Genomic DNA, 100988 nt, shown 5'->3' on the forward strand with positions numbered 1-100988 from the left:
CCCTCCTTGTCTTTCTCCGTCACTTCTACACTTTCACATTGCTTCAGTGGCATCAGAATTTGAAAAAAAAAAAAAAAAAAGTGTGTAAAGGTATGAACCACTGCTGTCCCCAGTGCAAAAAGCAAAAGCCTTTAAAACATAGGCTCTCAAAGTATTTAAAAAATTAAAAATAAAAATTAAAAATAAAAAATCAAAATAAAAATGAAGTAAACTGCATCTCAAGTGATTTTTGAAAGGGGGGAAAAAAGAGTGTCCTTAGCCAGATACTCTTATTTTAAAAAGTGCTCTTTTGCTGTCTCCCAAACTTAACTGTTTTAAGTCAGCATTGCAGGAACCATCCATGCTGAACTTGGGACATCTTCTCGGGCACCAGAAATGCTCTGCTTGTCGGTCATTTCTGCTTTTCTGCTCCCCTTTGCAGTAAAACTCAGTGGATAATCAGGACAAGACCTCCAAGAAAAGCTTCAGAAGCGTTTCATTGGTGAATTTCCCCTCAAGTATACGAGAGGCAATACAACAGTCAGAAGGAGGAACTTCACAATCCTTTTTTTTTTTTTTTATTTGTGCTCTTTCCATGTTTTCAAACCATCTCCTTGGACTCCGGAATTTAAGCATTTATACAAGGTATACTTATTTCTTCCTCCTCGGTAATGATTTATAACTATTTTTCATAATAGGCTCTGAATAGCAGGGAAGAAGAGAAACCTTTCTGTCAAACATAAGAATAATGGGATAATGGACCGGCTGAACGCATCCACGCTCTGCCTTCTATGGCTTGGACAAAGATGCTTACACTTAAGTGAGCCACGTGAAGTAAATTGCCTATTTGCGTAAATATGCCAAGTGACTACTTATACACTTCACGGCTGGTCACGGGCTGAAACATTTGTTATAACCCTAGATCACAAGCATTTTATTGTTGCTGGTGCAGACTGTGACAGTAGGAGGGAGTTTTCAGGGAACTGCGATGCTGAAGAGCGCTCTACAGAAGGGAGCACGTCGTCACTTGAATGGATGGCTGGATTTCTGCTGGAGCAAGCACCAGAGGGCTGTTAGGGACAGTAAGAATAGTTACAGCTAAGGGACCTTCACCACCAGTAATTCAGATCCCTAAACACCATTTACTAGGATGTTGTATATTAAAGAGAAAGGCACTTTTCCTACTAGCCGTCATTTGATAGTATTCTTGACTACATCCTTAGCACTTACAACTTCGTATGCAAAAACGTCACTACACCTAACAATACACAAGCACATGGTGATCAGTACATGAGCAACTCCGCCAAACAATCCATAACAACGTTTGAACATTTTAAACCAAGATCAGATTAACACTTTAACTTTTTTTTTTTTTTTTCTCCCTGCACCCGCATTTGTGGTATCTCTGACTTATCTGGCATACAGCAGGTCACCTTTGCTCTCAAGGAGCAGCATCACAGCCACACTCAAGCTACATCGCCAGTGGCACAGTGCTAACGCGCCGCAATCCAGCTCTCTAGCTGTCCATGACCACACTGTGGCATTTTGATCTCTCATAATGCCAAGAAAAAAGCAAGCTTTATTTTCCAATTTATTTTTACAACAATTTTGAAGTAAATTATGCTTGTGTTTGAATGATTTTACAATTAAGCCCATGCATTTCAGTGACCTCTGATGAATTCTTGCACTTTACCATTTGCTGTGGGACACTGATAGCTGTTTAATGTCCTAAACATAACCATGAGACAACAGAAGTCAATGGACTTCAGAATTATATTCCTCACTAGGAAGCAAGTTCTGCAGTTGACATATAGAAAGATCAAACTGTTCTTCCATTCAAAATAAACAAAAATATTTATTTCCTGTTTTTTCAACTGTTAACTACTGAACATTTCAATTGTTTCTCTGCAAAGCACTCCAGACTTTCAGAAGAGCACTTCAACATTTCCTCCTCACTTTCACAAGGATACACAAGAGGCGGAGAAGTACAGAACTACAAATGAAGTAGAGAGACAGAGAAAAAACTCAGTATCCTGAAGACTCCTACAACTTGTAATCACATCATGATTACTATCCAGCATTGTTGAAATGGGGTAAATTAATTCAGCCTGTCAGTGAATCAGATCAGAACGATATGCTTTATCAGCACCTCCCAGGAACAGCCTTCCCAAAAACCCCTGTTAGTTTAAACAGCTGTGATTTCAGGATATATAGACCCTTCAAGATGTGTAAAATCTTTCCTATAAAAAACAACCAACTGCTCGTCACACAGATCTACTGAAGTCCTTACAAAAGTTTCACGAATCAGTGGATAGCTGTGGCTCAGGCACCATAAAGAACAAGGCTCACCAGCTCCCGTCAGCTGGGAAGTGATGGACAGAAATACTCTTTCATATGCACAGGCAACACTAAATCAGAAAGATTGCCTCTGACCTTCCCTTCCAAGCCTGCATTCAAACAGTACTTCGTAAGCTATTGTAGAACAGTATGCAAAAAGTTTCTTAGCCCAAGAAGGGACCTGTAGAAGCCAAGCAGATTTATAAACTGAGCAGCCAGCTGTCAGAGGGAAAGTCAGTGTTCTCATTAGTCTGTCTCCGTTTCAGAGAGGAAAAGAAAGGAGGGAGGGGGAGAGAGAAGATACACACAAAAGGCTTTCAATAAAACCCAAGTATGATTAAGATTAAAGCTTACTTTCACACCATCTTAGCCTCTAAAATACATACTTTTATGTTTAGGGTGTCCTTTCATTCTGTTTCCCAAGCTATACTTTTTTTTTTTTTTTTTTTTTCAAATCAGCATTGCAAAATCCATCTATGTTGAACTTAAGAGGATTTCAGGGACATTAGAAATACTCTGCGCATCAGTATTAGACTACTAAACCCACTACAAGTGCTAGGGTTTTCTTCGCTACTTTTCTGCTCCATATCGAGGTAAAGCTGAGGGAAATGGGTGGGTGCATTTAGCACCTAACAGTCAATGCTCTGTTAAACCTGGGATTATCCTATTTCCAATAATAGAGATCTCAATATCTTTATAAACACTGAAATCCCCAGCAAAGGTAGCTGTTAAAAAAACAAAGTCTAAGCGGCAGATCTGTATAGAGTCTAAGCAAGTAGGTTTTTCAAAAAAAAAAAAAAAGCCTACACTGGAAACTTGCTTTCAAAGAGATTCAAATAGAAGAGAAAGGAGTAAGAAAGAAATGAGGAGTTGAAATTGTTCAAAGGAAACAAGTAACTCTACTAAAGTAAAGAGGAGAAAGGAATTATTTCCATGTCTTTCATAAGGCCACAGAAAACACTCAGAAGTAAACAGGAACCAGACACAAGCAAAGCACCTAAGGTACAAACTTTTTTCTAACTACCTCTGTTGCTTTACTAGATGGGCAGAGCACAGTTCATACAGATTTCTCCAAAAACACGGTTAAGGGAAAGGAAAGAAGGCGTCCATCTCAAGGAAGCCACCTTCCCATCTGTCAGTGGGGCAACACAAAGCTTTATCTCCATGCAAACACAGATAGACATTTGTAAAAAATATATATATTTATATGTATAAATAAAATGGCAAGGAGATGAGGTAGTTGTGGCAAGCTACCGAGGAGAGCACGAGCCTGAGCAAGGACCACCAGCCTGGCAAGAGGAACTGCACCAGGGCGAGGGGCCTGGACGTCTCTACATCCTTCTGTGTTACATAGCTTAAACATTTATTAAGCAGCATGCTAATGATAACTGTATTCTCCTGTTGATTACCTCTCCTGGGCAGCTAAATATTAACATGAGGTTATTCTTCCTAGCTAATTTAGTAAGCATAAGCTAATTTAAATGAGCGTACCCTTTAGGAGTAATCCATGTGAATAATGATCCTAACTGTTTTCATACAGTACTTGCAACTTATTTAGGCTTCCACAATACTTTAGGGTTTCTAAAAGAGGCACTATGCTAATTACCCTGCTTAGTAACAGCATGCTGGAGCAAGTTCCTCCTGTTTGTGTGTTCTTTATTGACTATTTTACACCGCTTCACGAATACACACTCCTACACATAGGAGGGAGTTCAGGCATACCAGATAACGTCTTATAACATCTTCCTACTCGGGCATCCTAAGAGATGTTTTCCCTTCATTTGTCCTTTTCAGATAAGCACGTTGTGCTTTTCGCTTTCCAGTATCAGGACACTCAATGACGCAGGGACCGACGTGATAACAGCACTGCGTCTATGGAACAGATTCACACTTTTTCCCCCCAGCCAGTATTTACTTACTTTTTTTTCCACATTTCGTAGGGCTCATCCTATTGGCGTTCAAAACCTATGAGCCATCCAATTTGCTCAGCAAACTTCACAATGAGGGAACAAAACCCAGGCAGGGGACCCGAAAGGCCCCGCCGGCTGGCAGCCTGGCCAGGCCTATCTGGGTGCCTCTCTGCAACTCCCCTCACAAAACACAACTTCACGGCCCACAGAGGCCTGCTGCCCTGGGCTGGGAGTCTGAGAAGGCAGCAGGAACCATTAATGAGCTCATGAACAGCTGAGGTTTATTTATTTATTTGTCTCTTTGTTTATTTTTTGCCTGGCCCTGCTGCTATGAGCTCCCTCACCCCCTGTACCACCGCCAGGTTTACATCCCCAAAGTGGCAGCTTTTTTTTTTTCTTTCTGTCAACATCATTTAAATAAATTATGAGCGAAGTTTAACGACACCTTTGTTACTGTCCTTGTGGCAAAGGCAAGAATCATCCCCTTCCCACTGGTACCTGCATGGCATCAAGCATAAAACCCATTTTAAAGATGAAGGCTCTGATTCATTTCACCTGACGTCTTTTTCAGTTGTGTGGGGCCTAGCTAAAGCTTTGACAGCTGAGGGCCTTACTATTCGCACTAGGATATTTCTTTCTCCTCCCGGTGACCACGGCACAAATCCTACCTAACAGGGAGCCGTGCTGCTCCAAGGCTGGCCTGAGACCGGGAGGCTGCAGGATTGGTGTCCAGGCTCCGTCCTGGGCCTCGCTCCTGGAAGCGGCTTCAATTGAAGAAGTAAAACCGCAGAATCCATTTTGCTTGTGTAACATTTCAGCCAGTCAGGAATATTCTGTAAAAAGCAGGGCTGGGAGGAGGGGAAGAAATATATAATATTGTAGTTTTTCTGCAAGCTATCTCAAGTATTATGACCAAATGATTTCTGGTTCTCATTAGATCCCAAGTAATATGGAAAAGGGGTCACTACCTGACATTTTCAAAGTACGGCAGCGCTGACCACTTTATCTTCTTAGGGACTTCCGAGGAGATTGCTGTGCATTTCAGTTACCTTAGTAACATCAGATCGCATGTAGATTCGCAAATAGTTGTTATGTCAACTTGCCAATCTGCTGCTACACCTACCAGGAATGCAGAACAAGCAGTCAATTACAGGGATATTACTCAAACGCATTATACTTATATGTAAAGAAAAAAAAATGTTACCTATTTGCTTATAAAATTAAAATAATTCCAGTGGGAAACAGCACATCCTTCAGGTAGAATTCTTTTTCAGTGAAAAAAATCCTTGAAAGAACTAGTTATTTATTACTTCTGTTCCTCCTGAAACCACTTTACATAAATGATATGACGCGACCCCAAAACAATGCTGTCCTGATTTTTAATATTACAGAAACTTAATTTTCAGTTGGCAATTATATACTGCAGCATCTTTTTTGAAATATTGGAAACTGGTGAACCTTATATATCCAAAGCAGGGAAATGCTGTTTTCATAGAACATCATGAACTGCAGATGTTGAAGAAAAACTAGTCTGCTATTTATTGTTCTGCAAGCAAACAAAACTCTCAATGAAGACTTTTAAAAAATACGTTTTCTAAGAAATAGGTCTCTCTCCATCATAAATGTAGCAAGAAAGAAATTAATGGGAAATGTGGTCTGAAATGTGATATATATATATATATATACACACACACACGCACACATAAAAGACATACTCAAGTTTTCTTTTTCACTTTCTAAATAGCAGAAAGAGAAAATGCCTACAATTGTCAGCTGATGCCTTAAATCATGTGTGCTAGGGTAGTACCGGAGACCTGAGGAGGATTGTGCTGTGATCATCAAGACATTTTTTTAATCCATTTGTCTTCCTCCACTATAGCAGACACCAGACGACTGAACACACTTGTAGGCCTATTACCCAGCCAACCATCCAGTGTGTTAGTTTAAAACATTGATAGTGCTGACCCCTTGCTAAAATAGCTCATTTGGGGAGGATGGTGATTTATGTTGGTCAATGTGCAATTAAGATGATTTGTGCCATCTCTCCAGCAGACAAGTGCACTGGCAACTGGGGTAATAACGTCTTAGATCACCACTCTTAAATGGATGGGATGGAGCACATTTGCTTTTGGGGTCATCTCTTTTTAAAAGGAAAGTGTATCTTGAAATGACTGGATTCGCTCCCACGTGATAAATCTCCTGCCTTGAAAGTAAAGTTAAAAAAAAACTTTATTTTTTAAAAGTTTTTGTTTGTTTGTTGTTTGTTTTTAGTGCTGCCACTAGGACATCAGCACGTAATATAGCCCTGCCACCACACATTCAGGTGTGGAGCTCAAAAAAATGACACTTTTTCCATAAGTTTTCAGCACCCAAACTTAAACTACAACATTCTCAGATTTCTCAGGCAACATTGTGGAAAGCTTTAAAAGATTCTGCAAGAACTGTAGAGTGGGACCCAGAGCCAAAAAAGTGTTTAGGTGACCTAGGTTAAACAGCTAGGTAGATAATATTGACCTGACTGGATGCTGAACCCTTCCTGGAAATCTGGCCACAGTTGTAAAAGTAGGAGCTAAGGCTGAAGGTTTGTGTTTCATTCCTTTAAAGGAATGGAAGCAGCTGGATATTCATCTGGTAGCCCCATTACAATCCCAGTGAGGACAATACAATTATCCACCTGAGTGGCAAATTGCAAAAGTCAGACTGCTGGGCACAAGTGTGTGTATTTATTATACACAATATATGGATATGTATACTAAATTTGTGCCAAACAGCTGTTTATTTTAGAGGAGACAGCTGTTATTGGGATTCAGTTTCTGTTTGTTTTTTTTTTTTCAAATGTCACAGGAAGAAACATTGCATGTTAGCTCACAGTTGCATAAACTTCTCACTAGAATTAATAAACTTTCTGAAAACCACGTATAGAATTACATTAACGAGGCCTACTCCTTACCATTTCAATGTTTTGTGTTTTCACCTGGCAAAAATGTATCTAAAATGCCACATTATATCACATCGTTTTTTTTTCTTAATCTTAATTTTCATACATAATTGTATGAAATGCATGATAAGTTTCAGTTAGCGATCAGATTAACACTCATTTAATTTGAAATTATTTTTAATTCCAAACATTAATTGTATAATATCAGGAATAAAAGTTTAGCAGGCATAAAAGCCCAATTTTACAAGATCCTGTACAAATGCAAAGTGAGAGACAAATATAAAATTCAGACTTTAAAATGCCATGCTAGCGTGAAGGCAAGTAACACTCTTGTTCCTGTACTGCAAATGGAAAAAAGTATACGTAACCAAATTTCAGAAATACGAGTATTTTCCAATTCTCATTGAAAAAGTAGTAAATGCATTTGAAAGCACAGTGATAAAGCTTTGCCAAACCAAAGTCTGAGCTTTTTATAAAATATGTTAAAATATGGGCTGTAACTCGTTTTAGGTTTTCCCAGGTCAGAGGACATCCTTGGAAGATCAAACAATTTAAATCCTTAGTCTTTTTTTTCCCCGTGTATAACAAATAAGCTTTTCTTTTCTGCCTGGTCCTCTTTTCATCTAGACAACAAAGGTTGTCTAAAGGTTGAGTTTTGAAATTTTAAGTATTAACTGCATGATATACCGGAGCCATAATTTTAAACATAATAAGGCTTAAAAATATTTAAATAGAACCATGAGGGAATATATAATTTTATTGCCATTATGCCAAGCTTACCTTAAAAAAATCTTTGTTTTAATAAAAAGTAATGACACGAGACTACACTTAAATAGCAGAGCAGCATATTCACAATTTGCCATAATTAGAGGGAACAAGGCTCATTATGAAGATTGAGTAAAATACAATAAGTATTTAATTTTTCATAATGAATAGTAGATCGGTTTGAAAGTAAATAGCACTATGAACTCTGAGAGCTCTCTGTTTGTTCAGTGTACGCTTTCTCCATTGTGTGCACTCAGGGTTTGGCTGCTCCCATGCAATGACACCGATCCACTACAGCGCAGCCTCACACAAACGTACCCAAATTAGACCCAGGGGAGCAACCTGGCTACTGCAGCCAGCGCAGCAGAGCCAACCTTAACACTCATTGTGCTAATTAACCCTCTCGAAGAAAACGAAGATGAATTGGCTTCCTCCAGAGTGTCTATGCCTTTCCCTGCCACACTTGGGTATCTATCTCCATTGTGCCATGTAGACACTGAAGTTTAATTTGATGCTAAAAAGCCAATAACATAACTTCCTTACTATTGCCTATGTTGGGCTCACATCCCTTGTTTGCCAAAATGACAGGGGTTTGCCTGTGTTCCTCCAGCTTCATGCAGATATCCACTTTTCACAAATCCTGAACAAAGGGAGAGGCATCAGCATGTATGGAAAACACAATCCGGATTATTAAAACCAATAAATACTCTAGGTTGGCTTGTGCAGCACGGAGCCCAGGCAGTGGGGTGGTCATTGATTTTTCACTTAGGGCTGTAGTAGGCACTGCTTGCCATCTTCCTCTGTCTCGTACAGCCTCCCTCCTCCCTGACTGCGCACATCAGTGCTGGCTGCAGGCACGGTGCCCCAGCCCCATGCTGCTTTCCTTCCCCACCTTCTGTGCATCTGTCCCCATCTCCATTGCTGTCAGGCCTTTTTCCCACCCCTCCACCTGCCCCGGTCCAGCTCCTGCCCCCAGCTCTGTGGCTGCTCTTCAATCTCTGCCTTTGGCCAGGGATCACCACCTGGAGCCACACTGATAACATCGTGAGATCTGGGGGGGAATTTGGCCTCCTGCCTGAATGGGGATCCGAAAATAGCCATGAGAAGAGGAAAGAGAGTCTACCTGGTCTGGGCAATCAACTGAACTTCATTTGATGAATAATGAAGCAAGTGAAAAGAATTACTTGAAAATAAATCACTAAAATAAGGGGTATAATTGCAGTTACACAGGACACGTAATGTGTCCTGTAGCTGAAGCCCCTGCACACTACATTGTCATATCTAAAGGTCAGATTCATTCCCCTTGGGCCAGCAGTGGAGGCATTTCTTTTACAAAAAACCTGTGCAGGAATAGACGAAGCAGAGACCAGATCTCCAAGGCACAGAGACAGGTCAAAGGTTGTATCGCATCTGCCAAGTACTGGCAGCAATAAAATCTGTGTTTGACACAGGTCTGACAGATGTATGGATCTTAACGGTTATTTCCTTGCTGCTTTCCACTGCCAACCTTCCCCAGGCCAGGGGCCCTCCACAGCTGCCAGAACTGCTGCTTACCGTACCCCACCTACACACTGCTACAGATGTCTGTGCCATGAGGCTGGACAAGCCTGATCCAAATAACTACATGTATTGTAGCTATAGACCATTCTAAGTACCAAGCAAGGTTAAAAACATAAATAAGTCCTTATTTTGCACATCTGACACATCCTATGGGAATGAATCCTGCAATTTTTGTAATTGTGGTTACACTTTAGAATCAGAAACCTTGCAGATGTGTGTTATGCTCCATTTTCTCTAAATGGATGCATCAAATTATGTGAAATATATAATAACAGTTCTTAAAATGGCTGTTAAATGTTTTATATATCCCATTATCTCATACATTAAAATAAGATAATAGATCGAGCCTGTTCCAATGAACTATGAACTTACAGCACTTATACTTTTGGTTACAGCTCCTTCCTTCAACATAAAAAATGACACATCTATGATCATAACTTAAATTTTGAAATAGCAAAAAATACAAGCTGTGTAAATATCAACAAGGAAAGTAGGTTTCCTGCTTCCATCTCATTTGCACTTCATGGGTTAATACTTAATTACTTTGAGCACTGAAGGAGAACTCATACCAGCACAAAAAGGATAAAAATATTAATACCTGAACTTGGGGGCATTGCAAACATTATTTACTTAAAGTGATATTGCTCTAAAGGGTCACTTAAATGTAAATATTTGCATATATAATAGCAAAGTTATAATTCAAACATGGGACTGTAAAGTAGAAATGTTGGCAGAAGCCATGGCAGCTGCTTTAGTATGTGATACAGATAGATATTCCTACAGGCCAAACCTTTCAGCCTTCAGAATGCAAAATGTAGATCTGATCCTGGATATGCACTTACTAATGGGCTAAGTTTGAACCTAATTGCCTCTTTGCACTTTCAATTACCAGACGGAGCATTTGAGCCCAGGATTTTATGCACACAGCAGTGTCTTGGTTAGGACCTCAGTGACCCGGGGGAACGATGTAGCTGCAAAAGAGCAGATGAAAAGACAGATTCACACAATGGTCTAGCCAATTGCTCCTTCTAGTTTTCAATAATCTGATAAATTCAACCAAAAGCACTTGGTATTTCTTCCCCTAAAGTTTTAATCTCTTCATCCTTGATTTTCACAGCTCCTCAGCAAAGTTATTTTACAGGATCATTTTGTGACTGAGGCACTGAACTGAGAGGCAAATGAGTTCATTCAGCTCTTGCTTTTGTTCCAGACTGCTTGTGTCATGTCAGGCAAGTCATTTAACCTCGTGGTATCTCAGGTCCTATCTGTACGGTGGAAAAAACACAACCTGCCTGAGAGAGATGCTGTGAGCATATATCCATACCTCAGGAGATCCTTAGATACACAAGTAATATGGCCTGAATAAATACACAGTGAAAATAGGTTTCCATCCCTCCTGTTTGTAATTCGTGGGTTGCTACTTTATTACGTTCAGCACTGAAAGATAATTTATACCAGCATGAAATGGAAATAAACATTAGTATTTTCATTCAGTACCATTTTATACGTGGTTTACTTTAAGATAACATCGGACTAAAGGCCCAAGCAAATGCAAAATGAAAGGGAAAAAGATCCTTTGCTTTTAACTAATTCAACATAAGTGCTTAATTCCTAGCACTCCAGAAAGATGGTTTCCTCTTAAATCCACTGTATTTATCTTTAAAACCTGGTAAAACATGAAAAGTGAGTATCTACTAGCATGTCTGTGCTGCATTCACTGCTGTGACTGTTCAGTGGCGCAGGCATTTCTGAGGTACTTTTAACTTCCAAACCGTACTGCACACTGGAAAACTCCCCCCGGCCTGAGCGGTTAATCTCTGGTAACCCAGTCCTGCCTTGGCCGTTTATCAGCTGATTGGTGTCCATAAGGCACATTCAAGAGTTGATTAATTAGAGGCAAAGGTGGCTCAGGTGGCAGGGAGGCTCACACCCTGGGCCTGTCCTCAGAGCCTGAGGGATGCCATCAGGTGGGCCAATTAGACCAGAATATTATAGAGGTAAATAGGTAGTTTGCCTATTGTTAAGGCTTCTCTTGGCCATAGAGAGGTCAAATTAAGCTGGATAGTGCCCAGGAACAAGCAGAAAAGAGACACGGACATTTGTGAACCTTGCAAGGAAACTCCAACTCCAGGTATCAGCCAGGCCTGCTTAAAAACTGGACAAACTCCTATGCATATGAAGAAGGCCATCTGTCCACAGGGCTCATCTTTGTGGTGGGAGCTTCACACTGAACCTAGTTCAATGAGAACAGAGGAAGGATATGTAGGGCACGATGTTAAGGGCTGTCACTGCAGTCTGCCCCTTGTATCCATCACAAATGCTCCTCAGAGAAGGGTTGTGTTCAAATTATTGTCTCCAAGAAAGAGAAGGCAAAAGAAATGATTTGAAGGTATCCAGCAAAAATAAAACACGGCTAGTTTATAACTACAGCAGACAAGAACGATAACCTAAACTGCCTGCTGTTCAGCACTATCCATGAGATCCTCAGGTACATACTTGTCCGAGAGGTGCCACGGACTCAGTACTGACATAGGTGGTTCCCACCACAAACATTATAAGGCCAAGAGAAAAACAGTTCAGATAGAAAAGCAGTGTACCTGGCACAAAGACATCAAAGCCCTGGGGCCTGCACGAGTTAAGGAGATCAGAGCTCCACTGAGTCCTTCTGGGCAGCACACTGACTGCACGAGAGGTTTTCCAGCAATAACCGATAAAGAAGCGAAGTTCTTCAGTCACATCCCGTCAGGACACACTGTAGGCATAATAACGTATCTTTACAGCCAGTGATAGATACTCGTTCTTCAGGATTTTTGTTTGTTTTCTCCCCCAAGGATGCATAAACTAAAAACGTCTTTTCCATTTGTGAGTTTTCAAAGATAACATAGAATAAGTGATACAAATTTGGCTTTAGCTACTTCCTTAAGTGCATTGTGTGTGCAGGCTTAACCTACAGTGCAGCACCCTTTTCTTCTTATGTATCCTTTCTGAGCTATGCGCAGAATTATATAACACGCAGTATTTCAGATTTATCCCTGCGATCACAAATTTCTGTGCCAGAGATTAAACCACGGTCTTAGTGCTTTCCAAGTTGCAAATTCCTCCTAGGAAGCATCAAGGCAGCTCAACAGGCTGCTCATTACAGTCAAACTTTCCTCTCGTGACCCCTCGCCAGTTCTCATCCTCGTGAACAAAATGCCAGCACTTTGACCAGTTACATGAAATGGAGCATATCGTGTCTAGCCTTTGAATAAAACATATCTGTCACGCTTTCCATCTTTCAGGAGGTATCATGCTGGATTGTCATCCAGATGCTAGGTGGTTTCTGGCTCTGTAGGGCCGAAGGGCATGCATAGCTCTGTAGGATAACGCTGTTATCAGCATGGTAATTAAAGTGACCTTCTCACAGACTAGCCCTTAACACTAAGGCTATGAGGGTGCTCTGCTCCGTGTGCCCGCCGGCTCCAGCCAAGCCTAAACAGGAACTGCTTCTCAAAGCCAAGAAATGTCAAGTGGGATGTGAGATTTATGGGGTGATGAACTTTCTTCTTGAGCGTGTATTAAAGAAATATTAATTAAGAACTTTTAATTAAACGTTTGCGGTCCATGTGTGAAAGCATTGTTCTCTGATGTTATGACATCAGCCTAAGATTAAATCTCCTACTAAAGATCAGACTATGAGGAGACTCACTTCCTTTTTTGCTGCTGCAGGTTACTGGTGTTTCTCTGCATTGGCAATAAGAATATCCTGCAATAACAGGATGGAGCACCTTTCCTGCAGAAAGGTACCCAAAAGGTAATTGTATACACCAAAGGAGAAATGCAATTACATATAGCAATGACAAGGAATGTTTTTTTTAATGGATGTCTAACACCCTGGATATTTTAGACAGTATTCATATTGCTAACTATAAATATATACAGTCAGCTGGGACAAAAATCCTCATTCCTCAGCTCCAAAAATCAACCCATGAGTTACATTTTTTTTTTCCTCTCTAGGCTTTGTGCTCTATCCTCTGGGCTCCAAAAAGGAGAAGAAAACATCACCTCCATATATATCACAAACACGACTGTAGTGTAGTACCTGAGAGCGCTGAATTATTCCCAGTCATAGTACCATCACTAACGATATGGGAAAGAGGAGCAAACGATGAAGCTAGGAGATCAGAAAAACAGCAAGGAGCAAAACAGACACATTAGAAATGTGAATGAGATTGAACTTCAAATGTTTCAGAATAACATATCTTCGGAAAAAAAAATAATTGAAAAAAGCATTAATGGGAAGGGAGAACACGTAAGTGTAGATGTGCTGGAGCAATGAGCAATGACTGATGGAATATTCCTTGGCTATGATAGCAAGCATGAGAACTCTATGACAGCTAAAGGAGATCAGCAGTCAGCTAAATGAGCTGAATACTAAAATGTTGGGCCACAGAAATAAAGTTTTCACAGCTGTAACATTTTTTCAGAAATCTATGCTATCTGACCTGTCCTGCATTTACAGAACGGTTTATGACAATAGTAAAAATAGAATAAATATAATTTTACTTGAAAACAATGATAGCAACTGTAAGTAATTCAATATTTCCTTTTATAAATAGAGTATTAAAAGATGGAATCAAATGCATTTTTATACAAAGCATTTTTTCAAGATAAACACTGATCATAGTACAAAATATTATTTGCACAGTGATAAAATTGATTCTATGATTCTGCGAAAATCAGATGACCATGGTGTCTCCTTTTTTTTTTGGGGGGGGGGGGGGGTGGAACTACACATAGTCAGTTCCTCAAGAAGGAGAAATGTTATTATTAAAAGTACTATAATTATTAACATCAATCTATTATCTGCAAGCATCGAGAGATCTTCATAATCAAAACCATTTTTCAACAGAACTTTGAATATACACTTAATAAATTGTTTTTAATTCCACAGAAAATTCAACCCAGGTTTCCCAAAGTGTGCAGGGGAGCAAGGATAGGAACCAAAATGAGACCTCAAAGAAAAGGGATATTCCATAACTGCTAGATGGGAAAAAAAGCTCAGATTTACCAATTATAATTATTGATAATATCCAAAAAGTCCAATAGAATATTTGTTTCTATTTTAAATTCATTCCTCCCAACAACAGCTCAAAATAAATTTTTCATGTATATTTTCCTGTCACAAGGTAATTGTTCAAAGGAATTTTAATTAAGATCATTTTGCCATTAACTATCTGAACATTAATGAAGTGTGAAAAACATTATTTCTGTAAAATATCTTTTAGCATACAGGTGGCCTAATTACAACACATTGCCTGGCTGCTGCATCTACTACTTTAGCTTATTCAAGTTCAGAATAAAAAATATCTTTAATTCTATCAAAGGACTCCTATCTGCTAGAAAAATACAAGGTAAAATGTGAGCTTATAATGAACATTAACATTCAGTGCCAAAAGGTGACTTTAAATTGCTGGTCCTACGTGTGTTCCCTTTAGGTCTAGGCAAACATTTCTGCTTTAATACCAGAAGCTGCTTGCTTTTGCTTTCTGTTTTGCTAGTATTTCTCCGGGCTGCTCAAAATTACCTGTTAGAAATATTTGATTGCCCATTTGCCGTTATTAAAATATTTTAGAAAGAAATGTACATGCAGTTAGGTATGTGCATGGTTTAGAAATAAACAAAATAAAACACAACCTGATTATGACCAAATCAGTTTGGGAATATAGGAGCCATTTTCTGGCAAGAAACAAAAAAAATAATTGAATCTGCAAATTCCCATTTTCCTTTCTCTGCCGTTGGGTCTGCAGCATTGTTGATCGATCTGGGCGTGCTGTCCACCTTGCAAAAATTGCTTCATCGCAGCAATGCCTTCCGAGGTCCCTGCGCTGCTGCTCCTGGCCGGCCCCCGCCACCCACGTTTCTAAATCAGAGTCAGAAAGTCAGTGGATGTGTAGGAACGGGCCTTTGTGGGAACATCTGTGTGACAGAAATTATGGGATCCTATTTACCCGGATTGTTATAGGATTGAGATATGCATAATCTGGGTGCATAAAAATTCTTCACAGAGATACTTCGGGAGCTAAACAGACAAGGAAACCTCGTAGCTGTCCCTGAAAGGGATGTGCATGGCAGACAGCAAATAGGCTGGCCCTGAGCTTAAAAAAAACCTGTCTCTGAAGTCCCAGCAAGGGGAAGAAGGGAAAAGCCTTGCGCAGCAAAGTGCCCCAGAAAGGGGTGGGAGCCGACAGCAAGGACCTCTAAAAGACTGGCCCGGCACCCAGAGCAGCCCAGCAGACAGAACAGGCAACAAGGGGTTGAGCTGAGCATATTTTTTTACTGCAAAAATAGTGCAGGAGCTTTCCTCATGCTCCAGTTAAAACTCTGTACATCACAGAGCTCTCAAGTGAAAGTAGTTACGAGTGCAGTATTGCTTTTTCATTTACCCTTTTAAAATAATCATCAATGGCCTAAATGTACTCTCCAGACACGTTTTTAATCCTGTTAGAGGTTTTATTTGTTTGTTTGGTTGGTTTTTTACATATAGAACAGCTGATCCTTTCAGCTTAGCCCTTGGTGGATGGGATACCATGTGCTCTTTGGGGTGGGACATTTGGGGACCTCATCAGCATCCTGAGCAGCCATGACCCACTTCGGCATGTAGTTTTTCTTTATTTCCTACAGAATGCTATTCAGTAGCTATTTTATTACTCTGGATATTAAATGCCTATGGTTCACAGAAAACAATAACCTCCCTAAATAGTTAACTCAAACCAAGTTTTTACATCTAAACGATTTTATTACTAGCATGCATTAGCTGTAACAGATTTCTCTTCAAAGAAAAATACAAAGCTCAGTTTCAATATGCATTTAGCCAAATTATCAAGCCCATATTGTCCTGCACGTAACATTAATAAGTAAATTATACAAGAGACAGTAAAAATTAATCATTTTTACTTCCATCGGAATGCTAGATAATATGTGATAGATAGCTCCCTGTGGCGTACGGCTGAGAATGACATTATTTAATGACCTTTGCATCTGTAGAGTTAAGATCATGCAGGGTAATTTAAATTTATAATATGTTATGCTTCTTTCATTGTTCTAAAGTTATAAAAATTGATCTGTCGGGGATCACGCAGCTCATGCCTGCAACTGTCATTCCCATTCCCAAAGATGTCCCTGTGCTTCGCAGGCAGACCCACTGCAAGAAGGCAGGAGCCATTCCTCTTGCTACACTTGGTACATCCAGGTCACCGTTATTTTTAGTATCAACCTTTCCAGCCCTTGGTATATTTCACTGTAAAATAAAATTTATTTAGTATGTTATTAGCCATGATATGTTGTCTTCCCATTATGCTCTCTTGGGATTTTTTCCACACCATTTCGATGTACCCTAAAGAAATTCTTCTTGATTCCACGTTATATACAATTATCCTGCTCATTATTTCCTGCCTCACTGTGCTGTTCCTAGTTGCAGAGGTACCAAACCACATCGGTCTGGAGAAGATGCCCACCAGTCCCAGGCCCATGGGCGCCCCTCCCTCAGCTACCAGCTGCCTTCTTACAGCTTCACCACACTGGGATTCTCTCACATCTCCCTCCCAGTTTCCCAGTTTGATGCAGGAAAGGGACTGAGTGGGAATTAAAAAAACAAACAAAAAAAAACACAGCTAAGAGTCTCTCAGGATTTTTTATGAAAACACACAAAGAAATAACATAGAAACAGGAGCGAACGGCTGGACCAGTTCAAACTGAACATGCACACAGTCCGGTGTCCTCCAACATTGCCCACAGCCAATATTTAGAGAACACAAGAAAAGGGCAAGAACACAACAGTAGTTCCAAGAATACCTTCCAGGATGACTTCCCAGCCTGCAGCTATTTGTGGTTCAAGGATTTCCTCAAACTGAGGAGGAATCTTTCTATGTGACAGATTTTTTTCCTCCGAGGATTTTCTTCAGTGGATTTTTTTTTCCAGTCACTTTTTGAAACCGTGCAGATTTTTAGCCTATCTTGCACCCTGTAAGATGGACACAACACCTTATGTTAACAAAACAGTGAAGGCACATCACGTCATTAAAGGTTGAATGTGTAATTTTGTTTCTCAGGCCTTATAGAATCAATTAATATATATATATATGCATATATTTATTACTAATAACTAAGTAACAACAGCTAGATTTCTCTATGCTATCTTTTAAGAGACCTCTGGTCTTCTTCACATATCCTTTGCTTGGATAGCAAAGGACAGCAAGAACTCTCTGACTGTTGGAGCTTCTCTCCTTGGTTTCCAAACCATCAGCAGGGATTTGGGTCAACGTGGTCAGATTGCACACGTAAACACATCAGGAACTAAAATTTGATCTGAAATTTGAAAAAGTTGAAAGATAACTCAGTAAGTCACCATCACTCAGTGTTAATTACCTTAAAACAGAGATACAGGAGAAATGTAGAGACAAATATACACTCAATTATAAACACTTTTCAAGATTCATAGCACAGAAAACCTTTGCATTTTATCTATCTCATTAATCTCCAAAAATATTTTAGCTAGGCTCAGCTTTTTATTTCAAGTGCTATACCTTCTATATCTTAACTGTTTATTAGATAGCTTATAAAATAATGTTAAAAATTCCAAAGTTAAAAAAATGTGAAAAACAGCACAGTTTCTACATGAGGACAGCAATCCTCCTCACGCAACTACATCTTAGGCCTCAGAATCATTGCTGCAAAAAATGATAATTTTGAATATATGTAGGAGAGCTGTATATCAGGATTCTTTTCATTCAGAAAAGAGCAAACTACATTTTAGTCCAAACATAGTTGGACTATTATTCCGTACGTATTTGGAGCACAGACAACAGCTCGGATGGTGCCAGTTCTGATATTGTTCAGATAGGTGAGGCAGAGCTTGCGCTATATAGCTATTGGGAATTTAAACTTGTTTTCCTCTGTCAAGTGGAGAGGTTTGAGATATTCTTGAAGACAATAATTTTTCTAAAATGACTCATTACATTCCTGAGTGCTGACTGTCAGTTAATTATTCAGGAAGACAGCTGAAGTACATAAACCTAAAACAGCTTAACGTAGCCCCATGAAATTCTTCTGCAAGAAAAATTGTGCAACAACATAGATTTATATTTTATATACTTGTGCTGAGCTTGTAAACAACTAAGACAGAGAACATGTTTTCCAGTGCTTCCATACACACATACTATAACCTGTCATGACATTTGTAAAGCTCTATAAAAATCCCTCCCCACGCACAGAAGATTGCCAGCTTCATCCCTGCATTCGCACTTCCTCTGCAACACACCTTGTTCCTGAAAATGCATCAGAAATCTGGGGAAAAGACATCACTGAGGATTTCCAATGTCAGTCTCCAAGCAAGTAACAAAGCATATGTTAAGGTCAAATCTCTCTCATTTTTAAAATTTGCAGTTTTTCATAAACATATCAGTAAGAAAATTGCATTCAGTATGGAGGTGCAAAACCTATGTATAAAATAGTTCAACAAGGCAATAGTTCAACAAGTTGTCATCTGATACTGACAACTGGTATCAGATGTTGAGGAAACGATTGAATAAAAAGCGTCAGTAGGTTATTTGCTCATGTTTTATGCTCTCTCTATATTTTATATATATATGCACACACACCTTTGACACTATTTAATCTATTATAAAACAAATACACATCTTTAAAAAGTTTATATAAAAAAACTGGAATAATTGTTACCTAGCCCTCATGATCTCAGCAGTGTACGTGACTGAAAAAAAAAAAAAAGAGCTAACATTTGAATACATTTTAATATTTTTTGGTCAGATGAAACAATATAAAATATAATTCTGCTTCAAGAAACTTTCTTAAATGGCCTGGTAGATGCAGAACAAGTTTGTTATAACTCTCCCCTCCCCCCCTCAAAAACAAAACAAAACAAAAAACTACACCAAAATGTCAAAGAAAATAAAAGGATTGGAAATCCCAATAAAAGGCATTGGAAAAAAAGGTGGGAAGAGGCATCTTCAAAGACTTTTGCAAAGGCAGATATAGTTTGACTAAACATTAGCAATCAAGGAATAAAAAAAGGGGGAAAAGTTACATCCAGACTCTGGAAAAAAAAAAATATATATATATATATATGTCTTTCAAGCAGTTATTTCTTTGTCCTCATCACAATAATTAAAATGAAGTCATTAAAAAAAATGACAGTGGTAACCTTTTAATATATTGCTATGAGGATTTAACCATTAATTTCAGAGTATTTCCAATTAGAAGTCGGATTAATTTTTAATCATAATTTAATGCAATTTCACATTACAAAAGCAGTTCTTTCCTTTTATAGCCTGAGCAGCCTCGTGGTGAAATCTGTGTACGCCGCCACCAAACGCTTCAACCCTGTGATGCGCTGTGGCTATTTCTCTTCCTGTTACTGTAAATGGGAGCATTTTCCTGGTATTCTCCATATGACTAAATGAATGAAATTGCTCATATGGCCTTCATGGAGTGAAGTATGGCTAATTAGTTATTTGTGCTCTCACATAAATGATCTTGAGGAGGCAATAATTGCACTGAATATGCATTAACTTCAAGAAAGACCCTGAAAATTGGCTAGAGAAGTAATGGATTAGATAGCAAATATTTCATTTTAAAACTTCCTCTGAGTTAATACATGCATTAGTCATTGCTGTGATCACACGGGACCAGTGTGGTGAGCTGTTGTCACTGTACCCTACTCAAACATCACATGCCATTAACAGAAAGTTCCTTGATGCTTAGATTTCTGTTTTCCTTAGTCAATCAAATACCGGCACACTTTTTTTTTCCCCTTTCTGAAGTTAATTATGTTTTTAAATCTTGAAATGCTTTCACCTTCTGAACAGAAATATTTATTTTAGAATCATTTTCTCCTCAATGTCCAATTAGCCTTTTCGCAAATAAATAATCCACAGGGTTAGATTGTAGCCGATGTTAACAGGAGGATTCAGAGGAAGAAGAAAGGACTCCCCCCCCCTTCCCCTTTCCCACATTTGGCCAACCAAACCCAGCTGGCAGCCAGTGGAACAGGGGATCGGGCAGAGGCCTCTTTCCCCAAATATTTTCTCGCCTGGGGTTTCTCAGTCTTCTGGTGGCTCACTTTCCAAAGTAAAGCGGCAAATGCCAAAGCAGAGTTCAGGTGGGCATCCCATTTAACTCATGTGATTAAGCCACCACTAATTTTTCCAGCCATGCCTGCCTAACATCCTCTAGCGATAAATAACTTACCCTTCAATATTAAGTATAGGACATTATATATGCATAGTTTCATACACATCCCACAGCAATCTGGTTTTGATAGATAGAATATATATTTAGCTCTTATCTTGTGGAGTGACTTTTAATGACATTTAGAAGTGCTAAGGTACTTTGAGGATTAGGCTGCTTATTAGTCCCAATGTTCCCTATAAGTGGTTGTTCAGATATTAAACATTCCCTCTGTCAGGGTACATAAACAGTGAGCTCATTTGATACGATGCAAGTTTTCCACATAATTCTGTTTTGCTGAGTTTATTCTCATTACCTTTATACATTTATCTGCATACGAACCTTCATGGTATAGTAATTATTTACTTCATCTTCTCTTTAGTAAGTGCTGAGTCTTAAGAAGCTGCCTCAATTTTTGCTCAGACCATCCCTGTTTCTTGTGAATAAAGGCAATGTCTGCTCTCTTTTTTATTGGGGATAACTTATGGCACTTTTAATGTGGCTCCTTGGGCAGTCTCTTGTCACCTTCGGACAGAAAAGGACAAAAGTCCTTCTGCAAGCAGCAGACATAACCTCTGAAATTCAGAAAAGAGATTTCACAGAGTGGTGGATGGGTGAGTGGAGTAGATAACCCCCATGGTCATTCCTGCTCCCACCCGTACGCACAACAAGTGGTATAGTTACCTGTGCTTTGAGTTCCTCCAGCAGAGCATGAGATTAAGGAGATGGATCTTGAAGTCCTCCATGCCCTCAGGTTGAGGATGAAGACAGCAGAGCTGCCATTACGCTGGGGTTTCCCATGATTTCACAACGAGGACTAGTTTTTAAAATAAAACTTTACATAACTTCCCAGAGTATTTGCCTAAAGAAAAAAAAATCCCTGTCCTTTCTTGACTTATCCCACCTCTCTTAAAAGCCAACAAATCCACCCATACAGCCCACCATGGATCATGTCCAAGGGGACCACCACCTCCCTAAGCATCACGTGGATGCTTCTGCTGCTTCATTCTTCAGGATCTGCTCTCTCAAACAAGTTGATGGATATCCCACTGTCACAGAGATCCCACTCATCATAATTGGCCGTAAAGTCAGCTTTTAATTTTGTGCAGAGAAGTTCAGTCAGACTGCAGAATACTGAAGTCTAAACATAGAAATTGATAATGGGAAGTTTGGGTGTGGGGAAGCCAATTGTTTTCCTCTTGTGAGTTGATTTAATGTTATATTTCAAAGTATAAACACAATAGTTCCAGCACTCTTTCTTCTAGAGGAAATGCATGCAGCTTCAGATAACAAGATAATGCAGAGAGGATTCATTTCCTACAAGCTGTCTTGGTATTGTTTATTGAGCTAAATAAATGTGAGGGATGTGCAATACATAATCATAAAACATCTTTCTGTGGCAAGAGGAGCTCGATTCTACATGATAACTGATAATGGCTTTTTGTTCTGGTTTTAGAACAAGAATTAGAGCAATCAGTGATATGAAAAACAGGACAAAAAACAACTCAGAACTGATTCTGCATTTAGTCATACATAAGCTTCCCCATAAGTTTCACAAGGCAGGCTGTGACAGGGTGTACAGACATATCTCAGAGGTGTTTCATTAGATGAAATCAGTATTTCTTGATTTGGATATGCTTACAGAGTCATAGCTGATGATTTACTTTTAATTGTTCCTCACGCAAGCCAGTCTTCCCTCTGCCTACCAATAGTTAAGGTGCCTATACAATTAATTATCCATTTACAAATATTACAGTCTCTGCTGTAACCACCCTGTGTCCTCAGTATATCCTAAAGCACTATCTGTTCGATTGCCAGACTAGGTTTCCAGCTTCAGAGTGTAGTTTCAGATCTTTAATTTTCTACCAATTTAACCATATTGAAGATGGCCAATTTCATCCAGATGATGCTAGCTGCCTTTTCTCAATGACTTAAAAGTAATAAGGAAGTCTGACCTTCGTATTTCAAGTGGGGAAAAAAAAAAATCCACACCAGTCCTTGCTCTAATGAGCAGCAATTCTATGATTGCACAAGACAACAGCGGTATCTCAAAGCTTTTGTGGCTGCCAAGCAGAGTGAGGCTGCTTTAACAAGGAGCTGAAACACCTGCTGAAGCACAAGGCTAGAGAAGTACTCGAGCTGCAGCTTGTTGTTCAAAACCAACCATTAAAACCATGGTTTCTTGGCAAAAGATAACTGAAGAAATATCTCTTGGAGTATGCCAGTCAAAGGAAACGCATCCCCTTTCCACAGAGACAGATTTAATTAGAAATTCATGCCTACAGGTGAGGCTTGCATAGCAGTGAATAGCGTTACATAGCTGTAGCTCTCCTGTTAATCATATAGCGTGGCTGCATTTGCATACAAGCAAACGTGGACACACCGGAGAGCTCAGGAAAGGACCTGCTGGAAAATTCCAGTATGGACTAGGTCCAGGTCCCAAGATATCCCTTGCTTTAGAGGCTTGTAAAGCAAGACTTTCTCTACTCTCCTCCACCTCCCTTCCTGCTACCTGCATGACCCTCGAGCTGGGGCAGACATGGAGGATAAAGCAGGATTTGGTACTGGCAACACATCTGGACTGGATTATGATTTGTCTGAAAGCACCAAGGCGCAATTCCCAACTCGGCTCAGAAACAAGGCAAGAATTTCACAGCTTGTGTGTGGAGCTGGGAGCTGTCAAGCTCCATCTCAGGCTGGGCCGTACCAGAAAGGGTCTGCTAATATACGAACAGACTATGTCGCTGCTCAGTGGGAGCGACTAGTAATTTGCAATGAAAATAGAATTCAGTTTAATAAAAACATTTCTGATTTCCCTTGAAATTCACCTTCTACCTCAGTTACACGGAGTGCTCTAATTTAAAAAGGCTCTATAGAGTAAAGGGCATTTTCATTTTTTCTTATGTGGACACAGAACTGTGCAGTCCAGGCAAGGAAACACCTCTACTGAAAATAAAATTCCTGTGGAGTCAAATAATCCAAATATTCATGCAATTTAAAAAAAAAAAAAGACTTAATGTTTTAAAACTCTGCAGTGCTGTAGATCTTCAGTCTTATGCAGTAAAAGTAGGAACAATTTGCAGGCCAGCAATCTTGCTGCAAACCTGTAATGACTAAATCGTGATTGATAATATCAATTTGTGAGCAGAACTGCCACCACAATGTCCCATAGCAACAAGAGGCATTCTGCACAGGATTTCCCTCTTGTGCAGTGATTACAGTAATAATGATGAAATTGTTTTGAAAGGATTTCTAAGAGTCTGGTATTCCAGCTGAGTCTGGAGCCTGAAGGAAATAAAAGCTACTTTCAAACTTCTAATTCTGTGCGTAAGTTGGGACACAGTCAAAAATTAGCCCAAAATGTTTTAATGCACTTAAGACATGCAAAACCTGAATGGTAAATTTTCACCTTTCATAGGTGGCTCATTACCACTTCAGTCACTTGGCAGCAAATTGCCGAGGTCAATAGTGTGCTTCAGTGCCTACTCAGAAGGCAGGGCACAAACTGAAATCAGCAGTAGTATTTTGCTGGGCTTACGCATATCTGTAGAACATGTCTAGCCAATACCATAATTTCATCCACAAAAGTGGTATAATATTAAGAGATTTTATTTAACACGGATGATAAAAGGTCATTTATGAGGACAGGATAAAATAGTAATGTGCTACGAATTTACAAGTGAGCCTCACTTTTTTCTTTATGCATATACACACACTTACACACTTCCTTATTAGCTTACCAGGGAAATAAGCACGCTAAAGTTTGTGTTGAAAAGGAAGGTCATGCTTCACTGTACAGCAAAAGCTACATAAACTGTCATCAAGAAAAAAAATCCAGAATGGGTGCAACTGAAAATGGGATTTTACAGTTGCTGTGTAACAACAATCTTCTACATTTTTGCTCCATTTCCTGGAGAAGGCATTACAAATCCTACAGCATACCTGAGACACAATTGTCTGTTTGTTCCATGAGTGTCAATAATTATTCTGATTGTTCTGGATTGGAGTAGGGCTTGCCCTATATCAGGGCACAGGAGAACATGGAAAAGGAGAGGTTTCTTCTTTCTTCCGTCTGATTACCAGCTGTGGGAGTGACTGTGAGGAAAGAACCTCCCTGGACAATACAAATATACTTGCTTTACACAGACTCATAGCTCAAGCAGAGCCCTGTTTGCTTGAACTGGCTCCCAAAGTCATAGCAGAGATCCTCATTGTACCATGTTGTGACAGAGGCGCTGGCAATGCCCCAGTAACAACCCGATTGAGATGCCATTAGGGACAGCAATAGCTAATCATTTTAGTCCCTCATCTATTTCCTGAAGTTTAACTTCTCTTTAATCTTTAATTATTTACCATAGCTTTGAAGAATAAAACAAGGAAAAACGGAACCATTGAAGCTGCCGTGCTATCTGCCAAGCTGAACCACTGCAGCAAACACGATCGATGCGATACAGCCCTAGTCAAATCACCACGAGGAGCGACTCGTCCCTCAGGAGAGCTCCTCTCCTCTGCTGCTGGAGTTTAAATACAGTAATCTTTTAGAAGTTACTTTACTACCCCTACAAAATGCCTTACCTTTCAGCCTGGCCCCTGATCATCTGCAATTAACATATGTTAAAGTTCCACACTTTGGGAGCAAACCAGGAAAGGTGGCCTACTCGTATGAAGGTTTGGCTGACAGTGGCTTAGAAATTTGCAAATATGACAAAGTACAATCAAGGAATGTGAATGAAGAAGCCATCTGCAGATACAGTCAGGCTCTTTGCAACAGGCATTGGATAAGCATAAATAAAACCCACTGGTCAAAATTTAGTATCTTCACATTTACATAGAATAAGTATATCAAGAAAAGTGCAATAATTACTGACAAAGAAAGTGCCCAACAACAAGAAAGTAATATTTGCCTAGAAGTGAACTACTAGCAGATGAGTTCAGTGGTCTCAGATCATGAAATTTGTTTGCTTTCTAATGTTTCTGTAGAACTTGAGCTAAAACAAATATATTTTGTCACAACAGACATTAATGGGTAAGCAAATAGTACTATCTGGAAGGTTTGGGACTGATTTCTTATTTAAAAACGATAAAATTGATCTGAAATTAATTTGGTGTAAAGCTGGATCTTTACACCTCGGTAGCAGGAAGGAATGAAAGGAAGAAAAATAGCAGTCAGTAGCATAATCCATTTTGGATGTGTTCTGTTCTGCCCTTGCAGAAAGATCACTTAAAAAAATACGTAACCACAGAATTTTCACTGTATTGGGTATTATTATCAGTAAATCAGACCATATTTGAGTATGCGGATTGAACTACTGAACCATTTCATACATGATATGGGACCTTGTGGTATGAAAGCAAACAATTCAACTTTGTATAAGACCATTTTATTACTCTTCATTCTTTAAAGTAATACATAAAAAGCATAAAAGGGTGGGGTTTTATCTTTTTGTTTTTGTATAGCTACATGTAAACAATTTTAGCATTGAAATGCACTTTTTAATATTTTTGGATTTTCTGAAGTTGCCAAGAATCATTGGAAAATGCCAACAAATTCAGAGATCTATTTCAAACATCTTTCCTAAAAAATAATAGCTGACCTACCCCTCCAGAAGCAGTTGGATTTTGGTATTCTGGTACAGGATGGTTTTGATTTGCTAAACTGTTTTACTGCATATACTGTCAAGTAGGGATACTTTTAAACTGTCATTTCTAAATGTTTTAGCTCTGTTTATTCAGAGGTGTTTAACAAAGTGTACTTTCTGAGATCCTTTAGAGCTTATACAGATGAGAATCTGCTCTCCTAAAGAAAAAATAAATAGATATCAGAACTTCTCTTAGAAACTGAAGTGTTCAAAATTAACCTTTTGTTCAAGAAGAAAAAGGTCATCAAAATGACTAGATTGAAGCTAGCTTCTTGCTAACAAAAGGGAACGAGGAGGACACTTGCTCTCTATTGAGCGAGCAGCTCTCCTTCCCAAAAGAACACAAAGTCAACCTTGGCAGAGCAGTGACTGTCCCCCTCTTGTAGCCAGAGACATTAAAAAAAAAAAAAGGCTACAGTGAGATTTAGTCCCATCTCACTTCAGTGACTCCTGCTGTAAATATAATCAACACTTAAACCTTGTCAGTAGAGTTGGGGGGGGTGGGGGCGTGGAAAAGTAGATGTTAGACATTCAGAAGTTATCCGCATCTTCAGCAAGACCAGATGCTGTGGTGTAAAATGTGATCATGTTTAAGCCCTACAAAGGGTTACATATACACAAACACTGAGTCCTCAGTCAGGGTTTTTAATATCTTCCAACATTTCTTCTGCTTCCTGATACTTCTCTACCTGCATTATTAGTGTTACTCTGCATATTACCTGCTCTAAGTCCAAGTCATTTTGTTCTCATATAATTTTATAAAGCTTAGGTAAGACTTTGAAAGACGCGTATACATGTCTTTCAGTATATTTTTCAGATGCTGAGCTCTCTAATCAGTTGGTCTAAAAAGGCCAGGAGTAGCAGCAGTAACACAATCTACATTGCTTAGTTGCAGACATAAAATACAAATACATTCATTTCAAAGTTTTGTACCATTAAATATTTGCTCTTTCAAGATAATCTTATTTTTATTGCAACTATAATTTTTCATGGAAACATGGCTTTGTGACACATAACATATTTAGTTAACTTCAGGTCATTTTTTTCAGTTCATTTCACTTAGTAGTAAAAATCTCATGGCCAAATCTACCTATCGATTGATGTACATGAGATTCCTCTTTAAGTCAATAACAGCCCTTAGCAAGAATCAGTGACTCTTTGCTGTTATTTATACATAAAGAGTTTTATTGAACTAAATTGGTGTTCACAGTTTAGCGTTTCACAATTTATCTTATTTATTTATTTTAAAGGATTGTCTTCTCAACTCCATTGGAATCTCAGAATCTACTGCGAACTAAATCAAACCAGAAGCTTACAGGTCAATGATAATCATAATCCAGTGTTTACTGCTTTGTTTATGGATCTCACCATTTTACAAGCAAAATTTCTTATATATGCTTAAATTAGTTTTCGGTGGCATAGCAACAACCAATATGCAAGTAATAACAGGACTGCGTTAAAGGGAGCACTGAATTTATGATCTCCCCAGTAGAAATCCATCAATTTTGATTGGGTTCCAGGCGCAGTTTCTAATATCATTTCACACTATGCTGCACAGTTTCTCACCAAGTTTGTAAATTGCCTCATAAGACAATGTAATACTGAAAGAAATAAACAGAGCTAAATCATTGAATAGATTATTTATTCATTACTAAAGAATGTGTTTTGATTGGCAAAAATATGACTAAAAGCAAGTGTCCCCTACTTTGTTTCTCAGACTAATTCTGAATCTTTTTTAGTATATTGTTATTACTATCACAAAGTCCTCGAATTACAACTGTAAAAAGAATAGCAGGATTGGAAGAGGCATGCCTGTATATTATTGTCCTATAAAATCCTTCAGTCTGGGGATAATTCCTCTGCTTCTCCCTGCCTAGATGACAGTGATCCACAAGACAGAGATTTGATTTTAGACTATGTCCAATTTCACCTATTCCTGATTAAAAACAGTCGTTGCAATGAATAATCATGATCTATGATAAAAAACCTGCAAATGGTACGAAATATTTTCTATAACAGATATAACCGTATAACAGATCTAAGTGTGATCTTGTGGATTTCACAGGAGGCTGAGAAACCTCAACCTCTATCTGAAACCTGCTGCAGATTGCATGTGTAGTACTGTAAAGTACTTGTAAAGACTCAGGGAGACTGAAAAGGAGAAAAACGCGGACATTTAGGGCTCCATCATGGATGGTGCCAGCCAAGATCCCAGTCCTGCTCTGGCCATCCTTTCGATTTTATCAAATTGGCTTCTCAGAGCTTCACTCTTGGCCACTACCTGCTGAGTAATTGAGCTGCTGAAGTTCAGAGGTACCTGCTGAGCTCCTGGTGCCTGTTAAGACTAGAGCACTTGTAAGAACATGCAGAAATAGGTATGGAAGTGTCTGGAGGAAATTTTAAAAGAAGACCTAAAACATTTCTGAGCTGCAGGCATTTCTCACATTTCTGGAGGCTCAGGTGAAAAGCAGGCATCCTGAAGATGTGGCTGGGAGTGACTGCAGTAAGTTTTGTTAAAAATCCCCCCCCAACCCATTTTCCATCTTGAAAAGTTTTAACCACAATTTTACGACATTGTTAAAAGACTTCAAACAAACCTTCACAACACTGTAAATGCCTCTAAATCTATGCCCAGAACAACTCTGCTCTCACCAGCTGCTAGGGATCTAAATTTTGTCATGAGTGTTTTGGTCTCACAAACTACCCGCTCTTAAATCCTATCTGGGCTAGCAGTAAGTGTAATAATTTTAAAAAGGGTGCTAAAAACTTAATGATGAAAAAACTGCCCTCAGGGAAGCTTCTGACCTACTCCTGTCAGTTAATGCTTAGTGATCCCAACAATTAGTTTGAATCCTGAAAAAAATGAGGATTTCTCTTATACATTCTGATTTTCTGTAATAAATCTTGATCTTCTCATTATCTACATGAGTATCATACAATCCTTTTTTTTTTTTTTAATCTTTTTAAGCTTTTGTTCTTAAAGTTATCTAGTGGAAAAAAGCTCCAAAGGTTCATAGTGCATTGTGTAACCATTTCCCTTTATTCATTCAAAGTGTGTTACCTTTGCGTTAAGCTACATGTTCCCATTTGAAAGCATAAATAGAAACATCTGATAAACCTTCCTTACACTGTTAGTTATGTCTTAGGACTCTGCCACTTTTTTTTTTTTAATCCAAACCATGCTGATCCCAATCTTTCTTCACAGACAATATTCTTTAAGTGCCAGTTATCATTTTTGCTATAAGGTCTTCCTGAAATGCCGAGAACTAAGTAAATTAAAATTATTAAATACTGTACGTGAAGAATGTTGAGTAAATTACTGCATGTTATAGCTCTAACAACTTCTATAAAGTTAGCATCGTATTTTGGAAGGCAGTCACAAGCAAAATAAGCATCATGCTCATCGAGCCACCCAGATCAAGACCTTCCTCCCCAACCCGCAATGACTATCATTTTTTCTTCTGTACATTGAAATGGAGCCTGTTACCTGTTCAGATCACCCAACAGGGGGTGCCTGGGCACAGGTTACTGCTGGGTTTCAGTTTAAACTGAAAAAAAATGACAGTGCTTAAAATGATCAGCCCTCAAACAGCATAGCTGAGCTGCAGAAGAGGAAAGCACTACATCAGTTTACCACAGTGGAAGAAAAGCTTGATAATTCAAGCAATTGTGTTATTGCATTTCATATAATTAAAATGCAAAGTGGTTGACTTACAAATAATATATGCATTAAATTTATAGCACAGAAAAAATGTTCAATAAAATACATTACCTCCATGTTTGCCCTTTAGTAATAGAACAATCAATGTGATTTTACCATCTTAAGTTATGATGTTAAAGAAAATTATTCCATATTATTATTCATAAATGGGCTGAAAGCCTTGCTCCTTCCATTCTGAATTTGCTTCATGGCAATATCATTCCTGTGGTGATAGATCACTTGCCATTGCTGTTCTAATAATGTGCTATCGGAAAAAGAAACAGGCTGAAAATGATGTGTCCAAGAGTGAGTGCACTGCAAAATGGATCCAGGAGCACACTGCAGCAGGATGAGCACACTGACACATTGAGGGGACTGTTGACCACTACAACCTCCTATTTTCTAGGCTTCGTGGTTTTGCTATTTTAAAGAAAAAGCCAGTCCAGACAGAGAGGAAACCTACAGTACTTCAGCAAAAGAACAATGTACGTGGTAAGACCTAACACCCAATATCAGTTTCCTCCTGAGTAATGGGAACACGACAAGGTAAAGATCGGACAAAAATTGTTTTACGCAAGTTCCTTCTGCTGCTTTACAGCCTGCCCTAGCACAGGTCCTTCTGCTGCTGTTCTTTCTCAGAAAACTTTTACCTTTTAATGGGAAACAGTCTTTCTTCTTACTAATGGGGAAGTAACTCATTAAGTCTGGAAACCAGATGAATTCAGGTGTTTCAGCAGATGCATACGCTGCACTTTTCAAGCCCTGTGCTCATTTCAGTGTGGCTGTCCCTGCTGATGGAGCACACCCAGGGGGCTGTGCCACCAGCCTGTGAGTGGCCAGAGGCAGAAAGTGACCTCACACTCCTTAAAACTTTAAAATGTTTAAGGGACACAGAAAAAGAGGGGAAAAAAATGATTTATGCCTGGTATATGAAACTGTCTGAACCTGCAAGCCAACATGGATGTGCTGTTCAACCTGTCCCTGGAGGTGTGCAGCTTCCTGAAAGAAAATTTTAAGGTTCCTGAGAAATTTTGCTTTCTGCTCCTCTCATGAATTGCCACAAGAGAAGGACTACAAGTGCTGCTGCCAGGACATGGGGCTAGGAAGACACAGGAGCAGTCGCTGCTCCACTCAGCCCCAAGCACAACACCAAGCTCCGTGTTCTCCACAGCCCATCGAGGCTCCTGCCTGCAGATATGGCTGCTGGGGGTCTTGCTGCAAGGCACCTAACCCCACTCTTGTCCCTGGAAGTTACAGATTCACCCTCAGTTCAGGGCAGGGACTGTCATGAGGCAGACAGAAAAACTGCCAAGTGCCTTTGGGATATACAGTTATATTGCATAAAAGTACCCCTACTTACTTCATACAAGAACAACAACAACAAAGTATTTTTAAGACTAATTCCTTGTCTAAAATGAACACATCCAACAAATTAAGTGTGATTAGGCGTATATATTCTCAGTGGAAGTCTGTCCAAGACAGCACACGGGCTGTTCCCCGTTGGCTAGAGGTGTGTTTCACTGCCTCTGCTGGGGTGAGGCCCAGCGGCTCTTGCAGCGACCGGTCAGATGCACCTTGTGAAACAGAGAGACACCCACACACCATCTGTTCTGTCCACCAAGGTGTTCCCGTGGCATCACAAAAACAAACATTTTATAGCTTGGGTTGTCAGAGTACAAACTGCAGACTTTTGAAGAAATTGAGAGCGTCTCCTTGTCAGATTCGCCTTGGGTAAGCAGCTGTAACTAAAGGATGAAGATACCCAAAACCCACCCGCACTAACTTACCTTCTCAGGCCTGAGATCCATTCTGAATGTAATAATTTGCCTTAATTGGCTTGTTAAAGTCATACTGTGCTTCAGTACCTGGAGGGTATAAACCCAAAGGGACAAACAGCAACACAAGGGGTTTTGTGCTGCCCGAGAGATTATTTAAGCATTAGTAATTGATGGCCTGAGAGAAGAGAGGCTGCACCTCCCGATTTCACACAGCCGTGTTTTCTTTCCGAGACGGAAGAGTCAGAAATTACGTTTGGAGCCCCCAGGGAAGGTGGTATGTTTTTCCCCCGATTCTTTCACTCCAGCTACTCGCACTGTGTATCATTTCAGCTCCACTGACCCCAAGTCCTACAGCACATATTACTCCTTATGAAAGAGTTTTAAAATATGAAATAAGTGAGTTATATGCCAAGAACATCCTCGGCTTCTGAATTTGCAGCAAGCAGCATCATGCCGTTTCATGTCAGATGCCCTCAGCAGAGATCTTGGATTCACTGGTGCAGAACCCTCCACTAAATATGAGGTTAAAATTAATGTATTGATTCAATTCTTTTGTAGGCTTTTAAAAGTTCAGACTTTCCATACTTATTCCTTCTCTGTAGTGTAGAGATGCATTCTCTTCATACCCAGTTTTGACGCTTTTTGACTAGTTCGTGCTTTAAGAACTGTGGTCAATATTAAATTAAGTGAAACGTTGCCATACACTTCTAATGCTCAAGAAATTGATATATTTGATAAGTCAACGCATCAGATATTTCAGCTAATGTATGAACTGATATCCTCACATTTTCAGAGCAAAACTTCTCCGAATATTTGAAGAATAATATTCTCAGATGACCTGGAAAAATGTGCTCATCTCTGGCCATTTAGCTGTTCAGTGTAAATGACATGTACGCTGTTGCCTTGCTAAAGCAAACAGGGAGCACGTGAAAGTTATCTAAACATGGCTAACAGACCAGAAGGACTATCTAGTAGTACTGTAAACAGTAAACATACTTCTAAAATATTATAAAATGGGTTTTTAAAAAGGAAAAATAAGGATACTGGTTTAACATTTTTACCTGGTCACCTTTACTCAGTCATTCATTTGAATTTCTTCAAAATGTCTCAACCATTTTTTAGGTCCTGAAAGGAGTCACATGGAACAACAGTAACTTGTATTTCAAATATTTAGTTCTCCTATTCGATTTTGTTGAATGATATATTTGAAAGGACACAAAGAAGAGGCCCAAGTTAAGTCTTTCTTCTTCCAGAGTTTGAAAGAATAGCAATTTAGAGCATTAGAAACTGAGAACCTGGGTAAATTACTACAGCATAAGTACAGATATATCTCAGGTATATATTTTAGACTAAATAGTGGTTGCTGCAGAAATTAACTGGTAGAACAAGAAGCAGCAAAGTCCTTTACAGACCTGCTTGTGATTTAATGTGTAAGTCATGGAGCCCAAAGGCCACATCACTACGGTTAACAGTTCATCCCTGAACTAGATCAAATCACATGTTCTTTTTAAAACCCAGTTAATATTTTGTGAATGGGTGGGGGAAAGAAAAGAAAAAAAATTAAACAGGAGTATTTAAAGAGTTAAAATTTTAGAGATTTTAGTTCAGAGGAAAACAGCTTTTAAAGAAGCCAACTCTAGCCACTTGAAAGTTAAGAATAGCACTGTCTTGGAAAAGGTAGTGCCTAACAAATGCTGAAATAAGCAGCACTGTATTTCTATTTCTTGTTAAGATTATAGCTCAGGCAGTTTTCATTGCTCCTTCACAGTGCTCACAGTAAATCTTGGCAAATAGCCTGTATATTGCACAGCATAGACTGTACCAGAGCTGGTAATTACCCCTTCACATACCGCAGACTAAAGTTTTGAGAAGTATTAATTTAATATAACAGTGTTCCACTGAAGGCCATATATTCCTAGGAAATAGCACGATAAAAGGGACAGAATTTTGTTTAGCCAATATTTTCTTTTAACAAATCAAAACAGAAAGCACACGTTGTTGATTAGTTGGTGAGATTGGTTTGTTAAATCCTCTTTCACCGAGTACAGAAGTACAGACAGCTACATTAATTTCTCCTGAAGCAAAAATAAATAAGATAAAGCTTTTGTCTGGCTTAACCGTTATTACAAAGTAAAGTCTATTCCTTATATACATTTGCTCAATGACCGTCATAGGCAGCACACCAGGTCCTCAGCCAAATCAAGCATGTCTGGCACCCATCAATGCAAGTGAACACTTCTGTGTCAATAATGCAGAATATGCACCCCAAAAATCTTCCTAATGTTCCAAATAAGTAACACCTGGGATAAACACAACCTCCCCAAGGTTTTTTCAATATCCCACTTGCAGTGGGGGCAGGATAAACACGGCACTTTGATCAGCCCTGGCTGATACACAGAGCCCGCGAGCTTTCTGCTCTAAGGGGGTCTTGTCCTGCCCGGCTCCCACTCTCCTGGTGGCAGACTGGGCACACAAGAAGCAGCCCCACACCCAGCACATTTTAGCTGTGCCTCTTTCCTTTGTCCTGTGCTAAGGAGGCGTGCTTTGGGTGAGATAATTGGGACATCTTTATGCTGCTCCTGCAGCATGAGTCAGAAAAAAGAAAAGGATGAACACATTTCCTTTCTAGCTATGCAATCTCAAAGCAGCAGAGATTCAGGGCCTTATGCCTTGGCAAGGAAGAAACACACATTTTATTGCTGAAGAAAATTCCTCAGGAATCAAACATGGCATCTGACTTGTCAGATAATTACTTGCTGTCTGTGCCAGCCCCATATTCAGCACTGTTGTTATGCTCTTGCTTACTTAGAGGCAAAAGTTTCACTGTGAAGTTGCTTAAACCTTGCTATAGGAATTAAACATCAGTGGGTCTGACAAGGGAAGAGAACAAATTAAATGCCTTAGAAAGGGGAAGGATTAGACTTTCCAAAGTCTATTTGGAGAAAGAACTTGGAAGGCAATTTATGTATTAAAACAGACTTCTAACATCAGGGCTCTAATGCACGCACCTTATAAAAAAAATATTTTTCAACTAAAATGAAAGCCAACTTTTGTCTTTAAAAAAGCTGTATTTGTGAGTTATTTATACTCACTTTAGCAGAATTTGAAAAGCATAAGTTGCAGACTCTACCTTTTCTTTCGATTCCCCACAAGCTGTACTGAGCCAAGCATTGTCCTGGCACAAAACTTACCTCTTACAAGGGTCAAGCAGAAATAAGATTTCCTCTCTAGGTTCCCACAGTTGGATGTGTTGAAGAAGGGGGGGGAAACAGACCTGACCCACAAATATTTTGTTTCATCATTCATAACACAGTGCGTATTTTAAGGTAGATGTAAGAAAAGGACCAAAGCTGTAGCACTACCAGGAAAGGAAAGACCAAACCCCCTTCCCTTCCTGTTGTTATAAAGCTCAGCAGCTACAGCCCCTGGATGTTTTCCCTCCCCTAACCCTTTCCAGCTGCCCGGGGTGGAGCCCATTTGCTCTCTTAAGACATTAACTAAAACCCCTTGAGCTGAGGGGACAGGAGGAGCAGCCTAAAAACCGTGAGGATAGAGTCTGACCAGCTGGCTTCTACATTTCCAAAGCATCAAAACATAACCGTCTTGGAGCCTCGCATCCTTGGCAAAGTGCTGCTTTCACCAGTGCCAGTAACCCCAGGTTTCCATCCGTTATGTCGAAAGCCCAGGGTAGGAAAAGCAACGACCTGCAGACAGATTTGACTTTTGCATAGGATTCAACATGACAAGCAACAAACGCCTAGCACTCGCAGCCCAAAAACTGTAAAAGCCAATTGTTTTCTTTGCCACAGCCAGCACAACACACTTCCCCTTTAATTAAGTTCTTAGACCTAGCCTGGTTTCACATCAGAAAAGTGATGTTTGCAAACGGAGCAAATGGATCAGCTGGCATCGCGCGGTGCGGCACGCTGTGGGCTGAGCTCCAGCTTGGCAACGGGCCCCAGGATTCCCACGTCCCCCGGTCGCACATTCAGCTGCAGAAATGCTGATTTAAGCACAGGGAAAAATAAAGGGTACCGCTTCCTTCCCAAATGGATTATTTCAGCAAGTTCAGTGAAGGTTTGTTGAAGTTGGGCATGGCAGGAGAACTCATGTCAAGAGAGCATATGCAGAGTCCCATCTGCTCCTTCCAGGATAAATGACAATAAAGAGAGTATGAACTTCAGTTTTGTTTTATATGTTCCATTTTATTTAAAGTCGACAGTTTTCAAAGTTTTCTGAGCTGCGGGCTCCTCACATAGCTCACAAGAGTTTCAGTTGCTAGGCCTTGGCGATATCAGTTATGTATATACTAAATCTCATTAAAACCAAATGGATTAGCACCACCTACTTTGGGGTGCTTCCATTTGCAGCACCTCGCTAAGCCTTTCAGCCAGGCTTGATTTTCAGAAATACGAAGCACACATTTTTTTTTTAAAAACCAGCTTAGCGTTGAGGTGCTTCAGCTTGGGCATGTAAAAGGAAAGAGCCATTGAAAATCACCAGGTGCTTCAGAAAACAGAGGGCGGAGGGGTTTATGATGGAGGTTTTGCATTTGTAAGTTTTTTTATTATTATTATTTTTAATTCTCAGCCTTTGTAAGGATTTTGAGCAGAGTCAAAGGAGATAAACTAAATGAAAAAACACGTCACGCAGACACATGGCTTTGTACTGGGTGCCATTTGTATTTACTATGGGATCTTTGCTTAGGAATGTAGACTATTTTAGGGGCAGTGACCAGTTTCTGAAGAAGTTTAAATTAAGATACTGGATTACTGAGTTTTGTGACATTACATGCATTAATCATGAATTTGATTACACTTTATGAAATTTGCTAGCACCACTTGTACACAGCATTAGCTGACCTAAAAGTACCCGTTTGCTGAAATCTCTGCACTCAGGCTGTCTAATGAGATCACTCATATTCCCTTAGCAGCTGTACTACTCGTGGGGCTCTGTAGAGTTTCAACAAATGAAGGTATGGGGATCTTTTCCATGCAGCCCTTCCACTGAAGTGGGAGACCATCTTTCTTCTACTGGAAACACTACTTTTAATTTCCTAAGTAATGTACCTTAAATACTGCATTATATTTTTAAACACAGTAAATATTATAAATATAAAAGCAGCCACAGTCACCAGCTGTCTTGCTTTGAAAAGCATTATTATTTTTTTAAGAGAGAAACATACAATTAGATAAAAATCACAATCTCTCTGTATTATAAACATCACTGAAAAATAGAAAATAATGGATATGACTTTTTTTTAAAAACAAAATAAAAAGATTTCTTTCAACAATATTCAGACACCTCCTTGGAGAAACCACAATGTGGCCTCTATTCTTTCACTTTTGTTGCCAGTTGTGTTGACATTAATACAGTGGTGGATGCAAAAGTGTGCAGGTGCATGTGTGCATACAGTAGACAGTGCAGTCATGCTTTTAAAGAGTTGTTCCTGTGCAGAAGCATTCATTTAACCCCAGAGTTTAACAGGTTCCACAAGGGCTGCAAAGCACTGAAGCGACCAAACAAGTTTGTGTGACACAGTAGCTTCTTGCACATTAATTTCATTTTATATCAGTAAAAGCAATAATATATCTAAAGTATAGTGTGGAAGTTTGAAACAGATAATTTTCCATGCAGAGCGCATTGGTTTGCTCTTCAACAATTTGCTGAGTTAATCTACCGGAGACTGTTTTGTTGTAGCACATAAAACCTGACTGAATATTGTTTTTTCAGTCCAGGTGAGAGGTGCTGGGTTTCAGGGGGTGATGGGGCTCCAGCAGCAGCCTGGGATGGACGCATAGGACTGAGGGTCCCAGGGCTGCTCCAGGGGAGGATGGAGGTCAGAGCACCCCAGCAAGGCAAGAAGCTGGAGGCTGCCTGAGGCTTTTTTAAACTGGGAAAATTAGATGAACAACATCTTGACATCTTCAGACATCAGGTACATATCACGTTCAACATCTTGACATCTTCAGCGGTCAAGTACACGGCCTGTTCTGCTGTGTTTTCCCAGAAGCTGATCACAGCAGTGGTATTTACAGCTTTACAAACTGAGGATGCCTTTTGGTGTTTTGCTGGCAACTACTTGCATTCCCTATTACATTTCATATCTTATCCTATCACTTTTACCTTTCTTCCAGCATCACTTCTTTTCCCTGCCCATTTAAGAGAGCAGGTGGTACTTTCTGAACTTCACAATCTTCTCGATGTGGTGAGTGCAAAGTCATTTCTCTACTGATATTAAAAAGCAGCAACAGTGGTTGACCCTGATTCTGCACTGTGTTGCACCACTTTTTGAAAGCCGAGGCTCTAAGTGTGTGACAAATTGTTTCTGTCCTGTTTGGGAAGCAAAACAGGTAACAGAAATAGCTCTCTACAAACCTAAGCTATATATAATTGCCAACCAATGTACAAAGCCATACATATTTTATGTGCTGCTGATCTACAATTAGTAATTAACATTCATTCATTTATTGCATTTCTCTCTTTTCTACTGTATTCTCATTTACCTGTATTGTGTTGTCTACATCCTTTCTGAAATATCACTTTTGTTTACCTAAAACTTAAAATCTATTGAACAAATACACTCATCTCCATGTTATAGCTCTCTTATCAGTTCTTAATTGCTGCCTTTTTATCATTCTATTTTTCCTGTGCTATTTTCCATGTAATTACCTCCACATTTGTACTTAATTCTTCCACTTGCTACAAGCATCAGAGCAGCAGGTCTGGTCTGCTCCCAGAGTCAGAGCAGGGGGCCTCAGCTCACAGCTGCATTACTCCAACACCTTTTGGGAACTTTGGGCCCATATGGAAAGAAAAATCTCAAGTTTAAAAAAAGAGTACATGTATTTTACTTGACTGCAGGAAACTATCAGCAATTTTTAGAAAACATTATTTGAGTGTAATACAATTTGCTCTTTAACTTTCTGTGAATGCAGGCAAACGGATGTTTGTGTGGCAGCAGCACCAGGCTGATGCGATGCAGCCAGAGGTGATGGGCAGGAACCAGGGGACACAGCCAGCAATTTTGGGCATCATTCCACAAAAAAAAAAAAAAACACTCCCTGGGTCTCCATTTGCTGATATACTTCCGCACAGCCAAAAACCAAAACCAAGAGGAGATTGCCACCGTGCTTCACCCTTCCAAGCAGCACGGTTCACCTGTGGTCTGTTACGCCCACCTCCTGCTCGAGGCAGGGACAGTCACTGCATCCCACCAGGCTGCTCAGGGCTTTAGCCAGCCCCATCTTGAAGACCTCCCGGGATGCAGATGGCACACTTAGATTTATTGTACTGACTCGCCAATACAGTTATCAGCGTTTAACCTTCACTGCTCTCACAATCGTCGTTCTCCAGGCAGGACGTTTCTAACAGGAGCTTCATTGTCATTCTCCATCGGTATTACAATAAACAGCCCTCCCTAATCAGCATTCCCTCGGTGCCAAGCCCAAAGGCAATCTGCTGGAGAAGATGTGATGAAACCAGAAGAGATCAATACCAAAAAGTTTTCACAAACTCAATCTGGCAAGGTTAGCGTGGATAATATTGATAGATAAAGATCTAACTCTATCACACATGACAACGGGACGAAAATAAGAGTGTGCAGTGATGTGCTACTTAAAGTTGTACCACTGTGGACTTAGAAAATGTATGGGAAACTGTTGTATTTTCCCTAATAACAATAACATCAATAAAGATTAAAATGTACTATGGGTAGTACTGATTTTAAGGATAAACTATAAAATTATGAAATACCTACTGTACTTTTAAAACACATTTAAGTAACTCCAAGAGTTAGTTCAATTTGCTTTATGAGCTGTGAATTGAATAGCAAATACAGATGAATTATAAACACATTTTTCGGTATAACGAAAATAAAATTTCTCAGATAACCTTTGAAATCTTAGGAATTTCTATTAAATCCGTACATCTTCCCTTACTTGTGGGATTTCTATAAAAGAATTAATTTTTAATACAGAAAGACTGAGGACTTTATTGTGCTAGTCACTATAATAATGTTGCCCTGCCATGTTCACATCAGGGATATAAAAATCAAATCATCGTGAACGGGAAAGGGTGAGGAGAAACAGCCCTGAGGATGCAGTTTCCTTAATATCTCTTCCTCTTTTACAAGTCTATATAAGATACTATTTCTGATTGATTTCCACCGATATTAGCAAGTTATGGTTTTATTTGTTTTTAATGTCATATTTCAATGATATAGGAGAACAAGAAGGAAATTAGAGAAAGCTAATGATCACCACTACCTTTTCTTGATAGCACTGAGAAATTGCTCATCTGGCACAAACCTGTGCCTGCAGTCTGCACCTCCAAGGAGACCATGTTAAGTCTCTGAAACCTAGCCACAGTCTGCAGAAATAGGATATATATATATATTTGAAGGCAAATGAATGGTCCAAAGTGCTTCCATTTGCTTATTTATTGTTTATTTGATAACATCATAGATTTTTAAGTTCCTTTTATTCAGTGAATAAAGAAATCCCTGAGAATATTCTGGCAGAAATGTCACAGCAACTTGAAGAAGGCAGCACAGTACCTACAGATTGCGTGGCACATGTCTTCTAATGCAATACGTCCAGGCGACAGAGCTGGCAAAGGTGTGACTGCTGAAACATCTTGCACCAGCAGGCAGGCTGTGCAAACCCTTGCAGTGCGCTGCTGTGATGCCAAACGACACATGCACCCGCACGGGTGTCTGTCTCAGGGGTCTGCCAGCTTTCAGGAATGTAGAGCAACTTTAACCTTAACCAGCCTTGGGGTAATTCAGGGAAAGCTGCTTCAAGTGTTGCAAAATGAAATTGGAGAGGGTAAAACGGTCTTCTTCAAAGCCCTTGGAGACTGCGGATGAAGAGCTGTAAAGAGTGGTTGCTGGAGAGAACTAAGGACACTGTGTGTGTGCAAGTACAAAATACTCGGCAAGCAGATCACCTGCCTTCCTTCCCTTGCAATAACGCTGCGGGACACCGTGATTCCCCAGCACTCAGGTTGTGTGAAAGGGAGAAGCTGACCTCCCAAATCAAGGGTAAATTCGTGCTGTGCACGTATATTCATATACAGCGAGGGCAAGTCCTGGTTTCTCATATCAGAGTTCAGGAAAATACTAGTAAAGGTTGTGCATCAACTTAGGATTTTATTTTATTTTTTGTGACCGTGATCTGAATGTAACTTTAAAATACTATAATCTCTTTTAAAACCTACATAGGGAAAGCATTTCATGGGAAACTGTAATACTGTGTACCCACTGCTGCCAAGCTGAAGCAGGACAAAACTTATGAAAATGGTGTTCTCAGATTTTAAGAGGATATTAAAAAACAGAATAGAGGAAAGTAGAATAACCTCTGCAGGGAGCACTTGACAGCATCCATCCTGCCCGATTTTGGTATTTGTCTGAACATTTTACAGACTTGCTCACATTTTGAGCGTGGATGTGCGCTTAAACAGATTCAGCAAATGTTCACCACTAAAAGGATGCATTTCCACTCTATAAGCTTCAAAGATGAAAAATTTGCAAGAAGCCTTAATGTCATCACCCTTTCTGATAAGCCACACAGACAGACGTGTTTTCAGATGCCTTGGATTCGTACTGTATAAATCAGCACCCGAGAGAGGAACGGCGACGGTGCCTGCGGAAGCTCTGCCTGCCTGCTCCCAGAAACCAGGCTGAGCGACGACGCCGTGCTCTGAGCACCTGAACAGGAGCAGCAGCAACCTGGGGCTCAGATTATGTATTTGTTGGTGTGTATCTGACCTGTGTACGAATGTGATTTCATGCAAATATTTTGGTGGAGATTAGTTGATAGCAAAACAGAACCGGAATGCTAATGATTTTTGGCAGCACATGCAGAGGATGAAAACTCATTCAATCCAAGGCAAAGTGTCAGCTTTAATAAAGTAATGTCATGCTATGCCTCCCCCATAGCTGGCCTATACTGACATGAAAAATTGTAATGGTGGAAATGCAGAACTTTGGAGATATAAATAACTTGAGACTATGTTATAAAATTTCCAACTGGGGCGGAGGAAAACTGTAAACATACATTAAGTGACTGCAGTGAAGAATATTATTGCCACCTATTGACAGCAGAACCTTCTGAAATAATACAGCCTCTTTGCTGCTATTGAATCGAAATTCCTCCCTGGCAGAGCTTTACAACAGGCGGCTCCTGCTGCATTTGTATGGCGGGGGATACAGGCATTTTGAATACCAGAAACATCTGGATTTAACAAGTACAATATTATCTGAGAAAGTTACAAACAAACAAAAACACACAACCCACAAACAAAACCAAATCTCAGCCCTCAGGGAGGTAGCCCAGCAGTAATTCCACACCCTGTCAAACCAGGACTGGCACCCATGGGGCACTGCAGGTGGTGCCACCAATGCTAGGAGGGATGGAAGAGGCACAGAGGAAGGGGACTGTCACACATCCACACGGCCACAGAGCACACATTGTCATCTGTTTGCAGGAGCAAGTGCCTTTCTCCCCTGGGGCTTGTCTGCAATGCTCCAGCTCGGAGCCCCCCGCTGCCCTCAGCTGCACGCTTCCCCTTCCTCTCAGACTTCTCAGCTGGAGACACCTCAGTAGCTTCCTAAAACTTCCTTACAGCATTTATTAGAAAACAAATGTAAATTCAAACTGCATCAAAAGCAAGCACCGCTCAGCCATACAGGATCTAAAATCTGGGTAGTCACTTAGCCAGAATTGCCAGGTTCGTAATTAGCCTAATTTCAGCCAGTACCTTCCACCATCTTGCCCTCTTTTTTGGTGTCCTATTAGCATTTGAAATATGAACCCCCTCCCACCTCTCTTGTCAGGCACTCAGTTATATTATTAGATACTTCAGCGTGACTCATTCTTGACAGCCCACTGATTTCTGATCTAATTTGGGTCAGACAGTGCAGATGGAGACCAGCATCCTATTGAGTCCCCCGATTCAGGCACTGCTCTGTGGAAATCCAAGCCCAGAAACATCCATCTTTCACCGGCCCTCAACAATACGCTCTCTGAACCACTTGCACCTAAAGATCCTCAATATCGTTTCACAGCTTGGTGAAAGATAAAAACTCTATAGGCCAGAACAGTTTTATGCTGCAGAACAATTTTTGGAATACCTTTGTTTAGGTATTAAAAATATTATTCATGTATGATTTATGTATTCAATTTCTAGAGCAGGGCGAAGTGATTGTTGTTTTAGTAATCTGTATTATGGGAGTGAATTTGAGTTTGAATCATGTTCTGTTTCCTTGGGAAAGGGTGGATTCATTATTCAGTGTCTTTTGCAGTCTCATCACTTTTTAAGAAAAAAATGAATATAAATAAGAAAGATTAGTTACAGTACCCAATAGAAAAAATAATCATGTTTAAATAGTTAATAGTTGATATTTCCTTTGGGGAGTTCACAATAAATTTAGTTTACAGAAATTTTACTTAGACAACAATAAAAAAAGTCTCAGCCAAATTTAGGAAAGTTTAAAAAACTGTTCAGAAATGTTTTTTTTTTTTTCTTTGAAATCAACACTAATGCAATAATCAACTTTAACATGACAGAAAACACAGGACCTAACCCTTGTTGGAGACTGTTTTTTCTAAGAAAAAATATTGTCCGGTACAAAGCCTCTGACGGGAGAAGAACTTTTCAGAAATCATTTTGAGTTTATGCTCCCGGTTAATGGTCCCTGTTGCTAAAGAGCTGCATCTGCTGAGTATGCCTGCCTCCACTGGTTGCTGACTGAGCAGTCACCCTATTTTTCTCCAAATTCTGCACTGTCCAGTACGTCCATCACCAAATCACTCCCAAGCCCTTAGATCAGGGAGTGGAGTTTCTCTGAAACCCAAGTTTCTTCTTGTTTCCTTTCATCGTTTAAACTCCTGTAACCATTCTGTCTTTCTTTATACGCTTCAGTTATTGAAAGCCTTCCCTGAAGCCCTGGTGCCAAGCACTCGCCTGCAGGAGAAGCGGCACATGCACCACTCCTTGAATTCCCCTGTTCTTCCTCTTCCATCACAAGATGCTGGTGGTTTCATTGGCCTTTATGATGACATTTCTGCATGGGCTCATGTTTACCTCTCCCTGTGGGCCATCTCAGTTTCTTATTCCCAGGACAAGCTTCCCAGCCCAAGGGAAAGGCCACCTTCCTCTCCATGGGTGTAGGACAGCATTCAGCAATACTGCAATAAGTGCTGCTTGAGCCTAGCTTACTAACCCACTCCACAAAGTCCTCTTCCTTACGGCCCCAAAGTGCATTCCTGTCTTCCTCAGTATAAATTCTTTACTACATTGTTTTTGGTCCACATATTTTTGCAGCTCTGATGTTTTTAAAGTATCAAGCTCCTGGACTCCATTCTGGTTTTGCATAATATTTATTATCAGCTCAAGAGGACTTGGAGAACAAAGAAATAACTTTTCATTTCCTTAGCATACTCAGCTTTATATGCCAATAAGCACTCTACAACTGAGTCTGAAGATGCAGCATATTTCAAATTAGGACTTCTCTCCATCAGTCCTCTGAATTCAGTGGTACATCAGAGTGATATTTCCACCCCATACCATCTGCTCCAAGGCCTCACATGGTGGCAGAAGTTGCCTAAGCTTTTATTTTTCCCCCCCCCCCATCTTTCCCAATACAATTGTCCAAGGTGTAAAGAGATTGTTCCGGCCATTTGGGTGTGGGGTCCTGCTTTTCACAGCAATTCTGGCTCTTTTAGGCCACTGAGCACTGATAATTTACCCCCAAGATTGGAAAGAACTAATGTCACTTATATTATAAAATACCACTCTTCTTACTTTTCTCCCCTAATTGATTCATCTTAAATAGGTTCTCACTATTGATTTTATCATTCCAGCCATGCCATCCCTCCTGCTAGGTCTCAGTAACATGAAGTGGGTCTAATTTATACTTATGAGTCATTCCAATTACCCTTCCTCATTATTCTCTCAACATAAGCTATCCGATTTTTTTTCCCCTTCTCTGTTCCTTTGTTTGTTCATTTTACTTTCCACTAGCTTGATTTTATGCTAGAAATGAATGCTTATTTATTCCTTGTTTCTTTGATTCCCTTCTCCTCCGTGACTGTAATGGCCCCTGCAGGAGTCCTTCAGCTCCTGTCTCAGCGCAGGCAGAGGTCGCCTCACCTGCCCGTTCCCCAGAGGGCTGCGATGTGCAGATTTCTGACCCCCCTTCCCAGTGCTGGACCACTAGTCTGAGGTGCCAGCTTAAATGGAGGGGTGGCCAGCTCTCCTGCCAGGAAAACCGGTGTCCCACTGCTCTGGAGCATGTGGGAAACCCATGGGGGAAGCATCCCACTGTTGGGGGTGAGCTCTTGGAGCTGTTCCAGCCAACCTGCACAGGCATGGATGTTTTTATTTTATCTTGCAATGAACATAAATTAGCTCGATTTTTCTATTATGCACCCAGTTTCCACACTGTTTTGATTGTTCATACTTGAACATTTTAAAGCATGTGCAACTTCATTGCTCATTTCCCGTGTATAACTGTACTGTCTGCAGAAATAACTCCACTACCGCTCTCAGGCTTCAAGGCTACAAAATAAAATGACAACATTGATTTCAACAGCTATAAGATTTCTGAACAGGAATAAAAAACACAAAACGAAACTACACAAGTCATATTTGAATGCACAGTAACCACCCCAAGAACATCGGCACTAACCACCGCAAACACTCGCTGTGCCTCCCGCCTGCCTGCGGCTCAATGCCTCAATTACACACCGCAGAGGAACAAAGCCTTGCGCATCCTCGGGTGTCTGTGTCGCGCTCAGAGGTGCCACTATCGTTAGCTTGTGTGGAGAGATGAGTAATCACAGAAACAAATGAGCATCCTGACAACCCACCGGATGCATTGCAACACCGTAACCGCTGCTGCAGTCTTGCAATAAGGAGGAAATTATCTCATTTAAGTTTCACACTTTTCCAGACCTGGGTTCATACTACTTCAGTAGTTATCTTCTCTTAGCATCTGTTTTTGTATGATCTTCACACACTTGGTGACAGGCTTTCAGTCCACGGAGGGAAACATTTCCCTTCCAGAAACACCAAAGTGCTCATCTCATTATTTTTGTGTTTCAAAGGGTGGCACACTACCTCACTATCAGCATCAGCAAACAAGCTTTTGTAGGCACTTTTTCAGGAGGGGATCCTTAGACAAAAGCTTGAGTGCTCCACATCTGATCACAAAGCAAACGAGGCATTTGCCAGAGCATCTCAGCACAGGAGATCATTTCAATGTATGCTTAAGTGCTTGCTGGTTGTCAGCATAGTTATTTCAAGTGATGTATCTACAAGTGGACGGCCATAACCAGGAGAGATGAGAAAATCTGGGACTGCATTAGGGACAAAGCGACCTGAGCTAAAGCCTGCTGATTGTTGCAGGAGTGCATTCGTTTATGAAGAACAAACAGGTCACTTTGGAGTGATGGGCCACTTCAGGATGCAAGCTTTTTTGACAGGATAGGATCTGCACAGTCCAAATCTAATCTCATCCAAGAAAATAGGCAAAGGAATTCAGTATACCTGAAGATTACCAGTTCAGAGGCATACCACTTTTTGCTGATTTAAGAGAAGTTAAGGCCTTGATTTGAAAATCAATTTAAAAACACAGTTGCTTTTTTTTTTTTTTTTAACCTCTCCCCATGCAGCTCTCACACACAGAATATTTCTTCCCATCAATACACAAAACTGCCAGTTCTGGATATCACGGCAGAGTTTCTTCTTGGTACTAAAATAGCTTCCAATATTTTTAAATATAAAATCAATATATTGGGAAGATAATAGAAGCACATTTGTACCCATAGTAGTCACGGATCCTTAAGAATACCCACATTATTTTAATACTTAATTCAACACGAGCAGGTACCAACAGAGCTCAGTTGTCATTTAAGATAGAAATAAAATATTCCAATATATAGCTCCTTACCTTCCCTACAGCAACTTCCCACAGATGCAGAAAATCTGCTAACATCTCTAATCTACATTAACCAAGAAACACAAACAAAGGACTGTAGGAAGGAATCCGGTGGGTATATACATACAAAATTCACTATGAAGTTGTTTGATTTTCATGGAAAACGCTGTTAAAAAGCCTTCAAAAGTACTCAAAGACATACGTTATTCCTTCCTAGCCAATATTTCTTCTCATGACAAAAAATAAAAGCAATAACCCCCCTAAGCAAGGAGCCCAGCTCCTCCCTCCTGACTTAAGCATCAGCTTGTTGCACTCTCGGGGCTGTTGAATTCTTTGGGGAGGGTGCACATGCTGGAGCGCCTTCCTGATTTGGCACCTATGGTTCTAAATAGAAGTAGGGCTCTGCAAAAGCACTGAGCACAAAGTCGTGTTTAACTGGAAAAATATTTACATATTACTTTACAAAAAAAACACCTGCTTATTTAGAAGCCCAGAAATCAGCATTTACCAACAGAATGGTACTTTTAAAAAGTGCTACCTTCTCACTTCTGATAGCATTTCTCTAAAGATCTTTGTGATTTCCTGTTTCAAGCACATTTTCTTGGCTATTTAAAAATTTTGTTTTACAAAATTCTACAATACAGAGTTGAGTTTTTGGTTATCCTTATTTTTGTAATTCTGTTTCCAAAATATACCACGTGGGATTTTCTACTTGTATGATTTAAATGATTCCCCATGTGCCCCAAGATGCCAGCTTTCATCACATATACAGTAAACAAGTGTTTGAAAACAAGGAAGGCTAGTGTCTCAGTGAATTAATTTACTTTCCTGTGATATATCTTGCTTTCAGACTAAGTCAAATCTGTACAAATCCAGCAATAAGTGAAAACACAAGGAGGGAAATGAAAACAAGGGGCAACAAGAAGGGACAAGCAACCCAGGAAACTGCAACGAATGAAGCTAGAGTCATAGATGGAGTTACAAAAATGTAGTAGCAAAATTTGCTAAAACTACAGTAAGAACCGTACTACTAAACTGACCAAAAGAGAAACAAACACTGGAGAAGAGGAAAAAAATTCAATGATCGAGCAAGTTTGAGAAAGCCATGACATGACACGCAATTGGTAACTGCTCTAGCTTTCTTCACTTATTACATAGAAGTTTCATTGACAGGGGCTCCAACTAAATGCTAAGTGAAATTTAAGAGTTCAGTGTGATATACAATCAGAATTACAGATATCTATGAAGAGAAGTGTGTAAAATTTGTATTTTAGTATTGGTTAATTGGGAGATAATATAGACTCATATATCTATTATATAGATATCTATATAATATATTATATAGATATAATAATTTTCAAATAAGAACTCTGCAAGACTAGACTCTGGATCCATCTGCTTTCCCAGTTGCTCTATATGTTTCAAAATGTATGCATACCAGATCCGAAATGAAGAGTGCCCAGAAGAACTTTTGTTGAAGAGCAGTGCAGATGGTAGCACATGTGGACAAAATAAATGAAAGTTACACGCAGCAGATACCTAGCTTAAACCACACAGAAATGTGAGCTGCAGCGTCTGTGCAAGCCCACAACATATTAATTGGACTCCACGCATTCGCCTGAAAACTCTGCTGGTCAACAAAATCAAAGTGAAAAGTGGAAGTAGTTGTACTGTTCATGTAGCAGCAGAGACTAATTAACTGACTTTGCTAATGGCTATAGTCTGCCACAGAACTTTTACAAATAGATTTTTACAGCTGATAACTACTAATAGCAGGTACTGAAGGTGACATTGACAGTCATCTATCTGCAATTGGGAAAGAAATATTGCCACATATGCTGACATCATTTGATATTAGAAGTTCTGGCTTCTAAATGTCATATTTTAAATGTCATTATATTTGTAGAATGTAAAAATAAAATTTTAATGCTATTTTAGTCATATACCTCACATTGAACCTTAAAATAATGCCATGTTTTTATGAACACTTTTAATAGTATGAAAAAGTAATTATCTCAAGCCTTTCAGGCTCGGTATCCTTTAATAATGAACTGAGTCATTCTAGAAGTACCATATCCCGATTTTATAATGACTGTTTGCAGACTAGAGGAGAACATACAGATGAGACACAGAAATACTCAACTACTCCAATATTCTGTGACAAGTAGGAGATTCAAACTAACTTTATGAATTGCTTGGCTTGTATATACTGTTCATAGAACTTAATTTGACTAAAACACCCCTTCAGAGTCCAGAATGGAGTTAAGGATTGATTTCTTTTTTTTTTTTTTTAGAAGGGAGGGGGAAGAGGAAAAACAATACACACTCTCAAATTACTGAATAATAATAATAAAGGTGTAAGCAACCATGTAACCTTGATTTCACACCCAACTTCAATTTCATGGTGTCAACACTTGTTAGGCTAAGACATTAGTGATGGCTTAGTCTCCACTTAGTTTAACTCAGCTCTGCAGTCAGAGACATGTTACCCAGTGGGTGATTCAGACCATCCTGAATGTGCTGTCAAGAAGCCATTTTTAATCATTTTATATATCCACTAATTTTAATCGATATCCAGACTATTTTGTACTAAATATCTAATCTTACTAAGCAAGGGAAAAGTAAAATCAAATCTCAGATCATAGAAGCTGTAGGAATTAACACTTGGCCTTCAAAAGAAGAGTGGTCTAGACAAAACCCCTTCATAGCACACTTCACTCATTTTATTAGTTAAGAAACACAATCTGCTGCTCCATATGGCCATTCCCCTCCCATTGCCTGTGCTCTGCACACTTTACCAGGACTATGCCATAACGCCATGGTGACAAATTCAGCTTCCAATACTCTTGTGCTTCACTTTCAAGTCTTCTGAAATTCATAGCTAAACTCTTGCTCAACTTCATCTACTTACGGTGATTAGTTTCCCTAGGAGCCATGCTCCAAGCACAGTGTTGTTTCAATGCCCAATGAGACAGTGCAAAGCTAACCATACAAAAAGACCAAGTTTTCCAAGACTACATTCATGAGATGCTCGAAAGAGAGCAAGAGGGTTTTAGCATTGTCTTTTAGCAATAATGAGAGGAAACAGGAGAATCGTCCATCAAGATAGCCCTTTCTTTGCTCCATTTACTGTGCACCATGATGCTTTCTAGATCATTAGCTTACTATTTCCTCTTATGTAATTTCCTGCAGATGTGCTTGTTAGCAAAACACTGCTCACAAAACCAGCGTCCTGATGTTTTGGTGTTATGTGGAGAGTGTACTGCCATGCTTAAACTCACAGGTCCTACAGGTTGCTGTTCAAAACAGTAGTTAAAACAGATAGCAACACAGACTTCAGATACGCAGCCCAAACAAGGTAACCTGTAAAGGAAAAGCTATCTGGGGTAGCAATTAGAGAAAATGAATGAATGGATGTGATGTGGCTTTTATAAAAAGACAAAGAGCCAATTGGTATTATTATCTTGCTCTGTTAGTACAGAGCCAGGATTCAGGTTGTTTGGCAATGAGCCATAATGGATTGTTTTAGTTCCTTTCTCTCTTTGATTGCCTTTAGACTTAAGGCCCAATACAGCAGCCTGAAGTATGCTACCAGTGTCAGCAAAACAAATGTTTGCTCCAGCAGACTTGCACTCTGAATATCCTTAGCTGTGCCGTAAAGCAAGGGCCCCATAACATGTACTTTTGATGTTAATTCCTACTCCTCTAGGAAATACACTTTTCACACTGAGCCTACCTGCTCCTATACAATGACAGTGAACCCTCCCACTAACCCTGGAGTTCACCTGTGAGTGCTCTTTTCTAATGCCATAAGCATCAACCAGCATCTAAAAGGCATTCTTGTGTCAAAGTAAATATTTCATGCTGAAATTATGTATAATGCTAACGATAGCCTTTAATGTAAAGGGAAGTAATATCTTAGTGTTTAAGATATTAAATGCATGTCATGTCAACTGAACGCGTTTCGTACAGTAGTAATTCTAAGCAAGAGTTTAACTTGGCTCAATTAAATGATAATACACAACTTAAAGAAAAGGAACCAGTCTTTTGTCTCTTGCTTCCCTTGCTCTGCAAAATAGCTTCTGCCACAGAAATCAATTCTAGTCTTCCAAGACTATATAATGGGCTTCAAAAAACAAGACTGCGCCAATTATTTATTCATCATAATTGAAGGCCCTAGAACCAAAGAAAACATTTTGCAGTTTCTTCCTATAGAATAGGAAATTACTTTCCTGAAGCTGCTACAAAGACCTGAATTAATTACCACTGAGATGCACATTACTGGATCAGTATTAACTTCCATTCTGCTCCCTGAGTTAATTGACTTTCTAACTAAGACTATGACCTTATTTCAGTTTGCATCTTAGAAAGAAATGCATTGTTAAAATGCAAACCAGTACTAGTCAGTCTCCTACTTTTGTGCTACGCTAAACTCAATGATATCAAACCAAAAGTTATGCAGTGGGATGATTGTATTTAGTTTTTTGTTTGTTCGTTTAAATCCTTATTAATATAAACTTCATATAAAATAAAAACTTTTTAAAATAGTGTAACTAGTGATACACACCCTGATTTTCTTTAAGGTACTACATGTATATCATGGTATATAGTATGAATGATTATATGATGAACTACTGTGAAGAAAGATGGATCATCACCATCAAAAACCCCACAACAGCACTGCACGGACACAAAGTCACCAGCTTGCTTGATCAAGTGTCATTTACCAACCGTTTTGATTTGTTGGATGCAAAGAGAAGCAAAGGGAACACACTGCAGTGAGTGTCTGCCTACCTGCCCCAGGACAGACAGTGAAGCTTTTGGCACGTTGTCCCAGACATGACATGAACATGCACACAAGCACCGCGTGCACACACAAGTCAACCAGCTGGACTCCATCTGATTTGACAGCTGACAGTGAGGTTCAACAGCCAACCCCCCTCCCAAAGCTGCTGTTTGGTGCAGAGGGAGGTAAATCAGAGCACCACAGATGAAGAAATGAAGCTCTGCCACTGTTGCATTAAACATCACATGCACCTGTTCTCCAACGCATCACAATAATCAGCCTCTGGAAGTCCTCATTTACGAAGTTCATGCCTTTTCCCCAAAGTAGCTTCAGGACCATCCCCTCAAACATATACATCAGCTACACGTTATTTTTTGGAGTGTGAAAGGTTATTTCTTGCTCTGCATTTTACCAGTATTTTACTCTATAGTTTTTAGCTTCCCAAACCAGAAGGTTGCTAGCGCTTCCTTCAGAAAACTGTTCCACAACCTAGTAAGTTTCACTGCCAGGGATTTTTTTTCATGCTATAAAACTTACATTTTTCTTCTCCTTTTTTTTCAGCCTATTACCTCTCATAATACCTCAAGTGTCACAGTAAATAATCCTGTGTTCTCCTTGACACTTTGCATTTAGCTATTTATTGGGAGACTGCTACGTTATCCTAGCCTCTATGGTCACCAACAAAGCACCTCTGGTTTACAATCCCTTTTTACCATTCAGCTTCCTACTGCTGCTTGGAAATTTCAAGCTTAGAAGTATAAAACAACAGCAGCTTTTAAAACTCAGTTTGGTTTTGCCACGCACAAAGGGAGGGCTTTTAGTTGGTTCCTCCCTGTTGATATATTGGTTTATTCTAACAGAGCAGAGCATAATTATAAAACGATGAGTACTGACAATTACTGGTTTCAAAGATCAGACTTGTCAAAATAGAAGCAGGAACAACCACGTACTCTTTGGCAGACACATACCTGCTCAGAAGCATCCATAGCTCTCCACTATAATTCATTACAATCTGCCTTTTTCCTGAGGCCACAGCTCTGCAGGCCTAGAGACCTAATTTTCCCCAACACCCACCTGGAATTGTCCACCTGCTTCCTGTGGCACTGGTCCACTCCCCCCCTTGAAACACCTTGGGTAGAATATTTTGAAGGATCTCAGTGCTTCTGAACACCATCATCCTCCCCCACCCAGAGCCTGCCACCCTCAACAGGGGGCGTTAGCAGGAGTTGCAGGCATCTGCTTAAAGTAAAAAAACAAAAGCCATTCATTTGAGATGTACCCATGTAGGTGGCCTTGGGGTTTCACTGTGCTCAGCTTGATTGTCATTTTGTGTGATTAGATTAGTTGATGTTACCCATACAGTATTACAAGAGCTTCTATGTTTTAAATGGACTAGGACTTCATAGATGTGCTCATTCTGCTTCCTTCCAGGCTCTGCAGTCCTACCCTGCACTCCTTCTACCAAGCACATGCTCCTACATTCCCCTCTTTAAGGGACCTTCTCAGCAGGAACCCAAGCAAACACAAGTTGATTTAAGCATCTACACCTTACCTGGGGCTTGAACTTCTTCTCTTCCTTCTTGCACACTGTTTTTCAGCTACTCCACCCAGACAGCAGCAGCGGCTAGCACCACCACCCCTCTCTTACTCCTTCAGCTTCATAGCCTCTCAGGCTGGGCTTTGCAGCTCCTTTTCAGGGCTAGCCTGCAGGTGTGGCCAAAAACTCCCCCCCCCTGCCCACCCCCTGCAGGCTGGGCTGGTGTCCCACCTGAGCCCTGATCCCCCAGGGAGCTCCTGCCACCTTCTTAAGTAAGGATGATATGAGTATGCTGCCCCCACTATTAGATGCGCTAGGCTGAAAATTAAGTGACTTTCTCTTCAGCCTTAAATATTTAACTGAATTGTTTTTAATATTACATTAGGTTATTATTTTTATGATGAGTGAAAGGGATTTTTTTCCTTAGCTGAGTGTCTCACAAAACTCTTACTGGAATATCCAAGCTGTGGAAATTATTCCAACAACTTTATACTCCACAAAAGCTTGGGCACGTGTATTGCTCTTTTAAATCTCTTCCAAAAGCAGACCCAGGAAAAGCCCCAGGCTGCCACAGCCCCTCCAAGTCCAGACTCAGCTCTAAGCAGAACTCTTGTCACAAACTCAGGCCATCAAGGACTTAGTGCTCAAGACAGAAAGCAAGCATTCAGATGTTATAAACTACCTGTCCCTGAAAATTACAGTGAGTTTAAGAATTTTAACACTAATGTCAGTGATATATCTTTCTGCATAATCCTAGTTGCAGGCACAGCATCTTCTTAAATTGCAAATGGGGTTTGCACACATAAAGGCCGTTCATTCCCTCTTCTTAAAAAACTGTCATGTCATTTGTAGCTAAAATCGTTCCTCATTTTCTTCCTCTCCTGGTCTCCAGTAGCTTTTATCCAATCCTCTTTCCAACATCCATTTAGCACTTTTAATGAGAAATCTGAGAAATATGTGTGGTTCTGCTATGGGACAGGGACAGGAGGATGGACCACACAACCTTTTGAGCCTTTCTAGTTGCGTACTCTGACAGTAAACTCCTCGGACTGGTTCCTGACCCAAAGCAAAAAGTCATTTAGTCTCTGTCAAAATGTCAGGTGTGCCATGAAGGACAGGCAGTGAACTGTGGCCCCTGCCTTGCATATTTGAGGTCTCTTTCCAGGCTTTTTCCCCATGGCTTACATACAACAGGAGGGATCACCTACCTCCGCAGTTTAATTCTGCATAGCAATGCTGCGTATCAGTGTACGAAGCAATGTCACACCTGCCTCCCCCGTTTCTTTCAAGCGTGCACAAAACAGCTGTCTTTAAAATTCCTTGAAGTATTGTGTAATCTTAGCAATAGCAGAGAGCACTTGGGAGCTCGGTGCATTACGAAGTCTAATAACAGTAACAACAACAACAATAATAACGGTAAGGCAGTGAAAGCTCAAGGATGCTGTGACTTTCAGCAAACTGTAGTATTATTTTGAAACAGTCTACTGCAGTGTTGGGAAACCTCACTCACCAGACAGCTACAGATTCAAAGACATCTTAGGGGGCAGGTAACACAAAGGAGGGCTTTTTATTCCCAGATTGTGGGCATGAAACCGGCTTGTGTTGACTCCAGTAAAGGTGCTTACAAGCTGAAGACTCTTCAATACACTAAACCAGGATTTGCACCTTTTCACAAATCTGGGTTCAGCTCATTAGACTTTCTATGCATTTGCTATGATGTCACCTTGAGAGCTGTAATCAGGTCAGCTAAAGAGAGAGCTGAGGGAGAGGCTCCTTCAGTTCGAGTGCCGCCACTAACACCTGTAGCACGGGGAGCTGCGGTGGCTCTGTGAGAGAGCTCAGCTTTGCTCTTTCTTCCTCTTCTCCACCTTCAGATTGCGGCTAGGATACAGTTTTGCATCAGAATCACTTGGAAGTTGCTGATGTACGCTTTGGACATGACAGCATGAGAGCAGGTGGGACACGCAGTCAAGGGCTTCATCTCTAAACATTGACCAAAAAAGTAATATGTGATAAATGACAGAAGTTGAGCCCAAATACATTACTTGCCTCAGCTTTTTAAGCCCCTGAAATTAATATGCTTTTAATGGGAAGCTAACCCTGAAATATCATGCACGGCTCCAGAACTCTCTTTCCGTCGTCAATATTCACTACACGGATATCTCTTGGGACAGATAGAAGCTGACAATTTAATAAATGAAGATGGAAGCAGAATAAGCTGATGGCTTAATCAACTCTACATTCGGAAACAAAGGAGCTATGTTATTTCTTCTTTATCCACCTTTTCCTCATCACTAGTTGATCATACCTGGTCATAGGAATTACTCTTCACCTTTCTGGCAGCCTCTCCTGTTTACAGCGTTTTGTTTTTTCCTACAGAGCATGTTTCCAGGGAGAGGAAAAAAAGCAGCGTTCCACAGCTCTTCATAAAATTGTCGCCAACCAAAATGTATGAATGTCATTCTCTCTAGTAAGCCCTTTCTCAAATAAACAGTCCTCAGCACGCCTGCGACTAGCAAGTTCAGCTACGGCAAGAGCTCTAAGCAGCAGCCGCTTCCCTAATTGCTTTCTACTCCACCAGCAATCAGCATGGCTGCTGCAGACTGGTGGGCACCGAACAATGTATGGGCAGGAATTTAAAATGCTGCCTTCCAAAGCATGCTCTGCTTCAAGCTGGTACTTGAATTCCTGACATTCTCTAATCATCGTAAATTCATAAAGCTTTGAGGGTGCAGGAAAACATGTGCCAGCCTGGGAGCCCACACAAAGCCTCGCTGGAAAGATGAATGATTCACTTGAAAGAAGATCCTGAAGCACAGATCAAATTTTAATAAGTCTTTGACTCTCTTTTCTAAATGTCATCTCCTAATGACACTCTGGAAAGATGCCGTTTCTCCTATCGGATTCCGTCTTGAAAACGCTCAAATGCTAAACTCACGGTAGCTGATAAGCCATCAAACAAGTTTGCTTGCTAGACTTTAAACTGCAAGGAAAGAACCTTTTGTGGTTTGTCTTCATGTTGTGATGGTGTTTGGATGTGCAGTACCTGCTTCTGTATTCAACTGCTAACTGAAACATTTCCCTGTTTTTGGAGAAACTGAAACTGTTACTGATCTGAATCTGAATTCCCCTGAAAATAAGGCCAGATATTCAGCAAAGTCCTCCTGCACCCCTCAAGCCCAAAATCTCGCTTTAGACACCGCTTTTTCACACAACAGGCCAGTGCTCAAGGAGCTGGCAGTGGTGGGTCTGGGGCATGAGGCTCTGCCACGCCAGATGCCTCTGTGCACAGAGCAACCCCAGTGCCCGTGACGTGCTGGCTGCTCCCAGCAGCTGGAATTTCTTCTATGCAATTACACGTGCAGCCTCACCAAACCAAGCATAAATTATGAACTGGAAATGGTGAGGTTTATTTTTTAATGGCCAGGAAGAGCCAACCCGCAATAGATTCCTGCACCCTTTGGAAGGTGACTTTGGGGAACCATCTGAGTTAATAAAGAAACAGCCGCATGAGGATGTCACTATTTGCAAAGGGTAATGGCAGCAAAAGCCTTTCTCTGCCAGTCTAAATCACATCTCAGCCTGAAGCAAGTATGAGCTGCAGGGTTTTCTAGGGCTGTTGCTGTTAGTCAAGGATATATATGCAGTGAGCATATACCCTTGGCTGGAAATCACAGAGCTCCTGTGACAAGGAAACAAGGCTCTTGCCAGCTTATTGCCCAGGGCTACCCCTGGCATGTGATATAGCATTACTGGTGCAGGCAAATGTAAATAAGAAGATACTAAAGCAAACTTTGTTTACTGATGCAAACTGCCAAGCATAATATAAGTTTGCAGGGTGAATGCATGCTCCGTCATAGAAACTAAAAAGACTTTATTTTTTTTCTCTTCATTTTGGTCCCCAGAATTTAATGGGCTTTGTGTTGAGCAGCACCTACATTTTTTAGTCTCTAGGAAACCTTCATACAACCCCATAATATGCCCAGAGAGCGCTGTAATTCTTATCAATGTAATGTACCCTTGTTCATTACTCATAGACACATTTTATTTCAAAATCCTAAGCATCTTTTCATCCCACAACATGTTGATAGAAAATCCTCCTTAGTTATGGACTGATCTTTCCTCTAGCAAATGGGACAATAAGCCTACCTATTTCTGCTCTGACAATTTCCATGTTGAATCTTAAGGATTGTGTGGGTATTTTTGTTTTTACAGTAATGCACAATGCAGATGAACAACCCAAATGAGCTTACAAACTTTTACCACATGTACTGAGTTCACCCAAGATTAACCTTAGTGCAGGAGGAATTTATCACTATCATAGGAAGTACAGGCAACGCCATGGTAACAAGAATTTAGCAAGGGATAACTAGGGATGTTGATAGACATCATTGTGCACATGATTTACTTCTAAGACTGTTTCATCTATACTTTCATATCTGCTATGTTTTCAGGACTACTTTATAGTGAATTATAATTTTGGAAGCTCTAGTTCTAAAGTGATCGTGAGATACTTGTGACCTGGAGAGTCACACTGAGTGAGTGCAAACAATCCCACCCAGATGAATAAAATGTTTAAAGTTAAAATTAAACAAATACACAGCAAAATCTGTGCCGCGCTTTTTAAGCCAAGAAATTTCATGTGAACATTGAAACTATTATTTTCAGTTGTAGCATTGTGTTTGAAAATTTGAGAGAGGTGTTCTTTGGGGTTTCAGCTGTTCCGTTTTGTATGCAAATTTAGCAATAAAGTTGTACAAATTTAGTAATAAAGTTGACTGAGATAACATATTTGATGTGCAAAGACTTTCTAACAAAATATCAGTAACATTTTCCCTGATGTATTATTGTATTATTAATGTATATTTTCTCATACCTAATGAATCCTTCCTGAATTATCTTTTTTGTTTGTTGTTGTCGTTTGTTTTTGCTGCTGTTGTTTGTTTGTTTGTGGTATCTAGGAGAGTTTGTATCAACTAAAATGGCACTTATTATGTAGGTAACATTTATAAAATTCTGTGTGAAATTTTTATCATTTAGTTCACAGTATGTTGGTAAGAGTTAATTCAGTTCAATTAAAAGCCAAAACAGAAATAGCTAATAAAACATTGACAGTGAAATATATGGGTTTCTTTCTATAAAGAAGAAGCTGAATGAGGAACCAAATGTCTAAAAATAGGTTTAAATTTTTGAACGGTATTGAATTATTGAATTGCGTTCTAGTGGTGTAGACTAAATAATGGATTCACTAGATTCAGCCCTACAGGATTTACCAGAAGATCAGATAAATACAGTTAGAGACATGAGTGAAAATATAAAAATGTCATCAAGAACTTTCAAAGAAAATCTTGTTTTTAAAAGCAGACTAACTGGAGACAAACTGAAAGAAAGAGATGGATATTGGCTGCTTAATTAGATAAAGCCAGTACCTTAATTTTAATGAACTTTCAGGAAATGCAAGTGGCATTAAAGACCACAGCAATTTGCATCAACAAGTTCCTAATGGGTCTGATAGATAATATTGCCTTTAGCTAGAAAACATCTACAATAAGAGCTACTTAGCATTCCCCTTGTATAGAAACACATTCCAAACATTTCTGGCCAATTTATTTTAAATACTTTGTCTTTGTTTTCAAAATCTCCACACTTACACTGCAGAATGGGCAGGATTAATCAGTGCTGATAAGCCTAATTGAGGGCAGTTAGAGATGTGAACGTGAATATATAGAAAGCTACCTTTTAATGATCCCTTCGTAATTATCAATGGAGAATTCCCATTATTTCTTGGCAAACTGAAACAAATCAAAGACTCTGTTTATTAAAAATCTGTGCAGAAACCAAAGGTGTAAGCTGCTACCATATCTTATGGTGCAAAAGCCGACCAATGAGAGGAAAATGAACACCTTTGGCAATTTTGGAACAACATAAAAATGTATTTCAAAGCTATTAAAATTTTTCAAGCAAGATCAGGAAAGATTTATGAGTTGGCGGATTTATTGGAAAGGCACACCTTTCCTGGACTTCAGCTCTTTCAGCTGCAGAGGAAGAAAAATGTGTTTTGTTTCTACTGGTTAAACTCATCAGACCAAGCAGAAACCCTCTGTATACTTCTGAACCTGCAAACATCTGCTGCAAGCTTCCTTAACTCATCATTTGGCCAGATGTCTATAAGCGACTAGACTGCAGATGGCAGCAAGGGGTGGGGGGGTGACAGTCATTTGCCATCTTCCCAGTTGTTGGGAACAGAAGAGGACGTTCCAAAGGATGGGAAGACATTCCCAATGGCCACCTCTCCCTTCCTCCTTCTGGCACAGCAGGTGCTCCACATGTGCCCGGGCTGTGGGCATTCCTAACGGTCTCACCGTAATTTTCAACCAGCTATTGGGGAATTAGTCTGAGCATTGGAAGCTACAATTTTCTGTCTTATTAAAGGTGGCCTGAGGAATCACTCCATGTCAAACAAGAGCTTTGGAACTGCACGTGGTCACCACAGGCATGGCGATAGACTGTAGACAGGGAATGGAAGGAGGCGATGAACATTAGAAAAAGGAGAAAACATAATGGCTAGCCATGAAGAGTCTGGGAAATAAAGTAACATAAGAGAATGAATAACTGTGAATGCTTGATAACAATCATATTAGTTTGCTTGGAGTGTTTTTTAGGTGCAGAAATGTCTGAAAAAGTCTGGGATGTGAGATGAAGGCTCTGTAAAGGCTTTTGTCTATTAGGATCTCCTGCATGGCCAACAGTGCCAGAGTAATGACTAAACTGGGGAATCTGTTTTGGACAGCCACCCCCTCCCTGCCCCCTGTGCTGTTGCAGAGGATCCAGGTATGACCACCAACATCACCGATTTCGCAAAACTTTTTGACTGTTCTTACAGCATGACGATACACCGTGGTGATAGACACCAGCTTGCAAAGCAGGTCCGGGATGTCACGAGAGTTGCTGCTCTATCTTCTCAGTGAGGGAGAAGCCCAGGTGCCTTCTTAGGAGGCACCTTGGGTGCAGAAACCAAGCCCATGGCCAAGTACCAGCACCAGTGAGCTGGTCCTGAGCGCAGCAGAGCTCCACGCACTGTGAGGGGCTGGGGCAAGCAACGGAGCCGAGTGTGGGCCACAGCTGACACCACACTTGATATGTATCTTAAGGAAAATATCATCTGTATAATGTGCCATTATGCACTGATGCTGCCACGCTTTGTTAGTTGCCAGTTTTGGGTCATTTCCTTTTGAGAAGCTGCTCGGGGGTTATTCCTGAGCCTGAATAGGAACTACCAGCGAGTGCCGCAGGGGCAGATGTGCCTCCTGAGCTCTGTTTCGGTGGCTGCACTGTGAGGTTCTCCACTCAGCTCCGAAAATGCTTCCCTGTGGCGTCAGTCACAGCTCTTCCAAGTGCAGAAAGTTTCCAGGTGTGAGTTAGAAAAGTTAACTTTAGAAAGTGACAGCTTGCCCTTTTCGTTATCACTCTAGACCTCATACAAATATTTCTAACTTTTATTATTATTATTATTGTTATTTATACAGGTACATTTGGAAACGTTCATCAGCTCAGTTTTAGTCTTCTGAAATGACTTTGTTGCAGTGCCTATAAATGGCTATTGCAGATAGCTATGCATCGTTTCAGGAATTAATTGCTTATTAAACTCTTGGTTTGGGGTGGAAATGTATGGAAGATTTCTGCAAAGGCTGATGTTTGTGATATTAGCTGACTGCTTACTATTAGAAAATTGAGAGCAATTATTTCAAATTAGAATCCACTGAGCCAACTCTTGCATGTTCAGATACGCGCCAAGTAACAGCTCTTAAAGGTCCATGAAGTGCGTTTAACCATCACCCTGTGTTATTGTGCCAGTACACAGAGCATGCACACAAGTTTTACCTGCTCAAAGACACTCAGAAATATACTTTCTCTGAAAGGGATATAAACAGTGCCTGTCATTTGTCACTGTTCATGAAACAGGAGGAAAAAAAAAAAGCATGCATTCATCGATAAAAAAGAGCCTTATTATGTCATTAGGTACCTAAACTGGAATTTGAAAAAGTAAAGATTTAGTTTAGCCACTAAGGGTTAACTTTGGAGAATTAATATAATTCTTGAGTCTCAGAAAAGCAATAAGATCCTGAACTGAAGGACTAGGTCTGTATGTAGGACACAAACTTGCAAAGAACTTCCCAAAGTAGTATTGATGACACAACCTGTCGTCTTGCTCTCCAGTGGTCAGGCACTGCTGCAGTTGCTCCCTTTGCTGCCAACACCGACACACCTGGGTGCGAGCAGTAGTGGCTCCTGAGGACATGCAGGGCTTCCACATCTCACAGCACAGCGTTACCTTGGCAATGTCTTGGGACTTTCTCTCTGGAGCTTTTTTTGATAAACAGCAATAAATAAATAAAGTTTTGCATGTCAGTGTACTGGTGATGTATTTCAACACCTACATCACTTCTTATTAGACCTACTCATTCTCAGTGCTTGTTTATCCTGGTGGAAATCTAATAAAAGACTTTCTCATTCTTTTTAATATCTTCTGTAACAATTACTGTCTATCTGCCCTTGGTGATTATTTCTTATATTCTCATACATGGTCCAAATATTACCTTTCAGAGCTGGATATTTAGAGGCAGTTCGGATTTAAATTGTATAGGTAATGTAGCTCTTTTAATTGCATATTTTTCTGAATTTAGATTAAGCTAAATAATGGGATGTCATCCATTTCAAATTCAAATTAGGGTAACTTATTCCACCAACAAGTGAACTTTGTCTTCATAATCTAGCTCAGCAAGCAAGCGTGATGTAACATAGAAAGTAGTAACTGAGAGTGCTTTAACTGATGAATGCACCATAAGAAATGCAGCTCCATGTTTGACAGCTGGACCACTGAATTTTTATTTTTATTAATTGGGAGACCTTTACAATAACCTCTGTTAATCAGTGGCTAAGCAGCTCACAGCGCACTGTCAAGAGATCACTTACAAATGACAATGCTGCACTCCCATTTAAAGATATAAATGGGAAAGTGTGCTACAGTCCAGTATTTGTTGAATTTTGCAGAATTAAAACCAGGCCACAGCATTTTCAGTGCACAATGTGAGCTTATGGAATTTCATAACATATTTCTGTTCCGCATAGTGATGTTTCCTCCTTTCATATAGTAAATTTTATAAAGGCAATTGTACCTAGAACAATTTGGGCTATTTGCAAAATTTGGAAAATTGCATTTTATGTAATACATGTAAAAAAAGGATGTGTTTCATCCAACTCAATATTCATTTTATAGAATTGCAGTTCCCTACTTCCTTTATCGCTCTTTAACAGGCTGGCAGGAATGGGAATCTGAGTGCTCCTGTCCTTGAGCAATTTTAATTGAAGATGCTCTGAAGGGGTGAACTGTGCTGACACGTACTCTGCATCGGGGTCCTCTCCGGTCACTGGCAATTACAATCCCCTCTGAAATGTTCTGTAACACTCTCCACCCAAGCATGTTAAACCACTTTGCACATATTATATACTGACTAATTAATGAGGGCATCTTCAGAGATTTGTAAATATGATCTTCAGGCTATTGTTCAGGAAACTGAGGCACAGAGAAGTGAAACCCCTGCGGAGAGGACCCAGCTTGCCATCACACAAGGATGAGGAAGGAGCTCAGGTGTCCAGCTCCCACCACTGCTGTGTGCACACAAGACAGCGACCTATTCCTCACCACAGTAACACCATCATTTTACTACTACTATTTTTTCTTTCCTTAAAAAGGCTGTATTATAAGAGGTTTGAATGTCATCAGGAAAAAAGTTTGTTTAAACACTGTTAAATGTTTGACAAATCCACAAAACCAAGGAAATTCAGACTTAAGGCTGAAAATCCAGACTGACACTCCAGCCTTACCAATACTGCTACAAACCTCCTTGCTTTTGTGCTTGAAAGTCAGACCTCTTACTTTAGTAAATGCTGTTTTTTGTAGTTAAATTATAGTAACAAATGCTCCAGTTTCACTAAACCCCACTACCTACAAGATTTGGATTACTCAAATGTAACCTAAATCCTTTCTGCTGGTGGTGTGTTCATTTGAAGATAAGTAACAGGGTAAGTAGGCTAATATTGGATCGGAATCTCCTATGGATAGTTCAGCACATCTCTAATTTTGTTGTCACTATTTTTCTAGCTAAATTTAGATGAAAGAGGAAGACGTTTATTTCTTGCCTGCTGGTTGCTTCCCCCTCCTCCGCAAGGTATCGAGAATTCTGTTGTAGAAACTCATACACACAAAGAAGTTACAAGTGCCAACCACAGTACCGTATTGATTTCCACCATACTTCCAGTGAATTTGATTATCCTGTGGATGATACTGGCCCACAATAATTAAGGTCCCAGTACTGTAACATAAGTTTGGTCCTCAAACTCACCTTGTTGCAGATACAGATCCAAAACATATTATTTATTTGTTTACTATGCTTTTAATAAAGTTTTGACCACTCAGATCCTACAAACATCAGTCTTCAAGTGGAGAAAGCTCAACCCCAGCCTTTTCTGGTAGTGGAAAATTGCTCGCTTACTCTTTCCCCCATGTTCACACCCAACCAACCCTATCAGAAAGCACCTAAACTAGTCATGAAATTTATCACATTAGTAGATTTTAAGGCATCTAGAATTTTGTCATGAGAAAGGAAGGCTTTTATCCCTTCTTACAGGGAATGCACAACTAGGTCCTGTTTTTCACCTTCTGGAAGTTTTAAAATACTTAGTTTTTCCTCTTAACTCCTCTGCCTTTGATTTCCAGAAAATAAAAAATTAAAAACAGACAGATTGTTTCTCTTGATGAGAGTGAATAAAGAGGGTGCTGCTATACCCTTTTCCCTCTTGGTTTCATCCAGCAATATAAACAGAATGTGGAGGGGAAAAAAAAAAAAAAAAAAAAAGGATTAAACTCACCAACAAACAAACAAAAAAAAGAAAACCACAAAACTAACAGGAAGGTTTGAGTAGGCCTGAGATGGAAAAGAGGCATAGGAATTGTGAACAAACAGTTCACCCACTATATAGCTTTCTGGCTAGAGCTTTATTGTTTTGAACTTTCCCTTTGGCACAGATCTAACTAGTGTTTGTGAATATTTGTCACCTACATTTTCTAGGGAAAAAGACCAGTGGAGGATGAAGCCTGACAACACAGATCAAAATACTGGAATAATTTTAAAGCACAATAAAAGCTTTACAATGCAGCAGATGAATTAGGAAAAATTTTGTGCGTACTGGCCTATCCTAACAAAATATAAATTAGAAAGGACTTATAGTGAGGATTTATGTCTGTCAACATGGAACTTAATGAAAAGCAAATCTTGCTTTATGTAAGACTCCTTAATGCTGGAAACCCAATCCCCAGCTTGGTTACCAGAGTGTAAATACAAACTAACTCCACTGCGCCTGATGATCCTGCGGTGGATTTCCAGCTTGCTCTTGAGTCCAATAATTTATAGTAGAGGTGGAGCCAGCTGTCAGCTAGCAATTTGCCTAGAATGAGAACAATATGTTCACATAAGCATAAAGGTGTCCTAAACTTACATACTGCCACTCAGCTATTATTCATTAATGCTTTCCTCAATTATATTCATTTTTAAGCCTAGCACCTTACTTTTTATGCTCGAGGCATTTGCCTACAAAGTCATTTTAATATTCAAGCTACAGAGGTGTTTGCTGTCTTTGACTCAGTTGACATTTACTTCCGAGAAACTGAACTGAAGAGGCTGGTAATTTCTATAAGAGGTGTTGGCATTAATTTTCTTGCTGTTGTGCCTTGTTGCTCCAGTAGATCTTTGTAGATGCCAACATTGCCTAATTTTTTCCACTTTTACTTATGTTTGACAGGTTACTTATTGCTTATTGACTGTAGGAGTTTTATTGTGCAATTTTGCTTCCTCAGCCTTAGTATTCAGGAAAAAAAGACTTTATATGTCTCATGACAGGGTGTTTATCTGACACTAAGTCCTTTTGTTACAAGTCAAACTTTCAAAGAAATTATTATAACTTCCACTACTTAACTATTAGCAAACTGTGTACACTTTCATTTCTGATTATATGGAATGAAGAAAATGTGATAATTTGCTGAGTGCCACAGAACTGTCTAAATAATGTTCAGTCCCCTTCTTATCTCTTATTCCTGTACTCTCAGACAAGGGAAATTACATATCTTTCATAGAAAAAAATCTATACTCATGAGTGCGAGGATTAACAAGATATATTTTAAACTTGTATTACATATTTAAAACACAAAAAGATGAGTACCTTATGGCAAGTATCTTTTCTAAGGTCATAGTCTGCCAGCTGAATAAGAAATAAAATTATAATGATTGGAGACAAACAGTAATTGCAAAGACAAATATTCATAAATGTGTTAAGATCGAGCTAAAGGCTTGGGTCAGTAATTATCTTTGCATAATACTGTTCAGTGTTAATATCGTGTTGTATTACTCATATAGATAGATATTAACACACAATTCCTTTCAGATTTATGGATCCAGACTATAAACAGAGCTGCTTTATCTGACTTGAGAGAAACTTACTTTTTAGAAGTCGGACCATGGTCTGTTTGAATAAAATGGCATGATGTGGAAAAGTCAGGAAAGACCTGGTATCTTCATGATGTTTTTCTTCTTTAAACTCCCACTTCGCATCTTTTGCTTCTTGCCAATAACTAGCACCGAATATATTACAGAGGAATCATCTACAGAAGGAAAAAAAAATTATGAAAAGTAATTTCAGCCAAAACACTCTGTCCCTTTCATGACAATAATTTGGAGGTTTATATCCACAACCCTGTTAATCTCAGTAGCTCAGTGGCCATACTGGTCTCAAGCCTTCCTCTATAAAAGTCACGGTATATTTTGGAAATGATTCTTTCTGCCAAGCCACCTTTGCAAGCACACTTTTCATGTTTTGCTGCAAGAAGCAACTCAAGAAGCTCAAGCCTAGCCAAGGTTGTGTTTTGCCTCAGTTTGAGAAGAGTGGAGCTTGCCCAGCTGTGGAAATGCCAAAGGAATTTGTACAAAGACCATAAAACTCAAGCAAAACTGGGACATGATCATACCACACCTTTGTGATCTTAAAACTGTGGCTGTGTACGTGTGGATAGGGAATATAGGCACTGCCTTTGAAAAGTGCCAGTTTTGTTTTTAATGCCCAGCATTAGCAGACAAAAATAGAAAGATAATATTGGATCATCTGAAAACACTCCCAGATGCATGCTTTTAGCAGGTAATTGCATTTTCTTGCAACGTGATAAAGAAAATCAATGAATTGAATACAGAAAGTGTGAAATGAATATCTGCGTCTTAGTATTCACAGGAAAGTCAGCAGAATTTGGTCAGCAGAACCTATCCAGGTCTTGTCAATATACAGGCTGCATGCTTCTCTGGGGAGGGGAGAAAAAAATACACCCACAATTGAAATATACAATAAAATTATGAGAGTCCCATAGTCTGTTCATCCCTTTCCAAGATTCACTTTAGTTGCATACTATACTTCAAAAAACAGAAGAGAGCAGAAGAATAAGTTGCTGATTTAGAAGGCTTGGCTCTGTAGTGACTTTGTAAAGGCAGAGAAAACAGTTCTACAATTGCTGAAGGTGAGGTTGATATGGATACAGAGTTTTGACTTCATGAACTAATCAGATTTTTTCAATCAATTACCCTAATCCAAGCCACTAGGAGGCAAGCATCCGTCACCCGACTACATGACAGCAGGGACGCTGCAAAAAAAGTCCTCCGTTTTTGCAGTCATAGTCCAGTCCAGTGGAGTGGCTTAGTGACAGCATGGGGTTGCACACTCACCTCTTGCACACAAGCTCTCCGGTGCCGAGCCAGACTCACCAGCTCCCCAGCTGCAACTGCTGCTGAGCCCCTCTGCCGGGAAGGTACTTCTTAGTTCGCACTGATATTGTGTAATAAGGGAGTTTATTTGGCTATCGGCAGCGTTTTTGTGATGGGCTTTGGGTTTTCTTCTGTGCTGATAAAAATGGAATTAGCAGGTATTAGCAACTAAATTAGTTAGTAGGCATTAACAACAAAAGGAGTTGTTCAGGCTCACTGAAGCAGACATAATTCTAGTTACAGGTAAATGATTTTTTTTTCTTCAATTAATTGTTTATTTGCATTACTTTTTAGGTATTATCTCTTAAGAAATTAATTCCTCTTAACCACAGCCCAGCGAACTTTGACAGTCTATTTGCCACTGCCTTAGACTATTGCTTGTGGAGAAGAAACCCTTGCTATCTTCTCATTTACTCTCAGACAATGTGTCTGTAATCCCCAGAGGGCTTCTAATTCAACCTCAAGAACAGCAAAGTTTCAAATGTCTCTAGAGAAAATGGAGTTACAGAACACCAGCTGCAGAAAAGTATATGTTCAGGCTCTTCACACCTGTGTAATTAGTGCTCTGCTGAATTCGTTACAAATTATAAAAAACAATGATCTTATATATCACAGGACGTGGCACTGGCAGATTCTTACATTGGCATAGAACCTATTTTTTGCCGAAACTTTATTTTGATCTCATATTTATTTGTTTAAATGTTCTCACCATATAAACCAGTGTTCAAACAGTCCCTTGTTTGGAATGCAAAAACACATGGAACTCCTCTCAAATTCAAGACTATAGGTAGATTAACTTATTTGGTTGCAGTATTTCTTCAAGCCTTCTATAGAATATAAGATTAATGAAAGTCAGGCCATCTTAAAATGAAATGAACTGTAGTACGACTGTAAACTGGGAATGACAAGTTCAGATTTTTCCTTCAAGCTTTTAAGCATCTCTACTAATAGCTAAAATATTTCTGAAACAGTTTGACCTTTAAATTCTATTTGAAAAATGCTTCTTTTCTTTTCGGAAACTGCCTCCATTGAACCATTTCCAAGCCTCTAGGCAACTTTGAGTATCAAATAGAGAGTTGTTACAACTATTCTAAGATAATTTTAGAAGTGAATGATGAGAGAAAATTAGCCTTAATGCCCAAAAAGAATGGTAAAAAATATACAGAAACTCTCTTTGTAATGTCTATTTCATAATCCAAATATAAGTAATTTGATACAGACCTCCAGCTTTGTATGATTTCTGTTATGGAAACTAACATATTTCAATAGTAAGGTCTTTTGAGTTCCAAGCCCTGACTAATTGGGTTATGAACCCCAGAGAGATTATTAATTTTTTTTTATTATTTTTTTTCTGGTATTTGCATTTCAGCTATGGTACTCATGGAAATATTTGTCTAGGCTAGCTGAGAATAATGATTAAAATAGACAGAATGTTCATGAATGTTCATCATCTATATACGTCTTGTAAGACAAACAGAGATTAAATGTCAAATTTTAATACATTTTCTTTGCAGTACAATACCTTTGGTACAAACTAATAAAATTATATGACAATTTGGTGAATTACTATGATAGCAAATTGATAAATTTATTGTTTGCTACTACTTAAACAGGTAACAATGAAAATTTGAGCTGCCATCAGAGTTAATGAGATCTCTATAACTGGATCTGGCTATGGTGAAAGTAAGTGGACTCTCTTAAATGAGTAACAAACAGTCTAGAAGCTCGCTATGCAAAATGCCATCTTACGTCACTTGAACCGACACACTTTGAAGATAAAGAATGCATTTTTGCAGTTTCATGTTTGAACTCTACAGTTTGGAGCGCTGTACTTAGTGGAAATGGATAACCTCAGTTACCTGGTTGTGACCTGAAGCACTAATACCAATGACAACTTGAACCTGGTAGATGACTGGAATAATATCTAAATTGGAGAGAACCATCAAAAAAGCTTGCCTTAATAAAAGTGGACAAACAGAATAATGAATAAATGAATAAACAAGTGAATAAATAGCATCATAAAGCAAAGCACTTTGAGAGAAAATGTCTTTTAAAAAAACTAAACAAAACAAAAGAGTCAGCACCATTTAATGGACAGAGACCTTAAATGTCTGTGAGGAACATCAGATGATGGGCCAAGCCATATTCACACAGGACTGCCCTGTTTTTAAGCAGCAAGTCAACACTGGAAATTAAACTCTAGGATTTGTTAAATTGTTCAAATACACAGGCCCATTGGAATTTGCCTGAATAACTTCTCAACAGGTAATTTCATTATCTGAATGTCTGTATTAGATTTTATCACGTAATATAATATACTCATGCTTTCTATTCATTTTAGACCAGTTTTGAATATGGTTTATATTTACTTATTTTGGTGTATTCAGTTTGCTTCTGCTTTTGCTTCCATGGATGAAATTATGAATAAGCTATTAAAAATATGATCAGAAACTGTCTTTATCACACATTCATCCAATAAAGGTTCCTCACTGTGGCAATTTCCAGTCTCTACATAGAAATTTTTTGAGAATGTTACTCTGTTCCAGGTGTTTACTAATTTTAAATAAATTTAGTATCTGTTTAATAAAGCAAAACCAGCAATATCCAATGACAGCCTTGGTTGATCTAAAAGACAGACCTCCGTAAACCTTGTTAGCTTCTCTCCTAGGAAATCTAGGAGTTGGCACCCGCTCTAAGAGCAGCTGTTCTCACAAGTCTTACAGATGGCTGCAGAAAAGGAAATCAAATCCCCACTGCACTCAGACCTTTAATGAAAACTGTAGAAAATCCTGAACCAGTTGAAACCATCTCCAGGACCAGACTTGCCTTTTGTACGGACATGAAGCCTCAAAGACGGGCCGGATCCTGCACGTGCCAGCTGAGCGCCTCACCAGATGCTCCCTGACCGACCCTCCTGGGAGCTATAGCGCTCATCTCGCCATCATACCTGTGTATAACAGCAACAGCTACATAAATGTTTCATATCTCTACATCGGTATGAAAATATATAGATAAAACACTACCTATATGTTTATATAGAAACTATTCTACAAGTTATATAGAAAGAGCTATTCCGACTACTCTGAGCATACACACAGAGCTTAAAGGACTAAAAATAGGAGACCTAACAAGGAATGCTTGTTTAAAAAAAGAACAGTAAAATGCTTTAATGACGTAGCAGCACGTTGGGTAGATAAGCGCAAGCCTGAAACACTGTTGAAAGTTAAATGGTGTTAAGGGCAGTGTGGCACGTGGAAGTTTTGCAGTGCGATTTTCAGTGGCATAATGCAAGAGATGTTGGTCTCATAATATGATCAAGGTCTGAAAGTATTTTTCATGCACTATAACTTCAGAGAGAGGCTGATTTATAGGGTCCCTGTGATGTATCTAAATGTCAAAAATACATAATTTATGAATTCATCTGTTTAGAGATCTATTCTTTTCCAGATTATGTATACTAAAATGACTATATTCCATGTAATTCTGCTCAATTTCTAGCAGATTACTCATTTGAAAAGAGCTGAGAAAATAAGTGTTTGCAATTCGTTTTGCACACAGAACAGATGTCTACAATGTGCTTTTGCACATCCTAACATGAAAATTTGGATTTGTCATCAATGATTGATCATCTCAGTGCTGCTTTCCAAATATGCCTTTGTTACTTATGCTTGTTGCCTGTTTTTTTTTTTTTTCCAATAGTGGCCTTGAAACTTTTAAACCTTTATCAGGTGAACTAATTAGTGCAATGGTGCATACCAGAAAAAACAGTTCTTGCAGGAGTTCAGATGCAAAAAGGAAAACTAAGCCTCAGACATCATAGGCCCCTTTCCTGTCTCCTTGACACTTATACTAATAAACCCTAAAAAAATGAGTAGATAAAGGTAGAAGCATAAATAAAATATGAATGCTAAACAGACACAGTTATTATCCCATGAGATAGTATATAAGAAGGTGCTGAGGCAAGGAGAAAGCTGCATTACCACGTCCACTTCAGTGGTGAAGGGGAGGAAGGCATCCTGCTGCCCTGTCTCAGAGGGTCTCTTCGTGCCTTAAAGACACTGTCAGAGGAAAAAAGCCATTTCACCCCTTCCCCATAACACCTAGGATTGACTAGCTGAGCCATGAATCACAGCATGGTAGCAGGAGGTAGATTTCTGATATGGGTTTCTAAGCCCATGTTCCTAACACCCATATTACTTTATTTCTTGCTAGAAATATTGTGTTGTGTTTTTGTTACAAATTGTCCATAATAGTCAAGGGAAAAAAAAAAAAAAGTCTTATTTGATCTTTTTACCCATCTTACACATCCTTTTAAAGCTTCTAACTACCTTGTCCAAATTCTTCCTGAATCTCCATGATGCTCCTGTTGGGAAAGTGCATATTCAAGTAGTAATATTTGGATTTTTTTTAAAAGTAATGTTTGTGGGTTTATAGTGCTGAATCTATGAAGAAGAAGATCCTACATTTAAATTTGAGAAGTATCGCACTGAACTGGCACAATACACGTTTTTCTTTAAGCAGCTATAGCGTTCGGTTACCTAAAACAACCATTGTAAATCACAGTCCCCAGCAGGGAACACAATCGTTACTTTATGCTCTGAAAATGGATTAAAATACACAAACACAGCTGAATTTTAAAGGGTTGGTCAACATGATATTGGGCTCAGAGTCAAATTGGCTCCCAAAGCAGACAACTCAGGTTCTTTTTATCTTCAGAGAATTTATGTGCACATAATACCATTAGAGGATCCTATATCCAACACCCAGCCCCATGGTAATGCACAATTCTCTTGTTTCAATCCATCGCAATTGATTGTTTCAAAATTTCACCAGGGAAAGTGGAGATTGTTTTGTAAACCAAAGAATGCATTACCTTGCCCAATAGCAAGGAGTTTTCCTGCAGTTTAAGCAGGAGTCGTACATTTGCCCAAGGCAAATCCAGACAGCTATGTATCAGTGCAGCTCCTGGCACTCCTCTGCCGGGTCCCAGGCTTTCTTGCAGTGTCTGGGCACAAGACCTCAGTACAGCTGAGGGATAAATCATCGCCTATGCTCAAGGCAAGGCTATAGCCATCTCACTGCTACCGCTCACTAGAAAAATATGGGCAAGAGATGAAATACAACCTCTTCTTTATTTTTGTTATTAGTAGACAACTCTCTTTTTTTCTTATGCTTGCAAGTTTTCTTCTCCCAGGTATTAAATAACATAGTTAACAGAGAACTTCAGATTTCCACTAGAAACTACTTAAACACCTCCCGTATGCCAGGATACTGCTTACACAAATGATATTCAGTAGATACACAGCACCTCTAAGGCTTGACAATACATTTGTCCTTCCCTGGCACCTATACTGTCCATTAAGATTGAGATCTCCAAAACTAAATAGACATGAGCCTACTGTGGATATGAGCTAAATTACTTAAGATGGTGTAAGAAATCCTGCTCAAAAGCAGATAATTGAACCTAAATCCCATAAGGATAGATTACAGCCCCAAACATGAGGGAATTCCTCAATAAATAAATAAACTATTCTACTTCTGTACTTCTGTACAGACTTTTTGAAGTAGGGGAATATACAACTGTATTTAGCTGAGCCTTTACAAGATCATTAAGCTGTCTTACAATTATTAGTTTGTGGATTTTTTTTTTTTTATTTTTTTCCCCTGTAGTTTGCATAATCATAATAAATATATGTGGAAATGTTGAACCTATGAGCCAAAGTACTGTCCTCAATTATAAAGAGCATGTTACTGCCATCTGGGTGCAGGAGATATATTGCAAGGTATGCCAGTAGTTTTTATAGAAAGCCTAGCATATGGAGAATTTTTTTTTTTTCCTGTGTGCACACGCTCCAGATATTTCATCCAGTTGTTCCTTACAGGGTTAAATGGGCAATACACTTGGTGATAAACAAGGCACCTCTCATCTTCAGGAATTAGAAATGAAAGAAGGACATTAAGCAATGTAGAGCGCTTGTATCAAATTTTGCATTATTCAATCAAACTGGCAATTGGAGAGGTGCACTGTAGGGTTTAAAGCTAATAGGCCTGAGTGGAAGAGGAAAACAATCTCATTACTGGAAGGCCCCATCATATTTTGCCCACTTACCTTATTCCTCTTTTGGAAATGAGAGGAGAATTTGTTACATTTTGAGAAATAAATGCTTTTCATAGTGTAAAGCAATATTTTCCTTACAAAAATGGGCCATGTTTGTCTGTACAATGCAATTTCACATTTCATTTCTTATAGTAAAATTTCATATACATGTATATATTTGCATATATATAAATGTGCTAAAATTATACAGAATCAAATTTAATGGCTGCTCATTAAAAAAAACAGACCATAAAAAGGGATCCTATTACAAGACAAAAGTGGTAATGTCTCAAATGGAATAGGCTATCTAGCCAAGTGGCTAATAGATACCAATGAAAAAATGGAAAATAACCTTATCATGAAGCTTTCATATAATAGTCTTCTAGCCTCTGGCAGCTCGTAGGTCAGATTCCCTGAAAAAGCTGTATCTAATAGCAACAGGCAGGTGTCACTGATTACAAGTCAAAAAAAAAATTATTTTTGTTGATGAGGCTTTTAGTTTGTATGGGTAATTTACCTACATACAATTTATTTATATATTTATTTTAAATAAATGTGCAAAGAAAAAAAATATCAGGATAGGATTCGGGCTAAACAACATCTCAAAGGATGAAGCAATAGCTCAGAGGAAGCAGAAAAGTTTTCATCTGGGCAGAACACTGAAACAACCTGAGATATCGTGGTTGTCTTCCAATCGCCCCGATTCTGCATAAAAGCTGCTGTTGGGTAGGGTCATCAGGCACACATAACAGCAAGGTTTCCTCGCACACAATTTACTGCCCTTTTACTGCCATGAGCACTTTCTATGTCCATGGAGCTTAAAGCCAGTGGGACCTGGCATTAGTCCTTTGAAACTTCTCCCTCTGCATTTACAGACATAAGGCACTATCAGTGGCCAGAAAGATCTGTGTCAGGGTCCTGTTATAATTTTTGTATTATGATAGTTATTATGCAACTATTTTTAGTTTCAAATCTGTCACAGTCATTCACCTGCAAGAAAATGGTCTAAATATAGTACAACCTAGATAGTTTAAAACCTGCCCATTTTTGAGTTATTCAAGTCCCTAAAATAACCTCTTTCAAATATAAAATGGAATGTATTCTCCATATTCTGAAGATAGTAAAAAAAACAGCTGAACCAAATTTGTAGACCTTTCCCAAAAGTTCATTTATGAGCTAAAATTAAGAATGAGATGCTACATAATACAAGGATCATTTTTAAAGTTACCTGGGAGTGCAGAAGGAGATTTAGAACATCAGAACTTCTGCTGACTTTTAAAAAGCCATGATGATATCTCCTCTGACAGAAAAGACAGCAAGTTTGTAGTTTTGACTATATAGGACACCAATTTGTCTCCCAGATTATTTTAAAGTACAAAAATAAGCCTGGGAATTACATTTTTTTTGTGACACAAAAACAAATGTTTCCATGTAAGCAGAACCTTCGCAGTTCATTTTTAATAATGAATGCATTGCACTTGAGGGCAAAACACTTCTCGCACAAATTTGGAAACTATAAATTGTCTCCATGGTTTCCCCAGGAAACCACTCCGAGTCTGATCTCTCTGGGCAAGTGTAGTAGAGGAGCGTGTGGTGCCAACGCTTTGTTACTGGCACGGATAAAGAACTACTCACGTAAATTATCATTTAGAAAAGATTACCATAAAAATCAAATCAGGAGACTTGCAAGGACCTCCCAGGTCTCAAACAACACCCATAACAGCAGCATCAGTACCAAACGAGGTTGTTGCACCCTCGGCAGCTCCCAGGTCTTGGCAGAAGCTGAAGCAGCCAGCCAAGGGGCTCAGCCGCCCAGGAGCCCCCTTGGGACACCCGACAAATACCACGGGCGAGGAACCTGCCAAGGAAATTGTCCCTGATACGAACAGGAACATTTTGTGCAGATCAAGGGATAATGAACACCACAAGGCAATCTATGCTCTTCCAAAAACCTCCCTTAGATCATTCAAACCCATAAAGAGCAGCATGGCTTCATCTGACCTCATAAAAGCAAAGTCTTTTCTTTCAAGGTTGTCAGCATATTCCCATCCCACTGTTTATGCCTGCTAGGGCTCTATAATCACGGTTTGAACTCCACGGTCCAGCTCTCTGCTTCCTTCTCTTTGCATAGTTCTGAAATTCACCTCACTGCTAAATATTTCGGGCGGCAGCATCTCCTCTGTCTATGAGAGATTCATTTAAGGGTGGGAGAGTGGTACAGGAGGCTCACAGGGAGAGATTTCCACATGACATCCTCCCCAAATGCCAAAGGCCTGATCTGTGGTGGAACATGACATTTTAATAAATCCTATAAAATTCCCTCGACATTCTGATTGGTGTTATAGTGACACAAAAGAAACACGTAACATCTGGAGATGAAAGTTAGATCTCAGCTCTAATTTTATAGTAATAGAAAATAAGCTTTCCTGATGAAAATATTCTTAGCCTTGTTGATACATGCATTTAAAAATGTAAAAATGGTTCAGATCAATTAAAACTGCTTACAGCAATCCTTCTTCTGTTCCTTCAGACATTTTGTGTGGGTGTTGTATGCACAAGAGTGAATCTGCTGGCCAGTTCTGTCCATCCATTGGTGTGGTCCTGCACTGGTGCCTGTCCAGCCCTCTCAGCTGGCTGCATTTTCCTGCAGAAATTGCTCTTTAAGGCTCTCACATTCTCACATTCTTACATTCTTTTTTTCCTCCTCCAACAATTTGTTTCCACTACTTTCTGCTAATTCCCTCTCTCAAATGGCCCCATGTTGACAGCCCCTGCACCCCTCTTCCTCTCCCATCCTTCCCCTCCCACCAGAAATATACACTTGGAAGGAGCTCAGGTCTTGTTTTGATCCTCTCTTGCTAATAATAGCCAGGTCCATCTTACTTTTTTAGTGTTCTTGCTCAACCCAGTAGCTCCTTCCTCTTGGGAGGGTCTCGGAGAAGGCTCAGCCCTGGGCATGGTATTTTTCGTCACCATCAAATGACAGGGCTGGCATTTGTAAAGTGTCACACTTTAGTTCTTTGCTCATCTCCCTTTGTCCAACACCCAGACATAGTTGCTCTCCCCCTTCCTTCCCTGCAGAACTAACAGTACTCTAGTCCTCTTAAGGGACTGAAGCCTGTGACCTGCAAGCTCTGGTTTATTCTGAATTCCCATCCAGCTATGTGCATTAAGCTGTAATGGAAATCTGGAATGAGACTGTTCCCGATACAGCTCTCTACTGAAGAATTCATATATAGCCTTTTACTCAGAGAAAGTATTTCATCTTGTACTCTCTCTCCATTTTTTTTTATTTATTTATTTTAAACAGTGCCACGATTCTCTGGCAGGTGCCATGCTTGGTTATTGTTGCCAGAGGAAGTGAGACTGTTCCCTTTCCTATCTCATATTGCACTGTCAAACAGAATTTATCAGCATTTGTCTTACAAGGACTTCTTTTTTGCAGGTGTTGCCGCACTGCCAGCATCAGATTTCTAGCAATAAAGCCAAAAGAATCTGTGAAACTGAGGACATACTTCACATTATTCCTAGTTTGTCAGTAAACACTTTGCAAGACCTAGATTATTCTGTACGTGCACTACATGGCTACTTTAACACAAAATAATTTTGTTATGAATTGAATACTATTTGAAAGCATGAGTTTTAAAATGATGTGCAACACGACTCTGCAATTCATACAAGTTTAAAATAATTACCAGTCATTAGCCAAAGGCAGATTTGTCTACCTTATGCTTTTCAGTTTAGACTTGAGTTATGTCACCTGTTCTACATGTAATGTATGCACGTGCACACACATATACACGTACAGAAGGACTACAGAACTATAGTTTAGACAGAAGCTTATTGGAAGAGAGTCAGAATTGAAATATCAAGTATTTTATCTAAATCAGGTTTTGCACATTGCTCTGTGTGGAGCTTTCTGTGCCATCAGAAAGGTGAAAATAATATTTTGTTAAATTCCTGCCTTACTCAGGAGCACAAAATATTACATGACACCTAATTCCCTTTGAGGTTTTTACAGTGTGTACTGACTGAATATCTTGATGTAGTTAAATGGCTTTTTAGGGGCTTCTAGGGGTTTTATTTCACTGCATCTGTCTACAGTGATTTTCCCCTCACAATGCAATATCCTCCGCAACAGCTCCTGTCTGAAAGTTGTTTTCAGGACAACTGTGTAGCTGATATTTTTCTTACTGAGTTTTGCAAGACAGATCTTGTGTCTGACAAACAGAGCAACTACCCTAGAAGCAGTGCATAGAAAGATATAGGTAACAAATCTGTATTCACATTTGCTTTCATATGTAACAATCTTACCTACTTCAAATATTTTATGCATAGGGCAGTTACAACAAGCAAATGAGATGCTATGGTATGGGATTAATAGTAAGAAAGATTTTACTCTTATGTATTATTGAACTAGCTGGACAGCAGGTCAAATACTGCCAAAAACCTATTTGCTAAAGAATTTACCCAGTGAAACATTTACTAGCTGTAATCAATTCATAAATCTATGTAGAACAAATTATTTGCTTGTTTAGAAGAAAAAATAAATAAAATACAAATTACAAAGAGAGCTTGAGAATTAGCTTTCATTTCATATTTTGTAGCAAATTGACAATAATTAAATATCTCCTCTAACTTACGGTAACTCATAAAAGCCCCAAGATAATGCCAATAGAAGTTTGGAAAGATACCCAGTTGAACCATGACACTAAGGGGAACAAGAGAAGGATGTGTCATGTTCTCTTTCTCTTTTGACAGCCTACACAAATTTTGATTATTATTTTACTCGGAGAGGTGCTGTTTTGATCAAGAGTTTGTTTTCTCTAGTTCTCTATCACCTCGCCAAGTCTGTTATCTAAAGGTGGAGCAGCTTTCCATCACTGTTGACTTTTTCATGGACACATTTTCTATTTCGTAATTCCTTACTAACGCAAGTTATCTTTTCTCTTGAATTCAGTATTTAAGACTTCAATAATTCACCAAAATCCAACAGCTATATTCAAACACATCGGCATGGAAAACATTCATAAAAATTAGGAAAAACAAGCTAGCTGTTCCTCTTGACATACTGCACCCTTCCTGTCTCCAAAACCAAACAATTCACTTCTCACGACTAGCTGTTATCCCTATACTGCGGGTGGAGGCTCAAGTTTATTCCCTTGTCTATCAATCATGATTTCCACAGACACACTTGGACTTAGCAATTTGTGCTCTTTGGAGTCAAGGGCTGTAGTAATCACTGAACAAAAACCTTCCTTAAAAAAAAAAAAAAAAAAAAAGGCTATTTCTGTAGAACACAAGAAAGTCACAGCAAATGTATCATAAAAACAATTCAGCAAACTATACACATACCTAGTTTAGGAGGTATTTATGCAGGGAAACCATTTAAATTTAATGTCCTGTAGATTCTTCATATAACAGCTTCTAAATTTGGTTCATTGCTGGAGTTGGCAGCCCTGACGTGGGCTGCCCAGTCTCTTGGTTACTTTACTTTCTGAAAAAGAAGAGCATTATTTTAACCTGTCTTGTATCTTCTAGTTCTAGCCAAACCCAATGTTAAAAATGAGACAGACAAAACTCTTCAACACAATCTTATGCTAACATGATTTTCCACAATGTACAGTGTTCTTCAGAGTCACTGTTTCTTGACAATATTCCTATTTCAGATTCATTTTGATTGTAGTTACATTATTAATTGCAATTATAGGGGATGGTAAACTACAGCAATATCATCCTAAATAAATCCTTCACACTAGGCTTAAATTTTTATATATATATATATATGTACGTGTGTGTGTGTGTGTGTATATATATATATATATAAAAATTATGCTGGGATTTACCAGGAGTTCAGAAACACTTTACCTAATTTAGTTCAAATCCAATAGGAATAAGACTTAATCCTTCAAAACTAATGCCAAAAGCTGGTGTCTGTTATGGTTTTGGACACGTTATAGAATGGAACAAAATCACAACTATAATACAATTTCAAATGTAACAACCATGGAATTATTGCTAATGCTTCACAGTACTTACCAAGCCTGAACAAAGGCAAATGCATTAATTTCCACAACTGTAATTTATGGCACTAGAATCAACAGCTTTACAGTAAGCATTTTGTAGTTTTTCCTACTGCATATTAATGATTTCTACAAAATCACTCTTCTTCATTATACTGGCTCAATTTTTGCTGCTCTGGAAGTTGTCTCCAGAGATGCTTCAAGAAAGAGCCATGGGGAGGAGGAAAGAGATTGTCCCTTTCATTAGCAGTCTACATTTAACCTAATTCCCTTGACTCATCTGTTTGCTTCTCTTTTAGGCAATCAGTCCTTTGCTGTCAACGCCAGCATGCTGCTGGTCAATGGCAAATAATTCAAGACTCATTAGAAGAATCTAGCTGATTAACTTGTGAGGCTTTGCAAGGAAGAAAAATAGCACTTTTTTTCCTTTTAAGTTTCACCACCTTAAATGAAAATACTTTATTTCAGAATCTGAAATCTATACATTTACAAGAAATTTGAAGTATGATGCTTTCCTTGTGATTTCCTAAAAGGATAAGAATACACATGAGTATTTCTCTGTCCATGGCATCATAATCATTTGACTCGCATCTCTCCCATTCTCAGTATGAAAACGCTTCACAAATGAATGGCGAGCAGATGGCATATCATTTTCTCAACTGGAGATCCTTGGATTTGATTTGTCACTCATCGAATGCTGGCAGAAAAGAAATTCTGTGCCCCAGTGAATAGCCTGCATAGTTTGTATATTCTCTGATAGTATTTAAAAGCTATGGGCAAACATAATAAGGGCTTATATCACATAGATCATATTTTCTTTTCTTTCTTTTTTTTCCTTTTTTTTTTTTTTAATTATAAGTCACTGATAACTTCACTGCTTTGATTTTGCTGCCTCTGAGCTGCATTTTGGTGCATAGCTCCAGTCTGTTTGCAATGTCACTGTTAGCCGCATCCAAGCATTTCCCTCTACTGGGTGCCCCCACTCACACAGCCCTCCCCCTAAGACACCCTTTCCCTACTGACAATCCAGCAGAATGTGTACATCCAGAAACTCTGCAGTCCACCATTTGTATTTAGTGGATTTATTTACCAAGAGGCAGCTGGACACCAGGCCATGTCCACCTGATCAGAATGTACGTCAGAGTTCAGGGTACATTTGATTGGTCACCCCAGATTTAACCTCGATAAAACCAACTCTCATGTGTATGCTTACATTACCATGTGCCTCAAACACAACTAAACATGCCTATTAACCAACCCAAGTTTTCTCAATTCTTTCATTATTTATTAAAATTTGGCCCAGCAGCTATGCTATTGCCATGGCAGCTGATGAGGTAGGTGTCGTACTCACAACATTCATGTGGGACACACAGTGGACATCAGTGAGGTGGTTTGGAAACAAACCTACAACCTGCAAACAGAGATGATGCTCTGACAGATGGTGCCTTCGTTGTATAAGTTCTCAGGTGCTGCCTAGAAGAGCAATAGAAATATATCCAGTTTGATAGCACTATTTCTTATTTCAAACACTACTTCAGGATACACTTTTCTTTTTTTAATTCAACTTTTCATTTTTATTAAGGTTTTATGCACAACCTGTTGCAACCTTATCAACAGACTGCAGTTTGACAATCCCATTTTCCTGAGTTATGCAAGTAACTACCAGCGATGTTACTGTGATCCCATGTGATATATGGGTCAATGCCTCCCATTTTCAATACACAACTGCCCATCTGTCAACAGCCTAAATGATCTGTTAGTAAAATAACTAACACACAGGGAGATTTATCTAAAATATTTAGTATGTGGTAAGATGAGAAATTTAGAAGCCATTATTCCTGCTGAAGACACCAGAGATGCTAACTCACAGCCTGCACATGGTGGAACTATTTTGTTACATATTTTGCCTCATTCAAAGCATCCTAGCACATTCAAAAATAAATAAATAAATAAATAAAAATAAAATTAAAAAGGCAGGTTTTTATAAGTAGCTTCTCAAGTAGCACAATCTTGGTTTTCGGTGGGTTGGGGTATGAGAATGCTCCTTTTTCCAGATTGTCCTACTATCTCCAACACAGCAAACAGATTAGCGGGTTCATTGTCAGAAGTACTCTACTCTAAGCAAAAAGTTTCCAAAGCCTTGATACAGTATTAATCAGTTATCCAGGCTTTGCTGCTATCAGAGCAGATGTCTAAAGCACAAAATCCATGTAGGGAGCCCTTAGAAGTTTGTATTGTTTCTACCGCCTAAGGGGTAGATATTTAAATTTTCCTAATATTGAGCCAACTCAGTTCTTATCACAGTTACACAAAGCCATCACATAATTCAATAGAAAAATTGTCTGAATCTAATTAATCCCATAAAATGACAAATTATAATGTTTTTAAAAAATCTATACTTAGTAGATAGCCAAATGGCTACAAACCACATTAGGCTGAATGAATCAGATACCATCTGTGATAGAAAGCCTGCTGAATAATACAGTCTAGATGCAAAGCATATTGAACAGAACAAAACATACCATATAACAGATTTATAGTCTTAATCCACGCAGAAAATCTGCTAAAATAGATCAGCTCTGTCACATAACACTGCTTTCATCTAGTGTCCAGGAGCACAGTACCACTTTGACTCATTTAGCAGATCAGTTACATGCTATTCCTGATTTCATGCAGCGACGATTAAGGATGAAAAATATCACAGACAGTTGGCAACTGCAATAAATCAAAAAGCTTTGCTCAATTTTACTTAATGTATTTGTATCAGAATTTTAAAAAATATGATTGAATTAGTGATGTACAATAATTGTTTTCTGGGAAGAGTCTACTATGATAACTTCAGGTCTTCAGATTTCATAAGCATTTTAAAACATGAATGTAAATTAAGCTTCAATAGGTTGTTATGAACCCACTGTCAGGAGATGTTCCATATACACTAAAATTAGTTGCTATTGAGACTTTCGTTTGTTGAGAATAGGCCAAAAGTGTAAGCCAAGTAATGGTGAGATGAACTATATTAATCAAATGAGATTTGGCACAATTACCTAAGCCACTTAAGGTATTTTATATATTCTGTTCCAGCCTGTGCACCATAGACTCTCATCAGATACAGTAAACATCTGCTGGTTTGAGGATTATAGACTGTATTTTCTAAATTTATAGTGCTGGGATAGCAATTTCAAAGACCTGACTTTGAGTTTAAATCAAAGCTTCAGCTGCCCCCCAAAATTGAATACATAAAACCATCCTAATAAGTGCTACCAGTATTATTGTCTGTCAGGTCATGACAAATACCTCCTACTAAACTGTGCAACAGCTAGATGTTGAACTGTAAGGCAGTATTAGCCAGTTTCAAGTTTTCTTTTGTCTGCCATATGCCATAAAACAGTAGAAAAGCAAAGGTTATTCTGAATTCGAGTTGAATCTGTTGATTAGCTGTCCTCTTATTCGAGCAAAGGAGCAGAGATGTGGGTATGTAGTAAAGAGGCTATATAGTTGCTGCATATAGCTGCCAACAACACCACTACTGCACCCTGAATTCACTCCACAGTGCACACTTAAAGGGTGCTCCCTGGTTCAGATTACTTGCATCACATCAGCCCCAATAATAGCCTAGAATAAAATATACATCACAGCATTTGTCCATGGTATCAGAAGTTTCTAGTGGCAAACAAACTGCAATATTTACAATAGTTTTCAAAAGTGGATCTTGGGAAACCTTCTGTCTTACTACTTAATCTGATCATTTCAGAAACTATAAAATCAGAAGCCTCTAAGGTCTCATGCCTGTGTAGTTTCATTTATTTAAAAATTAATCACAGACTGAAGGAAAGAACAGTAGTCCATTCCCACAAGATCTGACTTAAATTCTGCTGCCTTGAATTTACTTTGTTGTAGTCTTTCCTTTTAATAAAGTGCTCCCAGTGATTTAAGTGTGACTGGTGGTAGTAAGAGAGATTTATTATTTTACTGTTATCAAATTAAAGGGTATTTGGGGACAGAAAAGGTCTTTCTTATCTAGCTGTCATACTGGAGTTTTCAGTTTTGTGTGTGTTTATTTAGAAAACACACTCAAAGGAAACATAATAATATAAACTCTAAAATATTTTAATTTAATAAATATTCTCCCCAAGCCATTAATAACAAACCCTGTAAATAATAAAGCTGTGCTAGCGCATCATTAGACTTGCTTGCACGCTTTTTTTCTTGTCCCATCTCTACACTCTGCTGTTTTTCCACTGGTGAATTCCCTGAATGAAGAAATGTCCTTCAGCTGCCTTTGTGCATGGAGTCACCAGTTCCAACTGAAATCTTTCAGAGATCTCACATGCAAATATAAAATTGTGCTACGTGTACTTGTTCCTGTGTTTGGGCTAAATCCACAAAGTATTCATGTCTGTATGGCTCAGAAGTGAATCAATGTGTAACCCTGACTTCCTAAACATATACCATAGAAATTGCATTGCACAAAAATATTTGAGAAAAGCTCATGTGTTTTATAGGAAATGCCCTTCCCCCCCCCCCCCCCTTTTTTTTTTTTTCCATCTGAGGGAATATGGGCAGCAAGCAATCCTGGAAGTACATCAGCTTCACCAAGAAAGAAATAAAACATAAGGATTTCAAATACAGGTGTCCTCTCTCGTTTCCTGAAGTTACAGGAATTTATCAAAATCTTTGCACAAAACAAGAAATTTCCCTTTACATGATGATGAGGAAAAGCCAGGAAGCGAGTACCGAGGATAATAGCTGCAAATATCTTCCAGCTTCTCAAAGAACATGAAGGGCCTCAGAACAATAGGAATGGCAGTTGAGTCAGTACAGCTGGCCTACCCATACCTTCAGCTTGGAGAACATCACCGTGCACGTGCACGTGTAAGCAAAGTAAGGCCTCTTCAGCTTCTCTGAGAGATACCCAGGAACAGCAAATGAAACATACTGTTACGCCGAGACAGAACAAGAGAAGGTCATGGCAAACTCTGGGTCTCGATGTTGCTGCAGAAATGAATTACCCAGTTTCAGGCAGCAACGGAATCTGCCTCAGTATTGGAAAAGACTCGCAACTCTGAGAACTAACATTTTCATTTCAAAAAGTTATCATACACTTCCTAAATATAAAACGATTTTTTTTCATCAATAGAACACATTCAAATATTAGTGGTTTTTGCAAATATATATGTATTTCAGCGACAGTACTTGGAAACATGAAAATTGCTCGTTTTCACACCTTTGAGTGTTGGCAGTTGAGGTATTTGCACTGCTGTCATTCATTGTTGAGCAGACTTTATCACCACACAAAACCCCAACAAACCCGTCTTTCTTTGCTACATCAGATCAAAAGTTACTAAGTGGAAACTAGCAATGCTTTCAAAGCACTTTCCTGCCTTAATTTCCAATGTATTTTTATACAGAAATTAAAAAAAATAAATAAATAAAGTAAATGATTAAAGAGTTTGCCATAAGAAAAGGTAATTGCACTAGCTGCAGTGGTCTTCCTCCCTCTTCCAGAGCTGATTCTGACCCAGAACCTCCACTGCAGATGAGGAGCAAATCTCTCACTTGCTCATCAGCATCTACACCATGGTTCATCATGATAAGAGGTCACTCGCACTAGTTTCTTCTATACAGATGCAGTCAGAGCTGGCAGGGTAAACTTACCCCCATCTCTTCACAAGGACACACAGTAGAAACGCACAAAGCAGGAGATGAATTATAACTTGGATTATATAACAATTGTGTAATTAAATATTGGAATTAATAGATCCAAATTGATTGTGCTTAAAATCAGAATTAAATTCATTATGAAGGAATCTTCTAAAACCTTTATTCAAAACATGCCTGAAATGTGAAATGCCATAGGTTTGTCTTTCCACATCAAGTCAAAATGTTGGATCAGGAACAATTAAAAAAAAAAAAACTATATTTTTGGTTACATATGAAAAATATTAACTTCACGTTCTAGGTATGGTTAAGCTCTCAAAATAATTAATAAAAAACCTGAAACTTGTGGAGAGCAAATACTCTACATATAACTCTGTAAGCTAGTGCTCATTAGCGTATTCATATTTAGTATTTCTGGCTTTGTTCTCTACTTCTGTTTAATTTCTCTGTTCTACCTACAGAAAGGGAGGCAGCTTTTCTTGAACCAACATCCCTTGCTGCATTTGACTTGAATAATAGCTGAAAGAAAAGGAACAATTATCTCCTCCTCTTGAACCACACAGGCTCTCTCATTACATGATAAACGCATTGTCATTTTCCAATCCCTCCACCTTCACCACCTATTATTGCACATTGAAACACTTGGAGCAAAGCTTCTTTAATTGTTTATCACAAATACACACAACCACTTAGTCTAAAAGGAAGGTCTATAAATGTGAACTCCATCAGCCCTGCTTATTCAGTGCTTAGGCAGTACTGCCATTCAAAGAAGGAATGTGAGACAACATCTACACATTCCCATCCTGTAAATTCAATGTAATCCAAGGCACTGTAAAGAAGCAGAGTCCTATTATGATATTCTGTGTGTGTTCTGGGACAGAGATGATGCAATAAATACAAAGCTATTAAACAATAAAATAATTATACAATCATAATCAGCATGGAGAGACTGTTCCTGACTGATATGAAAAATGAAGCATCCTTAGCTACAGTAAGAATAGTTGCACAAACCTTCCCTTAGGAAACAGTCTACTTTCCAATACATCAGGCAATGTGTCCTCTTCCACTTTCTCTCATCCTGAAGAAGGTTTGTCTGATACACAACCTAAGCACCATTTTTATTTCCTAATTTCATTCAATTTTTCATAGCTGTGCTCCCTGTCATTATGATAAGTAATTTTCTTTCCTAAATGTTTGCTGTAAAAATTACTTTTAATGCGTGAGCAACACGATATCTGAAGAAATCATTTATACAAGCCAGCACGTAAGACTCAGGCATGGTTAAGAAAAGAAGTCGCCTTTAAAGCATACATATTAAATTCTTTTGAAATATCAGAACAGTATGTACATATGATACTACGTAACCCATTTATAAATCAGAATCAAAGAATGGATGGGGAGTTATATCTTGTTCTAACAAATTGTGATCAATCACTGAATGTGCAAGCGTAGCTTGTTTCAATTCACAAACCTGGAACGAATTAGAAGTAGTTGTAACCTTGAGAAAAGTGTACTTCTCTATCTTTCTGCATTGTGAAGAAATGAATTAGGCTTTAATAGGAGCAGTCTTGATAACTAAATAAATTCATGTTGCATCTGTTTTAACAGTAACATGAATGTTGCTACTTTTTGAAATGATGATTTTATTTTTATTTTTACTAATGTTCAGTTGTGTACTAGAAAGAATTCTAAGATGTAGCTTAAGGTTGCTTTAACCTTCATGATCTATTGAACTGGATAAGAATGCAGGAAAGAAAAAAAAAAGTAAGGCACAATTACATTGACAGAAGGTGTGAATAACTAACATCTACAAAAGGCCAGTATACATCTATGCAAAGAATTTCAAAATAGACATTTCAATGCTTGTAATATGTAGCAATCCACGAATTTTGCTGATGTATACATTTACATTTTACTATGACCAATGAATGACTTTTAGATTAGGTTGTTCACAGCTGCAGAATCCAAAGCTGTGATTGGCTTACACTGGACATAAACTGTTTCATTGCTTTAACTTCATTTTGCTTCATCAAAAATGATGGAGCATAATTATAAGTGTCACTGCTTATACTCCTACAGGAAATGTCTTCCATTTGTCTTGGTTTCTTTCCAGCTGACCTGCTGAAGGTCATTTTATTTGACCTTCATTACAGATCATGGGTATATGTGAGTGTCAGTAAGCTATGAATCCTTAAAAAAACTGAAATTTTCTATGTTGAAATACTACTTTATATAGCAAAATATAAAAACTGAGTATTGACTAGGTTTATTTAAAGTTATTGCAAGTCAAATTCATATCTAAAATGAGGAAAACTCTGCCTTGACTACTTTTTTTTTTTTTTTTAAATGTTCAATTTTGGATAATATTTTGATATATTTTCCTAGTTGTTTCTCCTTCAGAAGATTAGGGTCCTAAACAGAATCATAGTTAAAATAAAACAAGTAGTGTGAGTGACTCTTCAAATACTTCTGTTTTTTAGAGAGAAGTACTAAGGGAGATGGAATAAACTCTGTTGAGATTCTGAATTTCAGTCGTATCTACATTACTCACTTCCTACTTGCTTGTTGAGCAGGATCATCATCTTTCACTGTTTGGAGAACACCCTGCCCAGCAGGATCCACATCCATGATTAAGGTTTCTAGGCAGTGTTACAGCACAAACACATCAGACTAAGCATTTCATGTCTGCAGTATCCCAGAAAAGAGCAGTATGACTACATTTTTTTTTCCTCATCCCACTGTATCTTTTTATTCTGCACTTGTCAAGACATCTTATCACTTCATTCCTTCCTATTTCTTTGGACACAACGACAGACACATGGTAACTTACAGAAATTCTAAAGGAAAATATTAACTTATGGCAGCAGAGCATTAAAATTGCTTGAGTTCTCAACATTTCTTGCCTTTTTTTTTTTTTATATAAGAAAACTTAATTCTGACCTTAAAAATACACTTGAGTTAGAGATATGGTTTTCCAAAGCAAAAATTGCATTTTGTGTGTGTGTGTTTTAGGCAAGAATGCCTAAAGCTGCTTCAATGTTAATGCAGTCTTGTTTACAAAATGTAATTTTTGTTGAATCTCTTTAAAACATATGAAAAACAAAAGGAGTACAAAAAAAAATCTTCTTAGTAGGAAATATAGGAAATTACTCAACAAACTTTAGTAATAGTTACTTTTGATGGCGTGACTATTTACATGTGTACCTGTGCAATTCAAACAAACAAAAATATCAAACTATCAAGACCTTTTCCTAAAAAAAAAAAAAAAAAAAAACTTTTTCAGAGGAGTGATTAAAAGAAAATTATTCAAAATATTTTAAAAGCCTGCTTTTCTTTTTGGCTTTTCTGTTTCTTTTTTAATATAGCCACTCATGACAGGTCTTTTTTTCTAGCTTGAAAGTTAATGGCATGCCTGTGTACAAAGGACACAGCAAATAGCAGAGCATAGCACAACCACAGTGGTCTTATCAAAGTATCCGTTTATTTGGGCTCTGGGCAGGGATTTTCTCTCTCATACATCATTCACAACTAGCCAGACTGATTTCACAATATCAACTCAAAAAACAGCCTTAGCATAAAGAAAAGAAGAAAGAAAAAATTATCTTTTGCTGTTGTTTTGAATATTAGCCACACTAGGCCTGGATTTCAATATTAGCCACGCTAGGCCTGGATTTCATTTTCTCTGCCCTACTACTTCAGAGGTTTCAGTGACAGCAAAGGTCACCAAGCAGGACAGAAAAATAAGTAACCTTTTTTTTCCTTGTTTTTGAAAGTTATTCTGTTGTCTATGAACACAAAACATATATCATCTCTGATGCAACAAGAAAGGCACTGATTATAATGTTTCATTACCCAATTTGAATTAAGAAGCTGTTTGGGTGTTACTTTCAAAGCCACACAGAGCGGTTAAAACATCCAAGTCCTCCTGGATATTAATGGGAAAAGGGAACCTCACATTTATTCTGCTTTCCCCATTTGACTTCTGTTTCTATAGCAAAGAAAGAAAAATAAGGCAGATCATAAGGGCCAGATAACAGCTTTACTTACTCAGAGGCTCAAGCATCTTTCAAGTAATAAGGCTTGTTACCATATTTATCATGATTTTGAGCTGGGAAAAGGAAAGAAAATTTTGCTACTACAGTTACCAACCAGATGAAGTATAAATGACCATACAGGAGGTAAACTAACCTGCATGCAAATCAAACTGCATGCAAATCCTAACTGAAACTCAATAAATAAACTATCAGTTTAAGCAACTGTGATTGTATGGATATCACCCATATATCATATCATTATGGACATAGAGCAAGGAACCAACTCATGAAGTTGATCAAAAATTGGCTGTGAATAATCCTTCATAAGTCAGTTGGAGAAAGGCACTGTGCTGTTTTAATCTGAAGCATCCCAGATAAGATCTCCATTCATGAGAGTGACTTTTGATTTGACAACAATTAAAATATCTTGCTGTTTGGCTAGAATGAAAGAGACTTGTTTTAGGATAACAGAGACTAACTCGATTCCCATAACCACAATAACTTAATAATTAACATCACTCTTAATTCCTCCACACAAATGAATCATGTGATCTTTTCAATTTATTTAAATGAGAGGTGATTGCTGAACAATGCTTAAAGCCCACAGTAGGAGTCTTAATTACAACTAAGATTCAATTTAATGAAGGTTTAATCTTCAGTTTAAAAAAAATCATTAATGACACTTTTCTCCCAAAAGAACAAAAATCCACAATTCTATCCATCTTGACATGAATGAAAGACAGAAAGAAAACTGAAAATTTCTCACATACCTGCTTTTGAGTTTTGCCTCGTTTGTCCCAAGTTACTGCAATCGCGTGGCTCAGTCTCTCAGGCAGAGTACTGCCTTCTTTGATGAGTATCACAAACAGTAGAAAAGCGGCATAACTACAATTTTACCACCTTGTTCCTGTGGATATTTTGCTGAAGGGATCTGTCACAGGTGTTTTCCGTAGATACTGTTGGTGAACCAAGGTGCGAAAGAGGTCGTGTCTCTTCTACCCTGAACTAACCTCTATTTTTAGCAAGTGATTTTCACCTTTTCAGCCTCAGACACCTGTCTTCATAAATTCAGGTCTGCTTAGGTGGTCTCCACATCCTGAAAGTAAGTTGGTGTCTTTCAATTCTGCTGCAGCAGGCAGATGTCAGGCCTCAGGTCACCAGTCCTCCCGCTTGGAGTGACGGGCGTCTGGATAAATCTGCTGATGCATACACATGACATCTGTTCCCTAATAGACACAAAAATAGGATCTGCGTGGGCTCACTGTGAAGGAGCTGCTACCAGCCTTCAATCTGGGGTAACGGCTCTGGGGCCACCTTCACGAGCAACATTTGGTATAGGCCTATGCCCTTTCTTAAAAAAAGCTCTCAACTTACTCAGCAACATACATTCACTCCTACAGATCTGCAACAGCCTTGAAACGAGTCTAAGTGGCTCATGAGAGTTGGTGTCCTTACTCCAAGCAAAAAAACACAAGCATGTAATCATGGGGCCTTAATTTCATAACATACTCCCTCGCTTTTGCCCTAGAAAGAGATGCATTTGTTCCATACTGGTTCAGACTCCATTTAATGTCAGAAGCCCTCTCTGGGCAGTTGCAGGCTCACTGCTGTGAAACTCGTGGGTCCCAAGTCAGAGAAACTGGAGGAGACCTGGGTTTTCGCGAGACCATGGTCTCATTTCTCCAGCTCACGTGCGTTGGACAGTGTTTCCAAGGAAGAAAATGTCTTTCATTACAGTCATTGCTCCAATCTTCTGCTCTTGTTCTTTCTGTTTTTCATCCAGCAACCTCTCCTCAGCAAACCAGCAAAGGACAGGAGGGGAAAGAAACAAAACAAAACACTACCACCAAAGCACAACAATAAAAAACAAAAATCACACCAAACCAAAACCCACCAGGGAACCACACGGAGTTTGCCAAGCTGCATAGTTCACTGTGACATCCTCTCCCCCAGTCTCCATCTGCCTCTGCTTCAGCAAAAGCAACATCTCTTGTTAGCTAACATCTTTTCAGAGGTAAACTTATTTCTGACGAGTCTCCAGGAACTCCCTAAAATGGTTATTATTATTAATAATGAAATCTGGCTCAGTGGTGCAAGCAAACTGCTGTAGCTTGCACTCCTAAAACTGGCAGCCCTGTTTTAGCTCAATGACCAGTCTGTCATTTTGTCCTACAAGGGCAGTAGGTTGACTTAGGTTCATCAGTCCTTCCTTATCCATATGGGGGATTTACACTACGTTACACTTCACAAGAGAGAAAAATGTGAATAGATGATTTTATTTTATCTTATTTTTTTTGGTCAAAAACTCTCTTTCGGGAGCCTGACTGAAGTTGCTGAACAACCCTGACTCGATCAAAAGCATAAAAATTTATTTTTACATCATTAATTACTTTACATAAAATTACAGCAGCAAAAAGCTATGGTTTTGGTGTGTTGCTCATCCTATGTGCTCAATATTATAACTACAACTGCTTTGCTTCGCCATGTTATCAGAGAATGTCATCCAGCTGTGTTGTGAGGTCTCAAAGAGGAAGAAACTTGGAGGGAGGGCAATGAGCTAGAAGAGTTGTTGGCTTAGATCCCAATTAACTGATCTTTTGGAAGAAAATACATCTCAGTGAGGGGTAACATTTTATATTAGGAAAAAGGAAGGAAGAACGCTGCAGAAACTGAGATTATTTTCTTGCTCGTACTGAAAAAGTACTTAAAAATGAACTCATTAGAGGCCACTGCATTGTACATAAACGATCAAAGTTCTCTTGTATGTTGAACTAATCTGTCAAGCAAAGGTCCAGAGTTAATCCATCTTGCAAAGGGCCAGATTTGTAATGCACTAAGACAACCATTACAGGGCAAAGCTCTACAGAGACGTCAGACATCAAATCCCTCAGAAAACAGTCAAAAGCAAAGTCTCTTTACCTTGCTGAGTGCTACACATCAGCTTTGTTAATCCCTTACTAAAGTTAAATATTTAGAAGCCAAATTATAAATTAGTATAACACAGTAATTTATTGTCTTATCATCAAAAAGTAATAGCAGAAAAAAATCAATTTCGAAAGGGCTCTTTTCTGTGTCTAACTTGCCAATTTTGCAAAACTGTAATTTCCCTTGTGGGAAAGCCATTATATTGCAAGTATACTACTGTACATATTGGCTGCTTTTCCATGATTTATATCCAGACTTTTGCATAACATACTGTCATTTCACACAAGTAACAATCTCTAGTGGTAGATCAGATGTACAAAATAGCTTCTTCCTCTCCAATCCTTTAATGCTGCTTAACTGCAGGTTAAGTGTACCGAAGGTTAATTATTTAAAAGAAAGGAAGCATCACAATGAACAGTTACGCCTGTAGACAAAGTTGTTGTTGTCATTTTCTTTTAATAAAAAGGGATTTTAAACATTCTAAAAATTTAAATAATATGAATAATCTGAACTGACACACAGTAATCACTACACTTTCCATACATATTTTGCTCCACATAAACTTTTAAGGCCACTGTAGTTTCCTTGCTAAGCATTTCTCTTTATTTTAGATTTGCTTTCCTCTGCAAAAGAGGAATGTGAAGTTCACTTGGAGAAAATATATGTCCTGGGGGCATTCTATAATGAATGACTTGGCTTTCTCTCTGTAAGTGTTTGTACTATTTTGAGATATGGATATATAGCAGGGTGGTTACCAGCAGTTCCTTTTGTTGTAATTTCTGAAATGGAGCTTCTCATGTTTCAGAGAATAATTGATTTTTTAAAATAGCTTTCCTGTAGCTATACAACTCATTTTATTCTGGCACTTTTTATTTCTGCTTCCCCCCTCCCCCTCAGAAGCTTAATTACCTCTTGCAATAATATACACAATCAAATCAAACAGCTACATGATAGGTAGTTCCCCAGTATCCATGAGCATTCACAGAGAAAAAAAAGGACTTTATAATTTTGTCATAGACACTCCAGTTATCTTCCCCCACCCCCATTATCATGTCATTAAAGTTGTGCTTCCAACAGAAGTGATAAAACAATGTGAAATCTTTTTATTGCTCACAACAACAAAAAAAAATGTCTGTATTAACATCCTATTGTGATTAAATGTTTCATGCGACTCACTGCTATAATATATATAATATTCTTCAGGAACACGTCCTCAAGACTTCAGATCTCATATGTGTATATATACATATATACACACATGCATACACATACACACGCATCTTTCACGGGTTTCACTTTAAACAATGCACTTGCAGCATACGGCATCTCCTTGGCTTCTTCCCTTTAGGGAAGCAGATGCAAAAGGAACAAAATGTTCACAACTCAACAAAATACAATCCATGTTTTTTTCAGGTACTTTGAGAAGGACACTTACACAAAGCTGTGCACATCTCTGCTGATGTCCCTCCCTTCGTCGTGCCCTTTGTAGAGAGTTTTTACCAATATCTCCTGCTGGAAACTCGCCACTTACTTTTGGCAGAAGCAAGCAGCTGTGGCCTGTAAGTGGATAATCTACACCTGGCTGCTGCCCCATTGCCCTCTGTTTTAGCTTGTGGGGCTTTATAACTTCCAGGCAAGGGGAATTAGGGTTCAGAGAATCTTTGAGACAGGTCAAAGCAGTACCCTGTGCGTGGTGCTCTTTGCCAAGAGAGGTTTTGGGCAATGAGAATGGAGGACACAAGTTTAGTTTGAAAATTAAGTACAGCTCACAGACATGATACATGAATGACAGTATCAGGTAAATAATTGTGGTTTAGCTATTAATTCTGAGTTGTGGGGAAAGAAGACTAACCCTGAAAAAAACAACAACCACAAAAAAAAAAACCACGTACCAGATCCTTGCCTTTGCAGTGTGTCAAGTCTTACAGTCTAAATATTAATTAATAATATTGATGCTTCAGTTGTTTTATTAAGGTCAATGAAAGCTTTTTCTAAGCAAGGATCACATTTAGAGGCCCTGACTCCCTGAGCTGCCACTGCTTTGATCGGTCCACTGGGGCATTAGCAAGCAGGAAAGCAACTTTGGGAAACACACTGGATCAGATTGCTATTGAAACTATACAGCACGGCATCCAAGCATGTCACTGGTGCCACAATATATTGTTATATTTTCATATACAACACACACTACCAAAAAAAAAAAAAACATTAAAACATTCTAAAGGGAACTGAGAATATCTATTTATACACTTATGCTTATACGTACACATATTTTCAGTAGTCTACATACAGTGACATACATTTGTGAAGATCTCTACAGTGGTTGGCCTTTAAAACAAGACACCAAAGCAGAGCTTTGGGAGCCAAACCTCAAACCTGGGGACACGGATTTACATACTCATGCCACAAACCCTTCAAATGAAAACAAAGTTGACTTAAATCCCCCCCCGACTACTAGAGGCAGACTTTTGGTAATATTTCTGACATCAGTTCTATTGTTTCTCCTTACAATGCACTGACCTAGATCTGTTGGTGTAATTTTTCAGCTTCTAATACTGATAATATTGCTTTTAGACAGTGGTTTCAGGGTCCTTTTGAGATGAGTTCTTCAAAGCTGTAGCTTAATCCATTCTTTATTAGCTTCTGTAAAGTGATTACTTCTTCAGGGCTGGATGGAAGTACTTAAAGGAAATGAGCATTCTGTTACCAAACATCGCTGCTCTACTTCCAAAGCATTTGCAGGATTTTTAACGCTTTAGGCTTGAATGATGGGGATATAAAACAAGAGAAGACACTAACAGAAAAGTTTCATATGGTAAATGTGTTGACACTCTGACATTTTTTTTACCGAAATCCCCAAATGTGACAGGTGCTCAGGGACTGATGGCCTGTGACGGGCAATCTTGAGGTCACTGGTGCTGATGCTGCCGGTGAGATGTCATTTTATTTTTTAGCTCAAAATGAAAAATTGCTCTCTGCACGTAGTTTATTAGAATCCTGTTGCAACTAGGGGCTAGGGAAAAGTCACATCACAGCCGCAGATTACCTTTACAATGCTCCTTCCATTGTGCACAAATAAAAGACATAAACGGGTTTACTGCCTCTGCCAGGCTGCAATTAGAAGATGGGGACTTTCTCCTTTGTGTCCATGCGACCTTGTTCCACTAATTCCACAAAACCTGTGCTGCTTAAGACTAGTTTAGGATTGTTTCAAAAAAGTTATTTGATGAATAGCTACAGAAAATAAGTACCGCCTGATGTCAAGGAGAAGCATCTGCTGCTATGGTAGTAGCATATCCACCATCTTGAACGCAGAGTGCAAATCCAATACAAAAGAAAAGATGAGAACAAAAAAGGAACAAGTTTCAGAGCTGTTGAAAGCCAGAAATGCTAAAAATATCTCCCTGATATAATTTTTATAAATGCTTGCATTCTAGTCCAGTCAATGGCTGCTGTATGTATTCCACAACAAAAATTAACTTTGGAAAGAAAAAAAAATATTGTCTTTAAGTCTCTTTAGGAATAGAAAGAGTGCCCCCAAACCAAAATGGGGATGGCAAACTTGTTCTAAAAGTACAGGACACATGACAGCACTGGCAAGAGAGTTGAGACCTGACCTACCAGTATTGATAAAGGGGCTTTGTTCCTAAATTGACAAAGGAGAGGAACAGTCCCCTTTCTCATACTGTTCACGAGGGAAGCGATGGGGTATGGTTAGACTCAGAGAAGTGCCGCTTGTAAGGAAATCCCAAACAAACTAACACCAAACAGTGCAGAGACTTGCAAAAAAAGTTTTGAAGGTAGACAAACTTTTGATCCCATTTATCAAAGTACTTGCTGTTCCCATCTCAAGGTGAAACAATAATAAATAGATAAAAAATTAATTGCCTTCCCAAGCCTCTTAAAAAAAAATATATTGAATTTTTTTTAGGAAAACTTGGCATAGGGCAATAGGCTCTTGCAAACCCTTATTAATTAATCATTCCAGCCTGCCATCCTTCACATGCTTAAGGAATAACCAAGTACAGAGCCAAGACATTCATTTTAATAAAAGAATATATGCCATCCAGAGGAATGCAGATACCTGAGAAAACATATTTTGGAATAAGAATTGGAGACAGACCTGCTGCTGAGGACCACCGCCTGCCTCAGCTCCTGCAAACCGCTGCTCTTCAGGGAAGGGTCAGCAGTGTGTCTAGGAGGGGTGTGCTCCCTTCAGCGTGGAGATCTAGAAAAAAAAATGCTAGGGAGCACTCGTAGGGTTCAAACAACCCTCTGCAGTAGCCCCTTTTGACTCCTGTTTTGTCAGGTTGTCACTCTGAAATAATTAATAACTTCACGGAAGTGCTGTGTAATCTGGCAATTACAAAAGGATAGCATAATGCAAACACGTTACATTTCCAACTTCGACAGAATTAATTTACATTTCTGCTAGTAATTTCACTCCAGCAAGCAGTCTCAGTTTATATGTTTGGGGTAGCATCACGCATCCCTAAAAGCCCCCGTCTTTTTTTTTTTTTTTTTTTAATTTTAAATTTAAAAGCTTAGTGAGAAGACAAGAAATAGTGGTATAAGACAGTACTGAAAATCAGATGTGAGAACTACAAGTTGAGCACAGACAACGTGATGGCCACTTTCTGGTTTCCTATATACCAGCTTCCATAAAGGAAGACGAAAGCAATCCAGGCCATTCTGACAATTATAGTGCCCTAATAAAACCAGTCAGTTGGATTTCGGAGCATACTGCTCCCACCACAAACCTTAGAGTTTATTGTCTGCAGATTGAAATGTCTTTCTAATGAAAATAAATTCAGTATGAGGCTGCTGGTGTACTTCGAGCCGTTCCAGGCGTTCTCATTTTGACAAAGCTTATAGAAAGACGTTCTGTGCAAAAACGCTCAACATAGGGAAGGAATAAATAGAAGAACCAGCTTCAGAAGAGTGACAACTCATTCAATGTTGATTTATAATCTAATAAAAAGAACAAGTACTCGTTCCACAGGAAGTGTTCTTACCTGCATCAGGGTTTTTTATTTTATTTTTACACCTTTGTTTGCTTTCCCACGTACTTGTCCTGTAAATTCAAATTCATTTCCACCTGCTCATGACCAGAATTATTGCCTTTTGTTCATTTCTCTACATCATGCTGAGGCCCCTCCAAGGAGGGGACAGGAATTAACCTTGGATAAGGAGCACAAACATCAGCCTTCTCTTAGAACAGCTGAAGAGCCTGTCACTGGTGCAAGGAGCCCAAAGCTGAACTCTCTGCCAGAGCGCTTGGTTTAACTATTCAACTGAATATCTTGAGATACCAGATGTTAAAAAGTGAATTCTCCATGCTTTAGCAAGTCCACCCTAAAAATTAATACTCCTATTTTTAAAAATGTAAAAAATTATTTTTGAAATGTAAATTTATCTCAGAATTAATTCTCTATTTTTACTCAAATTGCACTAAATTATTCAAATTTAATAGAGACATTACATATTATCATACAAGATATTAAATACATCCCAGTTTTAGCCTTAAATTCTTAAAGATTACTTGTACAAAAGCTGTAGAATAATGTTACCAACTCAAATTAAGGAAACTATGCAATCAGCAGAAGCGTTCATCTAGTTAGGCAGTACAAGTCCATGGAGAAGTTGTGTCTTTCCTGGAGATTGGCTACCTATTTCACCAACTATTTCTGAAGCACTGTTGCATTTAGTTTTTTTTGTCTGTTTGTTTTGGTTTGGTTTTTCTTTGGAAAATAAGACAAAAGTTCTTATTAAAAGTCCACCAAGCATTTTTAATAGGATTAGAACAATTCCCCAATTTTATATCTTGGAAGCAAAAGCAAATAAAGCTTTCTTTTTCTTTTTCTTTTTTTTTTTTTTAATTTTTAAATAATGTAACTTGTTTTCCTAAGTATTTGTTAGTGTTATCAACAGGAAAAATAACATGGTCTATAGGACACAGCTTGAAACCTTAATTTCTGTATTTTGCCTTACCAAGCGCCTGCTTTGAGTTGGTCAAAACGTTTCACATCCCGCTCCTTTCTCATTCTTGTCCCTTATCTGCTTTATTTTGGCTACAGCCTCTCGTGGAGCAGGAGCTGTTTCTCTTTTTGTGTTTGTACGGTGCCAGCCACGATGGGAGCGTGGTGCTGCTCGGGACCCTGCTGCGGACACCTTGCCGGTCAGCTTTTGGGGATGCTGGGGAAGATCCTTTTGTCCCCCTGGCACCCCGGGGTGTGCCAGGTGCCGTGCCTGCTGGCTCGCTCGCGTGTTGGCCGCGCTGCTTCTCAGCAGCCCAGGGGGCCGGGAGCTGGGCAAGGCCTGTAAAATAAATTTTGGCACACTTTGGCAGCTGCCTGCACTCAATTGTGGTTTGGTTCTCAGACAAAGCAGAAGTGAATGAGAAGGGAGGGGAGCCCACATCGCATCATGTCTCAGCGATGGCACAAGAGGCACAGGACAGCCAGGTGCCAGGGAAGATGGGCAAGTTGGGAGGGGACTGGTGATCCCCCACCCAAAAATGAGGCATGGAGGAGGAAAAGGAGGATGCTGCTCCTGCCAAAGCTCTCAGAAGAGACAGTCAGGAGAGTTACATCCAAAACTGCATTCCCATCTAATTTCCTCTTACCTTGGATCTTCACGACACGAAAGCAGAAGCACAAGATACAGGCAGGACTGGGCCTATTTTCCTTTGGAAGGAAGCACTTCCAGCTTTCCCTCACTCCAAAATATTTTGCTCCTCAAAGCGCTTGGGGGTACCAGGATCAATATCCCAACCAAATGCAGCCAATCTTACAGCACTGAATTTAAATGTGATGTTAGCGGTACCTCTGCTGCTGAGAAATGTTATAGCAGAAATACTTTTAGAAACAGGTGTAAGGAACTACTCTAGCTGTGCTTGCTTTGCACAGCTTAACGCTCCTGAACATTCCCCTGGGGAATGACTTTGAGGAAACTCGTCTACTTCATTTTTCTTTCAAACTTTTCTTTAAAGGAATGCTGTCTAAAGATGGAGTGAATTTTATACCTCCCAGCATCTATTTGGAAAAGATTAAGAACAACGTCCCAATACCATGAACGTTTATGTGTGTCACACTACAGTTGCAGGTGACTCACATAAAATTATTACCAAAGTATACACAAAGACTACAAATATTTAGGCATTATTACAGTTTCCTCGGGTCATATATGCACTTTGTTTGTCCTGCCGTCTGGACATCAAGCAGCCGTAAATCTATTCCGATATCCACCATCACTCCTCCAGCATTGATAAAAACTTGTAGCAGCATTCATTATTTGATTAGTATTCATGTTTAATACTTTATTTGATCCATAGCACCATTTAGTTGTTAGCCATGCAAAAATTATTTGCCGTATAAATTATACACGGGAAAAGGCTGGAATTGATTAAGTACGATTCAAGGCAGAGTTGTTAAATAAGGTCATTCCTTTGACATCCTGTATGACGACTGTGTGATAGCTGCTACCACAAGCACGACGACTCAGACCGTTCACACCCATCGAGCCACCCATCGAGCCACCGTCCAGGTTGCCATTCTCACTGCCCCTGAGAGCCCATTTTCTTCTCGTGCATTAGAAATCCCGCTCACATTTGCTTTCAATATCGCTCACTCAAGACCTTAATAAGGGAAGAACTCGTTTTGTCCTCACTGCATTGTGTTTACAGTCATTGTTCAGATACTCTGAAACTTCAGATACTCTGAAACCAGTTTGGTGAAAGCCACTGAGCACCTCCCGTGTGCAGGTACCTCGCCAGAGCCTTATTTTTAGATCCCATTCTATTCCGGCTCTTGCTCTGCCTGTTCAATGTCAACAGTATGAAATGAATTCTGCTGGGCTAAGCTGCCCAAAAGCTGTAAACACAGGTATGTAAGCTGCTTTACAGGAGCTGTTTTAAATGTACAGCTGGTTTACAGAGAAACAAGCAGTTTAAACCTGACCAGGCTTTAAGGCTGGCTGAGAATATTGCTTTACTAATCTGCTTGACTTCCGTGACAAATAAAATAATAGAAACTATTGTGAAGGGCAAAAACAGTTGTGAAATGAAAAGCAATGATATAATTTGAGGTCACTGAAATAAGAGGAAGAATATAAATAACTAACAACCTTGACATTTTTAGGAGGTTACAGATGAGCGTGATAATGGAAGTTCACATGATGCAATTTATGTGAATTGTCACAAAGCCATTAATAACATTTCACATGACAGGAGCCAGCTCACCTTGCTAATAAATCTCAGCAACCCTGGGCATTTCACGGGGTTGGATAAAGACCCGCTTCCAAAAAATGAACAGGATGCAGCACTGCTTGCACAAGAGCACTTCCAGAAGCAGAATTTCTGTTTTCACTTACTAGCTTGTTTCCATCGAAGGCATCGCTGACAGAAGAGTTTTACAACCACTTTTTTTTTTTTTTTGCCTCTGCTGACAAAATGAAAACCAACATCTCTAATAATTATTAAAAATACAATGGCATGAAAAACAATGTCTCTTTTTGCCCAAGTAGATTTTGGTGTAAATAACCGTACCTTCATTCCCCTTTTCCTTCAGTGAACTCCTTCTGACTTTGAAAACCCTTTAAAAAATAGTACTGCGCTTATCTTGGTTTGAGAAAATACTGAGATTCCTTTTAATGGTAGTAAAATGGCAGTCTGCCACTCACTTTTTTGTGTGTGCATGCACACTTGGGCCACCAACAGGGGCCAAAGGTTTACTTCTCTTGATGTAACCAGTAACATTCAAGCATAAATTAATAACAGGCAAGGCTTTTCAAGGGGCATCAGCTGTTGCATTGCAGGGCTTACAAACTGTGTTAGGTTTACCCTGGTCTTTCCTTTCTCCCTGCTGTGGCATTTTAATGTCTTGTTTTGAAATTTCTGGGGTGGACTTAATCCAATGAACCCAACAGGTTGTGTTAGGAGTGGATGCATCACTCACAGGACCTAGCCCCCAGCACTCAGGTGGGTCCAGCTAGAGTCTGTCCCCTGGGATGCATCCCCCTTGGCACCTGCTTGCAGCAGGGAGATGGAAATGGGAGCGAAGGGCAAGACTGAAGCCCTTTCTACACCTCCTGGTAAGCCCCAGACTGAAATGTTTATTCAATATATCAACCCCTGTGCTGTTATAAAGTCTAAAACATATTACCACCAAATAGATATACGTAGCAAATATAAAACCATGCCAGAACAGGCTGAGGCAGAAGTGTGGAGCTTTTAAGATCCATGATTGTGTTTTAGAAAAACAACACAGTGATGAAAAAAAAAATGGCATTATCACTGA

At 39.1% G+C, this 100988-nt stretch overlaps 3 long non-coding RNA genes across 5 annotated transcripts; all 3 read right to left on the minus strand.

Moving 5' to 3' along the window:
- Positions 1–447: 447 nt before the first annotated feature.
- LOC106031957 (uncharacterized) lies at positions 448–53213 on the minus strand. Of its 2 annotated transcripts, XR_010833577.1 has the most exons (4): positions 53112–53213; positions 17323–17491; positions 5195–5345; positions 448–5074 (listed from the first exon to the last, which is right to left on the minus strand). It is a non-coding gene; the product is annotated as an uncharacterized lncRNA (long non-coding RNA). The 2 variants fall into 2 exon arrangements; XR_010833578.1 differs by lacking the exons at positions 448–5074; positions 5195–5345 and adding an exon at positions 15894–16768.
- An 11274-nt stretch (positions 53214–64487) lies between these two features.
- Positions 64488–68156, minus strand: LOC106043557 (uncharacterized). Its single transcript, XR_007161571.2, has 3 exons — positions 66917–68156; positions 65651–65811; positions 64488–64601 (listed from the first exon to the last, which is right to left on the minus strand). It is a non-coding gene; the product is annotated as an uncharacterized lncRNA (long non-coding RNA).
- Positions 68157–69414: 1258 nt separating this feature from the next.
- LOC106043558 (uncharacterized) lies at positions 69415–90177 on the minus strand. Of its 2 annotated transcripts, XR_001211749.3 has the most exons (4): positions 81598–82840; positions 80427–80548; positions 78408–78549; positions 69415–69902 (listed from the first exon to the last, which is right to left on the minus strand). It is a non-coding gene; the product is annotated as an uncharacterized lncRNA (long non-coding RNA). The 2 variants fall into 2 exon arrangements; XR_010833714.1 differs by lacking the exons at positions 80427–80548; positions 81598–82840 and adding an exon at positions 89538–90177.
- Positions 90178–100988: the final 10811 nt, after the last annotated feature.

The sequence above is a fragment of the Anser cygnoides genome, chromosome 9 (genome assembly GCF_040182565.1).
Source record: "Anser cygnoides isolate HZ-2024a breed goose chromosome 9, Taihu_goose_T2T_genome, whole genome shotgun sequence".
Lineage (NCBI taxonomy): Eukaryota > Metazoa > Chordata > Aves > Anseriformes > Anatidae > Anser > Anser cygnoides.